The 121511-nt window shown below is 31.4% G+C and overlaps 6 protein-coding genes across 9 annotated transcripts; 3 read left to right on the forward strand and 3 right to left on the reverse strand.

Annotated features, from left to right (window-relative positions):
- The first annotated feature begins 1052 nt into the window (after positions 1 to 1052).
- On the forward strand, positions 1053 to 12317 carry LOC148281055 (ATP-dependent DNA helicase DDX11). 3 transcript variants are annotated; one of them, XM_088227402.1, is made up of 14 exons: positions 1053 to 1409; positions 1490 to 1613; positions 1709 to 2046; positions 3419 to 3585; positions 5390 to 5624; positions 6518 to 6785; positions 8176 to 8495; positions 8761 to 8946; positions 9912 to 10118; positions 10207 to 10395; positions 10475 to 10578; positions 11061 to 11224; positions 11645 to 11745; positions 12104 to 12317. In XM_088227402.1, exons 1-14 carry the CDS (start codon positions 1284 to 1286, stop codon positions 12182 to 12184), a joined length of 2610 nt encoding a protein of 869 aa, XP_088083528.1. In that variant the 5' UTR covers positions 1053 to 1283; the 3' UTR covers positions 12185 to 12317. The 3 variants fall into 3 exon arrangements, with proteins under 3 accessions (XP_088083528.1, XP_088083529.1, XP_088083530.1); XM_088227403.1 differs by lacking the exon at positions 8761 to 8946; XM_088227404.1 differs by lacking the exon at positions 1490 to 1613 and having other exon boundaries at positions 1103 to 1409.
- Positions 12318 to 13562: 1245 nt separating this feature from the next.
- Positions 13563 to 18542, reverse strand: LOC148281056 (NAD-dependent protein deacylase-like). The gene is made up of 4 exons (XM_088227406.1): positions 18058 to 18542; positions 17533 to 17730; positions 14705 to 14858; positions 13563 to 14013 (listed from the first exon to the last, which is right to left on the reverse strand). Exons 1-4 carry the CDS (start codon positions 18382 to 18384, stop codon positions 13808 to 13810), a joined length of 885 nt encoding a protein of 294 aa, XP_088083532.1. The 5' UTR covers positions 18385 to 18542; the 3' UTR covers positions 13563 to 13807.
- An 11-nt stretch (positions 18543 to 18553) lies between these two features.
- Positions 18554 to 20753, forward strand: LOC148281057 (MICOS complex subunit MIC13 homolog QIL1-like). Its single transcript, XM_088227407.1, has 3 exons — positions 18554 to 18747; positions 18854 to 19010; positions 20461 to 20753. Exons 1-3 carry the CDS (start codon positions 18740 to 18742, stop codon positions 20653 to 20655), a joined length of 360 nt encoding a protein of 119 aa, XP_088083533.1. The 5' UTR covers positions 18554 to 18739; the 3' UTR covers positions 20656 to 20753.
- A 1654-nt stretch (positions 20754 to 22407) lies between these two features.
- Positions 22408 to 25481, forward strand: Vha14-1 (V-type proton ATPase subunit Vha14-1). The gene is made up of 4 exons (XM_088227410.1): positions 22408 to 22565; positions 22752 to 22833; positions 24234 to 24439; positions 25029 to 25481. Exons 1-4 carry the CDS (start codon positions 22512 to 22514, stop codon positions 25059 to 25061), a joined length of 375 nt encoding a protein of 124 aa, XP_088083536.1. The 5' UTR covers positions 22408 to 22511; the 3' UTR covers positions 25062 to 25481.
- Positions 25482 to 26903: 1422 nt separating this feature from the next.
- Positions 26904 to 90184, reverse strand: CAH9 (Carbonic anhydrase 9). Its single transcript, XM_088227408.1, has 5 exons — positions 89873 to 90184; positions 48481 to 48684; positions 32028 to 32296; positions 30449 to 30676; positions 26904 to 27415 (listed from the first exon to the last, which is right to left on the reverse strand). The coding sequence occupies exons 1-5, from the start codon at positions 89925 to 89927 to the stop codon at positions 27194 to 27196; spliced, it is 978 nt and encodes a 325-aa protein (XP_088083534.1). The 5' UTR covers positions 89928 to 90184; the 3' UTR covers positions 26904 to 27193.
- Positions 90185 to 99209: 9025 nt separating this feature from the next.
- On the reverse strand, positions 99210 to 113180 carry LOC148281060 (uncharacterized). 2 transcript variants are annotated; one of them, XM_088227412.1, is made up of 5 exons: positions 113121 to 113180; positions 111817 to 112696; positions 110491 to 110581; positions 103873 to 110413; positions 99210 to 101640 (listed from the first exon to the last, which is right to left on the reverse strand). In XM_088227412.1, exons 2-5 carry the CDS (start codon positions 112677 to 112679, stop codon positions 101258 to 101260), a joined length of 7878 nt encoding a protein of 2625 aa, XP_088083538.1. In that variant the 5' UTR covers positions 112680 to 112696; positions 113121 to 113180; the 3' UTR covers positions 99210 to 101257. The 2 variants fall into 2 exon arrangements, with proteins under 2 accessions (XP_088083538.1, XP_088083537.1); XM_088227411.1 differs by having other exon boundaries at positions 113037 to 113180.
- Between the last annotated feature and the right edge of the window lie 8331 nt (positions 113181 to 121511).

The raw sequence follows: 121511 nt of genomic DNA on the forward strand, positions 1-121511 counted from the left end.
CTAGTCATTTTATGTCTCGTCTAGTCTAATTAGTTCAGTCATCATGTGCTTTTTCAGATTGATTTTTAATTTGTCTCCAGTAAAAGTTTTCAAGTAGTAAGGTAAGTCGTTGTACTGTTTAAGTCCATTGTGTAGTATTTTTGACTGTCCTGTGTTTGTCTTTGCTTTTTCAATATGATAGTGTTGTTGTTGTCTGGTGTTATATTTGTGTATGTCAGCATTTTTGACTAATATTATGTTGTCATCTTGTATGTTTCCCAGTGTTATTTTGTACACAATTTTTAAGGTCTCAATTTTAGTCAAGTAGTTAATGTCAAACTGGTGTGTTTTTTTGTACAGTTCAGTCGTAGAGGTCAGGTTGTATGTTAATTTAAGAATTTTATTTTGTTGTCTTTGTATTCTTGTTATATCTGTCTTGTTACCAGTTCCCCAGAAGGCGATCATGTAACTCAATTTACTTTTGACATAGGCTTCGTACATCATAATGTTTTCCTTTCTTGGTATAAAATCTTTAATTTTGTAGAAGAGGCTATGTAGTGATGCCATTACTTTAGTGAGTCCGTCTATGTGTTTTGTCCATTTTAATTGTCTGTCCATTGTGAGTCCTAGGTAAGTCACATGTTCCAGTTCTTTAAGAGTTTCGTTGTTTATTTTTATGTTCATGTTATGGTTCTAAATGGTTGGTTAATTAAATTAGATTAACATTAAACAGCTATCTGCAACATGTAACGCGATTTTTTTTTATATATTAAAAAAATAATTTGGTCCATTTACTTATTTTTAAATATGATTTGAAATTTTCCACTTCATTTTTTTTTTGAAACCTGCTTCGTTTCAACTTTTTGGAACATTTTTTTTAATTTTTCATTACACCATTTATCAACATACGTTACTTGTTGTCTGTAAATCTATTTCAAATATATGCATATGTGAGGAACGCCTTTTAACACATATATGCATAGTTTTTAAATTGCGTAGCTACAAGAATTTATTTTCTTGTCATTTATGTTTTTGACAAAATAAATTATTTCAGAGTTTTGATGGTTTGCGACGTTACATAACAAAAATATTTATTTTTCTGCCAAAAAATATTATTATGTGTATGGTATCATAATATATGTTAAAATAATCATTCATCCACCTAAAAATGCTTTGATTTCGAATTTTGACGTTTATTTTCGCGCGCTTTCTGAGCATTTTACTTTTGACTTTGTGTAAATGTTTTAGTTTTTGATTGTGGAATTGTACTCTGAAATCTTATAGCAAACTTATTATTAGATAATATGGAAGTTCCTAGTAACTTTAGTTTTCCATTTGAACCGTATAATATTCAGAAAGATTTCATGAAACATCTATATACTTCATTGGAACATGGGAAACTTGGAATATTTGAAAGTCCTACTGGAACGGTGAGTTTCAATTATTGTTTTATTTAAATAAATCATATTACTGTTTAGTTTGCTACATATTTTTTTTATTATCTGTTAAGGGAAAATCTCTTAGTCTGTGTTGCGGCGCTCTGAAATGGTTACAGGACCATGAACTGGCTGAATTATCGAATATAACAAATAAAATTGAAGACCTAAAGTTATCTGTACAATCTAATGAACCTGGTAATTTATTTTTTTTCAAAACATGCAATTATTTTACTAAGTAATCATCTTCTTGTCAATACTTCTAATTTTAACACGCAGTCTTTTGCTTTTAGCTGGTGACGATTGGTTAAATTCGGAATACGATAAAATTCAGAAAACTTCAGAAATTAAAATTCTTGAGAAGACATTGGAAAACATCACTAAATACAAAGAAATGATTGATAATCTCAGATTGAGAAAAAACATTGAAAAAGAAAATAAAAAAGGAAAATGGAGCAATGAAAAAAATAACAAATTACAGCAAATCAAAGGCATTGATTCTTTAGATAAAGATACTGCCGAACTCGATGATGGCATTCCGTATGATGATTGCGATTTACTTTTGGAAGTAGTAGTTTCGGAAATAGAGGATGTTGCAGAAGAAGAGGTTTTGGAAAATAATGGAATGAAAGTAAGGTTCACAAACCATAATTGTTTGTATCACCATTAATGATTAAATCATTTAACCTATTTTAACATTCTTTAAAAAACAGAAAACAATATTTGAAATAATTTATTATTTGTGGAAACTAAAGGAAGAAGAATTAGAAGAAGAATCTTTGTATCTGGGCAGTATGTTTACTAGGGGTGGAAAGACTGAGAAAGATGTGAAAAGGAGGGTGAGTGCTGGGAAAAGGGTGAACGGTGCACTGAAATCTACTTTGGTAAACAAATGTTTATCACGGGAGGCAAAGCTAGCAGCTCACAATGGAGTTCTAGTGCCAACTCTAATGTGTGGGAGCAAAGTATGGAATTGGAAAAACAATGATGAAAGTAGGTTAAATTCTGTCGAAATGCGATCCCTCAGGGGAATGTGTGGTAAAACGATGTATGATAGGTGCACAAATGTCAAGATCCGTGAACTATGTAAGGCTAAGACTTGCATTATCAACAGAATCAAGAAATGGGTGCTGCGTCGGTTTGATCATGTAGAGCGAATGGACGGTGAAAAAACGGCAAAAAGTATCTACGATGCAAATGTTGATGGATGCAGAAAACAAAGAAGACCGAGAAAGACATGGCACAATCAAGTCCATCAAATACTTGAAGATGGACATGTCAAGAGTAGGTATAATCGGCGTACGTGCATGAGAAGATATATGAATGTAGAGGAAGCGAGGTCTGTATGCTAAGACAGAGTGGTATGGCGTTCTATCCTCTCTGCCTACCCCTACGGAGAAACGGCATGATGGTTTGTTGTTGTGGAAACTAAAATATTTGTATGTTACATTTTTTTTTTGAAACTGCTAAGTATTTTTATAATAGAAATAACAGACGAGTGATACTTCTTTTTCTTCATCTTGTAGTGGATCCGAGGACCTGTTCAGCAATGGAAAATACTTTGAATCATAAATGTAAAACCGGTTTTTTACAATAAGGCATCGAATTTCAGAAAAAAAATGGCAGATGCAAAGTTGTGTACAGTTTAAGTTGTGTAAAATACACCGAATACTATTAACTATTTATTTATTTAAATCTTATCAAATTTTATTCAACATAAATAGAGACATGTAAATTGCTGTCGGATGCCATTATTTAGGATAAACACACAAAATTGACATCCATGCTTTATATCCAGTACCTTTTATTTGATTCCTGACATAGTTGACATGATACCTATATTTATTTAAGAGCATTTTTTTACATTGCAATATTTTACAGTCCCTGGACTGGAGCCTGAAGTGTAAGACTTGCTGCAATAGGGGTACCAATATCTTGGAGTATTATGTGCGAATATGGGAATGTTGATGACTATAATATTTCATATTTTGATTTCACCACAGATATTCTTCTGCAGCCGTACCCACTCTCAACTTTCACAATTTGTAAATGAAATCAAGCGAACCGACTATTCATCGGATATTCGTGTTGTATCTTTAGCATCGAGGCAGCAATATTGCATTCATCCTTCTGTTCAGAAACTCAAGAGCTCCCATCTTATAAATGAGAGGTAAATCATTATTTTATTATGTTTGTACAGTAAAACTCCAACTATCCCAAATTATTTGTCCCAGATTTCATTGCTTTTGAAATAATACAGCGAATTAGAATCACATTAAAAACTTACTTAAAAATATCTAGAAAAGTTAATTGCACAATTGAATTTTAATTAAATAAAATAACTTCTTTTATTTTTACTTCCTGATAACAATTAGGATATTTGGCAATCCGGACAACTGGAGTTCGAATAAATAGGGTTCTCCTGTATATGTTTGAACAAAGTCTAAGGAATAACCTTCTTCATATTCCTCTTGCTTCATCTAATTATAGGCAACATTTATATTTATGGCCAAATTTTCATATTTTTAATGTTATGACAAAATCATTGAACATAGATTTATTTGCAAATAATCATAATGACGTGCGGTGTTTGCTTTCGAAATAATTCATGGTATTTTTTATTTTCTTTTGGATATACATTAGATTACTGTTCATTTTATGTTCGGGAATCTTTTTTAACTTCCTGTGAGATGCTACTTGTGAAAACCTCTAATTGGCTTATTTGTAATTTGTTGTGTTTTATATTTAAGATAAATATAGCTGTTGGTTATCCAAATAAAGAATAAATAAAAAACATACATAATGAGGAAGTTATTAAAAAGTAAGAAAAAATATTTCAAATAATCTACTTTAGGATGTTACAAGTTCTTGTGAATCAATTACAGTGTTGTGATAGATTTCCGGTTTCCGATTAGCCATTTTTTCAACATTTAGTGTATTTTGACACTACGAGGCTCTACTTTTAAATGTCAGCAAAACTCACCGGCAGCAACCTGTGACGTCACGGGTGGAGTAATTAATTAAACAATCGTAGCGATACATAAAAATAATTTTGGCTTAGTTTGAGTCTATTAACGAAAAAAATAATTAAAAACCACTGAACTTCCTCATTGAACATGGCAAGAGAAGTGTTTTTAAAACTGATTAAAAGGTCAAAATAAATGATAACATATTACAACAGAGATGGAGAACATTTTAGAGAAGGGAGTATGGAAGTCTACATATTTATAGGACTTATGACCTGTCATTGGCTGGTTTGTGTGGCCTCATTATATAATGTGTAATATTCACAATTATGCCCCCATTTTAACATTCATGTTTCCAGTACCTACTCGACTACAACACAACACCTTACCCTTATTAATAAAAGTTTTAGCTCTTTAACTTCACAAAAACCAACTAATGGAAAAATTAAATAAACATGCATGTTCAAACATAGGAATAATGGTGAATGTTACACGGTATGTAAATTGACCACATAAACCAGCCAATGACAGATCATAAGCCCTCTAAATGCCTAGATTTCCATATTCCCTTCTCTAAAATGTTCTCCATCTCTGTTGTAATACAATAATAACTCCCGAGGGGGTGAAATCCAGTCCTTGTCTGCAAATATTTTGATAAACTACACGGTTTATTTAATAAAGTGATGCTGTTTAAATGAAAAAATCAAATCGGTAAAAAAAAAAAAACACAGTATTATAAAGATGACATTAAAAATCTATTGATAAAAATGTGCGTATTAATCTAAATCTAAACCTTTTCACTAACTGTTACTAAACAATAAGTTGCAGAATTAAACGATGCATGCTGTTTTATTATTTTTGTATTAATACTATTATGTTATGTTGTTTTTTTCAAAATATGTAATAATTAACAAAAGTTTTTAATTATTTTTCATATCAATGTTTAGTGACCGTAATCTTTCTGTACTAGTTGCTTATTTTTATTAAGATTCTCTTTTCTTATTCCAGATGTTTAGAACTTCAAAAAGGTAAAAAGGGAAAATCCACCAAAGTTGAGGATGGTAAAGTAACAAAGAAGTCCAAATGCAGCTCCGGGTGCCAATTTTACAACCAATCTAGTATAGAACTATTACGGGATGAAGCGTTGATTGAAATTAAAGACGTAGAGGATTTAGTAACTACTGGAAAAGAAGTAGAGTCATGTCCGTACTATAGTGCAAGAGCTGCTATTAAGTATGCTCAGGTTAGTTTTTAATTGTTATTGTAATTTTCTGTCGCAGACTTGATTTTTTTAAAACAATTTATTTATAAATTAATCATTTGAACTGCATGGGACTAAAATCCTGTGTTGGATTGGACGAATATAGTGGAACCTCTCATAACAAGAATATTTTTTTCCAGAATCTTACTCGATATGTGAAACACTCAATAAGCGAAACAATTTTGTCCATCAATGTAAAATACAATAATGCGTTCTATGCCAAAAAAACCCTTTTTTTAAAACGTTAATTAAAATAAAATAACATGCTTATAAATTGTTAAGAAGTGCAACAACCTTGAATGCAATTTTGATTTGCGAAGAACAATAAAAAATCGAAATATAGTTTTTTTTATTTATGACAATTAATTAATTATTTTTTACTAGAAAGCTGTCTACAGACATTTGTTTTTTCCCACGCTTCAAAATTTGGTAAAAATGTGACCCAGCACTATCATTGAATAAATTTGTAGAACGCATAGCCACCTCCTTATTAGGGTGATGCTTCTCAATGTACGATGCAACAGTTTCCTGTGCTTTCAGCATTTTTCTTTTTGCGCCAGAAGATTGTTGCTCTGCTACTTCCTCCTCTTTCACTGACAAACTCTACTCAAGATCTTAAATGTTAATTTAAATGCAAATAATGTTTATTTGAGCGGTTTTTTTATTAAACTTTCATGCCCTTTTAGACACTGGTGGTATTTTTATTTTCAAAGCATTCATTAATGTACTTTCTGGGCTTTGAATGCAATTATATAATTAATATTAATTTGTTATTTTTCTCATTTCCAAGGCTAATAATTGAAAAAGTAGAAACACCTTAAATAGTTTAATTAAATATGTGTTTTTATTATAATGTTTACTCTTTTCCTTCCCAGGTGGTTGTTGTTCCTTATCAAACGCTATTGCACGAAGCAACAAGAAAAGCTAATGGCATCAATCTTAAAAATAACATTGTGATAATTGACGAAGCTCACAATCTTCTGGATACAATAGAACATATTCACTGCGCTGAAGTAACAGGATTTCAACTGCAGACTGCTTTAGACAAACTAAAAAATTATAGAGAAAAATATAGTTCAAGATTTGCAGCTAAAAATCTTCTCTATATAAACCAACTAATATTTATAGTCGGAAGAGTATTAGGTTTGTAAAAACATATTAGAGGTACAGCACAAATATAAGTAGTTTATAAAAAAATGTGTTTTTACACTAGAATATTTCATAGTCCCTGAACTGACACTTAAAGCATAAGACTGATGATCTTATCTTTATGTAACAAAAATGATCAAGATACGCTGCACTTTGTGTACCAATGCGGTGCCGTATGCACCATTAGGTGCGAAAAGGGAATGATGATGATGATGAAGTACAGCACAAAACTTCCATATGCTAGAAAAAAACAATATTTGTTCGCTTATAAAAACAGCAAGTTTTCATTATGTTGTATTATTTCACAATACTCAACACTAACTCAAAGTACTATTTACAGTTGAACTTGGTTATAACGATCACAGAAATAGCGAGATCTTGGATGTTATGAGGAAACATTCGTTAACATTTTACTTTATGATTTTCTCCATATATTCATTATCTTTTATAACGAGCTACTTTTTAGACAATTCGAACAAAAATTCAAAAAGTCAACAGTTGAGCAAAAACTCTGCAATTATTTAAAAACATAATTTTTAAAATAAGAACCTAAGTAATAAAATTCAAACTGGCAGTTAACTTAGGACGGACACTGCTGGGCATTGGGATCGGATGATGTTTATGACACTATATCTACGTAAGTACTTAATTGATGTTTTCGCCGGACACATTAAAAATATCATGCACATGGTTGAAATTGTATGTAAAAAAATCCAAGCTTTGTGAATTCGGTAAGTACTAGCTTTGCACCACAATAATACTTCTTTTGTAGTTTATGAATGGCATCCTTATTTTGGAGGTTTTTCAAATTTTTAAATGTTCTATGGTCAATGCATAATAAACATTACGAGTGGGTGATTTTAGATCAGTTAAAAACTAACCCTTGAATTATCCACGGTGTCAACATTGTGGAAAAATAAGAATGTTTATTTATCTATATTATTTGAAATATAGACAGTAGTATGTTTATAAACATTTTTATAATTTTCCTTAATATTTTTTTAAAATTATCTATATGAATTCGTATAGTATTTATTTGTTTACTTAGTGACAATATGCAATGTCGATTGGATTTTTAAAAAAAACCTCTCACTGGTATAACGTGTAATACTTACAACAAGCATATTCAGTCGGTCCTATCTTCCTCTCAATAACCAAGTTTGACTGTATTTTATCTATAATTTATACGATTTGATTGAATAAGTAATTTAATTTTGAGTTTTTTATACGTACACAGAATGTAAATTCATAATTTGTCTAAAAAATAATTGATAAATCAAATAAAATTGTTTTTTAGTCCTTAAATTATAAGATTTGGTAAGATAACGTTAAGTCAGAGCTACGTTGACTTGTATCAATGACTTTTTTTTTATTCATAATCCAGGATTGCTAAAACAACGACCTAATAAAAACCAAGAAATTACAGAAGAGCGAAGGATCCTTTCATTACAAGAATTTGTTTTGACAGCTGAGATAGATAATTACAATCTCCGTCCATTAATAAACTTCTGTAACCAATCAAAACTCGCTCAAAAGCTACATGGGTTTGCTGAAAGATATCCATTTGCAAATGTTAAAGACGATACAAGTAACGCAAATAAAAAGCAACATTTACAAACGTTTCTCTCTAAAATCTCTGAAGAAAATAAAAAAGGAAAGAAGAAAACTGTCCCAGAAGTCACAGTTTCCGATGAAACTCAGCCTGTAAGTTTTTTGGTCACCTATTTAATTAGTTCAAATGATACTTAAAGTCATAAAATGTTATGGTTCATAAAAAAAACATTGTCTGAAATATACACATACAAATTTACATTGAGCTCTGAAATACCATCATATAACTGGAATGTACTGATTTAAAAAAATAAATTATTAAAAAGTCTTGGTTATTTTAAGAATTATTGATAACTGTAATTTATTAGGTAGATAAATTTACTTACATAATTTGTAATTTTTTTTCATTAATATTCAGCTAAAATATGTTTCTGTGGGAAACGTTATTCACAGTGTGGTGTCATTTCTTGACAAGTTAACAAGCAGCTATGCAGATGGCCGAATATCCTCCTACAAGGCTAAAAATGTTGAAAATGGCTTCCATAAATTTATTCTGCTGAATCCTGCTACTCAATTTACAGATATTGTACAAGAAGCCAGAGCGGTTAGTAAAGTCACATTTAAAAAATGTCTATCTTGAATTTCATTTATCTTAGGACATATTACTTACTATCTCACAATTTGGTTCATGTAATTGGCAATAAGGTATTTTCACATTTTTTGATTATTTTTAAATAAGCAAAAAAAGGCAATGGTAACGGTATTAATATTTCATTTGTGTGACGTCGGATAAATTTTCTACAAACGTTTGAAATATGCATATTTTGAATTACCCGAAAATGAGACGTTTCGCATCCTGTGGGACAAACGGCACCTATGACATTTTTAGCTGCAAACTTGTTTGCAATGTTTAATAAGCCATCCTTTAACCGGTTAAATGAGAAAACTGTCAAGAGAGCTCTTCGATGTGCGGTGTTTAGTAGACTCTTCCAAGCTGACGTTGCAGCGGACTACGCATTGCGGGCCAAAGCAGGGTTCGGACCTGCCATCCTCATGGCTGTTGGTATTGCCCACCGCTGATTTTAATGTGTCATCCATGTATCCGTTATATGCCATACGCCAAATATTTTTTCGGTGTATTGGTGGCTACCCCTCGTCTTCTAAAATGTTATAAGCCGAAAAATCTATTGTTATTTTTCCAATTAACATGTCTAAGAATTTAATGAAGCAGAATGTGATAAGCCATCAAATGAAATATAATGTTTCATTCTATTATTAATTGACTAACTTAGATTAAAAAAAAACGGGCATTAAAAATATTATTATTCATGAGATAGTGTTGTTTTTACACTCTCCTGTAAAATGTTGAATTTGTGGCTTAAAACAAATTACAGTTGCAGATTAAATTATGAATTTTTGAAGAAAACCAGCTGCCCATTTGTCTTTTTCATTGCGAATTTGATAAATATGTTGTGGTTTCTTCATTTCAATTCTGTATTTTAAAAGTAGGCATTAGTGTACTTTTTCTTAATTTTTTTGTGGGTAATGTAGTGTTTCTATTTTTTACAGATCATCCTTGCTGGAGGAACGATGCAACCATTTTCTGAATTTCGTGATCAACTTTTCTTATCTGCTGGGGCGACTGCTGATAGGATAACAGAGTTCTCCTGTGGTCACGTAATTCCCCCTGAAAATATATTGCCGGTCTGTTTGTCAGAAGGACCTTCAGGAAAAAAACTTAATTTTTCTTACGAAATGCGAAACACCCCCGAACTGGTACCGAAAATGTTTTTTGTGCGAGTTATTTCATAAACATTAAGAATTGAATGAAAATTATCATTAACTGCTTTTATTTCATTTTTAGTTGAATGAACTCGGTAGAATATTACAAAATGTATGTAATATTGTTCCCGGTGGCGTGGTGTGTTTCTTTCCGTCATATGATTATGAAAAAACTGTCTTCAATCATATGAAAACTTCCCGAGTATTAGACAAAATAGAAAAGAAAAAAAAAGTTTTCAGAGAGCCTAAAACAACAGGTCAAGTTGAACAGGTATACTGTGGTAATATTTTGAAACAGGTATTTTAAAAATTTTCTGTGATTTATGATATAAATATTTTGTGCTTTTTAGGTTTTGGGTGATTACAGCAAAACTATTACATCTAAAAATGCATTCACCGGAGCACTAATGTTCAGCGTTGTAGGAGGAAAATTAAGTGAAGGTCTCAATTTTAGGTAATATTAAGAATGCTTACAGAATTCAGGCATGCGGAGTGAATGGTCTGTGCCGGGCGGGCAAAGAATATGGTTTTGTATGGCCACTCGCAGGTAAAAATCCTGAACAAGGAATGGAGTGAAGATCAGTCCGCCCCGTTGTGTTGCATACATCTATATTAGTTTTAATGGTGATTTTACACTGCAATATTTCACTGTCCCCGGACTGGCACCTGAAGTGAAAGACTGATCACCTTACCTAAGATACACTGCATTTGGTGCACCAAGGCAGCGCCCTATGCACTGCTGGGTGTGGATATTTATATTGATGATAGTGATTGTATGATTTGATGAGGTTAAATGTAGTTTGCAAAGAAAGATGGCATATTTAAGTAAATAAATATCTAGACATACACATGTATGAGTATGTACAAAATTATATCTAAGCAACTACATATGTATGTATATACAAAAGCTATTTTATTAAAAGTTTTTGTTTTCAGTGATGATTTAGGAAGGTGTGTAATAGTCGTGGGAATGCCGTATCCTAACATTAAATCTGTGGAACTACAAGAAAAGATTAAATATCTTAATGAAAATGTGTCCTCTGCCGCTGGAAATATACACTATGAAAATCTTTGCCTCAAAGCTGTAAATCAATGCATCGGTAATTAATAATTAATATACATTCCTTATTTAATCTACACTACTAATCTTTATTAGGTCATGTTTCGAAGCTTACTTCAAAAAATATTAAATATCATTTGAATGATTTTCCTAGATAAATATATGTTTAATGTTACTCTTAGAATTGTTTGTGTAAATCTGACAGTTAAAAATATATTGATGTAATGATTTTTTCATATTAAAATTTTCAACTAACACATGCCTGACCTAAACCTAACAGTATTATAGTGTTCAATACCCGGACCTCATAAATACCGCACAATTACAAATGGATCGATTTCAAACACTATTAAAAATATAAATATATGTATTACACACGACATGTTTCTATGAGTTTTTTATTATTTCTAATTTAGAAAATAATTAGGTGCGAACTGAAAAATCCATTTTACTATTTTAGGTAGAGCGGTACGTCATGCTAGAGACTATGCTACGGTTATTCTTATAGATGAAAGGTATTCCAGAGACAATATTAGCAATTCTCTCCCTAATTGGATCAAGGTAAACATCATTAAATGATATGATTTAAGATTTTTTTTTATTTAGTTATTAGCAAACAATATTCAGTTTCAACGGGATTAGAACAGTATTTGAAAAATATTATTTACGCAATTAAATATACAGCAAATATAATAGTCATACAAATGTGAAAAGTAAAGAATAATAATCACACCAGATTCTGCATACATTATCCAGAGGGACCTCTTGGTTCTTCACATGTATCTTATGAAGGTTGTGCTATAGCAATAAGATCATTGATTTTAAAAATCTAAACAATCAAAATATTTTATTTTACTAAGGTCATAATCTTATCCCATAAGAAATGTTTAAAAAAAGTTTAATGTGTTTGTTTTTGCAGAGATCTCTAATAAGGAATTCTAAGTTTGGACCCATGTTTGGATCCATTGCAAAATTCTTTTCGAGCAAATCGCAAACATGATATACAAGAGCAGACCGTTTTTCAAACTTTAACCGAGTATGTATATTAATACAAAACCTCAGAATAAAACAAATTATTATATTGTTAAGGCTATATTAATATATCAAATGTGATGTATTTACATTTAAGACAGTAATTATTAACTTAAATATTGTATAATTTAATAAAAAAATATTTTACACAAAGATAACAAAGCATTCACAAAAGTATTTATAATTCAATAATAGTCGGCTAGCACTGAGAATCTTTCGATAGGCAATCCAATGGTGATTATTCTATAAATTTTACTCTCTAGTACTTCCAAAACAGTCACATATTAATAAAAATAAAATTATACCATTGTATTATATTTTTAATGCGCAGGTAATCTTTCTTATAAATAATGCAAAAAAAACTATATTCCAAGGAAATAATTTAAAAATGAAATTTAAATATTGCCATATTCACCACAATAATTGTGCAGCTCGAACTATTGTATGATATTAATTAATAAATAAAAGTGAATGTACAATATGCATAATAGTGGTACACAATAAAAACCATTATACATAAAAAGTTTATCACTTTCACTCATTTTTATACCTTCATAGTATGATTTTTATGTCAAATCTTTTTGCTCTAAATTATATTTTTATAGTGCTTTTTTTTCAATTTGTTTATTTTTTTTCATCTAAACCTTTATATTCCCTTTCTAAATACTTTGTGTTTTTTCCTTTATCTTATTTTTTCTGGAAGAAAGGCCCCTTGGAAAAATAAAAAGAAAGGAAAAACAATGTGAGAAATGGTACCATTTGAGATTGAAATTCAACAAAATATAAACATTTTTCAAATCATGAGTTGTAATCTCAAATTGCTTTTTTAAAATATTTTTTATTTAAAAAAACCCATTAGGGTTTATATAAGAAATATTATAAGGTCAAGTAATGTGATGTTTTATCAAATTAGGTGGTTATGATGTGTTTTTTCGGGTTGATTTTTAATTTGTCTCCAGTGTAATTTTTCAAGTGATAAAGTAAGTCAATGTAGTGGTTAAGGCCGTTGTATTGTATTTTTGACTGTCCTTCTTTTGTCTTTGTCTTGAAAAAAATAATCAGCTAATTATTAAAAATTTAACAACCAACATATATTGCGTGTACATTTTAAAAACATTTTCATCGTTAAGTATTTACAATCAATAAATATTTGAAAAAACAATGAAAAAAATTCTAACTAAGCTCATTCATAATATAATCAATAGAACAACTAAACTTTGTAAAAATTTTGTAAAGCTTAATAAAAACAGAATTAATAAATTATTTCCTTTTCCTATGTTAAATTATCCATTTGACTGAGTAAATATTTTGTTAAACATTTGCAGTTGAAATTATAAGCGAAAAACTTTAGTTATACATGACTTTATTTCAAAGTTAACAGCTTATATTATATGCTTGTACATTTTTCAAATAAATTTTCATAGAAGAGTATTTACAATAAATATTATATTTTGTATACAATAGTAAAAAAATGTTTTAACCAATAAGTTACATACATACATATTTACTTTTCCTATGGTAAATCATCCATTTGACTGAGTATTTATGTATTATGTCGAACCTGTGCCGAGTTTAAAACAAACTATTTTAACTATATTTCCAATACTTGCGGTACAGTCGTACCACATTTTCCTTCAAAGAAATATCCAAATTCTTCTGTAGCTGGTGTAGTTTCTATATTAAACTCTGCCACAGGAACACCGCGCGCCGATGCTCGTGGAGCGAACATGGCGGCTGGATAAACTATCGAAGATGTACCAATTACAAGACACACATCACACTCATTGAGTACTGCTTCTGCAATGATAAGAACCAGAAATAAACAGTGCTCATTAAAAGTTCAATTGATTAAAAACAAATTAAAATATATAATGCAATCATGACTTTTCTAATTTCTCGACATCTAAATCAAACTGTTTATTTTCGGCATTAAAAAAATTTGAGACCCAAGAAAACTCCATTTAGAAAGAAACCCATTGGCAAGTTTTATGTGAATAAATTAAATTATCGTTTCTCTGGCCAACAAGTACCAAAAAAATAGAAATTCATCTAATATTAACAATAATTTGAATGATTTATACTTAAAAATAAAATTCATTCAAAATTAAGTTTGTCAAATTCATGATATGCGCGATAATATTTATGGTTTTTGACAGTCTTTGAAAGGGGTACACAACCTTAGTTAGGCAGTTAAGCAAGGTATTATTATTTTATTTATTTTTTATATTACATGTGTTGTTTATAATTTTATTATATTTGATACACTGTATTGAAATTATAAAATAAATCAATAAAATAAAGAATAAATATAACTACATATATAATATTATAAATATATGTATATAAATTTACATTAGATGTTATTAAACTGTAATTATTTCATACAGCTTAGGCGTTATTAATGCCTGAGGTTAATTGTTAATAAATAGCTGGTTTTTAGTAAATTGCTGCATTAGTATTTTTCATATTTTACACAATAATAACTTACGAGCTTTGTCGATGACACTGCATTCAAGATTTTCTCCAAACCATACAATATGGGGTCGCAGTAGCCCGTTACACTTCTTGCAATGCGGGAGATCCTCAATAGGAATATCCGATGATACGGCATCAGCATCTGGAGCACCTCTTCCCGACAAGGCCTGCACATCAAGTTACTTCTGTTTAATTAGCTCAGATGTTTACACACTATAAATGGACAATGTGGCCAACAGAAAAACATTTTCAATTAAATTAATGATTCACAAGATTTTTAATAGTATTTATTTTACAACAATAATATAAGTTTATAGCAGGCGCTGCTTTGTCGGCTTCGTGGTGTAATGGTCAGCGCGTTTGCTTACCATGCAAAAGGTCTCGGGTTCGATTCCTGACATGGTTGATTTCAAATATTTATTAAAAAGGGTGTATTTACACTAGAATATTTCACAGTCCCTGGACTGGTACCTGAAGCGTAAGACTGATCATCTTACCTTCATGTAACAAAAACATGATCAAGATACGCTGCAATTGGTTTACCAATGCAGTGCCCTATGCACCATTTGGTATGGAAAGGGAATGATGATGATATTCTAGGGAACTTATTTACTCGGATAATTTTTATAGCGCCAGAGGTTAGTTTACAACTCTACAGAATGCAGCAAATTATTATTAAAAATTTCAATTTTGTATATATGTATTTTCAATGAATAATTCATTTTAATGCAAAATTGATTAATCAATGTTGATAGTTTCAATAATAAAAACATAACTTAACTAATATTTTTTTAAGCATAAATTGAAAAAATCAGGAAAAACCCACCAAAAATCTATTAATGCCTATTTAATATAGAAAAAGGATTCTAGTCAGGAATTTATTTATTCATCAACTGTTCAAAGAACCTCTGCCAAAGTGAATAAATTCTACTGCCATTCAGTGTAAAATTGTACAAATTCTTTCATTGGTCCACTTGCATTTAAATAAATTATAATGTGCACCTATATTGATCTACTTGCATTCAAATTATTTTATTTGTTAGAAACTATTTTCTTTCTAATGAACTCACTCGGTATAAAGTTAGCCGAAATTAGATTAGGTACTATTTTTATTTGTTTCAGAAATTTATTCAAATGAATTAGTGTAGTACTAATTAATTTGAATAAATTTCTGCATTAGGGGTTTCATTTCATTATAGTAATGTAGTGCATTCATCCTATTAATACAAATAGACGCGCCCTATAAAGTAAAATATTTATAAAAAGTAAATGACACGAAACAAACCCATAGTTTTTATTTTTTTACAATAAACATAAATGATAAAACAGAGTATTAAAAAAATAAAGCATAATTACATAGAAATGAAATAGTAAACAAAAAAATCCCACAAAGGCATGGCCTGTTCGAGGGTATATAAGAAAATGTTAATGAATTTTTGCTCCTATAATAAATAATGGACAGTTATAATTTTTTTGTGTAACATAAGAAAGAAAAAATAAGATATTCTGTAAAAGATAATATGGTATTTTTTTATAGTAATTAAAAAATATTTTAAAAAACACAAAAATATTCCTTAATATTAAAGGGCAACAAAATAAATCATGGAAAAAAAGAGTTCGTATCTTTAGTTTGAATCCAGGATAGTGCATGTTTTTTAAAAGAAGGAAAATTTTTAAAGTTTGTAATCAATGAAATATTATCAGTAAAAAAAGAATTAAAAATACCGTGTTACCGAGTTTGTTTATGTAAATATGATATAAACCAGGGCTGCATTCGGGGAGAATGCATATACTACTGAAAATGGGAGGATACCCATTTTCAGTATTTAAAAAAGTTTGTATTTAAATATTTTGAAAATAACATTAGTTTTTTATGGATCCCATCCAGATTCTTCCCTTAAATTCCTTTAATTTCTACCGATTTACTTCTTTTGACTTGATGTTAGGGAATGTTAAAATAATATCAACTCATATTGATTATATTTTTAAAACCATATTCCTACGAGTGCACTCCTGTTAGAAAGAAGAGCTTCAGTTTTATGCTGCTATGTGTAATTTGACATTTAAAATAAATAATACTTATATTTGAATATTCATTATTTTAAGCGTTGATTAACAAATGAGTGATTAATAAACAAATACTTCCCAATGAAAAGTTACACCATCCTTTTTGTAATGTTTATCTGAACAGTTTTTACACGCTTTCACAACACGAGCAGGCATTTTGGTTTCAATTCTAAACGTCAAGCTCATGTCACACCCGGCTGGCGGTTAAATGAACAACTAAATATGCTTTGGGTATCGGTTAAGTGTCATAATTTTTGAGGGCTCAGGGGCCAGATATGTGTACTAATAAGTCGATGAGTGCATTGGATTATTTTCGTTCAAATTATTTATCTGCATTTAAAATGTTAGTTATTCAGAAGATGAAATCAAAACAAATACGTAGCAAAGTTTGTCTTCAAAAACAATCATAAAATGCAATTTTCAATGAATACCAATTCCAGTGAACGAAATTAATTAAATGCAATACAAAAATTAATTAGACCATTTTTCAACAATAAAATTATCGACAACTATGAAAAGCATTTTGTCCAATTTCATAGTTAAGTACCCAGAGGTGAGCCAAGTAAAGATGCACACAATCTGTCAACCCAAATGGAACTTTCGGCAACTCTGGAAATGTTTCATCAAGCATACAATCTATCAAATTGTCTAAACCAGGAAGTGAATTCAGGTCGAAAGATGCAGATCATGCGTTGATCTCAAATACCCATTGGCAAACTTTATTTGGCTAACCTCTACACAGAATTTGCACCATTTAAAATCCACAGTACTAACCTCGCAAATGGGACTTTCATTATTAACTTCTATATTTTTGCATTTTAAACATTTAGTTTTGTATAAATTCCCATGAAGTTCTATAACATTTTCTGATCCCGCTCTTGCATGCAAGTTATCAATATTTTGTGTTACAATAGTCACCGCTCTTCCTACATCTTTTGATTTCCTCTCAAATTCAGCAATGGCAATATGACCCTAGAATAAAAAGTATAATTGTGTCCTAATATTATCAAAAACAAGTAGGCAGTTATTAATAGATATACTACAATATTAAAACATTATTTTTGGTGCATCCATAACAGAAAAACATATGTTGTAAATATAGAATAAATGCTATAAATATGAATAATAAGAAAGTTAATTAGCAATTAAGAAAGCTTAATTAGATTAGAATTTGAGTATGTGACTTAACATTTAAATAATTGTACAGAACAAATCATTATTACAGAAGACGACATTTTCCAGGGTTCAAGTCATAAGGTGGCTATGACTTGGCCAATTAATAAATTATAGTAATCCTACCGCATTAGGTTGTGCCTGCCTTGCAAATTCCCTGCGATAGTGGTAAAACTCCCATACCAAACTTGGATTGGCTTTAAATGCTTGAGGAGTAGCTAAATTAGTGGCTACATATTTTCTCCAATACCCTCCTTCACCCCTGAATGTAGGAATGCCAGATTCTGCCGAGATACCTGCGCCTGATAGTATGAGAACGTTTTTTGATTCTTTAAGAATTTTCTTAAATTTCGACATGTCACTAGAAGGCCTCGATTCGGACATTATTTTGAATCGTATTTTTAATAAAAATGGAGATTTCGCTTGCACTAAGCTCCCCAACACCGCTGACATTGAAAATAATTTTGTTAATTTTTATTATAAATTTATATCATGTATTTTATTTTTTCATTCTCACTTTGACACTTCGTCTTTGATTTTACAATTTTGTTAGATTGTAAATTGAAACTTGGAACCACAGACTATAATATACTGAAAATTGGAACAAGAAATGTCAAAATTCACTGCTACCAATAGAATCGTGTAAATTGCCATTATTGCCAAATTGCATAACGTTTTGTAGTATTAGTGTTATTAATTGTATTTTCATAATACAGAATTGTTTCTAATGGTTTTGTAGATTGATTTATATAATAATAAAAACCTTTATATCTACGCTTAGCCTATATTAATTCAAATTAGAATTGAAATGATTCGGTAAGACTGTTTTATTATTGAAATCATAACCTATATGTTTTCCTTGTCTGTCAAAGTAATATCACTTTTTATCAGTAGTAGTTAAAACTATATTTGAATATTTTAGATTTGCAATCAAGGGAGGCCTTGCTTCCGGGGCCGTATATTATATTGCAGATCAAGGTGTTTGGAAAGATAGTGAAAGGACAGCAGAACTTTATAGTTCAATTAAATCTCATGCTTGTCCTTATATCAAAGAAGCATCTTCACAACTTCCTTTTGAGGTAAAAATAAACGAAAATCACACATTTTAATTAATATACAGTTTCTACTAAAACTAAGTGGTGAATGTGTCTTTGTGTGGTTTGCAGGGTTGTGTTCATACTAAACAAGTATGTGTGTTCAAAACAATTATGCTAGATGGATGTGAACACTCTGATAATAAGATAGCATATACATAACTTGTGTGCACATTCTTTTTAAAACAATCCACCTCTTCACAGGATAAAACATCTTTAGAAAAACCCTCGTTGTCTTTGTTGGATTCGTTAAATTATAGTTTATTAGCAATACATCTAGATTCTAGATGTTAGAATGTTTCTTTACAAACTACCACATTACGAAACTAAAACATTATTTTACTATTTGAAGTCTCTTACTTCTCTTGAACCCATTTTTTTACAAAACTGGGTTAATCTACTAACAAAATCTATCTTTTATTTAACTTTATCTTTTAATATTTTTTCTTTTCGTAAAAAAATGATATAACAAATTTGGGTATGTAAAAATCTTAATCTAAGTGTAATCTGAATTCTTATCTTTATTTTTTAAGATTTTCGCTTACATATATAACTATAGTTATCTCAATAAAAATGTTAAGTACGGTAACTAGAGAGGTTGAATTAAAATTAATATTGTGATAAAATCAGCTATTTTTCACTAACACGAAAAATAACATCGATGCCCTTTGAGTGGTAGGTTACTGAATTTATCAGAGTCAGGATTATATAACATTAAAATGATTTGGATTTATTATTTTGTTTATTATTTATTGACGGACATATGCAATCCATTCTAACAATGGTAAAAACAATTTCTTATAATAAATATAGGTTCTAATCAAATGAAATACAACTAAGTAAAATTAAAGCTAGGACAAAAAATATATAAATTACTACCTCAAGACAAGATCTGGTCTATCTTAGTGATTTTTTAAATCTATAAAGACTTACTCCAAAAAAGTCCAGATCTTGTCTCGAGTTTACAATATGACACAATCGGGATATTGGTGCATGCAAGCTATAGTTTGTGCTGTGTTGATCAAGGAAAAGCACATTATTATTTCGCAACCGGCGGACCAACATGCACCTAAGTAGGCATCTTTGGGACTGGTCTTGAAGATGCCTAATTAGGTGGGAACTAAAATTTTATTCATATTTTTATCAAAATCATTAACTGTATACACAAAATCATAATATTTCAATTAAATTTCCTAATTATCTATTTCTGTATACCTATTACTTCACAATTTTTTACCTATCGTGTAAGATGTAAATTATGAATACATTTTCAAAAAATTATCCAGTATAGTACATTATTCAATTTTTGTCGATATTTGCTTATGTGTAGGTTTCGTGAATATTTTTTTGTCACCAAGGGTTTTTATTAAGCATCATTATAATGGCTAATTTTTATTCAGAAATTGTATTTTTTTTTTTTTCATTTATTTTTCAGCTGCCTAGTCTACCCAATCCTGATGATTTTTCTCAATTTGGAAGAGTTTACTGGAATTCTGGAGTAAAAAGTGTTTTTGCTTTTATGATAGATTCTCCAGTTTATGTTAAAAAATGGTGCAATTCTGCTATGGAATCTATTGAAACATTTACAAATCCACCCGCTACTGTAAAAGTAGAAAACGATGGCAAATGATGCAATAACACTATTTAGTATTACAATTAGAAAGAAGTATATTTATCCTCTATTGTATTTTTTTTTCTTTCCTTAAAATAATAAAGTTTTTAAATATTTGTTTTTTTTTTTAATTATCAAATTAATAAATAAAAATTTCCATCCCTTCTATCCTTACAATTATCCTGCGTAATAGTTACGAAGATCCTCAATTTATGACTCTTCTTATACCCTCTATACAGCATAGAAATTGTGTTTCAAGAACCACGTGCAGTTAGTGGCGGACCATTGTTATAATTAGTTACAATTCAACTACTGTTGCCGACGTAACGCCGCATATGAAAACTTAGCGGTCCTTCCTGGGGCCGTTAAATATATTTACAGAATAGGGACTTTGGAATGTGTATGCGAGGTACTAACCCCCCATTAAAGACTAGCATTTGTCGCTTTCGGGGGTGGTCATCGCCATACCGAAGCTTATAGAATAGATATTAAAATGATAAAATAAAAATATGATATTTGGACGGTCTACCATATCGTTTACTGAATATTCAACTGCCGCTACCCCCTGGACTTGGAATACGGATATTCTCTGGATTGGATTCCCGGCTACTTCCCCAGAACACACGCCGTTCCTGTTGACGGAGAGATACCGGACTTAGACAGCGATATCTCCCTAGCAGGTTATTGTACGCCCGGCCATTCTGCGGTGACACCTGCGCCTATAGTATACATTTCTTGTGACTGAAGCGATTGCTACAGGAGAGAGAGTGACCCCCCGCGTCTGTTACAACTGCCGTTTTGTACATTTAAGAAAGATGTATTTTTGAAGGGTGCATTTTGTAAAGAAATATTTATTCAAATTATGATGATAATGTAATTATTTATTGATAATGTTTTTTCCCTTTCAAGGCACAATTTTTATTTTATAGAGTCCCATTACTTATTGAAAAGGGATTGGTGCCATACACATTTGTAAATTGATACAAATATGTTATTCTCCCCTCCCCTGTAAACAAATGTCTGATCTTTCATGCCAAATGAACATATGGTAGGTCTGGCTCTGGGTACTGAGAATTTAAATATCGTTAGTTAATTTGAGAATCGATTGTAATATTATGTTTAACAATAAAATATATGTAAACAATAACATAAACATTTTCCCTAATAATTTTAGGTAACGGCGATGATGTTTTCGATTTGAAAACAACGTCCAAAAAATATTGTTTTATTGAATCCCTCTGTTCGATTATTTTGGCCCAGAGATTATATACTATAGTAACGTATTTTGACCAATAACAAGTATAATATTAGCACTGATCATAGAATTATTATAATTCTATGGCACTGACATAATATAATAAAATACAGCATCACATATTACAATATAATAAAGAACAAATCACTACAAAAAATAAAGTAATATTTTAATAATTAATAATAAAATACGTAACAAAAAATAAAAAAATATTGGGAGCTACCAACGTAAATCTTTTTTTCATTTCTTGAGAAGCCTCACCATTTGATTTTCAAAATACGAATGCTTTGGCCTTTTTTTGTCTGAAGAGACGCCGTTTCATATTAAATTTATTTAGTACCTACCCAAAAAAAATATTATTTTTTCCAAAGTTGGCTTTAATAATTGATAATTTGAGTAATCAAATAATATTTTACTACTTTTGACTGATGTTTCTATTAAATTTAAAATGCGGTTTCATTTTTTGCTCATATCTTTTCATCAAAGTGTTACCGTTTTATTAATGAAAAATTGCCATTATTCTTGTTCTAATACCACGGCGTCAGGTGACATTTGGCTCGCTCGTGACAGTTCTGCCTGTTTTCAATATTTTTGGAACACTCCTTAAATCTAAATTAAAATGGCCCTTCATTCCGCAGTCAAAGGAAAATTGATAAGTGTTATTGGCGATGAGGTTCGTACAAAAAAACCTTCTTTTCTATAGCGATTCTGTAGTCACTAAAAAGAACTCCTTGTAATGTGTCGATTTTATTCAGCCCAATACATAATTATTTGTTTATAAATGTTTCCAATAATGTCATTACTATCATAATATATGTTAATCATTTCACTATTTTCATGCGATTATGTTTAATTGCAGGATACGTGCGTCGGTTTTTTGTTGGGTGGAGTTGGTGAAATCAATAAAAACAGACATCCAAATTTCATGGTAGTAGATAAAAGTAAGATATTCGAACTCGTATTTTTTCTTTATTGGTGAAATACATTTACGGTATTTTTTTTTTTCGGATGTTAATATCTACAAAATTAGCTTATGAATCAATAGTAAGAAAAAATACACATTTACTCTAATTTCTCTCCCATTTACCTATTGTTTATGACCTTATCTTCGATATCCAATATATGTTCCTTTAGTCTAACGTTTTTCTGGATTATTATGCCGTGTATCATCAGCGCAGATGATGGACGCTGAAATGCACTGCCGGCAAGAAGTAGTATCGATAAATTAAATAATCTTGAATTCTTAATAAATTGTTTTACAGTATCCTTATAAAAAAAAAAACACATGCTTTATAGTTCCGTTTTTATTTTGGTAATGTTAAATGAACTTGTAAGATGAAACTGCTGTTCAACAAAGTTATCCCAGTAAAAAGTTATTAGATCCAAGAAAACATATGTTTTTGTTTAACAGGGAAAATACATGTCAAAAAAAAAATCTATGGTACGCATTTGATTCAGGTAGAGAAAAACTTGTTGAACTCTAGCTCTGCCCGAACACTAGATTCGGAGATCGTGCTTTTACGGTAGCTGGCCCCTCTGCCTGGAACTGATAGCCTTTATGCTTGCAAATCATCGACATATGCAGGCAGTTCAGACCTCAACTGAAATCCCACTTTTGTTTATCATACCTTCAATTTTAAAATCAGGTAGTTATATATATAGTGTTAGTTTAGTTAGAATGTAAGTTTAGGTGTAGAATTGTAAAGCACCCCTGGGGTGATTGAAATGGCGCTATAGAAATCAGCCAAATACTATTATTATTATTTTAAATGTGATTAAATTACATGTTTTATATTAACATTAGTTTTTTGTTCAGTCACGTACATAATACCTAGATTTCAGCTTTTTGCAGGTCTGAGGTTTCAACTCCGCTCTATTGCTGAGTTATTTTGTAGTGTCCTCATAATTGAAATATCATTGTTAATCATAAGAATGTTTTTTTTTTCAATTAAAAGAAACGTTATCAATCTATTTAATGATTTATTGTCAAATGTAACTCAATATTCATATTTACATATTCCCATTTTTTGTTAAATTAAATATTTGTGTTCTCATAATTTACTGAACTTTTTTTGAGTTGAAAAATAGTTAATTTCTAATTATGTACCCCAATATTAAAATATTCAGACCTTTTCTTAAAAAATGTAAATAACTTGTCCTGGAAAAATTAGAATCGAATTTTGGTAGAGTGGGATTTGAACCTCGGACCTTTGATTCATGAGTCAACACAATACTACCACTGTACTACAACCCGGCTCAAAGCCATTTCCAACTAGTTTTGTTAGAGCGGAGTGCAATATTCTGATCTGTGAAACCCAGTTCAATATTTTTTATCTTATAGATACTGCAGTAAGTGAAATTGAAGATTGCTTCAAGCGCTTCTTGAAGAGGGATGATATTGATATCATTCTAATTAACCAGAATGTAGCCGAGCTAATTCGCCACATTATCGATGGTCACACACAGCCAGTTCCTTCCATTCTGGAAATTCCTTCAAAGGACCATCCTTACGATGCGAGCAAGGATTCCATTCTGCGTCGTGCAAGGGTAATTTTGTTTTAATTTAAAAATGAATTACTTGAAATTTTTATTATCATCATTCCCTTAATGCACCAGTGCATACTGCATTGTTACTCGAAAGACGTTATATCTCAGTCATCTGTTACGGGGTGATCAGTCTTACGCTTCAGGTGCCAATATCACTGGAATTTCTTAAAGAATAGAGTTTTTTCATTACTTTTTTTATTATTATTTTTACTGTGCAATGTTGGATAAATTTTCTACAAAGGTTTAAAATATGCATATTTTGAATTACCTGAAAAGGAGACATTTCGCACCCTATGGGACGGGACTTACAGCATGTATTACGTTACTGTGCCATACTTTTATGCAATGTTTGTTACATGCGCACTAAAATAACGTGAAGCTAACTATGAGCCATTTTGTATGTGCTTGTTTTTAAACCCTAAAATTATAAATAAAAACAGTTTTTTATACATTGATAGTTATATCATTAGAATTGTGATAATCTGCCATAAACATTTTATATATTTTTGGATTTTTTTATTACACTGTAGTGTCATTCCGACCTTGCCGGAATTGAATTGTTTATAATAACCTTTTTTTTTATTTTCAGGGAATGTTCAATCCTGAGGACCTTGTCCGTTAATTTTCCAATGGATTTTTAAAAAAATGTGTCGTACTGTTTTAACTGTGCAGTATTATATAAAATTGTTTTATGTAAATATATAGTGTAATATAATTTAATTGTTTCATTGCAGTTCATTATAATATTGATGTGTAATATAATATCATTGATTCAATCTTTACTATATTAATCAATCATTCCAAAAAAAGAGAATATACAAATATTATTGTCACAATGTTTTTTCTAATCATTGCATAAAAAATTGTAACAGTTACATAAATATTTACTGTAAAAATAAATATTGCTTTCTTAGTTTTGAAATCTTAATAGCTTAGCTATTGAAGGTTTTCTTTATCATGTGAATTATAAATAAATAATTGTCTTAAAAGAGCATTGTTGGATATTTTAGGCATCGTTAATAAAAATCTTCTCATTTTTAAATGTATTTTATTACTGTCCCTTAGTTATTAAAAATATTGAGGGTGTACATTTATAGACAAAACAGTCACACATAAAATCGTACAAGTTGTATTTTAAATAAAATAATTTATTTATTATATTTCAAATAAAAAACTTATGTAGGTATAGATGAAAAAATATATTAAAACATAAAATTAAGTTAAAGTATCGAATGATAAAAATGAATAAAATGGCCAAAATATTTTTTCGTTTAACTGAAAACTCATATTCAACAATTTTTACTGTGTTATTTTTAAGAAAATTCAGTTTATTTATAGTTAGTACATAATATGCATTATTGGTTTTATTAAAAGGTCTCACCGCTTTCTAGTATAGCGTAAAATGTATGTTATGATAGAAACATTCCAAATTATTTTGTTTTTTAAAAGAAATCGTCAAATGACTCATCTCATTATTCTACAAAAATAATTTAAATTATATTAACATTAACATTGTTACATGATGAGAAACACCAAATACAACAAATAGTTTTAGGTTAACATTATGCAGGTACATAATATTATATCAACCATAAAAAACTAACATAACATAATCATTTTGAAAATTAAAAACAGTATTATTATATCCTTGAAACTACATGCTTCTAAAATTTGCCCAATTGTTAATGTTATCTTTGTTAATATTGAACATTTATAGCTTGACTAATTTTACGTATCTTAATATTTGTAAAAATCTTAAAATTAAAATGTTAGCAATAAAAACATCAGATATTTTCTTATTATTTTATGTGTAAAGTTAAACATGTTTGTAATAAAATACACATGTTAATGAATGGCACTTTCATCAAATTACAAACATTTAAATGGCACATAAGAACTCTTTCGTATTTTAAAAATTGGTTTACCTTCTCCAATTTTTGTTACTGAACATCTATCTGTCTGTGCGGTTACATTTAATTCAACTTAGATTAAATTAGACCTTTATTTAAATAAAAATATATAAATCAGAACATTGTTCCTAAAAGTAGTAAAGGGCTTAGTAATTCAAACGACGTTATTATTGCATTGTTTGCTTTAGTGCATTGATAAAATTTATATGGTTTATTAAATGCAAAATATACCATAAGTTTAGATTATGTACATATTTTTTTTACTGTTTTTCATCTCGGCATTTTCTTTAATCTCAATGTTTATTTTTGATTTGAATGCATAACCTAACTGAAGAATTTATGTGAACATAAACAACAAATTTTTTAGGATTTCTTTTTTAAAAAGCAGTGTTTTTATAATTTGTTTATTATAAATTTAATCATATATTCGTTTATGCATTTATAAGAACTTTTTTTTATATAATAGGAGATAGAAATGTTTCTGTTACGTCTTCATTAATTTTGAACTTTTCATATTGGTCAATCCAATGCAGACAATTATTTTTTAGTAATTCTTTTGTGATTTGCGATATTTGTTTTACAAAAAAATATTGCAATCAATCAGTTATTAAAAAGAAAAAGATGCCGTGTGGAAATTATGTGTGGTTATTTAAAAATCACAACAAAACAACTTACAAATGTTAATAAATTATGAATATAGCCCACATACTTCTTTTCCTGCGCTCTTTTAAATCTAATTAAGTTTCTTGTTAGTATTCTAGAGAATTTATTAGAATATGAGGTACAAATAGTTTGTTTTATTAATAAGTGACATTCATCAATTATTACAATACACGGTTGCTGTTTACTCTCCATCATCTATTTCATTTTCCTCATCGTCGTCGAAGTTATCTTCTCCCAGCCAGTCCCATTTGCTATAGTGAACGTTGTTATACTTTATAAATTTAGCTGAGTTTCCCATCACAGTGCGGACAAACACTCTTCTGTGGTACAGGGGCTGAAGATGTCTAAAATTATCCACAATAATTCCATCAGAGCTGTCCGACAGTTGCCGGAATTTCTCCATCTGAAAAGAATAAGATTTCACAACTACAATTCCTTGAATATACGGCTAATGAAAATACAAAAAATACGTAATTTAAAAATCTATCTTTAGTAAAACAGTACAGTGAGAGAATTCTTACCAAAAAATAATGACTTATATAATATTGTCTCCTTATATCCGTCCTTTAACAAAAAATGTTGTTCACAGAACACTACTTTAGGAAAATAACATACCTATTTATTTTTTTTCAGACTTCACAAAACTTAATATAATTTTTTTAAATTCTCAGAAAACACGATGTAATATTATGTATTTACTTTTCTCCATATCGTATAAAAAAGTTTATTGAAATTTATAATGAGAAGATAATCATATTTCAATAACTGCATACTGTCACCATGTGTTTAACAATAACAGCATAAATAAGATGTTTTATTGTTTATTATTCAACAAAGTACCTTTAGTTATAATCATTCTTGTATGGATTTGTAATGGGTTTTTGAATACTTGTGCTTGCAATATAAATGCAAATATATCCCATAAATAATGTTATTTTGTAGGTCTAGGTTTAACAGTGCATTAGGTGCGAATACTTTAATAAAAACAGGTATGGTAGATTGTGTCTATTTTTATCTTAATATGACACCGATTAATTAATTAGCATTCCGTTATACCAAATAAAATTATTTCTTTTTATCAATAACAATGTACAGAAAATACACTATGCAGAATATTTTTTGTGTAAATTGAGTAATATCAATTTTCAATATTTTTGCTGAAAAAACCTTTAAAACCAGTAATTAAAATTACACTATGTTAATGGAAGTAAACACTTAAATAATATGTAATTTACATTGAAATAAACATGTCATAAATATTTATATTTATGTCATATTTTACAAATATAAAGTAACGTCAACCACTTCTAGGTGAAATAGAAGCCATTAAAACTACTTTAGCTATAAATATTATTGTATTATGCAGATTTTTTTTTTTATTGAATAAAACAACTTTTAGTATTATATTGAAAAAGGGATTCTCCTGGGTTGTTTTCACTGTATTTTTATGGTTATAATGTAAAGTATTTGTTCATCTGAAACTTTGGAAACTATCTAGTTTCCAAAAAAAAGAACAACTAGTAAATTCATTTACTAATATCTTAGAGTATATTATACTCCAAGACCAATATAAACAATAAATTAACTAATACATACAATATTAATTTCATAAACTTTGTTATAAACAGTGCAGTGCCATAAATGGTGATATTAATACAAAAGGCAGGTGATTACTTATTGTTTTTTTTTTTTTACATTATTGTAAATTTGTTTAAATCCTTATAAAAAAGTGCTGGCCTCAACTCATTAGGAAGTTTATTAACATTAATAAATACTTTAACCTTTTTGAGAAGGCAATATGGAAGGCGATATCGTCGCTTCACTTTATTTTGTCCAACAGACCAAAACACAAATCTGCAGAAATAGGGCTTTAAAGTTTTTTTTTACGAAAAAAGCATAAATAATGACCACAACTTAAGAAAAAAATTGTTAAAAAACCTTAAACAATTAAAAAAAAAAATTTTTTCATTTAAATTTTATAAATTCAACTTCGAAGTGAAGCGAAGTCAACTTAAGTATAACTTGGTTATATGGTCACCGTATTACAGGGTTTATGTTGAGGACATCGAAAGAGTTCAGCATGAATTTTTGCATTTTATCAATTTTAAATTAAGTATACCGATTAAATACATTAAATACACATACTTGAATGATTATTTAAACATCCAAACATTAGGAAACAGACGAAAATTAAATGACTTGCTTTTTTTTATTTAAAATAATAACATCAATGTTCGATTGCTGTGAACTTATAAATTTGATTAATGTGCGAGTGCCTGGTCGAGTTACTCGATGTAATACTCTGTTTTTCTGTGGTCCATCATCGACCCGTTACAGTGCGAATTCACCAGTTGTACCGATGCATATGCAGTATATACTTGCGAACCAATATGCTAACAACATCAATGTTTTTAACATAAGTCTTGTAAATTTTTAAAATCAATGTACATATATGTTCCATATCAAATAGAACTTAATATTTTGTTTATATTGTATTGTAATATTATATACCTAGCTGCTTTAAACTGTATTTCTTTAATGTATTTGTATTTTATTTGTTTATCTTTTTTTTTTAATATCTAGCTTCTAAAGCTTCTTTATTTATTTATTTTTTAATAAAACAACTATACTTCTAAACACTGTTCAATATTTTATTTCTTTATATTGTATTTTTTTACATTTATGTTGTTTATACACTCATCTTTTTAATTTTATTTTTATACCAACTTAAGTTCTAAACAATGTTCCTATATTTTATTTTTATATACTGTTTTTTTTAATTTACATCCTTGTTTAAATACTCATTTTCTTTTTTTTATACCAACTTTACTTCTAAACACTCTTCTATCTTTTGTTGCTTTATATTTTATTTTTAAAATTTTGTGTTGTTTATTTACTCATGTTTTATATAACTTCCATGTATGTAAAAGCCTTATGGGAGTAAAAAATTAATAAAATAAAAATAAAAAAATAAATAAAGGCTTTCTCAGAATTTCTAAACACTTAACTCAATTTTGTTAAAAATGGTATATTGGACAAAAACGAACTAAAGCGACGATATAAATACATTGTTCGAATCAATTCTTTAATTTACCTTATGATATTTACATTCCTAGTGCCTTTTCAAAGAAGAAAAGAACTCTTGTGCTCGAAGAGCCATTAGACATCAAATTTTATAATTTAAAAAAATATTTTTAAATGTGCAGTTCATTCTTCTTATTGAACATTGTAAAAACGTATTATATTCATATTTTAAATTAATAGTTTATATTTTAAGACAGTGAGCGTTTATTGAGTTTCTTTTTTCGTTGGTTTATGTCTTATATTTTGTCAAGTTCCAGCGGAAGATTCATAATATTTTTTCATTAATTGAAGTGTTTTTAAATTCTTTTAACGTCTTAATTAAAAATGACCATTTTGGCCATTTTTGAGTCACCTGAAATACAGATATGTGCAGAAGTTCGGGGTACAGGATCCATGTGACAGCCTCTGAACATGGAGGAGTAGTCAGAGAACCTTTGTATGTGTAGAATCTCTCTGTAGAGATCGGCAGCAGGGAAGAAAGAGTAAAGGTGGTATTCAGAATCATATTAGTATTATATGCTTCTATCAGAGATAAATTCTTCACCAACGGGTTTAACTCCTTTGCCTCCGTGTCTTGAATCTAGAAGAAAAATGTTTAAAACTCTTAATTATGACGAAAAAATATGAATTATGCATTAGTTCCACCTAACATACATTTATAAATTTTATTTGAAAACATATTCCAATTGAAATAAAATTATAACATTTTAGCAGCAGGCTAATAGTTCATCGGGTCAAAAATTATTTTTTACTAACATTAATGAAAATTATTTATTATTTGACTTTTTAAGATTTTTTTTAAAAGGTAAAATCTTTTAGCAGTTTATCCATCTGAAATGGCAATTTGTAATGAAAGTGTGGAAAATTAGATTGAAATTTTTTTACTCCGATAAAGTATTTTATCTACATGGGCGTTTTTAGTGTACTTTAGTTATTTATTTTAGAAAATAGCATAATAAAAATGAACATTGCTTAATTTTGTTGAAATAAAGGTATAACGCTATTTTATTGAAAAATAATGTAAGCGTAAGGGTCTGGACACATCACCAACGCGCGGTACAGTGATGTGTAGCCCGTGTACGGGTGCGCCGCGCACTCTCAGGGCCCATCCGCTCGCCAGTTGATGTTTCTCAAAATATTTGTATCACAGTTTGTACTCAAACTTGCAGTTTTTGTCTAGATATGGACCGCGAAAGACGTATTCTTCTCTTGTCATTAAGAACGAACCGTAATAACAAATATATTTTTTTTTTGCACCACAACAGGTCAGGAGGCCCAATTGCAATGGTGAATTACATCACGGTATACCCAGGCAGGAGAAAAATTACATTTTGTGCTCTCACTGGGAATCGAACCCGGAACCTTCCATGTGTGAGTCAAGCGACTTGACCACTACACCACAGAGGCCGCCTCACATCAACTGCCGAGCGGATGCGCCGCGCTGGCGCTGTGGTGATGTGTCCATTGTCCAGACCCACGGTATATTTTTGAAAAATCCTTGTACAATGTATATAATAATATTACATGGGTATTAGCAAATTATCTTTAGGTAGTTTAAGGTTTAAGCTCAATATAAAATAAAAAAATATAATTCCCTATCACCAAATTAAAAAGATATTGATCAATAGGTTGGTATGGATAATTATTTGTGTAACGTGTAATAACCTAAATTGCCTCTTCTTGACACCTACGGGCTCTCGCCATTCTTGAAGACTGTCGAGGATGATCTTCCGCCTTTATTTGGTGGAACTAAGATACGCGGAATTGGTGTGGAGGAGGTGAAAGTGCTAGCTGGTGATAGGAATGATAGGATCTTTAGGCGTTTGGTGATGTCCACATGCTCCACTTAGGAGCGGATGTGGAAAAAGAAGAATACACCTACATATAATGTCATGTTATTTATGTTTGATGTGTACCCTGTATTTACGCACCTGATAAAAGAACGCCAACACTGTCAAGCCATCTTTATGGTTGACAGCCTCCGTGACGGTGGGGTAGTTTTTATTCCTGTGAATGATGTGCATCTCCATGGGGTAGCGGATATCGTTCATGACATGTTCGCTTCCTCTGTTGTTCTTGTCTCCCCAGTGGAAGTGGAGACCCTCGAGTTCGTATTCTGAGTCCAGTCGGCCCCCGAAGACGTAGGGTAGCTTGTCGCTCGGGCCGGCATCAGCACCGTACTTGGCAATGGAAAGGCTAACTGTAAAGAAGGAAGGTAAGTATATTAAAAAGTGGAAAGACTGACTGTAAAGAATGAAGACTAACTTAATAAGGATTTTAGTTCTTTTACTCCACAAAAATCAATCAACAAAATAATTTGAAGAGTATGGGATTGTATGCGGATTTTAATAGTACATCCATTTTCCCTTCTCAAAAAAGGCTATTCATCTCCTTAAAAAATATATTGTCATATTGTCATTGGCATTGGCACTAACATTAAGAAAATGTGACAATCTTTTAGAGTGTAAATAAGTAAATAGAATATGTTTTTTATTTATTATTAAATTTGTTTTTTTTCGAATTAATTGTATATTTATATACTAATAGTTGAAAACATGAGTGGAGAAAGGTGTTACATGAGTGGAGAAAGGTGTTAATGTGACAAAAACAATAGGCAGAGATATCTACCGTTAATGTTTTGAAGACCAATACAATTACTGATAAAATAACACCCTCATTCGATATCAAAATCAGTTTTCTGCTATTTTTTATGTTTTAATTGGCTTTATGTGAAAGGGCTGTACATACAATCTTCATTTATGTAAAAAATAGCATTTTTAAAAATTTTCAACATAATGCCTTAATCCACTCGTGACTTAACTCGTAAATAATTTTTTTTTTGTATAGGTGACTCCTTTGAATTTTTAAATTTAAGATAAATGTATATTTTAATTAATAATAATAATAACAATAACAAAATATTATAATTTCGAATACGTGAAAAACAAATTTAGTCTGACATCATATTTAATTATTCGTATGTAAAACGTTTCTACTCAACAGAGGTTTTTACCTAAAGAGCTGAAATATGTTCAACCCAATAATTCTGTATTTTTTATCCGGAAATAAGTCAATGAACATCTCTTGTAATATATTAATAACTCTCAAAGGGGTTAAATCCAAATCTTGTCTATAAAAATTTCGACAAACTCACAATATTGTTGATAAAACCAGCTGGTCCAAGAAGAAGTATAAAAATTGAAAAGTATTTTTAGGCGATGTATAGCATGTAAGTGAATCTCACCCGCATTATCAAAGGTGTCAGCTCTTAACTTCGCTAAGAGTAAAATGTTTTCACTAATTTAAAATGGTAATAGTAGGAATAAGGTATTTCTTAAAATTAATTTACCGTTGTTTTTATAGGTAACTTTATTTTTTTTATACCTGTGGGAGGTCTTATCTATGTAAATAATTTTGTTTCATCGTCAATATCAACTAGTTGACACATTGGATAATTTAAAAGACTAAAGTTTATAGACAATGCTTAATTTTCTCCTATGAAAATAAATTTAAATAAATTTTATTTCAAGGATACTGTTATTTTGTTTTTTTTTTAAATACTACTATATTTTACCATTATTTTGTTGATTTAAATGATACCATTATTTTGTATATTTGATTATGTGTGAATCTTAATTTGTATAATTTATATTTTTAAAATTATATCTGATTATCTTTTTTGCATTGTATTCTTTGGAATTTTATTATTTATTACTTATACCTTTTTTTCTAGATTGTTATTCTATGGCATCACATGTCATTATAATTTAATCTGATTATTTTTACCATGTATTTTTATTGTTAATTATTATGGCTTGACACGGGCATAGCCTAAAAAGCCTGAATAAGTTCATTAATATTTAAACTAGTGTAATTTTGAATGAATAAATAAATTAAAATAAAAACAATACTTGAGTATGTAAAAAAAATTGCATAGACTAGATTTCCTCCCTAGAGAGTTATTTAGATCTAAATTTGTTGCGCTTTAATTGCGTTCGGAATACCAGCCCCTGTGGTGGTATTCTGAATCTTCTCTACCCCCTAGAGAGTGGTTAATTTGGGGATTTTTATTTTTTTAATACGACGATACTTAAATTCATATAATAGCCACACTGGTGGTTAAACATCAAACGATGTATAAAACTGTTTTAAAAACTAATGCGGTTTGGTCAATTCAACCAAATTAAGTGTTTTGGGTAATGCTTAAGATCGCTATAATGTTCTTAATGAAAATCATCATGTTTGATTTCACGTGTTCATATTTATTTGACGTTTAACCATCAATGTGGCCAATGAAGCAAAATGTAAACGCATGCAAAAAATAAAAGTCCGTAAATTCATTACTCTCTAGGGGGTAGAAAAAATTCAGAATACCACCCCTGGTATCTATTAAAACAAATATATATCGCTAGCTCAAAGCAACAGTGAGATATAGCCGAAATTTCCGATTTTGAGGTACACATGCAAATATGTTAATAAATTAAATAAATGAGTATAATCTATGTGAAAATATAGTATTAATAATATACTTCAAATAATTTAATCTAGTCAGACCCTTTGCGCACCTCTAAGTCCGATTATCTCAGAATATGTTCTCTAGAGATCTGACTGTTGCTTTGAGCTAGCGATATTATGGTATTGTCATAAAACTCCCGTGACGAATATTCGAGGTATTTTCACCGGTGGAGAAATTGAGCAGCCAATTGAAAATTGGCGGACGTCCGACTAAAAAAACGAAAAATGCACTTTTTCACTGGTACGTCAACCGAACAGATTATAATTATTTAAGATTCTGTTTGGATTCAAAAGTTAAATACAAATCATCGCATAATTATTCAACATAGAAAACTATAAAATAAAATAAACGTACATTTAATTTATTGCTTGGCTGGCTACCAATTTGGTGAATTAATATGTGGAAACAACCAAACAACGCCACCGTATGAAGATGCGACAAAAATGCTAAGTGATCTTGCTTCCCGCGTCCCGCGTTTTTCCCTTTGTTATTTTTAATTGAACTCCTAAACCAGTAATATAATTTATTTAAACCGATACAAATCACCAGACAAAAAAGCTATTAGTGAAAATTCGAATTTTATGTAGGTATACACAATCCTAATTACATATTAAGCCATCAAATTACTTTGGTTTTCTGTTTTATCAAAAGATTTCTTTTGACTTCTGAAAAAAAGGCCCTACTTCTCTTAAATTATCTTTTTTTTTTAAATGCGTACCGTAGATTATATTTTTATTTATTTATTTCATTAGGGAATAATAACAGATAACTGGACATACAAGATCTGTATAATATTACTAGACCCGTCTCCAGTGCAATCTGTTACGAATTATAAATTAATAAAAGTAATTAGGATTGTGTATAAGTATAAAAGCTAAAGAAACACGTTTTTAAGAAAATAAAAACAAGAAAAAAAAACACGTTTTGAAAAAAAAAACAGTTATCGTAAAACTCTTAGCTAAAGAAAACTAGGAAAATGAATAAAAAATACATAAAAGAAGGCATAAAATACATAAAAGATCGAAGATTGGAACTTACTCAAAACCTTAGTGACATTGTTTTATTAATCAATGATTAATTCGCAGGGGCGAACAGTGAAAATCTAAAAGTTAACCACATCAAAATCTTTTCACAACACCAATAAAAAATGCCTTTTGGACCTACGCCTGTTCAAATAATACATACATTACAATAATTTGATTTTTAATATATCCACCTAATCAATTAATTAATCAAATCTGATTTGCATGGTAAAAATATATTTCAATTGCAGCCATTGCTTTGTCACGAGAGTTCGGTTTGAAATAATCAACATTAAAACGAACTCTAAAAAAATCCTGCTTGTCTACTATTTTTCGCATATCAATCAGAATTATTAATATGCATTATGTCCATAAGTATCTATATCGTACATATAATATACAAACGCCAATCATAATTTATATTACGTTTTTTTTATGTCTCCTGCTGATGGCGACAACTTTTTTTTGTTATGTTTCAATCACAAAATAATTCGTAGGTCATATCCGCGATAAAAAAAATCGTTAAATTTATCATAAGCACGTCAAATCGGCTTTAGCCGAAACGCTTCAGAAATACAAAGGCTTAAATAATAATTATGACTTGTTATTAATTAGGGGAAAGTCGGGTAATTTGGTACAGTGGGAATTCTTCAATAAGTCATATTTCCCCCATCCTACGGCATCCGTTGTAACAAATTATGACAGAATAAGCCTGAAGATCGAACTTATCACAGAGAGCGTGCGGTACCTCTCTGATCGAATAACGTTCTTCTTCTTTCTTCCTAATAATTTGGCCAGTGTGAAATGCTGATAGCGAGCAGGCTGATTCTGTCACAATTTCGTTTCGTAAGTTCGTTCGTTAGCCATTTATCCATCTCATTCTACCGCAAACAAAACCTTATTTCGCTCTCGTTCCCTCTCATACGATACGAATTAGTTGCAGCACAAAGTCACTTATTTAATTTTATCGTTAATTTCTGTTGTTCACAAATTTAAGTGAAAGTGTATTTGTTTGGGTTTTTATATTTCCATATGCATTCAACATTGTCTTTTGTTATATGTATGTATGTTTTGAACTTAGATTATTTTTTCGATTGCATGTCAAAACGTGTTTTAGTTTGGTCCATTTTGCTTTATTCGGCGTTTTTGGGGAATTGAGAACGATGTGATTGGGGTAATTGGGAACGTTCTTAATTACCCATAATCAACTTGTTCTGTCAAAACCTTTAACCACCACGCAGTATAGTTGAAAAAATCTTCGTCCAGCTATTGATGACATCAAATATAAAAGAGTTAGCTATGGACAAGCTTTCATCAAGTATTCGTTATTAAAAACAACAGTATTTATAAACAGATGAAACTTGAAGTTTGCAATTAGCCGAAAAAGGTCGTTACACAATTTTGAATAAAGATTAAGAAGATCGATGGTCGATTGTAAACCTTTTTATGGGAAAACACCAAGGACCTTAAAAAAATTCTTTCACGAGTGCTGTGACCAACAATCTAAAACATGATTTTATCAAAAAAAAGCCAATGGCTGACAAAGACTGCTATTATTACGAGTTTATGTCCTAGTCCTTATTATTTTAGTAGGCAAAGAGAATAGAACACCATATCACACTGTCTTTGCAAATATATCTCGCTTCCTCTACTTGGTAATGCCATGTCTTTCTCGGTCTTCTCCGATTTCTGAATCTATTAATATTTGCATCATAAATCCTTTAAGCCGTTCTTTTATTAACGCAGAACGCCTTTTTATTTTGTCGATGTCAACTAATATTTTTAGCAACTGCAATAAACATTTTTAAATAACATAGTTGGTTAATCATAACAAACGATAGCAATTCAAAGGATTTTCACTATTACAAAAACAGGTGCAGCATTCAAAAGCAAGTCTAAAGAATGTCAAAATTAAATCTCTGCTTCGTAAAAAAAAATCCAGTCACAAAAGCTTGATCACAGAATATATTATCAAATGGCAGCGAACCGTAACACACTCTCAATTAAGTTGAAATACCTTCTTACAGGATTTTTCTTTTGCTGTGTGATGGTTTTTCTTTGATTTAGAAATAGGACAACAGACCCAGAAACCTTTGATAAAAGAGTGGTAAAAAAAGGCAATACTGAGGATGCATCCTGAGAGGAGCTCGATCACATGTGCCTATTTTAAAAGGCATTCAGTTCTTATCGTCCTGGGCGTCCACTGCTGATAGTTCTTCAATAGCTCAAGTCAGATGCACAACTCGGGAGAAGACAATGTAAGTACGGGAGTTTTAAGCTAGTAAAAAAGCCTGGAGGAACATAGTTTCCATTGAATGGACTAAGTAATTATGCATGAGGTTATTTGATTTATTTATTCAATATTCAAGATGTTTATTTGGATTAAATATTATAATTAGGGATTGTAAACTATATTATTCAACATTACAAACGATTGTCAATCAGAATAAAATAATTATGTAAAGATCAGACACAATAATACCATCACAAGGACATCAGTATGCACAAATACACAAATAGTATTGTGGTTTGGGATTTACATTATATTTAATCGCCCAATTATTTGATGAATGAAACGAATGTTATAAAACATAATCTTTATAATCCTAACGTACTGTTTTGGCGACAAGAATACTTCGTGTATTTAATTTACTGTAAATTCCTTAAGATGTCTGCTTTGGAAGTTAGTATTTACTATCTACAGTTGTAAATACAAGAATCTGGTGAATTGCAAAATGTAATTGTTTGGGTACCAACCAAAGAATAATTAATTATAATTTGAGTCTTCTTTCTATCAATTCAATTCTGACAAATACTTCCGAAGCTTATTATCTTAATGAATCATTTCCACAATTACAGACAACGGGTCAATATTAATACACATACACGCCCCATAAAGTAAAATATTTTTTTAAATAGTGACACGAAAACAAATACATAGTTACTGAGTTTGTTTATTTTTACCAGGGCTGCATTCAACGATCATGCATATGCCACAAAAAATTGGAGGATAAAGTAAAAACGGTATTACCGGTCACTTAAGGAGAAATAATCACAAATCAGCTATTAATCAATATTTGTTTATAAACATTCTACCGATTATACTTTCAGTATTCTTCTAACATAATCAAAATCATCGAGATCAATAAATTATACAATTTTGGCAAAATCAATATTAAAAAAAAAAACGGATTTGACCGGTACTAAACACAGTCACTAGGTTGGTAATAGAGGTCAAGCTTTGTTCAGGTATAAGTCACAGATATAGCCCTAAAGAGAGTCATACCCGGAGCAATCATCATGAGCCCAGAGACCACATAGCACACACCTACACCAAAAGTCGTAATTTGTCCATAATCATCACAAATTACCCATTTATTATCTAAGTCCTCAACAGCTTCAGTATCTTCATCTTTACGCAGGTCTGTCATTTCTATTTCCGAGTCCGACGTACTACCATCACTCTTGTCTTTGTCTTGAAATGTTCTATTCTTAGTCATTTTTACATTCATCGATTTTACTTTTTTTTCTTGTTGTTATCGATATTAAAAGTGACTTTTTTCTTCTCTCTTGTCATTTTTCTATTTTCTTTCTCGATCAGAGCTGCTTTGTTGAGAGTACCTGTCAGGACTGTTGCATGTTATTTGCATCTTGCCTCTTGATTTGTTTATTGTTTGATGAAACCTGCAAAATGTTTCAGCCAATCTACATATAGATCTCGTTGATCGATTAACATAATTTTGGAGCATCAAAAACATTTTTAGGTTAAAAACCTGTAGAGACAAGTTCAAAATCGAAGATTACTTGAAATGCTTGATAATTATACTAGAATAATTATAACTAACAATGTAAGACAAATAAAACAAACGCTCACCTCTTATTGTCTGACAACAACAATTTGGCGTGAAAATAATTGACGCACATTCATTCCAAACATGTGCTGGGAACTGAGCGGCACGGGAAACCTATAGTTACGCCACCCACTTTATATGTGTGCGTGCGCGGGAATGTTGTAATACGGGTGACATTGTAATGATCAGTATTACTCCCTGACCGGCATTACCCGTTTTTACCCTACTCATTATTGGTTTGTAAAAAGTTTGTTTTTTAACGTTAACAATCAACATTCGTTTTTGGTGGATCCTAATTAGATTATTTCTTTAAATTATTTATAATTTCAAACAATTTATTTCTTATTACTGGATTTTGGGGAACGCAAAAATAATATTAACTCATATTTATTCTATTTTTAAAACATATTCGTATTAGTGCGCCCCTGTAAATAAGAAAACCTTCGTAATTGCACCGCTAGGCGTAGTTTGACGTTTACAAAAAATACTATTTATATTTGAATATTAATTGTTTAAAGCTTTGTTAATCCCTCATGAACAAATATTTACCAATGAAAAGTTACACAATTCTTTTTACAATGTTTATCCGAAAGGTTTTTATACGCTTTCATGACACAAGTAGACATTTTTGTTTCGATTCCAAACATCATGCTTGGCTGGAGGTCGAAGAACGACTAAATACGCATGGGGCATGACTGAGCGTTTGAGCATGAGTTACGTGTCATCATTTGAGGGCTCAGGGCATGTTTATATGTCAATGTGAAGACAGATAAACAAGAGACATGTCTATAATAGCTTACAACTCTAGATAATTATATATTAGGGCACTCAATCAAGGAGTTAATTACTGTATAAATAAATAAGTAGGTAATTGGTAGTTACCAATAATTATTCTGTGCGACTTGACTAGGTATCATCAATAAAAACGCAAATTTTATATCAACACTCATGTCCTAATTTATTATTTTTTCACACCGTTTTTAAATAAATAAAAAAATTAAAAAAACACTTTAATATTTTACGTTTATTGCGTCCATCAGTCAGAAACTATCGATAAGTACATTATGCAAATATTATAATTTAGAGGTTTGCATAGTAAGATATACGTTATAATTTTATGGTTTTATCTCATAATTATATGAACGATTTTGACATAGTACATAAATAGAACTTTGTCAAAAATAAAAATGAACTTTTTCAATTTATTATTATATGAGTATTCCAGCAACGTTTTTATTACAATATTTTGAGTTTGTCTAAATGTTTGTAGACAAAATACTGGATTTCACCACCCCCTAGGAAGTTGGAACAAATTATAATAGATATTAAGTCTAGGCGTTTACAGGGCTTATGGCCTGTAATTGGCTGGTTTAAGTGGCCAATTTGCACTTTTACACACCTTATAACATTCACAATTGTACTTTTATTTGTACATCCATATGTCTTCAATTTACAGAGCTAAAAACTTTATTGTTATGATGAGATTCATCTGATTGAATTAATTGTTATTTGTTCATCTTAATAAATCTCTAAGGGTTTAAGTTCAATATTTTGTCTACAAACATTTGGATAAACTCAACATATTTTAAGTAAACCAACTGGTCCAAGAAAAAGTATCCAAATTTTAAAATTGTTTTCAGGCATTGCCTAGAATATGAAATATCAAATCTCTTTAAAACAAAAAAAGTTTCAGCTCTTAAACTTAACTAAAATAAAATAAAAACTTAAATTTATTTTAAAAGGGGGAAATAGTTTTTGAGAAGAGAATTTGGAAGTCTAGGCATTTACGTGGCTTATGACCTGACATTAGCTGGTTGTGGCCATTTAATTCACACAATTAACACACTGTTAAATTCAACATTCCGCCTATGTTTAAACATCCACGTTTCCTCAATCCTTCAATCTGTTGACTTTTGTGAGCTGAAAACTTTCTTGATACATAATTATTTATTATTCTTGAATAAACAAGTTATTATATATTTACCAGGGGCGAACGGTAATTTTATTTACAGGTTAGCTATAAAAAAATAATTTATTTGTACCAACATAGTAGGTACATAATATTATGTAAGTTATATGTACTATAAATTGCTATTTTTTCAGTGGTTCTGTGTGATACAACAACTCTCATCTATGGAATCAACTCAAATAACGTAACTTCGTGATATATTATATTGTGTAGCTGTATTATCCATTAATTTAACACATAACTTAATAAAAGTTAATAAAAAATAGCACAATTAATTCAATCAGTATTAGGTATTCTCATTATGATTGAAATGTCAACTAGCCGATTTGTTCTAGAAATGAATAATGTCAAAAACGGCCGCGTCGAGCGCCATATTATGTGTTGGGAGTCATATGTCAAAACTGTCATCTCAAAGGAAAATAGTCTTTAAGAAAAAATGTTTGAAATACTGTTTTCCAAATCGAGAACCTTCAAAGAATTTGTGTAATCTGAAAGTTTACTCTAGGAGAAAAATCCCGCCACTTGGTTTAACATGTTCAAAATATAGTACACTTATTTGTATGAAGAAATAAGCTGTAGTAATCGGCTAGTTCCTTGACTCAATGCTGGCGCTGGACGCGCTTTATTAATATTTTTATTTATATTTGGAGAAAAATACAAGATTTATAAGAAATAGTAAATATTTGTTTGTTTTTCTGTAAATAAAGTTACCGTATAACATTATTATGGATAGTAAAATATAATGGTAAGCTGCGCATAATCGCTTCTATACACGGTTCGCCCCTGATATTCACTCATTGAGTTACTATTGTATGAAAGTGAAACGTGGACTATCGGACAGGCAGAACGGGGCGGCTAGAGGCGTTTGGGACGTGGTGCTACAGGCGCATGTTGATTCATCGGTCGGAACATGTTGAACACCTAACACCGAGGTATCAAACAGGACGGGGGAGTCTAGATGCTCGCTCAATAAAGTTGCACAACAGCGATCCAAATGGAAAGGCCATAACATAAGACACCCAGGCCTGCTTCTTCTTGTGAAGGCACAAATTACAGAGGACGACCCCGTTAAATGGCTTTAAATGGACCAGATTATCTCCGACACGCGTTGTAGCGGGTACGCCGAGTTGAAGAGACAAGCGGGGGATGGAGACGGATGGAGACTGACCATGCATGAAGCAAACCGATCGCACAGATTGTGACCCGCGAAGAAGAAGGAATCCTGAATTTCACGCGCATGTTAATCATGTCAATAGAGTGAAATTAAACTTTTTATAAAGTGGTAAATTTCAAATAATTCGATTCTACTTTATATTACAACCCACTAACTACGGTTATAAAAATCTAATCATCAGACATATCTGAACGCTATAAAGAAAAAAAATATATATCATGATTTATGGCCTGCATAAGTATGCATATCGTAATGACTGATTTGACTCAGATATCTGAAGTTTATGACTTATTTTTACCTTCAATATTAATGTGCATTTCAATTAACTTATCATAGTCATAATATACGGGTTTACCTAGGTAACTTTTCCATTTCCATCTCCATACCAATGTGGGCAAGGTATAGACGGTGCAAACCATGCCTCATTTCGGTGTCCTCTCCAAGGGTGGTATTCTGAATCTTCTCTACCCCCAGAAGAGTGATTAATTTTGGAATTTGTATTTTTTGCATGCGTGTACACTTTGCTTCATATCTGGCCACACCGACGATTAAACGTCAAATAAATATGAACACGTGAAATCAAACATGATGATTTTAATTTTGAACATTATTGAGACCTTAAGCATTACCCAAAACACTTAATTAGGTTGAATTGACCAAACCGTATCCGGTTTTTAAACAGTTTTATAGGTACATCATTTGTCGTTTAATCATGAGTGTGGCCATTTATGAAGCAAAGTGTAAACACATGCAAACATATATTTAAAAAAATATTTTATAATTGTTTATTTTATATATTTATTTGACACTTTATATACATATACAATATATATACCTGCATATAAGGGCGGGCCTATTGCCTTATGGCAATTTCTTCCTAGCTACCCAAACCGTTCAGTTTGAGTAAATTATAAATACATGGACATATTGAATCTTACAATTTTATACAAAAATTAAAAACAATGGTTAATTAAAGAATTAAAAATTAACACTATACAATGAAGAGAGGAGAGGGGATGGAAAGGAAAGAATAAGGAACAATTTAAATATTTAGATAGTGACATATTTAACATTTCTGTTAATTGTAATGGGTAACTTATACACGTGTTCTTTAAACCCTGTCATCCGAAACCACGGTGATCAGTATGACCAAGAAGACATATTGGCACATTAAAATATTTTTTTATAACGAATAAAATTTACAAAAATAAAATATTTAAAAAAACAAATGGTTGCTTACTTCTGCAAGGGTGAAGCGAGTAGAGGGGAGGGGGGAGTCTGATACATCTGCAGAAGTAAGCAACCATTTGTTTTTTTTTTTTTTTTTAATTTCTGCGTTCTAAATATTGTTTTAAATGTGCTAATATCTCTTCTTGCTCATACTGATCATCGTGGTTTCGGATGTGACAGGGTTTAAAGAACTAGTATTAGTGCTAAAATGTTTCAATAAAAATGTTAATTTGTGTTATGAATAACTAATACAGCGCATCCAAAATCCCGATTAACCAAGGTCCTAGGAGGCCTTCGTTGATCGGCATCAACTTAGGCCCATAGGGCCGATATAATTAAGCCAAGAGGATAGATTCATTAAGGCCTTCGTTGATCGGCATCAACTTAGGCCCATAGGGCCGATATAATTAAGCCAAGAGGATAGATTCATTAAGGCCCCGAGGACCGAATTTACTATCATTTAACAATCGGCGACCGATGATCATTATTGTTTTACATTACAGATTTTCCACTTTTCAATTTTAATCGCTTACTAATCAATTAATAGATATTTAAAATATCTGTTAATTTTGTGTAATTTTTGTAACATTATTTTAAGTGAGAGATTTTTCTTTACTACATTTAGATTGCTCCGAAAGCAAAAAATCAATTCGAAGGCCCGTAGGGCCGATATTTTTAGGTGTCCGAGATCATAATCAACCGAGGCCCGAAGGGCCCGAAGAATCACCCACTGTTGCCTGGGTCCGTATTCTAATGGGATGTTCAAATTTATCTTTCATTTTATCTACAAAGTAAAATTAAGTAAGAAAAATATAATATGTTTACAATGTTTTTTTCTAAACTCGTTTGATTACAGATTACCGACGAAGATACTTTGAATTTTCATACAAATATACACATTTTCGTAGATAAATATGGGTGTTAGTATATTACCGTCTCGATATTTATTTATTTATTTGGTTTACAAAAAATGAAAAAATAAATAAAATATTAATGTTAGTATATGACCTTCCCTATCTAACTGCAACTAGAGAACTTTTTAAACAAACTAAGCAATTAAATATAACTGAACTCTTTCAACTAGAATCATTCAAATTTATCCATAAATAATTAGCCACTAATTTAATTGTAGACGAAGAACTAAAACTTGTAAAAAAATGTAGTCAACATGGACATAATACGAGAATATCAGAAAAATATCATATGCAACTTTCTAAAACAAGACAAGGACAATCATGACTCAATCAATTTTATTTCTTTAACTCAATCTTTATTCTTATCTTTCACTTAACTTAATCTTTATTATTACTTAAAATGATTTTACACACTTATTTTATATAATTTATGAAAGATGGTGGAGTTCTATAATTGAGAATATATATAAAGAACGTTAGTAATGCTTACTTAAAAAATGTATGTATTTTATGTATTCTTGTTGAACTTCCAAATAAAAAAAAATAAAAAAAGATTAATAAATCAGGGACTGAAATTATACAATAAACTACCACTAGACACTACTCATTTTTCACCAATCACATGTAAACACTAACTAAATACATATTTATATAAAATAAGCAAAATAAATGATTAATTTGAAATTAAATTATTGTAAAAATCAAAATAAAATTCCAAAAATTGTACTAATTAATAATAAAATAAACATGAATAAAATACGTAAATAAATAAATAAAATTAACAATAAAAGTTTTCAAAATTAAATTATTTAAAAAAATTATTCATTAATATAAAACTAATAAAAAAATCATAAAATACTAATTAAACAATAAACAAAATATGCATTGAAACAAAACCAGCAATGTTATGTAACAATAAAGATAGCGTTCATAATCGCGGCGCAGTTAGTGATGAATTGTTCTTTTAACAAATTAATAGGGAATAATAATTAATATTATGTGTTCTCGCGTATTTAAGCGATAAAATGATTTAAGAATAAATAATAAAAATCCATGCGCAGAAGAAAAAAATGGTACCTAACCTAACCTAACCTAACCATTTTAATATTCAGACGAACAAATTAATGAAATAAGTTTAGGACGTATTCATTCACAAAGTGAACTGCAGAAATAATTATGTATTGTTAATTATACATTTACGTATAGTAATGAATTTGACGTAAATCGCAGAAAATAAATTAATAAACGAATTTTCAATTCTTTTTCCATTTCAAAGTCGTTAAAAACGTCTTTCTTATATTTGTCTTTTTATTAACTGGATTTTAAGACATCAAAATATTTATCACCAACATTTAACTGCATTTTGCGAATATCTTTAAAATATGGATAATGTATATTTTACTGCAAAATGGTAATTCACATGTTAATTATGAATTTATATCAATAAATTAACTTCGCGCGGAACTGATAAAATGATTTTGCTTTTAAGACAGTGCAAAGATTGCGGTACAGCATCACCGGAGTCATTAAATGATTAGGTAAGTATACAGAAACATTTAAAGATACTAAATCAAATTGCGTTAATGTTTTAGCCACCATTTTTTAACATAGTAGTCATAATTCAGTTCTGGAAGTTTCTTCCGCTTTGATCAGGATTTTAAATGGAGGGAAAATCATTGGAAAGGTATACAATCCTTGCTAATATTGAAGTGAGTCATTTGAAGAGGCTACCTACATACATTAAAAATATGCCACGCAGTGGTTTGAAAAAACCTCTCATGAAAATAAATTTCCTTATTGGAGAATATTTCTACTGAAATATAATAATAACAGTGGATAGTGGAATCTTATTTATATTTTGTTACTTTGTTTAAAACTATTTTTTTTATATTTCTTTCAAAAACAAACTATGGAAATATTGTTTTTGCGAATCAATTTTATCTGAGTTAACCTAAGTTTACCTAAGTTACCATAACTTTTGCGTGTTATTTTCGGTAAAAGCTTTTCAAAAATAATGCGGGTACATTATTGTTTGGAATAACAAATCCAAATGCTAATAAACTATTCGTTTTCTTTTTTGATAGTCAACTGGAAAAAAGTCAATTTATTTATTTGCCAAACCTTTTTTCCGTTGCGCGTCGGTAGTCGCTGCAGCGCAAAGGTGAAATAATATTTTACTATTGGAAAAATACATTTAAACCTGGCCAGACATTATCAACAACTTTGTAGAAAGGCAATGTCAAGTTTCAAGTTCATAATAGAAAATGGCCGCCTGCCAGGGTGTCATGAGAGTGTACATTTTTTTAATGCTTTAACCCCAATGAGGAAGTTCAGCCTCCGGGAAATTGGATATAAAAAATGTATTCATACGCGCGGTAAAAATGAGAGCATTGAATTCTACCGCAAAGTTTCTTGAAAATGTGAGAAAAAATAAAACGAACTACTCTGCATGACGTCACTAAAATAAACCGTATGATAAAGATGATAAAACCAAAAATAACAGTTAATTACCAAGTGGGCAAAATTGTCAACAAGTGGCGATAATTTTGCCCAGCATGTTTTGCCTTCTAAAATTGTATAAAAATATACAAAAAAAATATGATATTGTTAAAGTTTGTTAAAACTGGGCAAAATAGTCACGTTTGACGGTACTAAAAAAATATGCTTAGTTTGATACACTGGTCAAGATGATTTTTTCTCACGAGTACCTATCAATACGTGCACTTAATGCATTTTTTTATCCTGTTTTCAAATTTGGAATAAGGAACTTCATCCCAACGGGAGTTTGGATATAAAAAATGTTTTCTTGCGCGCGGTAAAAATTAGAGCATAATTAGAGAACTGCAAAGTTTCTTGAAAATGTACAAAAAAAATATAAATAAATATTTTAATAAAAACGCAATAATTTGAACGACGCCGACGCCACTGGTTCATATAAACTAACCAATGATTAAAGAGCTGTGAAGGATATCCGGTTTGCTTACCGTAAACGAATCATTTGGAAGAACTGACAGAGAAGAACCTTTGACGTCACACGCGGAGTTATTTTAGAAATATAAAACTTTAGAAAATCAGAGCGCTGATAATACGATATATAAAAATATAAAAAAATTGCTTAGTTTAATAGTCTATTAACAAATAAAAAAAGACACTGAACTTCCTCATCTCTCCAACATCCATAGAATTTCGTGAAAGCCATGGACAATACTTCTGGTTTCATGTACCTCAAACAGAAGTTTTCGAAAATCAAAGAAATAATATTTGCGGGCCCTTAGTTTCCAGGTGAGTCAGAATGTTCGAATATCGTGCAGTTAAGAAAGCAGAAAGTATTTTTTTTTTTAAAATTATAAATGCTTGTATTCCGGAAACCTTGTGTGATGGGGAAAAACCGATGAATTCAGAAGAAAAAATACTATCAGAATCACATATTTTTCTTTCAGACACAAAAAAAAAGTTTTTTTGTTGCCTAGTGTGATTTATTAACAAATAAAAAAATAGAACCAGCGAACTTCTTAATTCATCCTCCTGGACACTGAAGTTTTAATTGGAGACAGTTAAATGCATGGTTAGACATTTGATTTTAAAAGCTGTTTTATTTATGTACCTACTACAGATTTATTAATTATCTCTTCAGTGGTACCTGCCTATTACGCGTATTACGATATCTACTATATTTTAAATATTATTGATTTAATAATTTGAACTTACCGGAATGCCCATTGTTATGGAATTTGATTGGACCGGGCAGAGGGTTTTGGTAGCCGACCATCTCGATGGCGGGCATACGCAGAGGTATGGCCTTGCGAGCGGAGACGCTGATGGGCGACTGCATTTTCCCCCCGCACCCATTATGGCGCCTCTTCCAACGTCTCTGATCAGCACTGTGATAACCAAATTCACTGCCCCAGGATTCTGAAATAAGGACGCCCGGTTAATCAACGATATTTGTTTATTTATTATATATACGGCCTAGGCCAATTACAACAGTTATATTAAGAAATATATGCACAAGAATCTGGAAAATGAGCATAAAACTATGTAGCAAAGACAAACGAAGGCAATATTACAATATATTCATATACACTATTACCTTACTAAACTAATCCATGCCAATCCATCTTCATCCCACACTGTTTTAGTGGCAAAGAGATTTACGAAAAGCCGGAAGATCCACCCTAAAGAATTCCAAGTTGTGTGACGAATTAACTATAGTCCTTAAAATATAGCTCGATTAGAATGACATTTTTCAGAAAAAGTGACGACATAACTTCGTAGTAACGTCAAAGGAGTTATTTATATTGACACACGAAAAATCATTCGTACCTGGCGTATTAAATTATTTTTTTAATACAATGCTTGACACATAAATCAAAATTAATTAATAAAATCAGCTTTAAAACTAAAATAAACCTAAATATTAACGACGTTCTTACAAGGTTACATCATTTTGCAAAAATGTTAGAGATGGGACAAATTGATCAATGTAAATTGATCGAATAAAAAAATAGTTCATTTGATGTTGTTCATGAACAAAGTATAAACGTCTTATTTTTTGGTGAATAATTGTGTTAAACACACTATAATAGGCTTGTTTTTGCGTTTTTTATTTCGATTTTTGGAAACAGAGTTTCATGATTGCATGAAATAACTGATAAAATCGATTTGATCAGTGATCAGTAATTTCCTATCACTAATGAAATTAGTTTGACGGCTGTCATTCTAATCAAGCTATTTTTTAAGGACTATAATCTACACATTCTGGACACTGGGACATAAAACAAAGCGTTGCTCTTAGAAGATTTGATATGTAGCAGATTATAACTTCAGGTGACATGGTTAGGAACATGAAAATAAATTGATTGCAACAAAGATGAGAAATCACTTTTTTTTATTTTACCTTTTTCTTAAGTTAGCTTATATTACAATACATAGTATATAAACTAATATTTTCTGTTATTTTTCTTACATTTCTATTAACATGATTTTACCGTGCACATAACATTTTAAAAAAAAATAATTCAAACTTTTTTCATTCTTCATACATTTTCAAACCTTCATACATAATACAACTTTGAGATTCTGTTTTTTTTAATGGCAACCTTATTCTATCCTTATGTCTCGTAATATAATTATGAAAAAAAATATTTAGCACTATCTTATTAATGAAGTCTTTGGGTATTCGATTGTTTAGAAATTTAAATATAAAAACCACCATTTTATATATCAGTCTCTTTTTTACTGTTATCTAATTAAGATTTTCTCACATGTTTTCTATTTTATTATACCTGCTTTTCTTTAGCACTATTCTCATGCCTCTATTTTGAAGTATTACCGTTAACTTAGGTTTGCTTACCGTAAACTTAGATCAGTCTTAACTGCTTTGGCATTTATTAGTAATAAAAAAACGCTTATGCTGCTAAATGTTTGGCACTACGTGAAAACATGAATAAATTATTGCACCATCATAAACACTTCCAACTTTTTATTCTCGTAGGAGAATAAAAAGTATACAAGTAGGATCATTTGATCCCCCCGTTCGGATCATGTGTTATTTTTGGATGCTTAGTGAGGAAAAGGTTAAGGGGGTTTTCAACGAATTTTGTCATAAGTTGTGGTCATTTTTTATGCCTATTCCTTAAAAATAAAATAAAGCTCTACTTCTGTAGATTTATGCTTTGGTCTGTTGGACAAAAACGAACTTAAGCGACGTAGTGTCGTAGGTTTACGGATCACGGTTTCTCACAGTAAAGCAAATTTATAATTAATTTAATCATAAATTTAATCATAAAATAATTTGTGTAATAATTAGTAAAAATTTAATTAAGATTAACATACATACATACTAAACTAGAGATAAATAAAGATAGGATTACCAAAGAAAAAAAATAGAGACTTAAAACTCATTGTACAAGGGTTTGAAACTGTACGATGACGAAAACATAAATCGAAAGCCTTTAAATATTTTGAATCAAATTGGAAAATCTGTTCTTGATAAATTTTGATATAAAATATTGTAATAATATTTAAAGATCATCTTATGAACAAACTTAATAAATCATAAAGGAAAAATAAAGGTCTGAAGTTCGCATCCCGGTCTACCACAACTTTATCCCTATTTTCCAAAAGTGAATTATTTTCAATTCGTTGAAAATTGCATCCAAATTGAAATATTAAGGTAAATCATAAAACAGCAAATGTTTTTTTTAATAAGCACCTACATAAATTACATACAAAATTTTAAAAATCCACCGAAACAAAATCCTGAGTGAAATATTTTATATATATCTGATGTAGTCTCATAAAAAAAATATTAATTCACTTAACCATTTGAATCTGAAAATCATTATAATGCTACTATTTTCATTTCTTAGTTCAGCTCTAATTGGAAAAATGTTTGGCAAGTTTGAGATTATCGACCATTTCTTATAATCTTATTGCTCGTTACTTTAACTGCCCGCAAGCGCTTTCTAAGACAAAAATAAAAGCTTTTATTTCCAATCACTTACAATTTGATTCTAAAATGGTTCATTTGAAATTAAGTCTAATCAAAGTTTTATGATTATTATACTTTTTTTTCAAATACCTTGAATAAACTTGAGTGGGTAAATATCAATAATCTTAGCATATTAGAAGAAGTGTTCTCAGTCATTAATTTGATAGGTTTTTATAATACACCGTATCACAAACTAAAGCCAAGTTTAGAATGCTCACCAACAGTATTTTATGATAGGTTTATAAATATAAACAGAATTTAATGAAAATCTACTATCTTAAAATGTTACATGCCAGCCTTTTTTCCGATTCTTATATAATACCTATTTGTGTGCCGGCACAGAATCTTAGTTAAAAAATGTATTAAAATTAAGACGTGCTCATCATTTTAGAATTCGCGTCCATAATTTCCACCAATTTTTGTATACACGACGCAGAGTTTTTTAATCTAAATCCCATTAGGTGTTTGATCTGTATTTTTTTCCACCACAACAGGTCAGGAGGCCCAATAAGAGTGGTTAATTAATGTAACATATGATCAAGCTATGCTGCATTTGGTATACCAATGGAAAAAGGATGACGTAGATGATTGTATAAAACGAAAACAAAGAAATTTGGTCCCGCCCAGCTATTAAAAATATTTTGTTATTGTACATGGTAGCTGGCTCTAAAAAATAATTACAATTAGAAATCCCAGTGCTACAGGAAATTGGATACAAAAAAGTTTTTTTTCACGCAGTAAAAATAAGAGCATTTAATTGTACATCGAATTCGAAAAAATATTAAAATTGATTTTAATATAAATGAACTACTTTTAATGACGTCACAAGTTCTTATAAATCAATCGATGATAAAGTTTTGTGATAGATTTCTGGTTCCCGGGAAGCTAACCCACTAATCAGGACAACTCACCGAAGAGAACTAGTGACGTCACACGCGGAGTAATTATTAAATCGTAGCGGTGATACGACGATGCTTAAAAATAAAATATATTTTGGTTTGGTTTAATGGTATAATAAATACAATTATAAAAATCCATTTCAGTTTTATTTTAATATTGAAGTGCATGTGTGCGAATTTTTGTGTGTGGGGATGCGTGGGTAAGGGAGTTGGGTTTTTGATGGAGGTATGTGAATATGTGTGTGAGTGTATATGGGTGTGAGGGTGGATTTATGGAAAGGGTAAGTGTGTTTTTGATACGAGTGAATAGAAACATCTTAAATTTATAATGTAAAAACAGTTGTATTTTTTATTTTATTTTATATATTGTATGTCTTATTTAGATTTGTCTTAAAAAATGCTATAACAGTTTTTAATGAAAATCTCTGTTGTTAAATTATGACACTTAAAAACGGCGGCGCTTATTAAGATAAAAGTGTCAGATATGATACAGGCACCATGAGGGCAAATCGTCCAGCTAGAACTGTTTTAAAAAAAACATTTTATAAGTTTTTTTAATAATTTATTCTGTATTGAAAACTAAAAATCATATTTATTAAAGTTATGACTATTGTACCGGATGTATTAAACTTTTGGTATATACAAAAATAAGATAGCTGTCCATTTAAAATAACATATAATAATATACGAGCTCTGTACTGACAAAATTTTGATGTTTAATTCAAAGGTAAACAAAAAACTCGTCTGTTCGTAAAAATTTCTAGTTTTTAACATGACACTGTAATAATATTTTCTTGGGGAAATTAATAATTATTTTAAAACACTGACGCGAGTTTTAAATAATTGTAAATATAACTACTGAATATTCTAAATAGATTATCTAAGGGTGCGCTTTCATAAAAAAACATTTAGGCAATGATGCGAGCCAATAATCTAATCAATGTCTCTCACAGAAATAAGTCAAGAAAAATAATATGTTTGTTTTAAAGCCCGGTTTATATGGATTCGAAAACTAAATAGGAAAATGATAAGAGTTTTACTAGGAAATTATTATGTTGCGTAATACATTAATTTAGTTCTATTCGTTTTTGGGCGTTTGAAAAATACAATAAAAGGACTCCTTCTACATACCTAAAAACCATTTTCAAGGTCATTCGGTATTATTACCCTTATTCCTATCGGTTTCGCTCAAACTAAAAAAAAAAAAAAACCACAAATCAAATAACTTAAAGCCATTTCAATTGAATTTGACTCTACCGCTTTCATTGATATTTCTAAATTGCATGACCACATTGCAATTACACGAACTGTAGTAAAAACTGTTTAATTCACTTGAACAGTTTTTGCTACCATAAAAATACAGTTCTCAGTGTGAAATATGAAATGTGAATTATGTTAGTATGTAATAAACCCTAAAAAACCGTGGTTTACAAATTTAAAAAAAATGTGGAGCACAAAAAAAAATATCACTTTATTTTAATATTAAAAAAAATATAAGTTAATTTGAATCATTTAAGTATGTACATAAAAAACCAAAAACAAAATTAAATTATAAAATATACTAAAACAATATTCATATTAAAAACATGTGGGTATACGCAATACTGGGACCGCTACTGCTACCACCTTGGAGTAATAACCTTATTTTATTTATTTAAACGCCTTTTAGGCTTTTACATGTTTTACATACATACATACATACATATAAAGACAAACATGTATTTTACACAAAAGTATAAAAAAATAAGCAATTGTGAATTTTAACAATGAACTATCAGATAACTTCCCGGTTTGAAAAGGTGTTAGACAGGGTTGCATTTTGTCTCCCGTCTTGTTTTAATATATGGTGAATATATCATTCGAAAGGCACTTAACAGCTGGACAAGTAAGTTCACAATTAGAGGAAGGAAGTTATCCAACCTAAGATATGCTGATGACACCACACTTATTGTATCATCAGAGATTGAAATGAAAGAACTAATTGACCGAATAGATGCTGCTAGTTCAGATCTGGGACTCTCAATGAATATGAGCAAAACTAACCTTATGATCATTGATCGAGCTAATAAAGTAGCGCCATTATCCTTACTGCGCAACTTATAAAGAGTCAACAATTTCATTTATCTAGGTTCTCTCATTAGCGATGGCGGTGGGTGTGAAGGTGAAATACGGCGACTGTTGGTATTGCCAAAAGTGCTATGAGTCGGCTGGTGAAGATCTGGAAGAATCGCAGTATCACCATTAACACCAAAAAGAGATTGGTGAAGGCCTTGGTTTTCTCAGTGTTCATGTATGGTGTGGAGTGTTGGACACTGAGGGAATCTGAAAAGACAAAAATCGAAGCTTTCGAGATGTGGTGTTGGCGGCGAGTGCTGCGGATTCCGTGGACGGCCAGAAGTACGAATGGATTTATTCTCCAGGAACTGGACATAGGAGAAAGACTGATTTCCATGTGCGAGAAAAGAATCCTGCAGTTCTTTGGGCATATTTCTAGGTGAGATTCTGATAGTTTGGAGAAAACTATTCTCCTGGGAAGTGTCGAAGGGACAAGGTCACGTGGACGTCAACCGACAAGATGGAGCGGTACAGTCACTGAGTTATCAGAATCATCATTGACGAATGCCTATAGAAGAGCACAAGACCGTTCCAGATGGAGGGAGACTGTCCACAGACGAGCCATGCCTGGAGTCAGGCGTAATCACCATCCTAAGACATGAGGCACGGATTGAAGAGAGCAAAAAATAAAAATGATTTTAAGAAGAATAATAAAAAATAAAAATATGAAGAAAAAACATATTTACATATTAGTATAAAATAAATGGGTATACCCATACATATAGTACATACATATATTGCGGTGGAGAGATCAAAAGTGCAGTTTTTCGTATAAATTATATTTTAAAAATCTTAAAATTAGAAGTTAAAAAAAATAATCGGGAATACAGATATAAGATATATATATTGATATATATATATATATATATATATATATATATATATAAATGGAGTGATGTATGTATGTATGTAGGTATGGAGAAAAATGTGTATATAATTAATGAACACGAAGTTAGCTACAGATTACAGCAATACAACGGACTACAGGTACTTGGATTGAGAATTGCAAGCGCAAACCGAAACCGTCCATAACACGTTTGTTGTTAAATTAAAAACCAAACCAAAAATTTGGAAAGCTTTTGTTCTATGCAACAGAGCTTAAGGGCTTCTCTAGATAATTATTACTCTGAGGCTACTACCAAGCATCTGTGTGGTTTTAAATTGTGTAATAAGTTCTCATACACAAGGCTTTTTTATTTCCGTCAGGATCATAACATTTTTTCAAATTTTATAGTAAAGGTATAAAAGCCAGATAAAAGTTTAATTTCAGAATTTTAACTGATTTATTCTTAGTCTTTCGGTGCATGCAAATCGGGCTTTACTCTAGTCTTCAGTCTCCTGAAAGCTTTAGTTTTTCCCGAAGCTTTCTAGAAAATATTTCGCACGCCAAGTAAAACACTACCCGGAAAAGAATGACAGAAACTTTCCATGTGAAGGAAATACACGCTCACAGTAATAAGTGAAATGTCAATCACTCGTTCTCAATATGTATATTAGTATATTTAACAGTGATGGATTATCAAACATGTAAGCTAACAAAACACATGAATTACTCCAAATTTCATTGAACGATAATATTATATAAGACGTTTACATATTGGTTCCGTGGTTGTGTTGTGGATTCTGAATTAGGGAGTCATGGATATCACTTCTTTACAACAACATGATTTATCTTATCCAACACGGTTATTTAAGTATAACTTAAACGCGAGAAAATTATACTGTTGTGGATTTATGTACTATTCTGATACTAAAAAAACTGTTTTTTGGTAGTCAGATCAGATTATTTGTGATTTCACTTTGTTTTAATATGGAAAAAAGCAATACTTTTCTTATATATTATCTATTGTTTTTTTTCGTTACTGTGTAACAACTTTATCAAGTTGTAGATATACATGTATTACTTTTTGTACTAATTCATAATGTTTTATTTTTAAATAAAATATTTTAAAAATATATAAATGTCGTTTTTATTGCATTCTTAATATGTTTTTTATTTGTTTTAGATATTGTTTTTTTAATCTTACATATTTAATATGGCTTTATTGAACTTTTTATTTAAAAATTGTGTAATTTAAAAAAATTAAAACTTAGATATAGTTACATAAATTATAATTACAAAATTTTAAATATTTTTAAAGGTCATAAAAGACATATGAGGGTACTTTTGCAAACCCGCCAAAATCTATCTTCCTTTATTTTGAGCAAATCACAAAAACTGATACACTTAACTTCAACTTTTTTTTAACTTCATTTTTTTAATATAATCAGTAAATATTTTACTCCTAAGCAGAATTATGTCAAGAAACAGTAGTGAAATAATAAATTTAATTTTATACATTCCAACTTTGCAATACTCAAGTAGAGGTTGCGATGTTTGCAACACACCCGATAATTTGAAAGGAAAGTTCTTACAGACAAAGCCGTATTTTAACTGAAAATGTTATAATTATTGTAAAAAATTGTATTCGGAATAAGTTTCAATTAATATAGCACTTTTTTTAGATTTTGCCGGGTTTGCAGGAAGTACCTTCATATATAGGTATAATAAAAGACATAAATAGGTTTCATAAAGGACTGTGCAAATACAAACTACGAAAACTAAATGAATTTTTACTAGATTGTATAAATTTGAACCTTATTTTGTATTTCTTTTAACTTTATTTAATATTTAATCAATTGCTAATTATAAAGACAATTACACCTTGTATTTAAAGAAAACATACCGGCAAGTGAAATATAAAATATATTTTTTCACATAAATCATTTTGATTCAGCTTAAGAAGACATAAAATAAATTTGAATTGAGAAAAATCATATTTTCGACAAAGATTTTAAATAAACTACGAGTACAAAATAACATGTAGGTACTATTTATTTGGTTTTATGAAATAATGTCTACATCATTTTTTTTACAATAGAAGTATGGTAATTATAAGAAAACAAAACATGTTCGATGTTCTTAAGACGACATTCATCCGTCCAAGATGACATTTGCATAATTCGCAAGTTATTCATTTTTTATTTTACCCACTAATTTTACCATTTAATTTTATTTTTAAATAACCGTATTATAAACCATTTGTGGTAGATCGGGGTTCGAATCTGATTAGCGATCTGTCTCCTTATCGTGTATGTTAACTTGAGCAGAATTCCTCTATATACATTTTGTATAATGATACTATTTACAAAAGAGAATTAAATTCTGGAAACCTGATGCTAGGTACTAAATGGGCATATTTTAACTCTCTTCTTCCTAATCCATTAAATTTTTCTATATGTTCTTGCATCCCCGTCCAAATCCCTTCACGTTTAAAATAACGGAACATTAAATACGTATCGTCCAGAATCGACACGACAGGATGCAATCCTGTGGGTGCATTAATATGTATAATATCATGAAAAGAGAAATCGAGTGGAGATAGTGGTTGGCGCGAACACCTACAATGCTTAAGGTACCGGGATCGATTCCTGGCAGGGTCCAAGTGAAAAAGTGTTTTTTTTTTTTAAAGAGAAATACTTAAATTTTTAAAAATTTGGAAATGGTCTGCCATTTCCTAAAAGTCATAAATAACTTCTGCCAGAAAAATGGAAATCAAGTTATCCTACCTATCTTACCTGTGTCTGGGGATTTGCGACGAAAAAGAGGATTGCGGAAATACAGGTTCTACAAAATAAGCAATAAGAAATTTATTTTGTTTTCCAAGAGATAAAAATATAAAGGAGATATATTCCGAGACAAATATAATTCCTTTTAGTATTTTACCTTCATATGAAATAACTAACACTTTTTTACAAATATTGCAACATAAATTAAACTCAAATTTAGCGCTTACTTTTAACAGTGATATACATAACCATCGCACACGAGCTCATAACTGTCTACATTTACCCCCTGTACACTCCTCTAAATTAAGTTTTGGCCAGTACGTACTCTTTAGACGTCGCTTATTACTCAACTGCCAATTTTAATTCAATCACGCCGTGTTGTGTCAAAATACTGCTGGGATTAATAGGGAATAGGGTAGGATAAAATCAATATAAATATTGTAGAGAAATGTTTTCATACATAAATGTAAAATAGAAATTTAATAAAAATATGCTGCAAAAAAATGCGACGTGGCCTTGGTTGTTGTGACGTCAAGATTCGTGATTATGTTCCAAAAAAATTTCAATGTAAAACAAAATAAACATGAATCGTGACTTATTAGGGGCGTAGCCAATAGAATGACCGTTTTTGCGGAAATTCAAAATTACAAATTAAAATTTATAAATATTATTTATGAGCAATTAATTTTTTTACTGGACCTTTATTACTTTAAAAATGTTTTTTAAAAAACGTGAGACTACCCTATGAGGAATTGCATCGCCGAATATATCCAAATTGTGTGTTTTTAAGGATGTATCTTTGATGATTTACCTAATAAAATAAATAAATAATTATATCGGTACATACATATGACCATAAATGAAAATCATGCATTCTGTTGAATATAATAATTTATAACGTAAAGAAAATCCACCGCAATGTTTACAAAATCAATATAAACGTTTTATAACCAAGACGCATGTTTAAATACTCGACTCTTTGAAAATAAAACGTGCTTTTGTTTTTCTATCTAATTCTTACCTTGTTCGAAATATTTTTTGTCATGTGATGGATTACGCGAAGAGTGACGTCAAAATGCAAAAATAGGTCTCGAGTACTCAAATATGTATTTCATTTTGAAGTTAAGCAAACACTTCTTAATTATATCATTGGCTTAACATTGACGGGCTTAATACTGTTAATATGGTAGTTAAATCGTTACCTTTGCATAAACACGTCATGCAATATTTGTATTCGTATTTTAGTATTTACACAACTCAATAAGGATTAAATGCGAGTAGTAAAATGTTACAATATAACAGATTATGCGATAAAAACACAGTGAGAGAAAAATTGCAAATTTCTGTAATGGTCAAAAAGCACTGCATAAGGAATGATACTACAGGTCGCTAAGCATCGTACAGTACCGAGCACTCATTTATTGTCTATTAAAACTTCTACTACTACCACTAAAGTGGCTATTTTACATTTCAAGGTGAAATTTATGAACAAATAGAAGGAGTAGCCATGGGTTCTCCACTTTCGTCAGTGATAGCGGATTTCTTCATAGAATAATTTGAAGATACAGCATTGGATACGGCAACTTTAGTACACAAAGCGTGACTGAGGTATGTAGACGATATCTTTGCAATCTGGCCACATGGGATGAATGAACTGAATTTTTTTCTAGAACACATAAATTCATTACATCCCCTGATAAAGTTCACAATGTAACTACAAACTAACGACTCTCTCCCATTCTTAGATGTCGAAGTAAAAAGAAAATCAAACGGCATCTACGGTGTATAGAAAACCAATCCATACGAATCGATAACAACACGCTGATTCGCATCATCATCCAGCCCAACAACGAGGATTAATAAATACATTGTTAACAAGAGCGACACGAATATGCGTAGATTCCGAAAATGGGAGAAGAGGTCAACAAAATTACAGATGCGTTGGAGCGTAATGGATATAAGAAGCAGAAAATTGACAACATTATTAAATCGCAAGCTACAAATAAGAACAAGGAAGAAGATATTACCGGAGGAACTGCATACCTACAGAATATTACTAACAGGATAGGCTATGTGCTGAAGAAACAAAATATTAGAACAATGTTTGGGACTGTGGGAAAAATAAAGAACCATTTATTGAACCCAAAAGATAAAAATCCCCTGGAAACGGAAGCTGTTTATAAACTAAGTTCCCAAGGATGTGATAAAAAGTACATAGGACAAATAGAGCGCACAGCAAAGAAAAGGATTGACGAACACAAAAGAGCGTGTAAACTTGGGCACCCTGACAAATCTGCTATAGCGGAACACTTCATAGACACCGAACATTTTTTGCCTTCGAACCGAAAATTTTACATAAACCCAGTAATTACAGTGCACGAAAAGTAAAAGAGGCAATTGTAATACACAGACACCCAAATAACATAACAAAGACGACGGACTTAAATTAAACTCAACATGGTTCCCAGCACTACAGGCTACAAAAATGAATAAAAATGCGCTTACTGCCGACTGCGACACGGAACAAATTACTAGTACAAACACATCCTTTTTTCTGCAAAACGCCCAGTTTACTCTGAAGATGGCTCCTGCAATGGTAGCCGAAACGTCGGAACAAATCCAACAAACACGGTATCACCCAAAAAAGAAACATATTAATAACAGTGACCGTGAAAATCTTCGGACCTATTAAGCCAATGACAGGTCATAAGCCCTTAGACTTCCATATTCCCTTCTCAAAAATGTTTTCCCTCTCTGTTGCAACACATTTAGATCAAAATTTTAATCCTTTAGGTGAGTGAAATTCCGTACGTGAGACGGAGATCTGGAGAACGGTTAAGCGCCAAGTGTCTTCAGCTAACAGTGAAACATCCTGCTGGACAAATTATCTAGGGATGCTTTTCTTTTTACGTAATGGGACATTTGCCATTATTTTAGTCCCGTCAATCCCATATTTCTCAGTGCATTTTTCAAGATGACTGCGCCTTGTCTCCCCGCAAAAACTGTTAGAAATATTTTTTTCTCATTCTATGACTAGTAATCAATGAAAAAATTTTCATCTTCGAATTAATTTCAGACAAAGGATTTTTTTTAAATAAATGGAATTCAAACACTGGATTGGCCCGAAAAGAGTCCCTAATTAAACAAAATCGAGAACCTGCGACATTTAATGGTGATGGAATAAAAGTTATTGGGGCTTTTATCAAATAAAAACTTAAAACAAACTATTTAAAAAAAGTTGTATGATTATTTGACTAATGACAATCTCCGAAATTATGTTAATTCCATGCCGCGGCGCACTCGAGTGGCTTAAAAAATAGAGGGCCGAATAAATATTAATAATTGGTATTTCTCATTAACTAGTCAAATATATTTGTTGAAATTAGTACTTTTTTATTTTAGTTAAATTATCTTAGGTGAAAAACAATACCTAAAATAATTTGAAAAAAACACATTTCTATTAAAATCTAAGAAAAAATATTTTCAGGGCAATAAATTGTTTTTTTTTTGTTCACCCTATTAGAAACCTATCATATAATAATGTTAAATACAGTTCTACAAAAATGGAACATATTAAAAACAAACCATTTTTAAAACAAATTTAAATGCTCGCTACTGTGTGTAAAGAAGATAAGACAACTTTGTTCCGCCAAGAAATATTTTATCTATAAAAACTGTTGAAACTATATTATCCTTAAAAACTCTAGGTTTCAGGTTAATGTATTAAAACAGATATGGAGAACATTTTAGGGAAGGAAGTTTAGAAGTCTAGGCATTTACTGTGTTTACGGCTGTCATTGGCTGGTTTGTAGCCACTTAACACACATGCAAAATAAAATCTGTTTAAGGAAAGTTAAAAATTACTTTGAATAAAAAGTAGTTCTCAGAAAAAGGAGGGATAAAAAAGATTATTTTAGCCATCACATTTCTTCTGAGGGGCAAGAGATGTGAAAAGTTCTAAAACAAGAATTTTGAATTTACAGCTAAAAAATCTTTTTTGGGGGTCCAAATTGAATTCATGGCCATAAAATAATTATCAAATAAAAATAGGAAAGGGCTTCCCCGAAAACGGCGGGTGACGGGGGAAAACGGGGGTTATATTCGTATTCAGGAAATCATTTTATATAAGAATCAGCAGATGGCTCGAATTTTTTTTTTTTGCATACTAGTATTATCTGAGTGGAACATTTTGCATAAAACTGCATAGATAATTAATTTAAATCGAGTTGATTTGGACGGTCGGTATATTGTTAAACGCAAGAATCTTAAATTATTTCAAAAAAGATTGAAAACCTCTTTGGAAAGTAAGTGTATAAGGCATATAACCTGTCGTTGATTATTTTAAGTGATCACCTTATACTGTTCATATTAATTTTTGAAAATTGCTTTATATAAAGAGGTGATAGTTTGATATGGGTAAAATTTCATTCACTATTTTAGGCATTAAATTAATTTAAATTAAATTCCTTAAATATTTCAATGCGGTGGTTTATTATTTAGCTTTCCCCGAGTACAAAAAAATAATCAGTTGCTAAAAATTCAAAATGTTGAGCACTCTCCATTCGTTGCGGCAGAATAATAATAACTAATTACGTATTTAAGAATAATTGATTGAAAATGCGAAGTGGCGCCGATATTCTATAAAAGGGAGCTGGCGAATAAAATTTTAAAATTGTTTTTGACAGTGAGGTAATTGATCTAGCCAAAGTTATCAAACCAAAATTTAAATTGTATCAATTTCTATTGAATTGATTGAATACTTACCGATCTATTATTTATTACAATTGGTGATAACTTTCTTCGTCTTATTTTAAATATGACAGTATTGACAACCTGTAATGGATGATATTTTAGGTCAATTATGTATGAACACAGTATTTTCATGGCCGCGGTTATATAACGTTTAATTTTTTTATTGGGAAAATAATAGAACATAAACGTTGAGTTTTTTATCGTGATAGAACTTTCGATTAATAATAGTTTAGACTCTTGTCAAACTAGTGACGCTAGTTTTTTATTCATTTCTGCCGTGCAGAGCGTAAACCGCCGAAACTCGCATTTATCGTTTTTGTGTTATTTATTTATTCGCAATCAGCATTCAATAAGACATAAGCGTATCCAACTTTTTTTCGCTACGTTGTCGCGACAACTGGAAGGTTGTAAATTAAACGCAGTGAAATGTACCTATGCAGTGACATTAAGTTTTTAGCCCATGAATGATTAAAATACTAACTAAAACGTTTTCAACAAAAATAATTTTTAGGTAGATTTTGTTAATATTTTTATTTGTACAAATAAACACCACGTGTTTTTAAAAAATATTATCTAATTTAAACTACTTTTTATTAAAAAAATATGTGTTTTTTAATTCAAACTAAGAAAAACTAACTTAAAAGAAGTGTCTGCCATTAATTTTCCCCCTAAACTAACTAAAACGCAGTAAACTTTATAATATACTCAACCGCAATTTAGACTGTAATAATTAATAAAAACTACTAAAAGAAGCTTTTGCAGCATCAAGTTTTGACACCGCATTTTAACTTATTTTGGGGTTGCTTTTTGTCTGCAGTAACTAATGTGAATTTGAAAATCTTTTTTTTAACGACTTGTATGACGCGCTTTTTTCTCACAATTAATCATTAGTACGATATTTTTTTTTAAATATATATCATTATCTTTGTGATTTACTTGTTTAAAAAGTTTTTTGCGTTTTTTTCGAAAGCGAATTTTTAGCTTTACGACGAATTAAGAGTTTTAGAGATTGCTCGGCAGAATTGTGCTCAATAACAATAATGGAACGCCGTACACTCGAACAACGCTAGCAAATTATGGAAATTTTATTATAAATCAGTATTTCTTTTTACTTCGAGACTAATTTGGCGAGAACATTATTTCCAAACATTGTCCTGTTAATAATTTGCTTCCATGATCCTGCGATTTGACGCCATTGGTTATTCTCATGGGAGTCGTTTATTCCACGGTAATATAGAAACAAACATTAGGAGCCAATTAACACGCACCATTTTAGAAAAAATGTAGGATTTCTTGAATAAAGTAGTTAAAATTGGACCGACGGAATGCGCTACATATCTAATAGTCGCGTTGTCGTAAACATAAAAAAAAACGTGAATATGTAAACTCATTCCATCAAAAAATTTGCTTCTTTTATTTCAAATTAAAGTTGTAGTATCACGCTTAAAAAAACGTCCGAAGTTTACAAACAATATTTACGTAAAATCGTTTCTACATTTCTAATAGAGTAAAATACACATGTTTAGATGATTGTATTTATTGATTTGGTGTTTATTTTGTAAAACTCCATATTTAAACTTACAATTAGAAATCAAACACTGATTTGAGTCTACTGAACACTTTATTTTATTTTTACAAATATAAACATTTAAAAATTAAAACTTCGTGACAATTGTTTCGCCTTATTAAGGCATTTTCAAACGAATGTGAAGATTATTTGGATTGAATGTCCTTATATAGTTATATAATTCAAGGTACTTAAGTAGAAAATAAAAATAATCTTATGAACTATAGCATGTACATTAATCATAATTGAGGGAAAAACCAATGGTTATGGGTGAGGCTAAGTGTTTAAAAGGTAATGGGGAATTTAGGTATTTATATTTGAATTTCGGGGAAAATATAACAAAGTAAGTATTTATTGACATACAAGTATGTATTGTGAGATAATTAATGAAGCTTTATAGTTTTGTAAATTTAAATAATTGTTGTCGAAAAAAAATATAAATAATTTAACAGGTTGCTGTTCATTTTAATTTTAAAACATTTCAATCAAACATTTCATTCCCCATTACCTATTAAACACTTAGCCTCACCCTTAACCATTGGTTTTTCCCTCAATTATGATTAATGTACATGCTATAGTTCATAAGATTATTTTTATTTTCTACTTAAGTACCTTGAATTATATAACTATATAAGGACATTCAATCCAAATAATCTTCACATTCGTTTGAAAATGCCTTAATAAGGCGAAACAATTGTCACGAAGTTTTAATTTTTAAATGTTTATATTTGTAAAAATAAAATAAAGTGTTCAGTAGACTCAAATCAGTGTTTGATTTCTAATTGTAAGTATGTTTAGATGAGTTTGTTTTACCGACACGTTTAACACTATATTTTTCAATAAAATTTATTATAGCTACATAAATAATATAATAATTAACGGCCAAGTCAACGAAAGAGCCGAGAGTTTTAAATACCCGAGCTGATATTCCAAACGCTCCCGCGAAAAATCTTTTATCTCGCGTGTTAACATACAAAATACGCGAGATAAAAGCGTTCTTAAGGCCGCGAAAACGTTTGGAATAGCAGCGCTGGGGTGCAATTGTAGCATCCATAATTACTGATCTTATCGCGGGGGCGGAGAGAAATAAATTTGGGAATTTTATTTTTTGCATGCAAATACTCGTTGCTTCATATATGGCCACACTGATGATTAAAGTCAAATGTTGTATAATACTGTTAAAAACAGAAAAAAACTAATACAGTTTGGTCAATTCAACCTAATTAAGTGATTTGGGTAATGCTTAAGGTCGCAAAAATGTTCTAAATGAAAATCATCATGTTTAATTTCACGTGCTCATATTTATTTGACGTTTAATCATTAGTCAAAATTCCCGAAAAAATCACTCTAATGGTGGGTAGGGAAGATTCAGAATAGCACCTCTAGGAGTGTACGTGACTGAAAATGGTAGATTTAAAAAAAATGAGAGTGCGGCTAGGTTAAACAGGTTCAACGGTATAAAAGTTGTATAGAGATAAGAAGTTTACTCTATAACAAAACTAAATGTCGTCTATACAATGCCCGCATAGAACCTATGCTCTGCGGATGCGAATCGTGGCACCTCAAATTTCAACTTTACGTAAGAAAATAATGCTATCAAGTCCCAACATGCAAATAAAATTAACCGGAGAAAATAATAAAAGAAACCGGTTATGAGAAATTCTGCAATGTTACGACATTTTGATTCCTTTTTTAATATTCACTGACGTCACTCAAAAATTAATGGGATTGTTAAAATATAACAATATATAAATAATGTATCATAATTCTTAAAAAAAATAAAAAAAATTTTTAGTATTATTAATTGATTTATTTATAATTAGGTAATTAAACAAAGATAGGTACATCAATTCTACAAATGTATATACTCAATTACAAAATTTCACAAAACATATTGTTTTAAATTTAAATGTTTTTATTTTAAATTCTTTGAAATGTGGTGCCTACAGGAAGATATGAAAAATCTTCCAGGCCTCAACTATGGACCCTATCTTCATCTGTACATACCGAGACGGTATATTCAACATCTGTACTATCTGTATCTACCTCAATATGTTCTATCTACTTGTCATCTCGACATCATATGATCGAAATCAGCCAGTGATTTTTTTTATTTTTAGTAAAAAACAAATATTTGCGTTCTTATGATTTACCCAAATATTTAACTTTGAGGGCCATTTTCAACGAGTTGTAAATAACTCACAATTAGAAAATGGAATCAAGTTGGGGTAGAGTGGGATTCGAACCACAGACCTATGGTCCGTGAGTCTGAGACACTAGCCACAGGACCACAACCCGATCTAGTCCACCTTCTTTGTTTCATTAACCTTCAAAAAAGTTCTCATTTATATTTTAAATAGGCTTCTATGATAAAAAATGCCCACTTTAAAGCGATTGTAAACTCCAATAAATCCCAATTCAAGCAAAAAAATGCTCGCTTGAACATAATTTTATACGTGTCTTTTGATAATTACCAAGACGGTATGCTTTACAATCGTCTGCATTGAACGACTACAAGACCGGCTCTCGAACGTACACTCAGAAAGATAGTAAAACAGATGAAAAAAATAAAATAACTAAATTTATTTTTTACAGTGTTAACATTTTACGGCTAGATGCTCTTGTATTTTAATAGGGCAGCATCTAGCCAGTCTAACCACTGCATCTAGCCGCTCGTTTTCAAAATTGACAGTTATATCGGAATTTAATTCGACTTCAAAATTTAGTTATTTCTCTCTTATAGTTTTAATAGGCTTTAAAGAAAAAATGTGGTAACCTCAGAACGATTAAAAATTTAAATAAATCGTAATTAAAGGAAAAACTGCTCGGAGGAACAAAAATTTTAACACTTTTAATGTGCAGATAAACGTATCGAGGGGTTCTAGACCAGTTGGCTTCGGTACAAACCGGTGTACTTTAAAGAAATAACCCGCAGGCCTCTATGTTAGAGGCTTCTCAGCAGGTAGAAAGGTAAAGATGGGGAAAGAAATGATGAAAAATACGCCACAACACCCTGACCAATTTCGAAAAAAAACTTTCTATTATTTCTTTCTTGCAACTGGCATGAATCGAACCCGCCACGCCAGTTTCACAGTTAGCCGTCTAACCAACTGCGCCACGGCGCCTGTCTTACATCAAAACTTGATGGTGGGGGGATCGGAAGTGTATCTTCGTAATCGGTCGGGAGAATTCTATCTTCAACTATGACGCCATACTGAAGCTCTGTCATTATGATATCCTTAGCTTCCCATCATAATCGAGGCCCTGGTTAGACAGAGTCCGAAACGACGACGTTCTCCGACGGATGAAAAAAGATAAAGAGGTACTGAAGACCATAAAGAAAAGAAAACTTGAGTATTTTGGGCATGTGGTGAGAGGCGAAAAAGATGACATTTTACAAGTCAATCTACAGGGAAGGATTGAAGAAAGACGCAGTGCAGGTAGAAGGGACACCTCTTAAATAAGGAACTTGCGTGATTAGTTGTATTGCAGCACTCGGTCCTTGTTCAGGCCAGCCACCAACAAAGTGAGAATTACTGCGATGATTTCCAACCTTCACCGGAGAAAGGAAAGATAAGAAGATTATTTTTTGTTTGAAAAAAAAAACGTATATTTATTTTTATATTATCCGCCTCGTTGTCAAAATGGGCAGCACGTTTGCCTACTGTACAAGAGGTCTTGGGTTCGATTCCCAAGATGTTTGACATGAAGTATTGATCTAAAAAGGTGTTAAAAAGGTGTTTTTATATAAGCATAATTTTTTAGAATATTTCATAGTCCCGAAACGTAAGACTGGTAATATTATATTTATCCAAACGAAAATGATCAAGATACGCTGCAGTTGTTGTACCAATGTAGTACCGTATACATCATTAGTTACGGAAAGCAAATATCATGGTTTTTTATGTTATATTTTTCTTTAATTTGCCTCACGTAATTTTTTTTCGTTCATCCTTTTACCATCACATAAAATTAATTAGGCAATAAAAATAAAAACATGTATTTTGTTTTAGTATATCCTATAATAAAAGTGTTTTTTTTGCCCAATTCGTCCATCGTAAGGCGACAGTTAAATATTTTGGAAAATTTTATTTCCTATATCCAATAAAAATATTTAATGGATTATTTATATTGCAAAAAAACATGTATTTAAAATTACTTATTTACTATCAGATTGGCAATTCAAGGTATTGACTCTATAATTACATTTTTTGCATTAAAAAACAGTATTTACCCACACTCACTACATACATATTATTCGTCCGTTGAATATTCCAAGTATCCGATTTTTTAAATAAAAAATGCCCCATTATAAATATTTATTCTTTGGCCCATATTCCAATGGAATGTAACAGGGTTATCTTTAATTGTTTATAAGTGAAACCATTTTTTTATGTAATCAGTAAACATTCATATAAAATATATTTCAAACATGTTTAATTACGGGTAATCAACGAATATACTTTAAATTTCCATACAAATATACACATTTTATTGCAGAAAATTCCATTTGACTTTGTAGACGATTAAAAATAATTCTGATAACTTCCCATTTTTTTCATTTTATTTCAGGTATTGGTACCATGGTTTGATTTACTGGATCTTAAAAGTTTCGTTTTATTGTTTGTTCATTCATTTTAAGGACCTGTCATAGTTTCTCAAGGCCAGGAGTATGTTAAGTAAATAACAGCACTTATCGATAATATTCCTGGCCGATTACCTTTCTTTCCCATCCTTTCCAAGGAAAGGAAACCCTTCCTTATGGTACCTACCGTACATCAAGATAGATGATACTTAAAATTAGAAGATTCGGATTAAGAACAAAAACAAAACAACATTTTTGACTTCACATAAATTCGCATAAAAAGTGGTTGGATTCGTCGCGCGTCGTTAAAACATTGTTACATTTTATAGTTCATTTTGTCATCCAGTGCCCGAAATTGAAGAACATTCACATCATACTAAAGGTAGGTATCCATTCCATGTTCCTATTCTTTCTTCAAATATTTCCCTATCACAAAACTGAATGAAATTCGTTTTTCATTTTTAGTCCGCCTTTTTGTTAACATTTTTGGCCCCAATTACGATGAGAGTTAAGAGTTTTCTTCAATTGTATATTTAGTCAAATCAAATTTTCTGTTCAAAACTGTGTATATTTGAAGAAAGTATATTCATCGGCAACATGTAAATAAAAAAAACCTTCTCACTGGAATCCGGGAACTAATTTAGCCCAAGATTAACTTTTTGCAACCATTTTAAGGTTAATTGAATTTACAACTTATTATTATTGTACACGTAGTCGGAGGTCTGAGGTTCTTACTCCGCTATAGCATAGTTAGATTCCCATTTTAGGGCGTTATTTATGAGTATTTAAAATTGTTTCCTAAATCGGTATAACTTGGTATCATCATAAAAATGTGAACGAATCACGAATCCTTTAAAGAACCCATTTAAAAATAAATAAATTATTATTATAAAACCTTTCAGTTTCAGTGCTGCAGAACAGGGTTTATTTGATATTTTTTAAAACTTATTGAAATTTGCTACCCACTTAGTCTAAAGACTTTTCGGTGCGACACATTTTTTTTAAAGACAGGTTTTTTTTAAATCGTTTTATTTATTTATTACCATTTAACAGACACTATAAAGTATTTAGAAGATATTTCTTCAATTCTTTTTTGTTCAATTGAACCTTTGACCTCGCCTGATGGTGCATAGGTCACTGCGTTAGTAAAATAAATGCAACGTCTTTTGACCAGCGCCCATGAGGTGATTTTCACAAAAAGAATACAAAAAACTACATTATCCTTTATAGGAAGTAAGGTAGAGTGTCAAACCTACTTAAAACAAATATTTCGTGTTGACCTTCTAGGAATCTAACCCAGGACCTCAAGCATCGTAGGCTAACGTGCCAACCACCGCACAATGAGGCAGATTTTTTCCCAGTCGATTTCCTTTTTCAGGAGACAGTAGCCATCGAGTCAAAAACACTTATCCGGGAATATGGTCCTATTTCACACACATAACTATATTATTCACCTGCAAGGGCACAGACATGATATGGAAAACTATACCAAAATAAAGAGAAATTTTAAATCAACGTATTTAAATAGAGATGATGCTCCATAGAACAATAGTTTGAAATTATGTTCTAAAAAATGAGCGTTGTCGCGTCAACATTGCCGTGCAAAACGCGCAGTAGAGTAAAAAAGACTAACAGTCTATGCCAGTTTACTCTGAATTCAAAACTAAATACCACGCCTTCTTACGCTGCTTCACATTTACTGACTACAAGTTAGGTTCCGGAACCTAAAACTTAACGATAGAAGAAAAAATATAGACCTTTTAAATTTATTCAAAATTGTAAATTCAATATGGGATTGCCCTGAACTGTTATCTCTCATCAACTTCAGGGTGCTTGGAAGAATGACTAGACAGGTGCCACCGTTTTGTAGCAACAATTCACGGACAGTGTATACTTGTAATGCAGTATTAAATAGACTTCATGAACTCGGCAATAGTTATTCCCACGTATCTGATATATTTAGTGTAGGGTATTGTTCCTATAGAACAAACCTTTTGAACTTTTTCAAAGATGGTGAATGGTAATTATATTTATTTATTCATGCATTTCATGTTCAGTTTTTTGTTCACTTTGCCTAGCTGTGTGAAACAATACTTATGATTTTCTTGTTGTTTTACTGTAGAATGTTTTATTATTTAAACTTTCTACTGAATATGCTGTATAATTTTTAGGTTATTTTTTTAAATATAAATCTTTTATAATTTTTGGTTTGATTTTTTTTTTTTATAAATCTTGTTTTTAAAATTCATGTTTTTGAAAAAGAAGAAAAAAAATATTAAGCCAAATATGCTAGTATTATAAATGTTTGTAAAAGGCAGATTTGCCGTTTATGTTAATAAAATAAAATAAAAAATGACGGGTGCTTAGTACTGCATCTAGTATATATGTATCTATGGCATGGATATTTATAAAAATTAAATAAAATAGTTTTCTTGCGACCATTTCGTAGAGTCGAAGTCAATTGAAAAACATGTATATTAAACTATTTTATACACACCCATGTGTGGTAACGTTTTTTATTATTATTTGTTATCAAATACGTCAAGCAGTTCATAATAATGCCACAAAATGGCTAAATAATTACTTTCCTGTAATATTACGATTTATGACACTGGCCCATATAGATCCAAGCCACAGATTATATCAATGCATATTTCCTGTGTTTTCTTTTATTTTCTATTTCTTGAGAAGATGGTTAATTTTCCGTAGGCGTCCCGCTTATTTCTCACGCTTTTTCGTTTTATCTTTGAATTTGTGCTTAAGTTCGTAAATGTCACTTGACATTCCATCATTACTCGTTACGCGCCTCTCCCCTCGTTAGCTTTGGCTGAAAAAGTGACTGTGCCAAAATTAAATCTTAATTTTCAGTATTTCAGTATAATTAGCGAGCCGATTCCTTACGTATTACTTATTCCAACTTACGTAGGTTCAAAAAGTACAAACAGGCATTCGACTGTGGACTGATCACAAATGTAATGTAATGTATTTATTTAGATAGTTGTAAAAGAAATTTAAATAACTAGTTATAACAACATACAAACATAATGTCGCTTGCTATTTTTGTTACAAATTAATTGAATTATTTGAGCAACTTTGTGTGAGTCATCTATCTGTTTCTGAAGTTCACACAAGGGTTGTGTATAGTAAATACCAGCGTTTTCCGACCTTTTAAGCCCTGCGGACCGGTGAAAATAGGAGAAAATCAAACGAAAGAAAGACATTGATATCTTTAGAGAATTATTAAAAAATAAAAATTCTGTTTCCCATCAATTTACCCTGGATTTTGTTCATGCATACTTTTTTCTTTTCAGTTAATTATTTGTGTTACTCTTTATTATCAAATTTCTGAGTTTTTTTATTTTTATTATTTATTTATTTATTAAGTTCTATATAACATAGTCTAATATATATTTACAACACAATATTTACATCTATACTTATTCTAACATTATTTATCACTATTATACACTTAATATCCTAATTTATAATATTAACTGTTTCATATGTACATTTTCATTAATTATATTCACTATTTACACTATATACCACCTAATATTTTTCACATTTATACTTTTTACATTTAATTTTAAATATATTTACATTAATTTCATTTTTTATGCTTTCTGGCATTTCTTCAAATAGTTTTATTCCCTTGTACATAAGGCAGTTCTGGGACATTGCTTGTGATTTCTTTTCCAGTCTTATATTTTTAGATCCTCTTGTTGCATAGTTATGAAAGAACTCATTATTTTTTAGTTTATTTTGAAAATATCTCGGAACTATTCATTTAATAATTTTGTTTATTTCATTGGCAACATTGAATTTGATTCTTTGATCAATTGTCATGATATCTAGAAGTTGAATCATTTTCTTAACATTTGTTCGTCTCCCACATCTTAATATCCTCATCGCTTTGTTTTGTATTATTTGGAGTCTCTTTAGATCTCCTTCATTACTTAAATATAAAATACTGGAGCAATAATCAATGTGGGGAACGACAATACTTTTAAATATCAGCAGAGAGGTTTTAATGTCTAATTTATTCCTTATCCTTCCTAACAGGGATACCTTCTTTGCGATTTTCTTACTCGTATAGTCTACATTTTTTGAAAAAGATAATTATATTCTTTGTTATTTCTGTGAAAGATAAAAATAATAAAAAAGGCTTATTAATTAGTGTTTGCACTGTATACACTGGAACTTCTTTTTATACGGAGGGTACAACAGCCCAAAAGCACTAACCAGTAAACCGTGAGGCCGATGAATCTTAATTCGATTTTCTTTTGCAGGATATTTTTCTGAGAAAAGTCTAAAATAAATTTAATAGGATAAAATATTGCATTGCTAAACCAAATACACCGTATTTCAATCATCTATTGCATACAGATTAGGTCATCAGTGGCCAGGCTTCAGGAACAATTAAATATTGCAGTTTTAATAACCTTTAAAATCAATATTCCATGTCCACCCTGCCAGAAAACAAACCCAGGACCTCAAGAATGGTGGGCAAACACGCTGACCACATCACAACGAACCGGAGTTATCTCCACTCAGTTTTCTCATTAAGAATTCTTTCCAGAGATCAGCCATCGAGCCGAAAATACTCGTCTGTTGTTCGGGTTCTATTTCACAAACATAACTGTATTCCTCATCAGCCAGGACACAGATGATAAATTTTATAAGAATACCTAATAAATATGACCTTGATTCTATGTAGGTAATCTGTTTTCTGCAATTTATGTGTGAAACAAATGTAAATTTATACAGTCTATAATATTGTACTAAGCAGTAAATACTGAAATATTACTCAAGGACAGCTGACTTGCAAAATAAATCTTCGTTTCCTTTTTTTTCATTTCCACATTCTCCTGAGTCGAGCACGAGGACACCACAACGAATAAGTTCTGCGAGTGGGATAGAACCAGAACCCTGGACTAGTATTTTCGACTCGATGGCTACTCTCAGATAAAAATCCTGAAAAGCAAATCGAGTGGAGACAAGTCTACCTCGCAGTGCACGCTCGGGTTAGAGCATTTGAATCATTTTTTTGCACCACAACAGCCCAAGAAGCTTATTACAGTAGTAGATTACAGCATCGAAGACCCAGGCTTGATAAAAACCAGAAATATTTACCTCAGTGCGTGAGGCAAGCGTCTTAGCTATTACAACATTGGGCCCGACAGTTGACATCCATGCGAGATTTTGGGTAAAATTCCCGGCAGGGTTAACGTGGAATATTTATTTTCACAGGCAATTTTCACTTTAGTGTTTTATAGTTCCTGGACCGGATCTGAAGCGTAAAACTGATCATCTTCCCTTCATGAATAAAATCATCAAGATTTATTGTAATTGGTGGCACTAGCTAATACGCTTGCCTCGCGTTCCAGATTCGATTCCCCGTGAAATCACTAAAATTAAACGTGATTTTTCTCAAGTGTGGGTGTTTTGTGCTGTAATTCACCACTGTGATTGGGCCTCCTGGCCTGTTGTAGTGCCAACAAATAAACCGAGTGCCCGATGCATTACTGTGTTCATATAATAAGGTCAAACGGTGAATGTTACACGATTTGCAAAGTTAACACATTAACTAGCATACAAATTTCCATAACTTTAATATTTTCTTTCGAATAAACTATTCGTCGTCAAAAAAGCATTGTGAGTACAATCGTAAAAATAAATTGACATACTTTTATGACATTTAATTGTTTCTTGAAAACGTCACGCAAAATGTGTAAAGATAACGAATAGTACTTCTACATTAAACTACAACACTAAAAAAAATATTTGCAAGGGCGTAAAATATTTTCTTTTGTATATTTTGCAATTTTCCCGATTTTCATTATGCATTGTAATCAAAAAGTTATGAGTGACGTGTGACAAAGAACCAGAATCCAAATACCTGGTACGTGTATTTTTCGACTCCACGGCTACTGTGAGGTAAAAATCTTGAAAAAGGATATCGAGTGGAGATTAGTCCACTTTAAAGGACAACGGTTATTCTGCGTTTGGCTACTATGCTGAAGATCCTGGGTTCGCATCCGAAATTTAGTGCTACAGAACAATGCTTTCAATGTTTAAGAGAGACAAGGTTGCAGAAGGAATCGTCCAAATAAGAATCATATACAGTTTACCATTATATTTGACTATCGACAATATTTATAGTATAATATATATAGTAACTTTGTTAATGGGAAAACAAAAAATATATTTTTTTATTTATTATAAATCACCACCACAGTTATATCTTTTAAAAAAAATCTATAAAGTTCGCCTAGCGCCCAGCCTTAATACTTTCTTTATAATCCCTGTAGCTCAATCACAAATAACTATCGACGTGCTAATAAGCGACGTGATAACAATTTCTCACCATGGTTGTTTATCGTATTCGCGATCACAATAGAACATCCGTGAACACCTTTTATTAAATATAAAAAAATTTACGTTTCGCGACATATAATCACATATTTGAATTTCACCGGTGTAAACATGGAAAATTTCCCAAACTGTTATTTTTATTTATTTATTTATTATTTATCATGCTATTTATTGCATTTAGCTGGCGGTTGGCAAGCCAAATGTCAAGAAAAGCAGTCGCCATAGTAATTGTAATTCAATTTTCACTTTTTATATTAGATACTCCTTACTAATTTGCGAATGCAATATATTCTATTATTTTTTATAGTAAATGCCGATTTTTTGCTAATGAACTATATTTATTTATGAGGAAAACAAAAAACAAACCGACACGGGAGTTGACTTAGAGATTACACACGCATTGACTTATGACTGCGGTAACTCAAGCATGTTCATTGTTGCCCATTGTGATCGCTCAAATGCTTGGCATATTTTTAAGCACGTCGATAGTTATTTGTGATAGAGCTGCTGAGCGGGTTATTATAGAATTTGATGCTATATTTATCCTGCTGACAATAATTACCCAGAATGACACGTTCATAGTCTTTATCCCAAATCGGTCGGGTCTTTGCTCGCGTGAGAAGTATTTGCTTCACAAAGCTTCGATTCAGGATACAGTTTACCCATCCTACCACTAATAAAACTGATCAAGTCTGTAAATAGCGCAGTCACTTTTAAATTTTTAAAACATATTAAATGGGCAGAAGTGCTATGAGCTCAGTGAACAATGAAACTAGCCGATTACCTCATCTTATTAATTCATACAACAAAGTACACTATATTTTACATCTTTAACCCAGTCGCGGTTTTTTAGTACTAAAACAAGATTACCGATTACAAATATTATTTGAAGATTCTCTCTTTGGAAACAAGTATTTCGAACATTATTTCCGAAGGCTTATTTTTCTTTGATGGGATACGTTTGACATATTTATTACATTGGACATGTAACGTATGAAGTAGCCGTTTTCGGCATTATTTATTTGAAATATTTCATACAATCATATGTTTTTTTTTTCCTGTGTTTGAAAAAAAAAACAGTTTACTTGAATCTATATTACTGACCTTTCCAGCAGTTAATCATATTTTTTCCGTATGTTTTACTATCTTCCTAAGTGTACGTATCGAGACGTTAAAGGAGCCAAGCTTTGTAATCGCTCGGTACATAAATACTGACGATCGTAAGGCCGTCTTGGTAATTATTGTCAAAAGTCAAATAAAAATAATGTTCAAGCGGGAATTTTTTGCTTGAGTAGGGATTTATTGGAGTTTATAATCGCTTTGAAGTGGCCACTTTTTATCACAAAAGCCTATTTAAAATATAAACGAGAACTATTTTAAATTTTAATTAAGTAAGGGACGCCGACTAAATTTTCGAGGCCACCCATTGGTTGGATTCGATCATATGATGTCGATATGACTAGTCGGTAGAACATACCGAGGTAGATAGAGATAGTACAGAAGTTAAGTATACCGTCTAGGTATGTACCGATATAGCTTTTGTAATCGCGATCGGATAACGCAAGGAGCGTGGAACAAATTAAGGATCACATATAACAACTCATACCGACAATTATTCGGATTGCCCAGGTACTGCAGTGCCTCTGAAATGTTTACAGCTGGACGAATAAACACCTTCGCTGCCCTGCTTCGCCAAAGAGCCTGGAGCCTATGGGAACGCCTAAAAAAATCTAATAACGAAATTCTCCAAGCCACTGCAGAGTGGATCCAATCACCGTTGTTGAAGCGATGGCGCGATATGTTAAGACCACCATAAGTGCTGCAATATAAAATTTTATTTTATGTTTATATTTATGTTTATTGTTATATTTATGTTTATTGTTATATTTATGTTTATTGTTATATTTTTGTTTATATTTATATTTATGTTCATGTTTATATGTTCATATGGTAGAATTGGCTCTGCACTTTATAGCCATTTTTACTGGAATAAAAATTTAAATAAAATAAATAAATAATAAATAACATATACAGCAAGAAATTTTGCAATATTTAAAACTCAAAACATCGTTAACCTGATCGTGCCACCCTAAATGTCGGTAATGCCCTTATACGGTATAATAGATTTCTGCATTACAATAAAAATACTGTTTTTTTACTTTTAATTTTATATTGAAGTAATTAATTAATTTTAGTAATTAATTAATATTGAAGTAATTAATTTCTTAAGAATGCTAGACCCTCCAAAAATTATTAAAATTACATAGTTAGACTGTCGTCAACGGACGAGTTTTGGGGTAGGAAACAAGATAACGTGAGATCAAAATTCAATTTTATTATTATTTTAGGCTTATTTCTAGAGATTGTTTAGTTTAAAACGTTTAAATATTTAATAATAATTTCTATACTCATCTCCCAAAATACGTGATTTGGAATTTTGGCAACCAAGTGTAGTGAACGTGAACTTGATAGTGCTAGCAGAAAGTGGGACACGCTGCATTTACACTTACAATCGCCAAAAGTGTCTGTGATGCACTCCTTACGCTATGCATTTTGATTAAAATAAGATCAAGTCTACGATCAACAGGCAACCAGATCAACCATATCTATTCAATTCAATTTGTTAATTATGCAAGACAGCAAATGACCTCAAAATAAAAGTCTATGGACTAATACAAAACTATTTCTATGAAAAATTCACAATTTATCACTTAAAGCAGTCAATGACATGTCAAAATAAATTCCAAACTCTGACAAAACATATTTTTAACCTTTTTCTATAAACAAATAAAAAATTCTTCAAAATTATCATCTATGACAATTAATGTAATAAAATCCACTGTTTAATCATGTTCTACATTGAAATAAAAAAAAAAAAATGAAGTACCATCGAGTGATAATATGATAACGCGTGAAATTAATAGAAAAGGCTCATTTGAAAATGCATATATATTTTTATAATATTAAGAAATATCCTTCAGTTGAATAGTTCATAATATGTTACATTATTTAAATCTAGCGTTCAAATAATAAAAAACAAAACTGAATCAAAAATATCCCTTAAGATTTCAAAACAATTTCAATACATGACGCAAATCAACATAAAAAGAACCACTATTTGAAAGAAATATTATTCTAAATATGAATACGAGTACAACAGTCGTTAGATTTTTTTATTCCATATATTTAAATATATTTTATTTTCATAAAACTTTCATTGCAAACACAAGACTTTTTCTCTTTTTTTGGAAAGGTACTGCGAGTTTAAATATTAAAAGTGAATTTAAGTTTTATTTGTAAATATTAAATGTATTCAACTTGTAAAAAAATATTTGCATCAATAAAACTATTTTTACATGATTTTAAAAAAAATATTTGTCTTTTCGATAATTGTTATTAAGACTAGGCACGACCAAATTCAAACCAAACAAATACTTGAAGTGGGCATGTCAAGAGTCGGGATAATCGGCGCGCGTACATGAGAAGATGTATGTGAAGGAAGCGAGGTCTGATGCAAAGACAGAGTGGTATGACGTTCTATCCCCCGAAACGGCGTGGTGGTTTGCTTACGTTTTTTAATTTTGTTTGTTTATTTATATGTCTTTTTACCTTATGTAAATATTTATATTGTAAATATTTTTTTGTCGTGTTTTTAAAAGTATTTTAAGGCGTATACAAATGAATAAAATAAATAAGGCCCATAAATGCCAAGACTCCAGATTCTTTTCTCAAAAACGTTCCTTATCTAGATCACTATATTATATCGACGCTGAAAAGGAAAGGTTATCAAGCGACATGTAACAACTTTACAGAAGAGCCAAATAAAGATTTATTTGTTTTTTTTTTATCAATAAAAATATCACATACCTACTTTTTATTTTAGCGTGGTTAATAAAAAATATAAAAAGTCTTCGATTGGCTCATCCGTAAAAAAAGCTACATGTCGCTTAGAAACTTTTTCCTTTCCATTGTCGATACGTTTTTGATAAACTCCATAAACGGTTGAAAATTCTGGTAACTACTTGTCTAAAAAACATTTAGAGATAATCTCTATTCTCTATAGATAGATATCACTATTTCTTCTTCTTCAAAAAGATGGTCCGATGACATAGCTGCTCTAGGGGGTAAAAATTGGCTGCAAGTAGCAATCGACCAAGAAAAATGGAAAGATGGAAAAGGCCTATATCCAGCAGTGAAGGACAGAAAGCTGGAGAAAAAGAAAAAGAAAATCTCTATAGATAACTCATAATATTGTTGAAAAACTAAAATCTTTTCAAATAAAGATAAATTTCATCGCGAGTAAGAAAACTATTTCATATTTTGTTTCATTTTTGTTTTTTTAGAAATGGATACATTGCCAGAAAGTTGCATGTTAGACTAATCATATATAAATAACATTGCAGATTTTTCCATGACATTTTTCACAAAACAACTCAAGTGAAATTTGTCACCTCATTTACGTTACGTAAGTGATGCATATTTTATTATTTTAAAGATTTAAAATGCAATGTTCTAGTTTTTTTATAAGCGAACTCGATACTCGAAGATTTCGATCATTGTATTGAAAACGTTTTCTTAAATATAGGCTAAGTATAGGTATCACTTACAATATTTTGAGTCAATATTTGTAGATCAAGGAATAGAATTAGGCATAGAATTACGAATATTTCAGAAACCACATACGCGCATCAAACAGAAGGCGACTAAACTACTCTTAAACGAGTAGTTTTACGTTTTGACCCATTAGTTTCTTTTTAGACGTCGCTCAGTACGCAACTCTCGATTTGAATTCAACTATGCCGTGTTGTGTCCTTTTAAAGTGAAGAAATACTGCTAGGATCTTAAAGAAACAGGATGGTATCACATTTCATATGTAATTAACAAACAAATGTTTAAGTAGCAAATGCATTACTTAAAAATTGAATTATTTTTCCATCAGTCAGATTGTCGAAGAGAACAAAATGGACATTTTGTTAGTGTTGCCAGGGTAGTAAATTTTTTACGCTACTTTTTATTAATGAAAACATTAGTTTTAATTAATTTAGTGGAATTTTAGCTTCCCTGCTGATGTAAAAAGGAAAACGGAGTGGATAAAAATAACGAAAATAAGACTTTTCGGAATAAAAAACGCCGTGGTCGACATTTGACTGACATTATCTTTAAAACATGAAATATTATTTAACATGATATAAAAATATCAGTTTTATGTCAAATAAAATTTCTTTTATTTATTAAGTTCAAAGTTCATTAATTCAATTACTCTTATTAAAAGACCCTTTACTCATTTACTCTGTTGTGTCAATCAATGTTTCCGCGTGTGCAATAATATTTTAGAGAAATTAACAAATTGCTAATTTTTTAAATTTAAGTATCTCACATTTGTGTTATGGTTTTATTTTTCGCGATCTGGCAACATTACGCGGCGATTGCAAGCATGCGCACGGTGAAAGTGGGGCAAAGTGGGGGGATTTTTGGACACAGGCCAATGTATTCCAATATGATTCTACGCTCTTTCTGGACTATTCTTAATTCTTTGATTTAAGGTTTTCATTTCATAAAAGTTGACTGATAAAATAATAAATATTTTAGATAAATATTTAAATATACCCCATTGGTAATTTTGAATTCCACGATCGGATGATTAAGATGATGTAGATGGTGTAAGTCAGGGTAAAATGTTAATACTACAAATATGTAAAAATGTTCTGACGTGACATAAATAAATGTTAATTCTTATTTATTCAATAATATTTTTGAAAACCAACGAAAACTGTCAATACAATTTGTCAATTCAAAATTTACCTTAGAGTAATAACACGCCTATGGCTAATAGAGTCGCCCGTACGGAGAAAAACAATTATATGATTATTAACCACGAAGTTAGCTACAGCTTACAGCAATACAATGAGTGGTAGGTACTCGGGTCGAGAATTGCAAGCGAAAACCGAAACTTTCCGTTTAACGTTTGTTGTTAAACTAAAGCCCAAACTAAAACCAAACCAAAAGGCTTTTGGTTTATGCAATAGAGCTTAAGGGCTTCTCTAGAGAATTATAGCTCTAAGATTTTTACCTATCATCTGAAAATAAGACTCATTAATTTTTTTAAATCATTTTAGACAGCATTATTTTTTTAACCTTTAAAAGACTGTACTATAAAAATACTGTCGGAGAGAGTGCCGTAATGTCGTGTTAACAATAATCAAAAGATGATATATACAGATGTTTAAAAACCAAATTTAACACATATACAGAGTGTTGCGTAATAAATTAATTAATCTTCTTTGTTTATTCTCAAATGTAATTTCAAAAAACTAAATTGTTAAGTGTCCTCGGCATGGGAAACCCCAGTGAGATCACATTATTTTTATTATTAATTATAGTTTGTAAGCGAAAAATATGAATAAATAAAAATAAAAAATAATAATAAATGGATAACCTTCGATCGTATAGGGGACACCATCATGTTCCAGAAAATTTAAAATTGTGTTTTGTAAAAGTCTCATAGTTTTCAACTTATTCAGCTCTTCTGATGTTAACAATTAGTATTAATACAATATTTGATTTTGTCCATTTATTTGTAGACAAAAGACTAGATTTCACCCCCTCGGGAGTCATACAGATTAACAAATTACAACAGGGATGGAGAAAACCTTAAAGAAGGGAATATGGAAGTCTAGGCAACTAAATCTAAGTCTAGTCATAGGCACTTAAACCAGCCAATGACAAGTCATAAGCCCTGTAAATGCCTAGACTTCTATATTGATGATGACAGTTGTCTGCAATAGTGACGATATAACTTTGTAGTGACGTCTAAGAAGTGATTTATATTGACACGAAAAATCATTCGTATCTGGCACATTAATTTATTTTTTTAATACAATACTTGACATATAAATCAACATAAATATATAAAATTAGCATTAAAACTAAAATAAACCTAATTATTAACGACGTTCTTAAAAAGTTACATCATTTTGCAAAAACGTTAAAGATGGGACAAATTAATCAATGTAAATTGATCGAATAAAAAAGTAGTTCATTTGATGTTGTTCATGAAAAAAATATAAATGTCTTATTTTTTGGTGAATAATTGTCTTAAACACACTATAATAGGCTTGTTTTTGATAAAATCGATTTGATCAGTACATGACCATCATCATCATCATTCCCTTTCCGCACCTAATGGTGCATAGGGCACTGCATTGGTACAATCACAGCGTATCTTGATCATTTTTGTTACATGAAGGTAAGATGATCAGCCTTACGCTTCAGTTACCAGTCCAGGGACTATGAAATATTCTAGTGTGAAAACACCTATTTTAAATAAATATTTCATATCAACCAAGTCGGGAATTGAACCCGAGACCTCTTGCATGGCAGGCTAACGCGCTGACCATTACACCACGAGACCGAAAAGTAATCGGCCAGTAATTTCCCATTAGTATTGCAGCTGTCATTTTAATCAACCTAAATTTTAATGACAATAGTATTAATTTCATCAGAACAGGCGTTACCAATTATAATTTTGGCAGTCTGGGACCAATAAAGATTTTTTATCAAGTTCTTATCTTTGTCACCTATGTTGCATTCCTCTAGCATTTGCAGAAGTTCAGTGTGTTTTACTCTGTCAAACGCATTTTCGTAGTTCAAGAAACATGCGAATACTTCATTTCGTTAATATCGACATATCTGCATTTCTGCAGTAGGATGTTGACTGCAAGCAGTGCTTTTCTTGTTCCGAAAGAATTCCTGAAGCCAAACTGCGTTTAGTCAAGATCTTGGTCGCATTAGTTTCTAATTCATGCATGAGCAATTATTGAAAAAGTTTCAGAACGTGACTCGTTACGTTTCTTCGGGTGTTGTTTTTTGGGCAGGGTTATTTATTTTCTCTTTTACAGTTTGTATATTGTAACGATTATATTTCATCCTGCCCCATTTAAGCTACACGTTTATTTCGCTTGTTACGGGCGGTTTTTGCTTTTTGAAATGCACGGTCTGACGTGGTATTGCCATACTTGAATTTTAACGTACAAAAAAAATATTATTCGGACCCGTGCTTAATTACGCGCTGCTTAAAATGGGGCAGAATGAAATATAATCGTTACAATATTACTTTTTTACATTAAAGATGATGTTCCCTCACTGGGGTCCTGTGCCGAGGAAGACATTTAATATAACTTTGAAACATACCTTATTAAACATAATTAAATTATAATCTCAAATACATATAAAACATAATAAAAATACATTAATCTCACAAATAAAAACATATTTCTACCTATTTGGCCTGATCCACTCATCAATCCGTGCGATTATGAACGTTGACTTCAACTAATCGTGAGGAATACCCCGTTTCAGAAATATTGCTATATAACCTGAGCACACCATCTATATTCACCTCACTGATGAGCTTATTCATATTATTCATGGGTATTCTGCGAAAAACTACTAAGTCAAAATTTTGCTGTTTTGACTTAATGATGAGATTATACAGTGGAAAAAATACTCTACAATCTGCAAAATCGCACTAAGTTGTATCTACACTACAATTCGAGATATTTTCTGTAATTAGCCAATATAACATAAATCCGTTCAGGGAAAAAGCACCAAGGGACAAGGGACGCCGTACTGGTGGGCCATCAATAACAATATTTCGGATGTATTCAGCGGAGCTTATGGAGCAGTACTGACTTGCAAAAAGCTGAGATTGTTGGTCGGCGACATGATATCCTGGAGATGTCTAGTAAGTGATGTCGACATGCTTCACTCAGGGGCAAACGTGGCAATTATTATTTTCTTTCTTTTCTCTTTTTAAATAATTATTATTTTACCTAATGTAATAGATACTGTACATTAGATAAAATTATTACATAACTTTTTTAATTAAAGAAAAAAACATTTCTCACAATGTGACTATAGTAGGTACAATGTGACTTCAATTTGAATTCCTTACTGTGGTATTATGTATCAGCGAAAATGCACTTAGTCATGTCAATCCACTATTATTTTGAAAAAAATGTTCTAAAAGTTCAGTTATTATTTATTAAACTATTACATAAAATCGGGGGCTTAGGGTCATAAGGGCGAAACTACGAAAAATGCTGTTTTGTGTTAAGTACTAATCTGATATCCAAACAAAATATCCTGTTAGTGACAAATAGATGAAACTCACCCGATAAGTAGTTACCTAGATAAATTTGTGTGAAACTACAAATGAAGCGTTTTGTTTAAAGTCAGAAGAATAAAACACCTTTTACATCATTTTGTTAATTTCCTAATGTAAGCGCAAGTTAGGGTCATATAGACGAAAGCGTAGTTTCATATTTTCGTCTCTAAAATATTTTATGCTCTATTAACTGTATTTTTTATTTTCTTTATTTATTACCCTTAAAAGACAGTATTATTTTTTGAAAACTGTTTTATCATTTATCTCAAAACTGTGTTTTTGTAGTTTCGCCCTAATGACCCTTAACCCCCGAAATGTAGTAAATAGATCAATTTACCATTTTTTTAAGTTGGCTTAGTAATGTATATGTAGTATAAAAAAAAAGTTATTTCGTTACAAACTTTGAACTTCAATTATCAATTATCTCAGAAGTAGTAATTTTGACTTGGTGCTTTTTCACAGAACACCTACGTATTATTCTAAAAATTAGACATTATTATTATTATTTTAACTACTCGTATCAAATTTTTCGGATAGTGAAAGTCTGAAATGAGCTGAAATGTTGTGAAAAATTTTACCAAAATCTTACTGAATAATATGAAAATTTATAAACAAAAAACTAAGAAAGCAGCTGACATAATTCGAAAAAATATGTCTAAAAAACTAGTTCAAAAATCAATTTAAAAGTGTAGAAATTCAGTCGCGTAAATCAACTTGAAGGAGCTCGAGTAAAATAAAATTGATGTTTTATATTTTCAACAGTATTCATCATAAAACAACCTAAATCCGATATGGATATAGATGGATAAATAAGATGTGCATTCAATTATAAATTATCTAAAAATATGCGGACCTGTTTTTGTAATCCATTACACTTATAGTGCGAGTATGTGTCAGTATGTATAAGAGTAAAAATTGCCGTAAATATTTTATCTTAAGAGCAAGCTTTCGATAGCCTACTCAGCGATTTCAAACTACATCAATTAAAAATTTAAACTTATGACCACTCACGAAGTACCACCTGTTCTCCATAGAGATAACCCAGCTTAATTGTGATCAACGCTATTCGAGTGTTATGTATCATTTTCCATTATGAACGCATTTGGCTCCGAACTCCTTAATCGTAAATGACATAACTCTGTTTTTTTTCCAAATGAATATTGAACATGTCGGTCTTATAGTTACACCTTTAAATCGCCAAAAATAATAAGAAATACATTTTCAAATTGTCAAAGATGAAGGATCTTACTCATAAACATGCGATAAAGTTACGCCTAGGCATAGTGGTAGAATACGAATAAGGATACCATCCTTATTACAGTGGTAAAATAAGAAAGGCATTCCTATACTTATTCTATCACTATGCCTAAACGTAACTTTATACCTGGTTTATGAGTACGTATCCTAATATTGAATCTGTGCCTGAATTTTGTTGCCTAAGGATTTGGTACCTACGAACTGTGGTAGTGAAAAGTTGTTTTGGTAAAACAAACAAAATCAACATTTTATTAGGTATCTACGCATAGAAATAAGAATAGTCCAGAAGGAGCGTAGAATCATATTTGAATACATCGGACTGTGTCCAATAATTCCCCCACTATGCCTTACTTTCGCCGCACGCATTCGTGATGCGCCGCGTAATGTTGCACGATGGGAAAAATATAATTATAACACAAATGTAAGGTAAAAAAAAAGCAATCTGTTAATTTTTCTAAAATTTAATTGTGCACGCGGAAACATTGATTGACACAATAGAGTAGATAATTAAAGGTTAATTTAATAAGAGTAATTGAATTAATGAACTTTAAACTTAAAATAAAAAACAAATCTTATGTTACATAAAACAGATATTTTTATATCATGTTAAATAATATTTGATGTTTTAAAGATAATCCGAGATCCAATTTTCATTAGTTCTCTCATTAGATGAGCAAAGTAGGGTAAAAAAAAATACTACCCTGGCAACACTAACGAAATTTCCATTTTGTTTCTTCGACAATCTGACAAGATGGAAAAATAATCAAATTTTTAAGTAATGCATTTGTTACATACGAGTACACATTCATTTGCTAATTACACATGAAATGTGATCGCATCCCGTTTCTTTAAGATCCTAGCAGTATTTCTAAACTTTAAAAGGACACAACACGGCATAGTTGAATTCAAATCAGGAGCTGCGTACTGAGCGACGTCTACAAAGAAACCCTACTCAAACCTACTCAGTTATGAGTAGTTTAGTCGCCTTCTCTTTGATGTGCGTATGCGGTTTCTGGACTATTCGTAATTCTATGTATCTACGTTTAAATTTTTCAACATTCCTTTGCTATATCATAACAGAATTATTTATCAAATTATTGTATCGAATGACATACGAGTACATATAATATTTTTAATGTAATAACATGATTTTAATTTTAATTTTGCTTTTTCGGACTTATGTGACAAATGAACTATACAATTTTTTAAAAATGCTAAACTTTACATTTATATTTATGCATGTTTATTTTATCTATTAAAATATTTTGTAGTCTTTGATTTGAATTCTGTTGAGCTTTGCATTTTAATATTATGTTTTTATTAATATAATTATTAATTTTTAGAGTATTTCCTGGTATAAACAATACAAACATACACTTATCTGATTTAGTTGTTATATTTTCCTGATTGGGAAATACCGTGCCGAGGAATACATTTTTTTAACAGAGATGAAGGAATTATAAGGGTGGTAACATGAATATTGTCATTGGCTGATAAAAAATAGATGGAATTTAAAAAAATATTAAACTAGGTTGTGGTCCCATGGTAGTATTGTGGACTCACGGGACAACGGTCCGAGGTTTAAATCCCGCTTTACCACAACTTGATTCCCATTTTTCCAGCACAAGTTATTTACGACTTTTAAGGAAAAAAAATATATTTAAGTAAAGAATAAGAAATCAAGTATTTAACTTTTTTAAAAAACAAAAAATACATAGTTTAAAAATAAAAATTCAAAAAGAGTTGCGAAATTACATATGGGCAAAACGGTCAATATTACACAGCGTGTAAAGTGATCGCTGAAGGTAATCTGAGTTTTTCGTTACAGGTGCCAACTCAGGGTGGTACATAATGAAATATGACCGTTAACAATATATTTTTAAATAAATATTAAATTGCATTTTGATTAAATTAGAAATTACACACCACACCAGCTCATGCACGGTAGCCCAAGGTGAACTTATTGGTGCCTACATCACCACGAGCTAGGGAAAATTCTAATCCATCAAGATATTTTTTTTAGCAAACAAGTATATTTTACGGTTAACAAACCACCTTGATGAAGTGATCAACACAAAATTAAATAGTAATTATTATTAGTAAGTAGTACTTATTTTTTATCTGATAATTTTTAAAAAGCGTACTTTTGTTATTAATATTTAAAGCATTAACTTTGTAGTAAAACATTTTACTAAATGTTATTAAATATTTGTATATAACCACTTACCGACTTTTCTATGTGTACCGGTTTCGAGACGTACCCGTCTCTTCGTCAGGACACCAATTAAACCAACATGCAAAAGCCACTATACACCTTCACCATAGTTGTTGCACAAAATATAAAACCAACACGACATGCATTTGAATAATCACATGCACTGATTAGGACTATTTCTCAAACAATATAAAACATTTTCATAATCTAATCAGTGCATATTTGTTTGATCAGTGCATGTGCTTGTTAAAATATATGTCGTGTTGGTTTTATATTTTTCTGTAACAACTCGGTAGTCAGATGGCAGAAGGGACCATCTGTATTTTTTTCTGTGTTTTAGTTTTTAAAAGTTTTAATAAATTTTTCGGTAAATACACATATAAAAAAACCGGCATTATTTAGAATGGTAATTTGTTATTAAAAAATAATACTAAAATATTTATGTTTGTGGATTGAAGTCTTGAAATTTTAGTCTTATTTCAGCTCTCCTGAACATTTTTGAAAATTACCTTCTGCCATCTGACTATCGAACTATGGTGAAGACAAAAATATAAAACCAACACGACATGCATTTGAACAAGCACATGCACTGATTAGGAATATTACTCAAACACAAACTATTTCTCAAACAATATAAAATATTTTCATTATCTAATCAGTGCATGTTTGTCCTAATTAGTGCATGTGCTTATTAAAATGCATGTCGTGTTGATTTTATATTTTTCTGTAACAACTATGGCGAAGGTTGTATGTGGGTATTGCATGTTGGTTTAATTGGTGTTTTTACGAAGAGACGAGTACGTCTCCAAACCAGCAGACATAGAAAAGTCGGTAAGTGGTTATGTACAAATATTTAATAAAATTTGGCGTATTTTTGTGTTTTAAAAACTGAATCAAGTGAACAAGACTCTTTATTTCTATTTATGCATGCCTCAAGCTTGGAGATAAACACAATAAAAATACGTGCAATTATTTATTGCCTGAATTTCATAATTTATTGTCTCAATTATGATTTAGTAGTACCTACGTATGAATCATGTACATATTTGTGTTATCAAACTTTCGATCTTTTTATCTGATCGGGCGAAATAATAATGCAGTTTTCATTAAATATTGCGTTCTTGCAATAAGCCTGTATGTTTTATTTACATATAAAACAAAGTAATATTATTTCTTCTTAACTGGTTGTTTCATTTTACATTAAACGTAGAAAAAACAAAATAACAGTCAATTTGATTCGTTTTTTTTTCATCAAAATAAATATTTTCGTTCTCATAATAATTTTCAAAAATATTTCGATTTCGGGGGGCATTTTAAACGAGTTGTGAAAAACTCACTATTATAAAATGGAAAACAACTTGTGGTAGAGAGGAGTTTCTGATCTTGGGTCCGCTGACTACCACAAAAAAATATTTATAAAATGAGCTACAAACAAGCATTTTTGTTAATCAAATAGATATATTGAATAGGCATATATATTATTTATTACAATATTTGAGTTTGTCCAAATGTTCGTAGACAAAAGACTGGGTTTCACTCCCCCGGGAGTCATTAAGATTAACAAATTACAACAGGGATGGAGAATACCTTAAATAAGGGAATATGGAAGTCTAGGTATTTACAGGGCTTATGACCTGTCGTTGGCTGGTTTAAGTGGCCACTTTACAAATTGTGTAACATTCACAATTTTGCTTATGTTTGAAAATCCATATTTCTTCGATTCTTCCATTGGTTGATTTTAGTGAACAAATGGAAGAATTGAAGAAATATGGATGTTCATACATTGGCGAAATAGTGAATGTTACACAGTGTGTAAAGTGGCCACTTAAACCAGCCAATGACAGGTCATAAGCCTTGTAAATGCCTAGACTTCCATATTCCCTTATTTAAGGTATTCTCCATCCCTGTTGTAATTTGTTATATTATATATGTTTAGTATAAATAATAGTCTATATTTTGCTACATATAATTATTTTTAAAACTGCAATAAAGTTTTTTTTTAAGACAGTTTTAAATATTGTAATACAGTGTTCAACGTTTTAACTTGTTTTATTTTTTTATTCTTACCTTCAACCACAAACGCGACAATCAACAAAAAGAACGATGTTGATTTGAAGTTCATTTTCTTTTCAGCAATTCCCTTCAGAAATAAACAGCACAAAACCAAGTTTATAAAACACAGTCTTTTTCAAATATTCCGGATAACTTTTCAGTGGAGTTTTCAGTATTTTTCAGCAAGAAGTTTCAGAAGAGTTAAAGCCTTTAATATAGCGGACAGTAAATTTATCTGAGAGCGGTTTTCCCTCCTGTCAGCTGAGCGGCCGTTCAGTAATTGCGTTACCTCCTAAGACCGTCTACCGTCTGTACACTGGTTCTAGTGAAGTGAATCACCATTTGCTGAAATCGGTCTTGAAAACCGTTGCCAATCGCGTCGGAGTACTTTTGAAATTAACTATATAACATGCTTCATTTGTTTTTCATTCCCGCAATTCGATTATCTGCTCATAGTTTCTAATATGCATTTTTAATTTTCATTCGTAGATTTAGTTTACTTTTTATTTTTAAAGATTTTAAAGATTACTCGATGTACTTGCTATTCTTTTTTTTTTCTCTGCTGCACTTCACATGTTTTTATTCTTTAAACTACTTTTAATTACTTTTCGAATTGCTTTTAAAAATAATATATTGCTTTCCTTACCATGTCATTATTATTTAAGACATTTTTTAAATTAACTTAAAGTTAATGTCTTTTATTTCTTTTAAAGTTTCTTCCCATCGTTTCTTTTTTGAACCCTTAAAATATGTATGGATATATATGATTTTCTTTTTTGAAAATGTTTTTTTGCATGTGAGCATGATTTATTTATTCTTTTTTATTTTAGTTCTTACGTTTTACTTATTTTTACTAAGTTATTTTCGTCATTTTCAATATTATTTACATTTATGTAAATACTTACCACAAACTTTTAAAATAACTTTTTTACTATGATTTTAATTTTTAAACAACTTTCATTCATGTTTTTTCCCCTTATTTTTTGTACTTGAAAAAATACAAATAGTTAATCTTAGATGTAATGATAATATAATATGGAAACTTCACTGGTCCATTAGAGTTAAGTCTGTAATTGTACTGTATGTTTATTGAATAAAAGAAAATAAAATAAAATAGTAGGTAACTACGTGATCTCTTTTAGGTAAAAAAAGGAAAAGGAAGGTAAAATTTATCTACTAAGTGAAATTAAGTTTTCTAAAAAACAGTTACAATTTGTCTAAACATGTTCAATTACAGGTTATCAATGAAGATACTTTTGAGTTTTCGTACAAATATACACATTTTCGTACATAAAAATCGATGTTAGTTTATACTGTCTCGATAGGTACCGATAAAGATAGCATCTATAATCGCGGCCCTGGTCGAGTGTTTTCGACTCAATGGCTGCTTTCAGGTATGAATATGAAAATCGTGTGTAGATAAGATCGCCTCATTGTGAAGTGGTTGACGTGTTCGCTTAAGATTTTTGAGATCCTGGGATTGGATTCATCGATTCCTGGCAGAATGGATGTGAAATATTGATTTTAAAGGTTTTGTGTACAGCAATATTTTATTGTTCCTGGACTGTTACCTGAAGCGTAAGACTGATCACATTACCTTCATGTAACCGATGATCGAACTGTGCTGCATTTGGTTTACCAATGAAATGATCCATGCAGCCTTTGTGCGGAGAAGGGGAGGTTGATGATCTATTAAAAAAAAAAACTATCTCTAACGAGGAAGTTCAGTGTTGTTTTATTTTTTTTTATTTGATTAAAAACTATTCAACTAAGTCAAAAAAGAAATTATACATCGTATCATCAGCGTAATGATTTTTTAATGTTTTGTATTTCTGAAATAACTCCGCGTGTGACTTAAGAGGTTCTTCTCTGTCAGTTCACTCGATTGGTTCGTTTACGGTAAGCAACTTGGATATCCTTCACAGCTCTCATATCGTTAGTCGGTTCATATGAACCAGTGACGTCGTTCATAGTAGTGCGTTTCTATTAAAATATTATTTATTATATTTTTCGTACATTTTCCAGAAACTTTGCTCACATTTTTGCAGTACTATACTGTCTTATATTGTTTATTAATAAAAGGTAAGAATTATTAAATAAATTAAAAATATGTATATATTTTCATTTTATATAAAATATACATTTTTACTAGGTTGAGCGCATTTCAACTTTTCAAGTAGAAACCCGTGCTGGGTGGAAATCAAATAAACGTATGAACCTATACAGGTGTTCTTTAAACCCTGTCACATCCGAAACCACGATGATCAGAATGGGCAAGAAGACATATTAGCATATTTAAAAAAATATTTAGAACCAAGAATTTTTTTTTAAATAAAATATTTAAAAAAACAAATGGTTACATACTTCTGCAGGGAAGAAGTGAGGGGAGCGCGGCGCAGTATCAGACTCCCACCCTTCCCCCTCCTCGTTGCACCCCTGCAGAAGTAAGCAACCATTTGCTTTTTTTGATATTTTTTTTTTTATAGTTTTATTCGTTCTAAAAAAATATTTCAATGTGCCAATATGTCTTCTTGCTCATACTGATCATCGTGGTTTCGGATGTGACAGGGTTTAAAGAACACCCTGTATAACTAGAAAAGGGTAAAACATAAATATGTTTTAAGGCAGTTTATAAGTGGACATATTGTTTTGTCCCATGACTTGACCATTGTCCACGTGTAAACAGCAATAAGACAAAACAATATTCCGAGACATTTTCACAGAGATGGACGAGCAGGATAGCTCCGCGTAACAATGATTACCATTGTCCTCGTGTGAACGCGCACAGACAGAAAGAACCTTATGACAATAGCGATTTTCTAAACGTGTACGTGTCGCTCCCCCGCATTTTTTCTGTCGAAATGGAGGCAGAAAAAAACCTTTTTATTATTTAGTTCGTCCTTTAATAATTCCAATACGTCTTGATGTAAAATAAATTTAAAAATTCGTGAACTCGCTCGTAATAAACGCCGTCGTGTATTCATTTTCGCAGCGCTCGCGCTTACTTCTGAACAGCGGCCGAATTTTCGTACTATCCCAACGTTCTGTCCTGCGCGGTCGAGGCTGTTCACGGAGCTGGGATAAGACAATATTGTCTCATCTATTGTATTGTACACATGTAAACGATACATTAAACACTGTGGCTATATAAACTGGCCAATTGTCAAAAGTCCGATAAATGCCTACTACAACATTCCCTTCTCAAAAAAGTTAATTGTCTTATCTAAAATATATGTCAATGTTAATGTATTTTTTTTTTCAAATAAAACATGAATTAGGTTGAGGTCCGAGGTTCGAACCCCGCTCTGCCACAATTTTATTATTATTTTCTAATAGTGAGTTATTTACAACTTTTTGAAAATAGCTTCTTAATTGAAATATTTAAATAAATCAAATAAAGGAAGGCAAACATTTCTCTTTTTTTTATTTGAAATTTATTTATTAACCCTTAAGGATTATTACATTCATTTTACAAAAATAAAATATCAATAAAATTTTTATTTATACTATGTTGTTGATAATTATATTTTTTACGCCTTTTGAAAAGTTTGTGTTAGTCTTTTGTTTAGTTTTGTCTGGTAGTTTACTGTATAATTTCAGTGCCTGATTTATTAGTCTCGATTGTCCTTGTCTTGTTTTGGTATGTTGTATGTGATATTGTTCTGATATTATTGTATTATGTCCATGTTTATTACAGTTTTTTTCAAGTTTTAGTTCTTCGTCTACAATGATATAGGTGGCTAACTTATAAATAAATTTTAAAGATTCTAGTTTAAAAAGTTCATTAACGTTTAATTGTTTAGTTTTTATAAAGAGTTCTTTAGTTGGTATTAGATAAGGGAGGTCATATACTAGCTTCAATATTTTATTTTGATGTCGTTGTAGTCTGTTTATGTCATTTTGGTTTCCTGTTCTTAATAGTTGTTGCATATAACATATTTTAGATTTGACATAGGCTTCATAACATGCATAAGAATTTTTTTCGTTTTCGGAACTAAGTTTTTGATTTTCGAAAATGACCCGATAATGTTGTTATTTTGCTAATAAAATTATTAATGTGAAATATCCATGTCAATTGTGTCTATTGTTAGTCCGAAATATTTAACATGTTCAATTTCAATTCTTATTTATTGTGCATGCAGTCAATTGGTAGAATTACGTATTACAATTTGCTTAAGTATCCAAAATAAATTACTTCTATTGAAGTAATACGGGCACAGCCTTAAAAGATTTGATAAGTTCATTAATATTAAAACCAGTGTAATTTTGAATAAATAAAAAAATATGCTTTACATATTTATAATGATTTTAGTAAAGAAGAGTCCCGAGTTAACACGGATTTTCTGACAAGTCGGAATATAAAAAAAGATAATTGTGCCATAATAAAATTGAAAGTTTTTTTTAAAAATATATACAAGAGTGTATAATGTGACGCGTTTCATCTTAATACATTATCAAACTAACTTAAATATTTACAAAGTTTCCTTATGTACTAACAATAATTGCTGTTTAATTATACAGATGCATAATGGTGCTTATAGTTTATGGGGATATTTTAGCAAGTATGTATTTTTTTTTTTTTTTTCTATATATTTAATAACTTTATAAGCGCTATTTTTTTTTCTCCGATTCACATGAACTTATGAAGAAAAAAAAATGTTTCGTTTCCGTACAAGACAGTTTTAATAAAAATCATTAATTTGTAGATTTGATTTATTCACGGTATTTTATTTTACATTTGTCATAAGATATAAGTCCTGCCTCCATGGGACCTAAGTCCTGTGTTAGGGACGAATAATTGACAATTTTTTTTTACAAAATCAGAGACAATAACATAGACGTAATGGCCTAACTTATCAATTTATCAAATTTAATTCGTGAACTATAAATTTATATAATATCTGACATGACGAGTGTATGTAGATAAATGCATAGAAAAATATTTATGACAAGATAAAAGTTTAATTAGACATCTTCGAATAAACATCTCGATTTTATCTTGTATTCAAATTTCACAAAATCGTTAAAAAGCCACAAAAAATTAACGACCCGTATCTTTATAAAACGTTAAATATTATGCAATGCATCCTAAACTTTGGATTCCCCAAAATATGAAAAGGATTTTATCTAAAAACGAAAACTGTTATTTATTTCACAAGTTTTTAAAATATATTTTTCATATGTAGCATAAATTTTTAATAATTTGTATTTTTTACACTGTTTATTTGATGTCTTATTTATTTTATTTTTTTAATTCGTGTTTATACCTACCGAAACTACTAGGTTGAACCGGGTTGTGATCCCGTGGCTAGTGTCGCGGTCTCACTGATCAGAGATGGTAGGTTCGAACCCCACTCTACCACAACATGGTTCCCATTTTCTAAAAGTGAGCTACTTACAATTCGTTTATAAATGGCCTCCTAAATTGAAATATTTGTACAAATCATACGAACGCAAATATTTATTTTCTTTTCAATATTTTTTTTAAATTAATATATCGTAAATACTGAAAAGAGCTCATAGAGCATCATTTCCCTATCAGCTCTCGCTGGTGCATGGGACACTGAATTGGTAAACAAAATGCAGCATATTTTGATCATCTGTTACATGAAGGTAAGGTGATCAAACTCACACTTCAAATGTCAGTCCGTGGACAATGGAATCTTGCATTTTAAACCACATTTTAAATAAATATTACATTTTGACCTTTTCAGGCATCAAACCCGGGACCTCAATCATGGAAGGCGATTGCGTCTACCACTATAGTACGAGGATGACTTATTAGTAGAGTGGCCATCGAGTCGAAAACATTTGTCCAGGGTTCTGGTTCTTTTTGACAATAAGAACTGATTATAAAATTGTGATAAAATACAACGTGGTTATATTATGTGGTATTTTTTTAATTTTCCCAATATTGTGACCTCAAATGAGACGATTTATCCTGTTTCAATATATACATAATGCTCTGATTTTTGTTAGAACTGATGTCGATGTGTGGAAAAATCATAATTTTACGTTTGGAAACCGTTGATTTGACCAACAATTTTCAATTATGTCATATAAGATTTTTGAATTTATGATATAGACTATTTTTTTTCAGAGACAAAACCCCGAACATCCTTATTACTCAGCACTACAAGGAAATTAAGTAAGTATAGGTATATTGAATAATTTTCGACCCCCGTAGTGTAATGGATAAAACGCTAGCCTCAGACTCCGTTGTTGGATTACAAAAAAAATGTGATTTTTCACCGGCCCACCACTGTAATTAGACCGTTTAGCCTATTTTGGAGGGATTTTTTAAAAATACCTGTATAGTTTTTAAATGGATATATCTACGGTGATGATTAAGACGATGAATAGTGGAAAGGGATGCACATAAAGAAAGATGGCTTTTTTGTCATTTTTAAACCACGTTTACTCAAAAACGATCCATTAAAATGTTGATCAAAATTTATTATTGGAAATTTAATTACTCTCAATTTGTTATTAGACAATTTTCTCGAATCCGAACTACTTTAAAATATACCTACATTGATTATTCACTGTTTTAAATTGTGTACAAATAAAAGTTACTATGCAAGATCCATTAGTTTCTGAAGAATAAGATTTCTCGAAATAGTGACGAGTATTAAGATTTAGAAACAATTGGACATTCTTGAATCAACTGAGGTCTTTCTGTATGTACCTGTATCATGCAAATAATATATTTATGGCTGGTTTCTTTGTCACATTTTTTTATTTTTAAGAGTATTTTTGTGTTTGTCAATACAGTTAGTTCAAATATATCATTTTTTAACAAAAAAAAAATAATTGTATAAAATTTTCACTTGCTTTTGTCGATTAAATGCAACAAAATAAATGTCACCATCAAAAATAAATGTCAATAGCCACGCTTATAGTATGGTCCACACGGTCAGCAACTGGACAGCTGGAGACATACAGGGGGGGGGTAGTTTCTCAGTAAACAAAATGATTATATTTTGCATCACGTTACTATTTAACTCGTCGATCGTCGTCCAAGCGAGGTTTTCTTTACGAGCTAACTGAAGTGTAAATCGGGCCTAATGTTATTTCAGATTAGAGAAGTAAGATTTAAATAAAATATTTATGTTTTTAGTACATCCAAATATTCAGAAACCAGTAGGTGCTCTCGATTTTTTTAATCAAAAAAATATTTTCTCGCTGTTGAAATATGAATATACGAGTATCTATCAATTGTTATGTATGCATTTTCAGTGGTTTCTCAGCTTTATTTATCCGTGCTTCAGATATTGTCATTTATAAACCTACCTGGGGTGCTATCCTGAACCACTCTCGTGGCACGAAAAAACAGTTTTTCTCGTGTAATTTGTATGTAAATACACGAGATAATACGGCCACGAGATCGTTTAGAATACCAGCCCTGATGATTTGAAAAGCTTATAAAGTAATACCAAGACAAAAATTGTAATCTAAATGCCACTTACCTACATAGATCCTTAAATTTTATAATAATTTCTTCCTGGAGTTAGATCACGGTTGGACGATGCACAATAATGTCACAATGGCGGTTGAAAGTCTGGGGTTTTAATTTGGTATGTTCGATAAATAATAAATTGTTATAATTTATAATAGCTTGCCTTAAAATGCCATAGGTTCCATATGATTGTAACAATACAAACTAGGATGATTGTAACAATACAAACTAGGATGATTAGTGAAATAAAACAGATTGTTTAGTGCCAACCGAGATTTAGTTTTTTATGCTTTCTTGGATATTATAACAATGCGAGAATTAATTTGATTGAAGAAAACTTTTGTAAAATGTACAAAGAAAAAAAAGGGTTTAAAATTGAACACATTTCCACCGGGCGTTTTAGTGGCATTGTTTATTTTCTTCCTGATAATAAATTAGCCAATCATAAACCTCTGAAATGACGACATAATCGAACGGACCAAACATCGCAGGATAAAGGTAAACTAGACCTGTGACATCATTCTTCGTACTATTATGAATTCTGTGCGGTGATTTTGAAAACAATATTTATAAAATAGTAGTGCCTTCAAAATATGCATGAAAACAGTAACCTTAGTTAGTAGTATCTTCATAATAAAATAAACTGAAATTCCTTATTGAGTTTTAGAAATTATTGAAAAAATCAATTGCGTAATTTTAAAAATCGTGTGACAAACTAATATCGACTTTATAATATTTCCGAATGCGCCTGGAAAGCGGCATTTTGTTGAACACCGTCGTTTGGTACCCAGCATAATGTAAGAATATAATATTTATATACCTAGGTAACAATATTATGTATTATTGAATGAATTAATCTCATTTTGAAGGTGTAACAAAATGAAAAATTTCTACCCTTGTCTTTCTGTATAAGAACTATTTTGATTTTAAATGTAATTTTATTTTATTTACATTTCATCGTGATCATAGAATAATGACGAATGAACAGAAAATGCAACATTGACTTTCTTTTATGTTTAATCTTGAAAAGGTCATATAAAGGCTTTGTATTCCAGGTTTGAAAAAAAAAATGTTACTAACCCAAGTATCAAATTATATACTTTTGCACCATCAAGTCTTGATATGTCACTTCATGAAGTGTCAAAACAATTGTTAAACCATTCTCATGTGAAGTTTAAAAAAAACACATGTGTCGTTGTTTTACAATCGTGACGATTTAATCTTTGATATTACCTTGGCTGGGTTTATTCAAAATAATGAAATGGTTTGGACACTTACTGTGGATGCCTCAGAAGAGCCTAAACCAAAGTTGCCTCTTCTTCACACCTGCGGGCTGCCGCTGTCCTCGAAGGCCATCGATGAAAACCTTTTGGCAGAACTGAAGGACGCAGGATTGTACAAAAGCAGTACTTATAGAAAATGTTTGTTAATAATAATAATAATGTTTGGATAATTTATATAGCGCCATTTTTGTGAAAATCACCTCAAGGGCGTTGTTACTGTTTTGTACAGTATAAAAAATAATTTATTTGAAATGTTTGCAATATATATTTGAAATAACTTTTTTATATTTTTTAAATAATTTTATTGGGAAGAGAAAAATATAAAGAAAAATAATTTTTATTAAATATTTTATTAAAACAGTCAATTTTATCTTTTAGAGTATAAAGCAATGAACCCTGAATATAAAATTAAAATATGTAGAAGGATATTACATCTTAAACAGTCATAAATACAAAAAAAAATATGCAAATAACTCTCCATCCTTATTAAATATTGAAATTAAAAGAAAACTTAAAACTAAACAAAATCTACTAATAAAGACAATAATCATTTAAAAGTACCTCCTTATGAAAAAAAAATATCTGTAAAAATTAAGGATTGTCGCAGTAAATTTTTATTGAGTATGGAAGTTTGATGTAATATAATATTATGTAAGTAAAAAATAAAAAAACATTTATATTCACAAAAAAAACATTATTTATACTCACAATGCTTTATATAATGATTATATTTTGCAATTTATTGTTGATATGATTAAGATGTATTTAAAAGGGTGTTTAATAGCTACACAATCATATTTTGCATACATATACAGCAAAGCACGCCTTTAAAAAAGAAAAAAATACTCTGAAAGATGTATGATATTAGCTGGCTGACAGACACTATTTTTTTTTTTATTAAAATAAACTACAGAATGCATTGTGAATTTCTAAAATTAAATTATTAACATCTGATTGATTGAAAACAATAAATTGCACACTCAAAAATGGAGATTTCTTGATAAAAGCTTAATATGATTAGAACAATAACCACATTATATAAATGCCTTCTTTACTAACAATATCCCAATATCAGTTACTCTATAAGAAAAACAAAAAAATAAAAAGGTCCCGACCTTTCACAAGGAATTAATTGTTGGCACTTCAGTATGTATTATATTATACTGTGGGAAAAATACACAATAATTGTAAACATACCTACATCAATAAATATTATAAATAAATACTAATGTTTTTTTTATTTCACATAATAAATTCAGATGTAAGAAAAATATGTTTTTTAAGATTGATCAATGATGAATTTTTTTGTATAATTGAATGTTTCATTTTGTACATCTTTTTTGAAATGTCTTAAAAATCCTGTTGATTAAATATTGAAAATCTACATTAATAACATCAAATAGAATTTTTAAAAGTCCAAAAACTCACTACAATAAACAAAAATTAAATGAGTTTTTGCAATTGACATTGTTTCACCGTATTTGCTGGTACACAGGTCTAAGAAGGCATAAATAAGGAAGTTTAAATCTACCCTGAAGTTGAATTTTAAAATATAAAATAACAATAGGAACGTTTAATTGTACAGCGAAACGCCTTAAATGCAAGGAAAAATTGACCTATGTCGTCTTAATTCACAAATTAGTTCGCCCATAATAAACCCCCATTTGGCCTTAGCATAAAAAATCCACAAATTTCGTAGAATAACTAAGAAAAAGTTATGTCAAAAGTAATAATTTAAAAAGAATTATTGTAGTAACGAAACAACACAATTGAAAAAGTGTTTTGGGTTATTTAAATAGTATAAGAATTTATTAAACTTCCTCATTACAGCACTAAGGCCCATCGACATGAAATGGCATCAAAAGTTAATTCTTGATTAAATGGAAACAATATTTTAAGTTGATCTTTTACAATTTTATAAAGTAAATTTGAAAATACCGTGCGTAATGAAATGATAAAACAAATCATTAGTTTGTACACAGACAGACATCCGTTTAAAGATTTCATCCCGGAAACCATACAAATAAAATTCTCATTATCGGAAGAAAATCAATCTTTACAATAAATTGTTATTACATATTCTTTACATGATGTGTAACTTCTAATTTCTAAACACTGATATGAATATTTTATTTATTCTACTTAGAATAAATAAATACTTATTTGAAATATGTATTATTTATGCCATGTAGGAAAAGATAAAGGAAAATACCAACATAACAGTTGTGAGAGAAAGAAGCATTTTTCAGAAACATAAAAATTAAATTTATATATGAATAGAAAACACAACATTAAAGAGTTACTTAATAAGAATGTTTTAACTGCAAAAAATATATCTAATGGGAGCTAGAAAGTATTCCCCATTGGATATAAAAACATTTTATTAATCATTATTAATTTATCTTATTAAAAAAAAACTTACTTAGAATGAGATAAAGAATTTTAACGTAATAAGAAGTAACCATCATAAGAGCCACCTCGTTACATTTACGAGAATATAAAATTAACAACTACTACAATGAAAAAATATATTGTTTTTATCTATTTACAATAATCATTAATATGTTTTCATTTGTTTGGAATAAAAATTCTAGTGAAATTACTTAAAACAAGGCCATTGATTTGTAACAAATATATTTACATTCAAATCTTATTCATTTAAAATTTGACACCAGCCATGGCTTTGCGCATTTTATCGGAAAGGGGCACTCCTCCGTGAGCTATTTTCCGCTTTACGCCTTTTTTACCTGTGGCTTCGGGAGTGTTCTGCACTGCACCTTGTTTAGCGGAGTCAGCGAGTCGCTTACCACCGAGTCGCGCTTTGTTCTGCTTGCTAGTAGTTCCACTCGCTGCGGGCAACTGCTGTTTAGTCTCGTGATCACGTTTGTGCTTAGCAAACTGGGAAGCAGTTCTCACCGAGGCACCACACTGGTTACACTTGTAGGACTTGGGTGGCGTGTGTTCTGTGTCCATGTGCCTCTTTAGGAGCCCTTCTGTGTCGAACCCCTTCCCGCAGTCACATTTGTGCACTTGCTTCACGACTAAGTGAAAAGAAAAATATATTAAATACAGTAAAGCCCCCTTTTTACGTTTTTCAAGGGAGCAAGAAAAAAGTGTAAAACTGAGGAAAACGGTAAAGTGAGAAAATGAAAAATGTATGAAAAAAATAGGAAATACATCAAAATAAAATTAATTTGTACATATACTTCCAGAAAAGTTAAAAAAGCGGTGACGATTGGGGATTGTTAATATTTTTTTGACTATTTTCAATGATTTCACTAAAAATATTAAACAATATTATGTGATCTGTTTTTTTATTTGATTTAAAAACAGCATTTTAAATTTATTCAATGTGTAAATAAATAATAACAAAAATAAAATTTTTAATTTGCATACAATAATGTACAATATTTTTTACCCCTAAATGTTGGGAAATTTTATTTACATGTTATCACTTTCTTTTATATGGCATCACTAAAAACAACTGTCATATAGATCGTTGCAAAATTGTTTCACACTTTTATGTCAACTTTTTAAACCATCTTTTTTAGAACTATAAATATTTATTTCGTTATGTTTTAAACATTGCGATTTATTATCGGCCTTGTGGTGAAGTGGTCAGCGCATTTACCTACCATGCAAGAGGTCTCGGGTTCGATTCCCGCCATGGTCGACATGAAATATTTATTTTTAAAAATTGTGTTTTTACGCTAAAATATTTCATAGTCCCTGGACTGGCACCTGAAGCGTAAGACTGATCATCTTACCTTCGTGTAATATTTTTTTATCAAGATACGCTGCGATTGGTTTACCAATGCAGTGCCCTATGCACCATAAGGTGCGGAAAGGGAATGATGATGAATGATGATTTATTGATATTCAAATTTTATTGTTCCTAAACGTTTGTCAACTGTATATCATGATTTGTAAGTCAATATGACGTTTTTGTTCAAATGAAAACTAACCCTAAAGGAAGACACTAAAAAAAATGTCAATTACACTCAGGGTTGCCAATTTGTGGGGATATCCCCAAACTGCGGGGAATCTCAACTTGATTGGGGATTTTGTGGGGTTTGGTATTATGCGGGGAAAATGCGGGGATTTTAACATTTTACCATTTATTAATTTGTCTTTAGCTAACACATCGATAGTTTGATGGTAAGTAAAACATCAATATTATTATGAATAAAATGGATATTTTTTAATAGCAACACAATATCAACTTCAAATAGTAATTCGGGGATCCTCTTTTTAACGAAAAATGAAAACAATGACAGTCGAATGAGCACATTAGGTACTAGTACAAACGACTGCTTGCGTTTTGTTTTATCATCTTCAAAAATAATAACGGTTTTGTGCAAAAAATTATAAATGGTTGTTAAAAATTGTTGATAATAAAGCGCAAGATAATCCTAAGGTAGGTTATGAACAAAATTTGTTTAAATTCTTCTTAAGAGCCCACAAACGTCACCTCGAAATATCGAGGATGATTAGACCTTAAGTCTATTTTCTTTGAATAAAAAAATATTGAAATATTATATGTGCATAAATGGCAAAGTTATTGATGGTGGACCCTCGCTACACTCATGATTCTAGCCAGTTTTTATTTCATGTTATTGTATACATATTTTATCAAAACTGTGTTTTCTTTCTTGAGATAATTATGTGGGGAATTTGTGGGGAATCCGGACTTTGTCTTCTCACCATTTGGGTAATTTCATCTAGATTTTTGGGGAATTTGAAAAATTAGCATTTGCAACACTGATTACACTGCACCCGCTTTGAATTTGGGTTAAGACAATAATTTATCCTTTATTAGTTGTTAACTTGTTTTTATTCTTCATTTACCGCAGTACCATTATTACGACATAATTTTGGCTTTTTTGACACATTAACTGAATTCCAAAAAATTCTAAATGTATAACCGAGGTGATGAAAAATGTAAAAAACGTTAATTGGGGGGAATATTTGTATGAGAATGAATAAAGAAAAATGGGTCCTGAACATTTCGGTGTAAAAAGTGGGAAAACGTAAAATTGAAGAATGTAAAAACGAGGGTTTACTGTACATAATGTTTTATAAACGGTTAAATTTTTTGAATACAAATAATACACATAAGGCGAAAAGAAAAAATGAAAAAAAAAACCAAACGAGATACCACACCAAAAAAGGGACAACGGGGATTACATGTTAACTAAAGCACAATGGAAATGTAAGTAAATACGGAATTATTAGAACTGTACGCGGTAAATATGACAATCTGAGTAACATACCTTTGTGTGTTTTCCGATGCACTGATAGATTTGCTTGAGAACTAAAAACTTGACCACAACATCTTAATTGTAGTTTTCTAGTAATTCCAGGCAATTTTTTTCCATCAATGGAGTTGCGTCCTCCTATTGATTTCCTTTTATGTGTCATTAGTAAAGAGGAAATAACTTTCTTATTTTTCTTTGCATTATCATCTGTCTTTGGTACTTGGTCAGTTTTGAGTGGAATTGGTTTCTTGATATTTGCTGTTGATGGGATTGGTTCTGTTTTCTTAGATTTCACTTTGGGACTTTTTGGGAAAGAGTACCTAACGGTGTATTCCTCTTCTGTAATGGTTTTTAACATCTTGGCAGTCGGAAGTTTAAGACCAGATAGGGCTGACTCACTAGTTCTGCCTCTAGGTTTCACAGAGCTACTAGTAGCTACCCTGGATTCTAAGGGCTGTGATAATCTCCTAGATGCCTTCTTGAACTCGGGATTAATTTTATATTTCAATTCAGATTCCTCATTTAACATGTATTTTACACTGGATTCATCATCAGAGCCAACAATAGAAGATTTCCTACGAGTTTCTTTTGGTAAAAATTTGTTACCGTCGAGTTTGCTGTTAGCAATTTTCTTTTGAGCCGTTAGATTCTTAGAGTTGACTAAATCTGAAACTAAAGACTTCCTTAGCGGAATTTTTAATTTAGATGCATTAGAATCTTTGGGTATAATGCTCTTTCTTAGAGGTATAGCATTTTTAGAATCGGTAGATAATGAGGAATTCGTGGATCTCCTACTGGATGCTCTTGAAATAACAGAATCAATAGATGTAGTAGATTTTCTAAGACTCGATGACACTGTTCTAGAAGAGGTTTTCTTTTCAGTCTCTTCTGACTTTGCAGACTCCAGACTTCTGGCAATTAGAGCCTTCCTCGGTGGTTTCTGTATACCAGCAAAAGTTTTATTTAGTCCTACTATCCCCTTCGCAGGCTTTGATGATTCTGACAAACTTGTTTTACTATTAGACCCTGTATCATCATTAGAAAAGAGAGATCTCCTACCAGGTCTTTTTAACTGAGTTGAGTCGATGGCCGTTGTTGTGCGATCAAAAGGCATGCTATTATAATCGGAAGATTTCTTGACAACTTTTGTGGTGTCATCTATTTCAGGTAACTCGGGGGATTTTAAATTATCTACGTAATTCTCGGAAATTAATTTCTCAGGTTCATCATCTAAAATTGAAATAATTGATTCTGCAACACTTTCCGTTGGAGGAATAACGGCGATTGAACTTAGAGCTGTATTTGATTCAATTTTCTGCGTGTTATCTTGATTTTCTACTAAAGATTTGGATTTGTTTAACAGTTTTTTTCTTAAGCAAATTGTGACATGCTTATTGAGTGAATTTTCATTTGGAAACACCATATAGCACCTAGAGCATTCGTGAATAATATCTTTTGTATTCAACAGCTCCGGCACAATTTTATTTTTTTCCTCCCTGACTTCTGCGTGGCTCTCTCGGTGTTCTACCATGTGATGCAGCTTTCTATAGGATTTCCCGCATATGCCACAATTGTTTCCATCTTCACTGGTTGAACTGGCAACCGATAATCGTATATTATCATTGGAAGAGTTATCTTCAGTTTTGCCCTTTTTAGATGGGGAACAGTGTATGTCTCTGTGTTCCACCATATGGTGACGTTTTCTAAATGACTTCCCACAACCCGTGCAGGTAGCATCTTCTACGGGTTTAATTTCCACAGCTGTGGGCTGTGGAGCGACAGTTTCTGTTAACTCAGCCATATGAAGTTCTCTGTGTTCCACTAAATGATGTAGTTTCCTAAAAGACTTATCACAAGTATCACAACGGAAACCGGCTTCTGGTTCACTTTTGACGCTAGCCACTGATGTTCTTCGGGACCTTGATTCATTATTAATATGAATTTCACGATGCTCTACTAAATGGTGAAGTTTGCGGAAACCTTTATGACAAATTTCACATTTCAGCATAGCATCTGCTTCTACTGAATTGTCCAAAACCTCTATGTTAGCACTTTCTACTTGCTTTTTCACTTTTTCTGTACTAGATTTATTTAAGACAGAGCTGGATTCCTCAATATGTTTACGTCGATGATCAACTAGATAAGCCCTTTGCCTGAAGGTCTTATTGCAGATTTCACAAACAATTGGGGTTTCAACAGGTGGTTTGGTATTTAAGATTTTTGAAAGACGACTTAGCGGAGATGCCATAACTGTTTGAGACTTCTCCAGGTTTCTTTTGCCTGCTCCAGCGATTTTATCTTTAAAATCTTTAGATGAAAAAGATTTATCTTTTTCTACAGGATTTCCTTCTTCAGTATCAGTAGTTATTAGTTCTGATTTAGAAATGTTTGGTTTAACCGTATATTTATTTATTGGAGGCTCTTCTACAATTATTTCAGACTTCTCGGGGTCATCTTTTGTTAGCTTTTCATTTGAATGCAGAATAGGAATGCTAGTAAATGAATCATCCATAATAATTGTATTAACAACTGGTGTATCTATAATAATTATGGAATCATTACATTCAATTTTTTTGGAAATTTCATCAATTTTTTGTGGTGTCAGGGGTTGTTCAGTAACAATTTCTTGGTGAGTTTGACTGATTATGACAGGTTTGATAATCTCATTTTCTTCGAAACTCTGTTTAGTGACTTTTGTACAAGGCAATTCTACAATTTTTTTTGGTGATTCTTTTACAGCAACTGAAATTGATTCGTAAGCCCTTTTAATGGGTATTTCATCAGAAAAATCTGGTTTGGGTGATTCATTTAATGCAACTTTTCTTTTTCGAGGTGACTTTAATGCTTCCATGTCAATAACACCATTACAATGTTTTGCATGTTTTAATAAAACATTTTCAGTCCTAAAAGTTTTAAAGCACATTGGACATTTAATGTTATTGTTGATTTTTCCAAATGGAGAGATAGTATTTGTTCGAGGACTTTCTTCCCCTTTTGATATCTCTTTCACAGGAGAGTCATATCTTTGTGGTGAGTCCTGTGATTCATCAATCACAGGCTTCTTATTTGGAGTATCTTCACCGGATGCCTCATTATCTGATACTACGGATAAATTTTTCTTTGGCCTTCCGCGTTTCCGTTTTGCAGAACTTGACAAAGGACTGCTGGGTACAGTAGTGTTGATATTTATATTTTCCAAATTGTTAATTTCGGCTATCTCTACAATGTCAGAGACTTTTTCTAATGCTCTTTCGGGCTCTGATGGCTTAGTATCTTTGGAATCTGCGACAATACTTTCAGGGTTTAAGTTGGGAGAAGAAACAGTTTTATCTGGAGTTTTAACACTACCATAATTTTCTGTTGTTTTAGATTTTTCAGAAATATTTTTGATAGGTTCTTTTTTAGACAACTGTTTAAATCTGATATCACGTTCTTTCAATTTAGAATTCAACTTTAGAGCTTTTGCTTCACTTTCTTTCTTATATTCCTCAGCATTACTGTAAAGGTTGGGAAAAATAATTTCCATATCAGACCTGGTAACGGGTGTAAAAACTTGTTTTCTGGGTTGACGAGATTTGGTTTTAAGTTGCTCAGAGTTAGGAGATTCATCAGCAGAACTGAGAGTTTCACTATCAGTACCAATTTTCAGGCTTATATTACCAGGACTAGTTTTTTCATTGTCAGAATCAATGACTTTCTCCTTGGATTCGGTAAGAATATTGAGTGAGAGATCTACTTCAGTTGCTACTAATGTTGAATTGGTAGTAGATACCCGATCACTTCCATGAGGAGAAGCCTTCTTTACATAAAATGGCGTATGTGTTTCATTTAAGGCGCTTACTGGAGATGTTTTTTGAGCTGGCTGTGAATTGAGAAATTTGTGACTAGGAGAATATGTCTTAAGCTTGGAAACATTGGCAAATGGCCGACTTGGCGATTCACCATGTTTGTTAAGAATATTAACTTCCCCTTTAGGAGAAATTGGACTTTTGTGTGAAATTGCAGGTTTTTGGGGTAATGGTGACACACTTTTGCTACCATACATTTTATTCAAAGTAGGTGATATTTGAGAACTAGTCAGGTAGTTGAAAGAGTTTTTGTTTATTTTCTCTTCTACAACAGCATGACTCATGTTACTCGGTTTCTGAGATACCGGTTGTTTAACAATGTTGGATATAACTGAATCTGATTTTTTAGAAATAGCCGAGGGTAAAGTGGAACCAGGAAATTTTCCCACTTGAACATCATGTTTCTGTTCTACAACTGGGACAGACAATTTTTTTATTGTTTTTGATATATCTTCAAAATCCGTAGATGTGCACTCCTCAAATAATGGAACCGAATTACGTCTTACAAACTTATCAAAATCAATTTCAGTAAGATTATTTTTTGTGACCAGGTCATCATTTTTTTTCATATCCGAAACACCTACAATAGAAATCTCATTATTGTTATCCAACATATCTATACTCTTATTTACAATGTCATCTTGGTTTAAAGAATTAATCTGTGCTAGTTCTTTTGGATCCGTTGTTAATATTTCATTTGCTTCAGATATAGATGAAGATTTAGAATGGTGGTTTGACACTTCAGCGGTGAAACCAGACTTAGGTGCATTGGAGTCTATATTATTAGTGGAAATCCACTCCACTTCGCTGTCACCAGTAACTGGCTCACCATCAACGTAATCATCTTCCTCCAAATCATCTTCAGATTCAAGACTAGACTGAGAACCCAGCAATTTCAGTGGAGATCTTTCCAAATAACAGTTTTCCAATTTAGTTTGTTTATTTATTTCTGTACCTTGCTCAGTTGGGTTTTTATCTTCAGATATAACTTTTTTGGACCCACTCTTGATGTCTGCAGATTCAGTATTATTTTCAACTATATGATTTAATTTCAGTTGGGTATTTTCTACTTCTGAATTCAGAATATCAAACTCCCTATCACTTGATTTAATTGTAATATTTTCAGTTCGGAGTTGAATTTCATTTTGTGGTAGCTGTTCACAGGTAGATTTTTTTTCAGGTGTATCTTGGATTGTACTTTCAAGATTGTTTGAAGTTTTAACACAATATTTCTCAATCCCAGTAGTGATAATACTAGTTTCTTGATCATTCGAAATTGTTGTTACTTCTCCGGTTGGCACATCTCTTTGTTGATTCATTGAATCTGATGAATTTCCACATAACAACTTAGGATTTATTAGAGCGCTATCAACGTTTTTATGAGAATCTTCAGATGTTGAAATATTCAAATCTTTACTAACTGAATCATTGTTTTCTACTTCTGATTTAAAACCAATATCAACATTTTTATCAAATTGTTGCATATCAGCAGTTGAAGGTATATAATTTATTTTCACTGCAGAAATTACATTACACTCTTCAATTATTTTTGGAATTTCATCAACTTTAGGATTTTCAATAATCTTTGTACAAAAAGTGTCATTATCTTTACTTTCATCTGAATCAATGGCAATAACAGTTTCAGATGTTTCATTAAAATCAGTGTTCTTCTCATTGGAACTCAGAGTGCTCTTTGTATTTACTGCAGACACAATTTCAGAGCTACAACTTTCAACCAATATCAAATCAGATTCAGGCGATGTGACTACATCAGGTTCAGATAAAATTTCAGGGTTTTCTGACCCAACACAAATGATGGGGGATTCGGAGGGAGCGATCAAAACATTATATTTTTCCGAATCGCCTTGTAAACCTGATGTATCCTTAGCATTTTTACTTGAAATTTCCTTCATGTTACACACATCAGTTTTTGGAACAGATGATTCAATTTCAAAATCGGAAGAGGACTGAATTTCGACAACTTCAGATTCACTTACCATCTTCACATCTTCAGCCATATTTTTATCCAAATCCGACACAATAATTTCATTAGAAATTGTTGATGTTTTGGTATTTGGTTCATTCGATGTTTTCAAAACAGGTATAGAAGTATCAACCGGGGCAGAAATTTCGAAAACACTAGATTCATCTTTATTTTTGGTTTCTTTAATGTGTTTTTTTGAATTCACTTGATATTTTTCAGGAACTATAATACTAGAATAATCTTCTTTATCTGGAATAAAGGTTTCAGATTTCTCATCTTCTACTTTCTCTTCTCTGACACAGGGTACTTCTGAACTTTTTCCATCTTTTTTAGCCATAAGTTCCACATTCGAAGTTAGCACATTACCATCAACAGAATGCAATGTTTTAAAACTTGCAGTGTCCAGTGTATCAGATACGGATTGGTTAAGTTTAACACTGTCCATGACTGAATCAAGTTTAGAACAATTTTCAGATTGAGTGGCATTAGTTTCTTTGGATACAGATTCAATAGAAACCGGCACTGCAAGAACAGATTCTATGGAAGGAGATTCATTTGGAACAATATTGTTAGTTGTAATTTCATTACACATTACAGTTGAATCAGTCTTCTCTAAATCGGGTAATTCAGAATGGGGAATTTGTTCCAATTTGTCTTTGCATACATCTTGTTTTTCTCCTTCGGGTTTGGGCGGTACTGCAGTATCAATTTCTTTAGAAAGTTCCTAGAAAACAATTTTGATAGATAAGCATATTTTCATTATGCATTTTTTTTAAACATGAAAAGCAAAAATATTTATACCTTAGCCTTCATGGACTCCAACTCTTCATTAGTAACGGGAACTTGGTTCACTTGCTCCTCATACACTTCCAGATTACCATCTTCATTTTTTCTGTCAATTTAAATAAAAAATAAGTTCACAAGAATAAAGCCCAAATGAAAACATGGAGCATGACTAAAATATTTAAGAATATTTTTAGTATGTCCAAATGTTTCTAGACAAGGATGGATTTCACCCCTTAGGAAGTTTTTTTAATTGAAATTTATCGTAACAGAGGAAAAACATTTTTCAAAAGAGAATATGGAAGTGTAGGCATTTACAGGTCTAATGACCCACCATTGGCTGGTTTAAGTGGCTACTTTACAAACTGTGTAACTATTCTTCTATCATTCTATCTATGCTCAACACATTGACTGCTTTGTTGGACACTGAGTACCTAATTTAACTTGTTATTAAAGTAAATAAGTATATCTTTACATCTTTTATATTAAATAAATCTTAAAAACATTTTTTTTTTACATTTTAAGACATGTAAATATTTTTGAGAATTCTGCCATTAATTACAAAGATAGAAAATATATTTAGGAACATTTCTGTATACTCAGCGCCTGATCACTTAGTGAAAAGAAAAGTTCAGTGCTACAGGAAATTGTATATAAAAAATGTTTTCTTATATGTCAAAACGTTTCTCTAAAATGCATGAAAAAATTCATCAAAATTAATTACTTAAAATGATGTCACAAGTCTTTCTAAATCAATCAATGATAGAGTGTTGTGATAGATTTCCGGTTTCTGGGAAGCTAACCCACCAGTCAGTCAGAACAACTAGTGAGGTCTCTTGCAGGGTAATTAAAAATACACTTTAAAAAATCGCAGAGATGATTACCTCAGAGTAATAATTCTTTAGAGATAAGTCCTTAAGCTCTATTGCATAGAACAAAAACGTTCCAAATTTTCGGTTTGGTTTTTGGTTTAACAACAAATGTGTAACGGATGGTTTCGGTTAACGCTCGCAATTCTCAACTTAAGTACCTACGGCCCGTTGAATTTCTGTAATCTGTAACTAACTTTGTGGTCAATAATTACAGATGGGTTTTTCTCCACATGGGCCACTCTACTAGTTCTAAGGATGATACGATACGTAAATATGTTTTTTTTTTTGTTTCCTTCCTTGTTAACTTCCTCATTGTTTCGAGCATATCATGCTCCCCTTCTTTGCGAGCAAGTGTTCGGTTCTTCGTGCCAACTGAACCTACGGTAGACCCAGAACTGTGCGTACTTAAACAGTAAATTTTGGAGTTGTGCCACTATTGCCTAGGTGCGATAGGAAAGTAATGATAACATACCCAACGTGGAGACACTTGAAATTGTTGCTTCCATCTTCATTCATGGTGATCTGTATGGCTGTCAGTTCACCGTCATCGTTCTTGTAAATGAACACTCCTTCTCCAATGTCTATGGCTTCTACATTCTTGTCATCGATGAGGAGAGTCACTTCACTGCTGCCTTCGGGAAGATTGGTCTGCAACAAGGCGCTGTAGTTGTCCACCTTGAGATCCCCCTCCGGAACATCCTCTGGGATGTCCTTGCAACTGACCGGGACTTCTTCTTGCCCTTCACTCTGCTTGCTGGTTTCGGGGGTTCCGTCATCGCTAACCTTCTTGAACAATTCAAAATGCTTGTTGAAATTAGTCTCGGTGTTGAGGCTGTGCTCCGGATAACCGAAAGGAGCATCGACTGACCCTTCGCCTCCATTTTCTGCGCAGTCGTTTGACTTCTCGGAAGGGAGAGCATCGTCGTCTATCACCAGCTCATGTTCATCTACGGAGTTTTCATTATCGTCGAATATATCTACTCCCCCGGACAAAATGTTAGCCGCATCGATTTTCTCGTGCATTTGCAGTTTATTGGAAGATTCCACACTCAAATTAGACAAACCGCCAAAGGCTTGCGGCCTCTCGTCATTCTGTAAAAGTGAAGACGTATCCAAGTCAGACTTATTCCCCAAAGTAGTGTTAACACTGCCTTCCAATGTGGAGTCTCCGCCGATCATAGAGAAGTACTTGGAGGTGTTGTCTTCGTCCGCACTTTGATAGTTAACGGTGTCATCCTGGCTGGTGGAGTCGTCCAGCAAACTCGCGCTGCCGTCCACCGAGCGCTTAGTGGCGTCGTCATCTAGCGATGTTTTCTCTTTGTTATCAGTGGCCATAGTGGTTAATTACATCACTGGAAACGAAGCGCAGTATTAAGCGAAAAAACATTCAAATCTGTCGGACGTAAGCAACTTACAATACTAACATCGCGCATTAAGGGATAACACTTAGAATTCAACTGATATCAGGCTGGCCTAAATATGCGGATTGGGTGACCTCCGAAAAAAAAGATAAATTGCGCGACTTTGATAGCGAAATACGAAGAATCTTAAAGAAACGGCATCTATTATTGTTAAAATGCCGAGAAAACTTATTACAGTAAATATAAGCAAAACATCAAATCAATGTCAATGACAGTTACGAGGTGAAAAAGCATCTTCATAATATATACCGTTATTCGCATGCGTACGTACCTATTCAATTATATCGATGAAGCGAATGTTTCGCGAATGATCGTGAAAAAAACGATATTTTTAATGAAAATAAAACAATATTACCGTCTTTCGAGAGCATCACATAATTTTAGATACAAATAGAAAATGGATGCCAATAGACGCAGGCCGAAATTTTCAATTTTTTTTTGTACAAATGTGTTTGCCAACAAGCGAAAAAAAAACAATTTTTTGGTGTTGCTAGTAAAAATTCTAATACGAAATTTTTCAAACGTCTGTATGCCCAACACTAATTTCATTTCAATAATTTCATGTCTAAAGAATATTTTATAATTTCCTTTTCATTAATAATAAAACATTGAATGGTACTAAAAAATTAAAAAGTTAGAAAAATCTTTTATTTGTTATAAAAAAGGACAGGCAGGTATAACTTAAATCACAAGTATAAAGGTACTTAGGTACACCAATCGCAGCGTATCTTGACATTTTTTGTTATACCTAAAGTTAAGGTGGCTAGTCTTACGTTCAGGTGCCAATCTATGGACTAAGAAAAATTACAACGTAAAAACACTGTTTTAAATATTTTATGTCAACCATGTCTAGAATCGAAGGTTAAACTTCTTGCACGGTGGGCAAACGCACTGACCGTTGCACTACGAGGCGGACAAATATGTTTTATCTGTTTTATAAAAAAAACTAATTTAGCGATGAGGCGCCCTCTGTTTTTTTATTTTATTTTGATTTACTTATCCTTTTTGTGCAACCTACATAATAATGAAAGATATTTTACACAACTGAACTGAGTCCTATATATCCTAAGTATTTCAATTTTCAACCTATCCATCATGTGTCAAATAAACTAAGAGGCAGTCGTGTATGCTTTAAACTCACAATACAGAAATTTATTTTTCCTTTTAAAGAATAATTTCTGCGTTGACATTTTATTTCTACATTTTTTATAAATATATTTTATTATCTTGTTGGTTTCCCAAAATGCTCTACAAAAGATCTGAGGAAATTAACTTTCTAATTTCATTACCAGAGGCATCCAATAAAAGCATTGATGCGTCTTGGATCTCTCTACAGTCATTGTGATATTTTCGGCAGCGAAAAAGTGGACGCTTTAGCAAAAGAAGCAATCCATTCCCGGGTCCTGGGAGTTTACTACCACTGAGTAATCTTTTCGTTATGATGAAGGGGAAGCAATTTCTCACGTGCCAAAAATATTGGGTAGCCTCCTCCTAAGCCAAGGGATTACATATTTTCCCACTGCATCCAAATATAACAGAAAGGCAATATAGTTTTCCAAAGTGATTTTGGACAAGTTTGAGACATTTTTTATTGGACATTTATGTACTAATGCTTCTCTCCCTTTCAAAATCGATGTCCGGGATTCTGTTATGATGAATGTCAGCTTAAGAAGGAAGATCTGAACCATGTTTTTTTTAATGCCCATTAAATGATCGTTATTCTGAATTCCTATCCGACCCCTCCGATATTAATATCTTACTCCCTACTAATATTCTCTTTTTTTCCCACCCAATGAAAAATCATTTTATTTTCTACATAAGTAAATATCTCTATTAGCTGTATATATATTTATGTAACATAATATGTTACACTTTATTACAGTGTTTATAAATATATAATGTATTGAAATTTAAACACTAAAACATACTATATAACTTGTATATTTAGCCAATATTGGTGTAAATATCTTAATAAATTTAAAATCTAAACTCTACGCTGGAGAGAATACTTATTTGGGGGTGAACAATCTAAAAGAAAATCAAAAAGAAGAAGATTAAGACTTGTTTTTTTTATATTTTTATTGAGACTTTTTACCAAAACATGACAATATCGCCTGAAAACAAGTAACATTCTATTTTTAATTTACAATGAGCATAAAAACAACAAAACCAGAAAGGAAAATTAATAACAGTAGATAGAGGTACCTGTATAAATTTTTAAGCTATTACAATTTTTACTCCAATCCTTACTGTAGTTCAATTTTCGGCTCACTCTTCATAGGCGTATTACAATTATCATTTTATGTTATTCTTGTTCATTTATTTTTTTGTCTTTTGTTTGTATCTGTATTGTTATTTCTTTTAGTTTGTCTAGTTTTTATATTTGTCATAATTTGAAATTTTTGGCTCAATGATTGTCTATGACTAACAGTGGTGGCGGTCGTTTTTGTTTGTCTTAGATAATAATTATTGTGTTTTTTCCTTAAAAAGTCGAAATAATTCACTAATTGGGTTAAAAAAAGAGTGGTGTACATACAATTTTATCTATTATTAAGTGTTTTCAGTAGTTTGTGTTTGTTTTCGTTCTCTGTCCCGAAACCTAATAACCAGGTAACAATTATTTTTTCCATACACGTGTAGCCAAATATTTTTTTGGTTTTTACAACTTGTTATAAATGAACGATAAAGAGAAACCTCCGGATCCACCGGATGGATCTCAATTAGATTCGTCGTGCGGTACAATGGACACTGTTCCAGATCCCGCCGAATTTGTTACAATAAGGCCTAAATCAAAAAAACTCAAACTTATAAATTCGGAGAGGAAATCGAGTTCTGAGTCAGACCGCCCCCTCCCACACAAAACACCTAGCCCCCGACCCTCAGCTTCTACAAACCCAGGTACTCCAGAGGTCACAAACACTTTATCGCCTATTACCACACCTACCAAAGTCCAATCCCGCATGTACAATGGAATGGATCGTGCTCCATTTATCGTACATGTAACAAAAGTACAAGTAGACGGCGTCACCCAAACCAACTTGTACGATATTGACTTCGGTCGATTTCTTCATAGAAACAATATTCGGACTGCCTGGAACGGAATCAAGTCCGTCGGCCGTAACCGTATTTCTGTGGAGTTTAAGACGGCAAACGAAGCCAATACGTTCGTAAAATCAGAAATAGCTAAAAAAGATAATTATAACGTTTTCATTCCGACTTTCCTAGTAACTAAACAAGGTGTTACCAAAGGCATCCCTTCGCACTGGTCTGAACAGGACATTGTGGAGAATGCCGAGGTACCTCATGGATTCGGAAAAGTAATCAAGGCTCGACGACTGAATTACAGATCGAGTAATGGTGACGTAGTCGAATGGAAACCCTCCCACACGGTGGTTTTGACCTTCGACTCAAAATCTCTACCTTCCCACATTTCCATCTTCAATGTGTCCCTCTCCGTAGAACTCTACGTATTTCCGACAATTCAGTGTTTTAAATGCTGTAAGTACGGACATACAAAGACTGTCTGTAGATCCCTTGTGCGCTGTTACAAGTGTGGCTCCTCACACAATGGGGAATCCTGCACGGTGGCGGCAGAAGATATAAAATGCCTCAATTGTTCTGGTAACCACTCTGCCACCAGCAAGCTGTGCCCTGAGCTTAAAAGGCAACAAAACATAAAACACACGATGGCTGACAGAAACATTTCATATATTGAAGCTTCTAAAATGTTCGGAAAAGCGACGATTTCCTATGCAGAAATCGTCTCTAAAACGACAAAACCGAATGTCAATGTTGTTATGCCCGCGCCCTCCGCGCCAATATCCTACAAAAAATCAGTAGAGAGGAAGTCGAGGTCAAAAAAACTACCTTCCAAACCTAATGTTCCTCATCATGACCCTTCACTTCTGTATTTCCCGAATGGACAACTTCCATCTGGTTCTAATGGGAATGCTTTTCCTAGCACAGTCCCAACATCGAACAATACAATTATATCTACCATATTGAGTATTCTAGTATCGATCCTTCAAAACAATCCACAAATACCGTCCAACGTCGCCCATCAACTTCTAAATATAACCTCCCTACTTAACCACCACCATGGCTCCTCAGATGAGGATTCTGCAGTGGAACAGCCATAGCATTTTTAATAAAAAAGAAGATCTCTTGCATACATTGCAAGAAGAATCTATTTCAATTGCGGCCATTTCGGAGACGTGGATGGTCCCGGGATCTACTATTAGATTCCGGGGATTCCACTGTCTGCGAGATGATCGTGAGGATGGGAAGGGTGGCTCTGCCCTCCTCATCAAAAACTCCCTTCCCTTTATCCCTATTAATGTCAAGACTGATGGCTGTCCTTTCCAAGTGACAGCTGCAAAGGTTAATGACTTGACCATCCTTTCCATGTATATCTCCCCAACCAACAAACCCTCAAAATCGATACTTTTATCTTTGTTCCAAAAATTGACCCCTCCGTTCCTTATCCTTGGTGACTTTAATGCTCACCATGCCCTGTGGGGTGCTCCGACATGCGACAGGTTGGGAAGAGATATTGTTGATCTCTTGGATGATCTGAATATGTGTGTCCTTAATGATGGCTCCGCGACGCGCCTTCAGCTTCCAAATCAGCGACCCAGTGCAGTGGATCTCACCATCTCCAGCGCTGCAATGGCACCATCTGTGCAATGGTCAATTAAGGATGACACTATTGGTAGTGATCATTACCCTATAGTAGTCAGCCTCATATCCAGCCATAGATATTGCCAAAGTGGCCTATCCCCTGGGGGAAGACGAAGACCGAGATACATTACAGAAAGAGTTAAATGGAGATACTTCTCTGACGACATTGAACTTAAAGTGAACGAGCTGCCCACCCCGACGAAAGAGAATGTAGTGAAGTGCTATGAAGCATTGTCATCATGCATCGTCGAAGCAGCAGACAAACATGTCCCTGTAAAGGAGAAAGGCAATAGAAGTAAACCCCCCCCTGCCCCATGGTGGGATAGCGAATGTGCGGAGGCAGTTTTGAAAAGGAAAAAGCAAGCTAAAGTTTACTCCTTAAACATGAGCCTAGAAAACCTGTTGAGTTTTAAACAGGTTGAAGCTAAAACAAAACGCCTCTTAAGAGACAAGAAACGACAAGGATGGAAAAACTTCTGTTGCTCTTTATCACGAGACGTGCCTATATCTACTGTTTGGAGCATGATACGTCGATTTAGAGGTTCTTTCACTCCACCAGTGAGACGTCCTGAGACCCTAGGGTGGGTTGAGGAGTTCGCCAACAAATTAGCCCCGCAGACCGCAAATAACTGGAATGAGTCTCCCTATTGGTACCAGTTTACAAATAGAAGCTGGTTAGATCATAGCTTCAGTTTAGATGAACTGAAGACTATTCTGACCCGGCTCACAGACTCAGCTCCAGGGATGGACGGTATACTGTATAGTTTTATCCAACATAACAGTGATCCTACCCTCTCCTACATCCTATCATTGATCAACATGATCTTTGAATCAGGAAACATCCCCCCTTCATGGAAAACCCAATCCATTATCCCTATCCTTAAACCCAACAAAGACCCAAACTTTGGGTCTTCCTACCGCCCCATAGCCCTCTCCTCCACACTGTTGAAAGTGGCGGAACATATGGTGAGACAACGCTTGGACTGGTTTGTGGAGAGCTCGAAAACTCTCCCCGAGTCTCAATTTGGATTCAGGAAAAGAAAGAGCACTATTGAAAGCGTGTCGGTTCTGACATCTGATATCAGAGCCGCTCTTACTAAGAAAGAATTTCTTATAGGTGTCTGTCTGGACATAAGTGGTGCATATGACAATGTTATTATCCATATTCTAGAAGCTAAAATGCTACGAATTGGAATCCCGCGAAAACTCACTTCCTTTATAGCAAATTTGATTCTCTCCAGAAAGGTAGAAATCAGTGTTCGCGGTCATGCTGTGGTGGAGAGAGAGTTGAGCAAGGGACTACCTCAGGGTTCTGTCCTGAGCCCGATTCTCTTCAATATCTATACGCATGACATAAGCGGAATTGTTCCCTCAGAGACAAGTTTGCTTCAATACGCGGACGACTTCTTCATGTATACATATGGGAAGGACCCAAATAATCTAGAAAATACTCTAAATTTAGGTATGAGAAACATCAGGAATTGGTTAGTGGAACATGGCTTGGATCTATCGACTGGTAAAAGTAATGCCATAACCTTTTGTAGACAGCGAAAAATCCCAACCATAAAAATTCAACACGGAGATGAGATAGTACCTTTTACGTCCCAGATTAAGTTCCTGGGAGTAATTCTGGACACTCATCTTACATGGAACTCATACATAAATCATATAGTAAACAAGTGTCAAGCCGGATTGAATACGTTAAGAGCAGTCTCGCGAGTATGGTGGGGGAGCCACCCTTTTATACAGAGACTTTTTTATACTGCGTATATCCGGAGCCATCTAGATTATGCCTCGTTCCTTTTAGAACCTTGTTCAAAAAAGAATCTCCAAAGACTTGACCGGATCCAATCCCAAAGTCTGAGACTAGTCGTCGGAGCCATGAAGTCATCTCCAATTAACGCTTTACAAGTAGAAGCTTGTGATCCCCCACTTGGTATGAGAAGACAATACTTGGCGGATAGATTTCTTCTAAAATGCTCTATCCAAAAAAACAACCTGCTCCTCAAAAAGGTACAATTTCTCTCTGACTGCGTGACATCCTCATCTTTTTGGTTTCATAAACCACCCCCTTTACTAGTCAACAGTTTTCATTTTTACAAATCTTTCAAATCTAACATTTATCCTAAAGACCTTCTTCCCCTTTATCGTTTCCCATTTAAAACTTCTATTTATGCCCCAAGTATTGAACTCACATTCGGAGTCGAAAGCCACCTACAGCCCCGGTGTACATTCAACCGTATTCGGTCGTCAAGATGGATAGGTTGGAAAATTATCTACACTGATGGATCTCGGTCAGATTCGGCAACCCATACGGGTGCGGCTATATATTGTGAAGACAACAACTTTCAAAGATTGTACAAATTGCACAAGAATGCATCTGTATTTACCGCAGAATGTATCGCAATCCGAGAAGCTGTCAAATACGCCTTAAGCTCACAATATAGCAAGTTCCTAATCCTGTCGGATTCCTTGAGTGCCTTACAAAAAATCAAATCCCCTCCATCCTTTTATCCCGAGGATGAGCTCTGCGTGGAAACTCGATTTCTTCTTTCTATATCAGAGGCATCCAATAAGAGTATTGTTATGTCCTGGATCCCTAGCCATTGTGGTATTCCCGGTAACGAAAAAGTGGACGCGTTAGCAAAGGAGGCGGTCCACTCCGGGGATCCTGCCTATAGTAATTTACTACCACTAGGTGATCTCCTTGTTATGACGAAGGAGAAGCAACTTCGCGCATGGCAAGAATATTGGGTAGCCTCTTCCCAAGCCAAGGGTAAACATCTTTTCCAACTGAAACCAAATGTTACAGAAAAGCCTTGGTTTTCCAAAGTGATTCTGAACAAGTTTGAGACATCCTCCATATGCAGAATGCGCATTGGGCACTGCTGCAATGGTTCTCACCTGTTCAGAATCCATGTCCGGGACTCTGCCATTTGCGAATGTCAGCTAGATGAGGAAGATTTAAACCATATTTTTTTTGGATGCCCCATAAATGATTGTTATCCTGATTTCCTATCCGACCTCTCTGATATCAATATCCCATTCCCTATTCATATTCTAACTCTCCTGTCCCCACCCAATAAACGTGTATTTAAAATCCTATGTAAATATCTAGTTGTAAATGGTGTAAAGCTGTAAATATGTTTTATTATTATATGTATACATTATATTAAATACTAACATACTAACTTTTACATATTATATTACTAACACATGTGTATATATGTAAAAAAAAAAACAAAACTACTCGACACTGGCCAGAACACCCAAGTTGAGATGTGAAAAGGCCATGAAAAAACGAAGAAGAAGAAATTTTTGGCTGATGTTATCATCCTTCTTTTTCGTTTTTTATGGCCTTTTCACCTCTCAACTCGGCTGTTCTAGCCAGTATCAAGTTTTTTTTTTTTACATATTTATACATGTGCTAGTAATATAATACTTATACACAAGTTGATAAGTTCGTATTTAATATAATAAATACATATAATAATATACCTTACATATTTACAGCTTAACACCATTTATAACTAGATATTTACATAAAAATTTAAATACATGTTTATTGAGTGGGGATGGGAGAGTTAGAATATGAATACGGAATGTGATATTTTTATCAGAGAGGTCGGATAGGAAACCAGGAAAACAATCATTTATGGGGGTCTCCAAAAAAAACATGGTTTAAATCTTCCTCGTCAAGCTGACATTTACAAATGGCAGTGTCCCGTACATGGATTCTGAACAGGCGAGAACCATCCGATGTTATCAAGTTTTGGAATATGGGGGCAATGAAGGAAAAAAATCGCTGCTGTCCTCTTTGTGCTCTTTTCTATGGTTCAATTCTATTAATCTATGGTTTAGTTTGCGTTCAACCCTTTCACTACCAGCGTCATTCCTCAGGTACACGAAGAATAATAATAATAATATATCCTTATTTTTTTTTAATCAACATTCTCCATTTTTTGTACACATCTAGTCAAAGATATTCTCTACATGAAAAAATATAGTTTATATGTTGGTAGCCCACGCTTGTTCTGTTATTTGGGTTTTATAACGATGCTTTTGG

The sequence above is a fragment of the Micrasema longulum genome, unplaced genomic scaffold (genome assembly GCF_059751315.1).
Source record: "Micrasema longulum isolate JH-2025_06_02 unplaced genomic scaffold, ASM5975131v1 h1tg000501l, whole genome shotgun sequence".
Classification (NCBI taxonomy): domain Eukaryota; kingdom Metazoa; phylum Arthropoda; class Insecta; order Trichoptera; family Brachycentridae; genus Micrasema; species Micrasema longulum.

What these genes read in the sequence shown, in the direction of transcription:
- LOC148281055 (XM_088227402.1), top strand. Translation starts at nt 1,284, where the DNA reads ATGGAAGTTCCTAGTAACTTTAGTTTTCCATTTGAACCGTATAATATT. An exon ending in TGGAAAATAATGGAATGAAA is followed by an intron (nt 2,047 to 3,418) that starts GTAAGGTTCACA and finishes ATTTCACCACAG; the next exon opens with ATATTCTTCTGCAGCCGTAC. An exon ending in TGCGAAACACCCCCGAACTG is followed by an intron (nt 10,119 to 10,206) that starts GTACCGAAAATG and finishes TTTCATTTTTAG; the next exon opens with TTGAATGAACTCGGTAGAAT.
- LOC148281056 (XM_088227406.1), bottom strand. Translation starts at nt 18,384, where the DNA reads ATGTCAGCGGTGTTGGGGAGCTTAGTGCAAGCGAAATCTCCATTTTTA. An exon ending in ATGAAAGTCCCATTTGCGAG is followed by an intron (nt 14,859 to 17,532) that starts GTTAGTACTGTG and finishes CTTGATGTGCAG; the next exon opens with GCCTTGTCGGGAAGAGGTGC. An exon ending in CAGTGTCATCGACAAAGCTC is followed by an intron (nt 14,014 to 14,704) that starts GTAAGTTATTAT and finishes TTATCATTGCAG; the next exon opens with AAGCAGTACTCAATGAGTGT.
- LOC148281057 (XM_088227407.1), top strand. An exon ending in CTTCACAACTTCCTTTTGAG is followed by an intron (nt 19,011 to 20,460) that starts GTAAAAATAAAC and finishes TTTATTTTTCAG; the next exon opens with CTGCCTAGTCTACCCAATCC.
- Vha14-1 (XM_088227410.1), top strand. Translation starts at nt 22,512, where the DNA reads ATGGCCCTTCATTCCGCAGTCAAAGGAAAATTGATAAGTGTTATTGGC. An exon ending in TAAGTGTTATTGGCGATGAG is followed by an intron (nt 22,566 to 22,751) that starts GTTCGTACAAAA and finishes GTTTAATTGCAG; the next exon opens with GATACGTGCGTCGGTTTTTT. An exon ending in CCATTCTGCGTCGTGCAAGG is followed by an intron (nt 24,440 to 25,028) that starts GTAATTTTGTTT and finishes TTTTATTTTCAG; the next exon opens with GGAATGTTCAATCCTGAGGA.
- CAH9 (XM_088227408.1), bottom strand. Translation starts at nt 89,927, where the DNA reads ATGAACTTCAAATCAACATCGTTCTTTTTGTTGATTGTCGCGTTTGTG. An exon ending in TGTCGCGTTTGTGGTTGAAG is followed by an intron (nt 48,685 to 89,872) that starts GTAAGAATAAAA and finishes TCCTTATTTCAG; the next exon opens with AATCCTGGGGCAGTGAATTT. An exon ending in TGTTGGCGTTCTTTTATCAG is followed by an intron (nt 30,677 to 32,027) that starts GTGCGTAAATAC and finishes TTTTTCTTCTAG; the next exon opens with ATTCAAGACACGGAGGCAAA.
- LOC148281060 (XM_088227412.1), bottom strand. Translation starts at nt 112,679, where the DNA reads ATGGCCACTGATAACAAAGAGAAAACATCGCTAGATGACGACGCCACT. An exon ending in TTCAAGTGTCTCCACGTTGG is followed by an intron (nt 110,582 to 111,816) that starts GTATGTTATCAT and finishes TTAAATTGACAG; the next exon opens with AAAAAATGAAGATGGTAATC. An exon ending in GCATCGGAAAACACACAAAG is followed by an intron (nt 101,641 to 103,872) that starts GTATGTTACTCA and finishes CTTTTCACTTAG; the next exon opens with TCGTGAAGCAAGTGCACAAA.